This window comes from Dasypus novemcinctus, chromosome 5, assembly GCF_030445035.2.
Source record: "Dasypus novemcinctus isolate mDasNov1 chromosome 5, mDasNov1.1.hap2, whole genome shotgun sequence".
Classification (NCBI taxonomy): Eukaryota; Metazoa; Chordata; class Mammalia; order Cingulata; family Dasypodidae; genus Dasypus; species Dasypus novemcinctus.
Genome location: NC_080677.1, coordinates 32,051,861 through 32,193,650, shown reverse-complemented (window position 1 = coordinate 32,193,650; position 141,790 = coordinate 32,051,861). Strand labels below are relative to the sequence as shown.

Below are 141,790 nucleotides of genomic sequence, written 5' to 3'. Positions count from 1 at the left end.
GCCCAGAGCAAAAGAGCAGCCTGCCCAGGAGTGGCACCACACACACGGAGAGCTGACACAACAAGATGATGCAACAAAAAGAAACACAGATTCCCGGTGCCACTGATAAGGATAGAAGCGGTCACAGAGGAACACACAGCGAATGGACACAAAGAGAAGACAATGGGGAGGGGGAAGGGGGAGAAATAAATTTTAAAAAGGAACATAAACGTGGGGGTATGGGGGGGTATAGGAACATAACTTATATATACTATTGAAGTTAAGTTGGTATAAAAGAGAACAAGATTGTTACAGATTTAGGATGTTAAATTTAAGCTCAGGGTAACCACAAACACAAAAACTCAGAGAATATGCAGGCTCATAGAGACAGAAATTACAGAATTTAGAGTAATTAGAGTACAGGTTATCCAGGGATGGGGGCAGGAGGAATGGAGAGTTAATCCAGAATGAGAGAAGGATTTCTGTTTGGGAAGATTGAAAAGTTTTAGTAATTGAAGGTGGTGAGGCTATCACGACATACTAAATGTGACTAATCCCACTAAATGGTATGCTTTGGAGTGATTGAGATGAGAAAGTTTATGTTATACATATGTTCGTGCAATTAAAAAAAGAAAACACAACTAAAGGGACAATGACAGTTAAAGGCAATACATGGTCCTGGAATGGTCTAACGAGAGAGGAGAGAAGGTTTAAAAGGACATTATTAGACATACGAAAAAATTGGAATATTAACTATAAGCTTTATATCAAAGTTAAATTTCTTGCACTTGATCACTACACTTAAGGTGGGTACAGAGGTGAATATCCTTGTTCTTAGGAAAGGTACATAGGAGTACAAGGAGTATGATTATATACAACCTACACTCAAGTGTTCAAAAATGCATTGATAAATAGATACGTGGATTATAGATTGATGAGTAAATAGAATAATATGGCAAATGTAGCAAAATGTTAAAATTGGTGAACCTGAGTATCTGGGGAGATTAGGACAGTTGTATTTCTCTGTAGGGAGTTTGCATTATTTTAGTAACCGTCCTATAATCTTTTATTAATTTTTTAAAAGATGTAGCTTAACAGAAGTATATAAAATAGACTATTCTCAATACCACCGTTTTACTAATACCTTGCTTCAGTGTGTTACCTATGTTATAATTCATGAAAGAACATATTTATCATTGTACTATTAACTACAGTCCATCATTTACAATAGGGTTCACTGTGTTGTGCGATCCAATGTTTTTTCTTTTCATTTTTATTCTGGTTACATGCATACAACCTAAAATTTCCAAAAGGAGCAGACCGCTTTAAAAGGTGAGTAAGGAATGCTTTCCTTAAAAACTAAGATGTGAAGGACCCAGAGAAGATCAAAGAACTTAGGGGACAGAGTGAGTTTGTAATGGAAGAGCTAGAAGACTTATACTTTATTAGGAAATACAGAGCTATGAAACAATACTATTATTCAGATGTCAACAAAACAAGCTGATCATTATTACTATAATTTGGCTGAAAATCAGTGTCAGCTGTTTATGTATACAAAATATTATAAAATCATTCTGACTCAAAATGGACAGGGTATATGAATAAAAAGAGCTGCCTTACTGAACTAAAATTTACTCTATATGAAAAGCTTTATCAATAACACTCTATCTTCAATTTTTACACTTCAATGGTAATTTACCCACACGATATTGCCAACTACCAATTATAAATTCATTAATGAATACCCAATTTTGGAATGAAAATATAAGGGAAAACTTTTTTTCAACCTTGTAATGTTTTAGTCAATTATTCTTAGCCCATTTCTCCATTTTACTAACAAGGGAATGTCATCTAATATATATTTAACTAAGCAAAATAATTTCTTAACATTTATTCCCCTTAATTTTTAAAGGAGTAACTTATTTTTACTTAATATGGTACACTAATAGCATATATTCAAGGTTTACTACAAAACAAATAGCACCTGGTAATGATTTAAATGCAGTAATAGAAATAATATGTATGGAGTCAGACTGACTTTTGACTTTTAAACAGCCTGCAAGTAACTAGCATTAGATACACATAGTTCTTCAATTATTTCCATTAACAGTTTTGCTGCTGGCTCCCTTTAGTCTTAAATCACCTGCTATGTATCAGTTATACTATTTGGTAAAAAGTAATAAATAATGCTATTCTGAAAAAAAAAAAAAAGCCAGTGCTGTTAATTGCATTCACAATATTGTGCTACCATCACCACCATCTTTACCAAAACTTTTCCACCAACCCAAATAGAAATTATGTACAATTTAAGCATGAACTCCCCATTCCCTACCGTACCCCTACCCCAGCCCTTATTAACCTATTTTCTAGATTCTGACTCTACGAGTTTCCTTACTCTAATCATTTCATATCAGTGAGATCATACAATATTTGTCCTCTTTGTCTGGCTTATTTCATTCAGTTTGACATTTTATTTTATTTATTTATTTTTTTAAAAGATTTATTTATTTATTTATTTATTTAATTTCCCCCCTCCCCTGGTTGTCTGTTCTTGGTGTCTATTTGCTGCGTCTTGTTTCTTTGTCCGCTTCTGTTGTCGTCAGCGGCACGGGAAGTGTGGGCGGCGCCATTCCTGGGCAGGCTGCACTTTCTTTTCACGCTGGGCGGCTTTCCTCACGGGCGCACTCCTTGCGCGTGGGGCTCCCCTGCGCGGGGACACCCCTGCATGGCGCGGCACTCCTTGCGCGCATCAGCACTGCGCATGGCCAGCTCCACACGGGTTAAGGAGGCCCGGGGTTTGAACCACGGACCTCCCATATGGTAGACGGACGCCCTAACCACTGGGCCAGAGTCCATTTCCCAGTATGACATTTTAAACATTCATCCATGTTGTTGTATGAATCAAAATCTCATTCTTTTTTAATCCTGAATAATATTCCATTTTGTTTATGCATTCATCAGTGGATGGACACTCGGATTGCTTCCATCTTTTGCCAGTTGTGAATAAAGTGGCTATGAATATAGGTATGCAAATATCCATTCGATTCCCTGCTTTCAATTCTTTGGATATAAATCTAATAGTATGATTGTTGGGTCATATGGCAATTCTATACTTAACTTTCTGAGGAACTGCCAAACTATCTTCCCCAGCTGCTGCACCATTTTACATTAATAGTAATCCATGAGTAGTTCCTATTTCTCTACATCCTCTCCAACACTTACAATTTTCTGTTGCTGTTTTTTAATAGTAGCTGTTCTAGGATGTAAAATGATATTTCATTGTGGTTTTGACTTCCACTTCCCTAATAGCAAATAATGTAGAGAGTGTTTTCATGTACTTTTTAGCCATTTGTATATACTCTGGAGAAATATCAATTTAAGTCTTTTGCCCATTTTTTAATTGGGTTGTTTGTCTATTGCTGAGTTATAGGATTTCTTTATACAGTCAGGATATTATACCCTTATTGGAAAGGTGGTTTCCAAATATTTTCTTCCATTGGGTAGGTTATCTTTTCATTTTCATGATAAAGTCCTTTGATGCACAAAAGTTTTTAATTTTGATGAGGTCCCATTTATCTATTTTTTTTCTTTTGTTGCTTTTAATTTGGGTCTAAGTCTAAGAAACTGTTGCCTAACTCATGATCCTGAAGATACTTCCCTACATTTTTTTCTAGGAGTTTTATAGTCCTCATTCTTATATTTAAGTACTTCATCCCTTCTGAGTTAATTTTGTATATGATGTGAGATAGGGGTCCTCCTTCATTCTTTTGTATATAGATATCCAGTTCTCCCAGCACCATTTGCTGAAGAGACTATTCTTTCCCAATGGAGAGGACTTCACAGTCTTCTCAAAAATCAACTGGCCATATAGAATGGATAAAAAATTATATGAGCCATCTATATGCTGCCTACAAGAGGCTTATCTCAGATGCAACACACAAATAGGCTGAAAATGAAAGGTTGGTAAAAGATATTCCATGCAAATAATAACCAAAAAAGAGCTTGAGTAGCTAAATTAATATCAGAGAAAAACAGATTTTAAATGGAAAACTGCTATAAGAGATGAAGGTCATTATATATTAATAAATTCACCATGAAGAAATACAATAATAAATATTTATGCACCTAAGCTGGGTGCCCCAAAATAAATGAAACAAACACTGGAAAAACTGAAGAAAAAAATAGCCATCTCTGCAATAATAGTTGGAGACTTCAATATACCACTCTTATTATATAGAACATCTGGACAGAAGATCAAAAAGGAAATAGCTTGAATAATATGATAAATAACTTGACCTAACAGACATCTATAGAATACTGCACCCAAAACAGCAGGATATACATTCTTCTCAAGTGCTCTTGGGTCTTTCTCCTCAATACCATATGTTGGAAAACAAACAGAAAATATCAATTGGCCATAGATGTAAGGGTCTATTCCTGACCTTTCAATCAGATTCCATTGCTTTGTATTAATATGTGTATCTTGTGTCAGTACCATGCTGTTTTGACCACTATAGCCTTGTAATAAATTTTTTAAAAAGATGTATTTATTTATTTCTCCCTCTCCCCTCATTCGCACTCTCTGTCTCCTCTCTGAGTCTGTTCATAGTGTGCTCATCTTCTTTTTTAGGAGGCACCAGGAACCAAACCCAATACCTCCCATGTGGGAGGGAGATACCCAATGGCTTGAGCCAGCTCCACTCCTGCTTGTTGTGTCTCTGTGTTTTCTCATTGTGTCTCTTTGTTGCATCATCTCATTGTATCATCTTTTTGCATCAGCTTGCTGCACCAGCCCATTGCGTCAGCTCACTGTCTTTCTCGTCTGCTTTAGGAGGCACCAGGAGCCGAACCTCAGACCTCCCATGTGGAAGGTGGGCACCCAACTGCCCACATTTGCTTTCCTGTAATAAATTTTAAGGTCAGGAAGTGAGTCCTCCAACTTCATTATTCTTTTTCAAGATGGTTCTAGCAATTCAGAGCCACTTACCTTTCCAAATAAATTTGATAATTGACTTTTCCATTTCTTCAAAGTAGACTGATGGAATTTTGGTTGGGATTTTGTTGAATCTGCAAATTATTTTTAGGTAGAATTGACATCTTAACAAAACTTAGTCTTCCAATCCATGGCACGGAATGTCCTTCCACTTATTTACATCTTCTTTGAGTTCTTTTAGCAAAGTTTTGTAGTTTTCCATCTATAAGTCCTTTATATCCTTGGTTAAATATATTCCTAGATATTTGATTCTTTTATTTGTTATTGTGAATGGAATCTTTTTCTTGATTTCCTACTAAAAGTGCTCACTACTAGTGTACAGAAACATGACTGATTTATGTGACTTGGTCCAGTACCCCACCACTTTTACTGAATATGTTTATTAACTCTTAGTAGCTTTGTTGTAGATTTTTCAAGACTTTCTCTATATAGTATCATGTCATCTGCAAATAATAGAAGTTTCACTTCTTCCTTTCCAATTTGGATGTCTTTTATTTCTTTTTCTTGCCTAATTGCTTTGGCTAGAACCTCCAGTACAATGTTGAATAACAGTGGTGACAGTGGGCATCCTTGCCTTTTTCCAGATCTTAAAAGGAAAGCTTACATTCTTTCACCATAAAGTATGATGTTAGCAGTGTGTTTGTCACGCATGTCCTTTATCATGTTGAAGAAATTTCCTTATATTCCTGTTTTCCTAAACGCTTTTTATCAAGAAAGGATGCTGTATTTTGTCAAATGCCTTTTCTGCATCAATTAATATGATCACATGTTTTTTCCCCTGGGTTTTGTTAACGTGGTTTATTCAATTAATAGATTTTCTTATGTTAAACTACTCTTGCATACCTGGGATAAATTCCACTTGATCATGATGTATAATTATTTTACTGTGCTGTTGCATGTGATTTGCTAGTACTTTACTGAGAATTTTTGCATCTATACTCATAAGAGAAATTGGTCTGTAATTTTATTATCTTATAGTATCTTTATCTGGCTTTGGTCTTAGAATGATGTTGGCCTCATAGAATGAGGTCAATTCTGTGGAAGAATTTGAGTCAGATTGGTATTAATTCTTCTTGAAATGTATGGTAGAATTGTCCTGTAAAGTCATCTGGTCCTGAGCTTTTCTTTCTTGGGAGGATTTTGATGACTGATTTAATCTCTTGTAATTAGTCTTCTGCGATCTTCTATTTCTTCTTGAGTCAGTGTAAGTTGCTCATGTGTTTCTAGGCATTTGTCTATTTCATCTAGATTGTCTAATTTATTAGCATACAGTTTTTCATAGTATCCCCTTATGATCCTTTTTATTTCTGTGGGATCAGTAGTAATGTACCACCCTAATTTCTGATTTTATTTATTGGCATTTTCTCTTTTTTGTCAGTCTAGCTAAAGGTTTATCAGTTTTACTGATCTTTTCAAAAACCACCATTTCATTTTGTTAACGTTCTCTATTGTATTTTTTAATTCTCTATTTCATTTATTTCTGCTCTAATCTTGGTTATTTCTTTCCTCCTGATTGCTTTGGGTTTAATTTGCTTTTCTTTTTCTAGTTCTTCCAGGTATGCAATTAGATCTTTCATTTAGCTCTTCTTTTTTAATGTAAATATTTAGGGCTATAGATTTCCCTCTCAGCACTGCCTTTGCTGCATCCCATAAGTTTTTATATGTTGTGTTCCATTTTCATTCTTCTCAAGATATTTACTGATCTCTCTTGTAATTTCTTCTTTGACCCACTGACTTTTTTTTTTAGGAGATACGAGGGATTCCACCCAGGACCTCATACATGGTAAGCAGGTGCTCAAACACAGAGCTACATCTGCTCCCCAATGAAAGCTGGCTTTTTTCATTTGTTTGTTTGTTTGATTTCATTTTTTTGTTTGATTTTAGGTGGTACTGGGGATCAAACCCAGGACTGTGTACATGGAAAGCAGGTACTCAACCACTTGAGTAACATCCACTCCCCAACCCTCTGACTTTTTAAAAGTATGTTAATTAACTTCCATGTATTTGTGGATTTTCCAGTTCTCTGCCTGTTATTGATTTCCAGCTTCATTCCATTATAGTCAGAGAAGATACTTTGTATCACTTCAGTTTTCTTAAATTTACTGAGACTTGTCTTGTGACCCAACATGTGGTTTATCCTGGAGAATTGGAGAATGATCCATGTGAACTTAAGAAGAATATATATCTTGCTGTTTGGGTGTGCAATGATCTGTGTGTTAGGTCTAGTTCATCTATCATATTATTCACATTTTCCATTTTCTTATGGATCTTCTATCTAGATAATCTATCTCTTCATGAGAGTGGTGTATTGAAGTCTCTAACTATTATTGTAGAGGTAACTATTTCTCCCTTCAGGTTTGCCAGTGTTTGCCTCATGTATTCTGGGGCACCATGGTTAGGTGTATATTTATGATTGTTATTTCTTCTTGGTGGGTTGGCCTTTTTATTAATATATAATGCCCTTTGTTTCTTGTAATAGCTTTTTTTCCTTTTTCTTTCCCTCTCCCTCCCCTTCCTCCCACCCTGCTGTTTTTGCTGAGTCCACTTGCTGTGTGACCTCCTGTATCTACTTCTCCTTTTGTCTTCTCTTCTCATTTTTCTCTCCTCTAGGATTCACTGGGATTCAATCCTGGGGACCTCTGATGTGGAGAGAGGTTCCCTGTCACCTGTGCCACCTCAGTTCCTGGTTTCTGCTGCACTTCACCTTGACTCTCCCCTTCATCTCTCTTTTGTTGCTTCCTCATCTTGCTGTGTGGCACACTTGTGCAGGCACTCAGCTAGCTGCATGGGCACTTGGCTCACCACGTGGGCACTTGCATGGGCACTAAGCTTGCTGTGCAGGCACTTGGCTTACCGCTCAGGCACTGGCTCACTGCGTAGGCACTGGCTCACTGAACAGGCACACTTTCTCTTGTTTTCTCTTACCAGGAGGTCCCAGGGATCAAACCTGGGTCCTCCCATATGGTAGGTGGAAGCCCTATCACTTGAGCCACATTCACTTCCCAGCTTTCAACTTACAGTCTATTTTGTCTGATATTACTATAGCTACCCTAGCTCTATTTTGGTTACTATTTGCATGGATTATCTTTTTCCATCCTTTCACTTTCAACCTATTTGTGTCTTTCGGTCTAAGGTGAATCTCTTGTCAACAACATAGAGTTGAATTGTACTTTTTTTATTCATTTGCCAATCTATCTATTTAGATTGGGCAGTTTAATCCATTAATGTTCAGTTTTTATAGTTCAGTCATTTTGTCCCTTGGGTTTTTTTGTTTGTTTGTTTGTTTGTTTTTAAAGATTAATTTTATTTATTTCTCTCCCATTCCCCCGTTGTCTGTTTTCTGTGTGTTCTTCTGGATCTGCTTGTATTCTCAGTGGCACCAGGAATCTGTGTCTCTTTTTGTTGCATCATCTTACATCAGCTCTCCCTGTGTGCGGTTCCACTCCTGGGTGGGCTGTGCTTTTATGGCTCTTCTTAGGGGGCACACTCCTTGCATGTGGGGCTCCCCTACATGGGGGACACCCCTACGTGGCATAGCACTACTTGCGCACATCAGCTCTGCATGTGGGCCCGCTCACCACACAGGTCAGGAGGCCCTGGGTTTGAACCCTGGACCTCCTACGTGGTAGGCGGATGCTCTATCAGTTGAGCCATGTCTGCTTCCCTGTCCTTTGGTTTGTATGTCATATCTTTTTTGTCTCTCTTTTCCTTTATTGTAGCCTTTTCTCTCTAGTTGATCGTTTGTGATTGATCTGATGGATCCCTTTCTCATTTCTGTTTCTGTATTTTTTTTTAATATTTCCTTTATCCTTGGGGTTTGCATTACACAACCTATGACTATAACCTGATAATTTGATAAGACACTAACTTAACTTTAATAGCATAAATGTTCTCTGCTCTCATATCCCTCTGTTTCCCCTCCTTATATTGTTTTTGTCCCGCTTCACCTCTTTATATTTTGCATGCCCATTATGAGAAAATATGACTTTTCCTGTTCAATTATATTCTGACTCTTATAGAAATTAAAGAGTAGAATTATATATTTAGGATACAGTACTACTGGGTTTTGCATTTACCCTTTTAGTTACCTTTACTAAAGATCTTCACTTCTTCACATCATTCCAAGTCACTCTCTCCTGTCTTTTCCTTTCAACATGAAGAATTCCCTTTATTAATTCTTGTAAGACAGGTCTTTTATTGACAAACTCCTTCTCTTTCTGTTTATCTGTGAATATTTTAAATCTCCCTCTTTTTTTTAAGATTTATTTTTTATTTACTTCTCTCCTCTCCCCTCCCCCCAGTTGTCTGCTCTCTGTGTCCATTCACTGTGTGTTCTTCTGTGACCACTTCTATCCTTATCAGCAGCACTGGGAATCTGTGTTTCTTTTTGTTGTGTCATCTTGCTGTGTCAGCTCTCCGTGTGTGTGGCACCATTCTTGGGCAGGCTGCACTTTCTTTTGCACTGGGCAGCTCTCCTTACAGGGTGCACTCCTTGCGCTGGGGTTCCCCTACGCAGGGGACACCTCTGCATGGCAGGGCACTCCTTGCACACATCAGCACTGTGCATGGGCCAGCTCCACACAGGTCAAGGAGGCCCAGGGTTTGAACAGCAGACCTCCAATGTGGTAGGCGGCCACCCTATCCATTAGGCCAAGTCTGCTTCCCTCTCCCTCATTTTTGAAGGAAATTTTTGCTGGATAAAGAGTTTTTGGCTGGTAGTTTTTCTCATTCAGTACCTTAAAAATATAACATCATTGCCTTCTCACCTCTGTGGTACCTAATGAGAAATCAGCATTAGTCCTCTTGAGGATCCCTTGTGTGTGACTTATCAATTTTCTCTTGCTGCTTTCAGAATTCGCTTTATCTTTGGCATTTGACATTTTAATTAATATGTGTCTCAGAGTGGTCTATTAGGATTTATTCTGTTTGGGGTATGTTGCACTTCCTGGACATGTATATATGTATGTTTTTCAAAAGAGTTGGGGAATTTCCAGCCATTATTTCCATTATTTCCAAATATTCTTCCTGCCCCTTTTCCCTTCTCTTCTCCTTCTGGGACAACCATGATGCATATGTTTGTTTGCTTCATGCTTTCACTCACATCCCTGAGACACTGCTCAATTTTTTCTATTCTTTTTTCTATCTGTTCTTCTGGCTATATGATTTCAATTGTCCTGTCTTCTAATTCTCTGATTCTTTCTTCTGCCTGTTCAAATCTGCTGTTTTATGCCTCTAGTGTATTTTTCATGTCCATTGCTGTGCTTTTCACCACCATAATTTCTCTTATGCTTCTTTTTAAACTTTCCAGTTCTTTATGCATATACAATGTCCTCTTAATATCCTTTAGCTCTATATCCAGCATTAGTTTTCCTTCAGCTCCTTGAATTGATTTAGGAGATTTGAACTTCTTTGATTAGTTGTTCCAAATTCTATGTCTCTTGTGAAGTTTTAATTTGTTCCTTTGACTGAACCATATCTTCCTGTTTCTTAGTATGGTTGATAATTTTTTGCTAATATCAGGCATCTGATTATTTTGATGTGTTAACTCTGAAAGTCAATTTCTCCCTCTTGCCTAGGGTTTTATTTTTATATTGGCTTTGTCTTAAGGCTCTTCTTTGACACTTGGTCCAACTTATTCTGGACCTTTAGAGTAGCCCAGATATAACTGTTCAGGTCTTCTCAACTTTTCTGTGGTACAATTTTTAGGATTGCCCTTTTTGCATGCAATTGTTTCACCTTGAGGAGAAAGATTTCTTTCCTCTCTTCCTTCTCCGGGAAACTTGATCTATTCTGTTTCTTTCAGTGCAGAATTTTCTCCCCAGCTCCTATTATTTGTTTACATTCTCTCCCTCACTTGGTATCCCTTTTTTACTGAACTATTCCGTTCTGGGATCTGTCCTTCTTAGAGTAATTCAGTTCCCATACCACCACCACCCTTTTTTTTTTCTGTGAGGCTTTTCTGCATCTGGTTTCTTCCTTGTTAGGGTATCCCACTCAGGAAGTCAATCCAGAAAGGTCCATTTTGTGTTTAGGTGGCCCACCAAACAGACTGGATTGAGAGTGTGTACCTCCTGCCAACAGTTCTGCTGCTCTTTTTACCCTGGGAGCACTTTGGAATGTGGTACTCCTCAGCTTCTGTGTTCCACCCTTCATCTCTGAGGACTTGTGTCCCTGTGCCTGGATGTGCATTGAGTTCTAACTCCCTGCTTTAAGTGGCTCTGTAGTCTGCATCTGCAGCAGGAGGATCACAAGCCATGCTGCATCTATTGACTCTTCAGCTTCGTGGGGCCAAATGTAGGGAGGGGTCCAGACAGGCAGGTCTGGGACATAAATCTCTTACCTGAATTTGGTGTTTTATTCTTTGATTCAGCATTTATGGAGTCCTTCTCCAGTCTCTATCTTACTCCAAAGTTCCAAGTAAGTGGGATTTGTCCTTTTATTAGTTTTTTCTGTGGAGAAACCTTTCCAGGGGATGTCTTACATTGCCATGTTGATGACATCACTGTCCTATAATTTTGAATGTATTTCAAAAAAAAAACTTAAAATTTTAAAAATAAAATGAAGGAATAATATGAAATTAAAAGCCTATTCCAGTGGTTTGAACACAGGAGAGTTTTAATTTGTATTCAAAATCTCATTAGCTCTGATATCTTAGGACATTCAACTACCTTCTGCCTGTACTTTTTCTCACTGTGAAAGTGGAGATAATACTACTTACTGCTTCACAGGGGGTGTTGTGTGAATTGGTTAATTTTCTTAGAGCACTGCCTAAGTGCTCAATGTTACCATTAGCGTATATCATATATCTCTTTGCAATTATCTGCCACCTTAAATACTCTGGTTCATAAGAGTATCTCACCCCTGGAATACTTACAAAGGTTAAGGAAAGTTTAAGAAGTAAAAGAAGCGTGTGGAGCTAAATTGGTTTAGAAATTTGGAATTTGGCACATTTTATTAAGTTACATACTTCTTGAAATTATGGACCATTATACTGGGAGAAAAAAATTTATCTACATTTTGAATTCAAAATATGCCATATATTTTTAAAGGATCAATTTACAATATAAATAAACAAATTATATGCCAAATAATGTTATAACTCTATTTTAATTATGTAATTATAATTTAATTATTATTTGTAAGTTATATGTTTAATTTGATTGACTGAAACAATCTGACATCAATGAGACCAGATCCAATAATGCCTATCTTTGCTTTTGCTGCTGTGACTTAGAAAATTCTTTGAGAGAGAAATCTCTAAATGCACAGAGTGAAATTTCTACTGAATTAATAACATTATTTAACATGTATAGTGATTTATAGTAGTTATAGGAGACAAGAACTGTGAAGGATTTGAGACTATACCCTATTTGCAAACTAATAAATTAGCATTCCACAGTTTTAAGGATGCTGGCGGAAGACACAGAACTCCTGGGTCAAATAAAAGGACAGTTTATTACTCATAGAAATAGCAGTAGCCTGAGTATCACCATTTCATTTTCTTCCACCAGTTCTCCAAACCCCAATTCCTTTAAGGTGATTCAACAAAGGCCAAAAGATGCTTGCACACACAATAGGTTGCCTTATATAAAGGAACACCAAGCTTTAAAAAAATCTTTTCCTTTCTCCAGAGGGAGATAGGCAATCTTCCAACACTGCTCACTATACAAACATTCTTGAAAAGACAGGGAAGCCGATGTGTCTCAAGAAATTTGGCTTCCTTCTACCACATGGGGAGTCCAGGGTTCAATTCCCAGGACCTTCTGGTGAGGGCAGGCTAGCCCACACAGCAAGCTGGCCTGAGCACAGAGCTGGCCCGAGTGGAGTGCTGGCCCGCCCGGGAGTGCTGGCCCTCATGGTGGGCTGACCCAAACAGAGAGCTGAGGCAGCAAGATGATGCAACAAAAAGAGACACAGAGGAGAGACAATAAGAGATGCAGCAGACCAGGGAACTGAGGTGGCACAACAGATTGAGCACCTCTCTCCCACTCTGGAAGGTCCCAGGATCAGTTTCCAGTGCCATCTAAGGAGAGGATGAGCAGACACAGAACAATAGGGGAGGGGGGGAATAAATAATTCTTTTCTTAAAATTTTATGTTCTTTTTTTAAAAAGATAGTCCAGAAGAAAAGGCTGTTAGAACCTCTGCCCCCAAGACATACAGAAATGTTCGAGACCCATAGAGAATTGTGTCCCAATACTAGTGTTATCATATATCCTGGTTTGCATGGGACAGTCCTGGTTAATACCATTTGTACCAGCTTAATTGTTAATAGCACCCTCTCCCACTCTCACAAGTGTCTCAATTTGGACAAGAAATTATATGGTCACTATATTTATAACTCTTAAGGAATTTCTGTGGTTGTTTAGGTCAATAAAACATCACATGAGAATAGAGGCCAAAGGAGGGGGGAGGCAAATCATGCCATCATTTTAATAATCACTAAATGAAAGGAACTTCAAGGCTTATTTAAAAAGGAAAGATTATATCAGGAAAAATTTAAAACTGGTTTGATCATTAAGACAAGACACTAAAAAAAAGGCAACTGAGGCTTTCAACTAGCTGTTACAGCAATTAAATTATTTTGCTCAAATACTTATCCATCTTTACTGAAAATTGTGTTAATTTTTATCTTAAGTATTCCTGAAACTTAAAAAAACAACTTTTTGATTTCTTATTTTGAATTCTAAAAAAATATTTTTAAAAAATATTCAGTGTATTTCAGCTCCTGTCAGTTTTTCTACCTTCTCTCACCTCTCCACACAGTTCAATCTTTTGACTTCCAACTGCATTCCTCTCCCACCACATCCCCTCCCCTACCTTCACACCCTTGGGCGCAACTCTGACCCAGTCACTACAATCAATCTGGACCTTAGACAATAGTGATTTAAAGAGTTTTAACTCAATATTATGTGACCAAGCTCAATTTACCTCTTCAGTTTACACCTTCTGACTGGCCCCACTAGTCTAATTCTGTCAAGTGTGCTTTGAACTTCTTCCACAGTTTGGTGTCCACCTAGTTCTCCATTTAATAGTAAGTATCTTCTTGATGATCTAATTCCTTGTATCTGGATTGATAACTACCTAAAACTTCAGTTCCTGGCGGTTGGGATGCTGCCATGCTTTTGTCAGGCCCCTCCCAAGAAAAACAATCCTACAGACAAAAGTTCTGTTACACACCAACCTGAGTATGCTAATTTTCACACTTTAATGCTCCTGGATTTCCTGTACCTATATTTTGAACTTCTGTACCTGTACTTTGCATGTGTTGGGAAACACGATTATCTCCACGTAGGATTTTCAAGTTACATACAAGTTTACTGGCTTATCTTCCATCTCATATATCAAAGAGTGCCCAGCAGGTTGGACTTCCTCTCTAGAGCCTCCCCAAGCCTCTCACTATAGTTACCAGTTCACCAACCTCAATTCAGTTACAGTCCTAGTCTTTACTCTCTCAGTTCTATTCCAGGCAGTCTGTTCATGCCAGACTTTATTCTAAGAAATTACTGAGAATTTCTGTATTCCTGTTCTCCTTTCACAACTATCCATAAAGAATTAATTACATGATTGCAGGAAGTTCTCAGTATGAAGAATTTTGACAAAATAGTCCGTGTTGCAAAAGAGTCTCAGTATTTGACAGATTATTCGAATGGCTGGATTTTGTTTATGAGTTTTCTATTCATATGGCTCCTTAAGATATTTATGGATAATTTAACTCTCAATGTAAAAAGAAATTATAATAATCCATAGTAAAAAATGTATGTACCTCATGCTTGCAATGACATAAAAAAGCAAAGCCTGAAAAACCACAATATCCTTCCTATACAAGTGAATAGCTCACTTAGAGTAATAGAATTATAGATTTGTTTTCTGCTTTTAAATATCAATTTTTTGCATTTTGAAAAAAAGAAATTGTAATATTTGTCATAAGATAACACTTTGCAAGCACATTGACATTACTCAACGAAAAATATTGTAGTTACCAATGCTTCCTTTTTAATGAGCTCTTCCTTAATCAAATCTTGGTTTAGCTGTGTATTGATTTTTAAAACATGTTCCCTTTCATCCCCCTTTTATATGCACATATGTGTTTTCCAGAGGGCCCAAAAGGTTAACAACTGTTATATATCATTTCATATTAATAGTTTGGTCTAATGGATAAGGCCTGAATCAGCAACCTTGATTTCTTCCTCTTAGCTCTATGACCCTGGCAACCCACTTAACATCCATCACTTCTGTTTCTCTTTCAAAATGAATAATAAGAACTGTTGAATTAGGAAAATATCTATAAAATATATTAAGAGTCTTTGATAAAAAATGAGAAATGAATGTAAACTAATATATCATAAACTCCCATTAAGCTAGCCTAGTTTTTAGCATATAACATGATATTTGTATTCAATAGAAATGTATTCTTGGATTATAACTAGAATTACTAAGCACAGCATGTAAACTAGACTATTAATATAAAAATACCAGAATAACATTTTGATATAAGTTTTCTCTGAAAAACATAGCATGGCACTTAGGATTTGCAATAGTAAAGAAAAGAAGTGTTAATTGGTAAAGACAACTTTAAAATTTGTAAATGGGAATCCCTAATCCAAATTTTTACATTTCTTCTAAAATGTATGTTACTAATTCCACAGATTCACCAATTGTAATGATACACTGACAAAAAAAAATCCCACTTTTTCACGAGTCATTGAAGAAATATTGCAGCAAAGATTAATTACCATTATACTGTCTAAAAAGTGTAACTTCAAGCTGTTAAATGAGTGAATAGAGATCTATTATGACTTTAACAAGAATGTTCCTCTCCATGGGGATTACTGCTATTAACAGTAGGAAATGCATCACTTTAAGACATTAAAATTGAATGGAAATGTTTTCATACATTTAAATAAAAGTCCTTCTTCTTTACTTCATAATAAAACTTAGTTTTGCTAGCATCTATCTTGTAGGAATTTGTTCTATTTTCCTGGTAGCGCCATTTCAGATGGCTTTTATATTTTAAGCCTCTATAGTCCCATTTATTTTCCACCTCTGTGGATAATAAAGAAGTATTAAGTCGGTGTAATTTAACAAGGCTTGCAATCTGATACCTGAGGACTCTATTCTAGATACCAACATTATGCCTCATCTAGCACTATTAGCCAGATACTTATTTCAGTTTTAGACAAATAATTCAAGAGTCTGGATGCTAAATTTGTTAGCTTTTGGATGTGCTGTGGATTCTAGGTAGAAGACTTCATAAATATAAAAAATGAGTCAATATTAAAAGAAAAAAGCGGAAGAGAACAGTCTGTATATTTTTAAATATTTGAAGATAATGAAATACCACCTCCAAAACTCAAATTGGAGAAGATCTGAATGTATTTTCTTTCCCAATGCTGTCCAGAGTGCAATATAGTGGTCACTTATGTTCATGTCATTTTGCAAAGTAGATTGGAGTCTTTTCTGGAAAGCAATTTGCTTATGTGAATAAATATCCTTGTAAATAAACTCACCCTTTGACTATTCCACCTCTAGGATTCCACATTTGCAAAGCAATGCAAACTGTAGTTGACTATTTATTCCTAAGTGCTAGAGGTGTTCATAATAGAAAAAGCTGGAAACAATTTAAAAGCCCAACAAAGGGAATGCTTAAAGCAAATTATAATCATAGAAAGGATGGAATGTTTTGTAACTATTAAAAAATATGCATGCAAATATTTTATTGGCAAGTCAAATGTTTATGATATAATATTAAGTGAAAAGGATAGGATGTAAAATTATATGTGCTCTATGATCTAATCGGGGTGGAAAGGAAGGAGGTGGATTAAAAAAAGACCAAAAGGAAATGTGACAAAATAACAATAGTGGTAGTGTCTAGATAGACACTGTGGGTGAATTTTCTCTAGGTCTTAATAATTTTCAGTGTTTTCTAAACATTTTCTTTACAATTAATGAGAAAATTGCTTCTTATAATCACTAAAAAATTAATGGGGTAGGAATTGAAAGCAAATGAATTTAACATTTTTTTTAAAAAAGACATGGAGGAATGTTTTTCATATGTGAAAAAATGAAAAAAAACAAAAAACAAATTACCTAACAAGCAGACATATGTTGATCCTACTTTTGTTTTAATATATATGCATATGGTTAAGCATACCAAACATACCATTCAGTGGGATTAATCACATTCATAATATTACAGTACACTTCCATGACTACAACTTTCCCTTTACCCCAAACAGAAATCCTGCACTCATTTTACTTTAAGTCCCCATTGCCCCCTGACCCTCACCCTTGGCAATCTATATTCAACTTTCTATGAGTTTTGCATATTCTCTGATAGTTTCATTGATAATTACTATGGTGCTTAAATTTAACACCCAAAATCTGTAACAATCTCGTTTGCTTTGATACTAATTTAATTTCAATAGTATTCACACACTATATTCTTATACACCTCTGTACCACCACCTTTAGGTAGTTCTTGTCATAAATTACATATTTACACATTTAGAATCCCAAACCACTGATTTCTCATTACATTTTATGCATTTACCTTTTAGATCCTGTTGGAAGTAAAAAGTGGAATTACAAATCAAAAACACAATAGTACTGTTATTTATATTTATCCATGTCATTTTCTTTACTGGAGAACTTTATTTCTTCAAGTCACTTCAATACTCGTCTGTCCTTTCTTTTCAGCCTGCAGAAACTCCCTTTAACTTTTCTTCTAGTGTCTGTCTACCCCCTCACCTTTTGTCCATATATGATTGTTTAATCCCTACCTGATTGTTTGAAAGACAGTTTTGCCAGATATAGAATTTGTTGCAGCCCTTGATTGTAGCCTGTCTGCAGAACCTGGACTTGTGCCTCCCCATGCCTGCATGACAGACTCATAAAATCACATACTATTGACAGATATCTCTTGCTCATTCTGTTTCCCTAAAGAACCCTGACTAATACTCCTTCCTAAAATGTCTTCCCCAGCTTCCACTTCCTTAACATATTTCAGCAATGGTTTGTTATTTTCAAGTTACAAATCTTCCACTTCCTTGGTTAAATTTCTTCCTAAGTATTTTGTTCTTTCGATCCTGTTGTTAAATTAATGGCTTTTTAAATTTCCTTTTCGTACTATTTGTTGCTGTGGTATAGAAATACAAGAAACTTTTGTGCAACTTTGCTGAAAATACATATTAGCTGTAAAAGTATTTTTGTGATTCTAGAGCATTTTTTATGTATAAATCATATCATCTGCAAGTAGCAGTAGTTTTACTTCTTCCTTTTCTGTTTGGATGCCTATTCTATTTTTCTTGCCTAATTGCTGTGGCTGTTATATCCAGGACAATGATCAATAGCAGTAATGCAAATATCATCTTTGGTTTGTTTCTTATTCCATTGGGAAACCTTTTAGTCTTTCCCAATGACTAGAAAGCTAAATATGTATTCTTGATTTTGTTTGCTTATTTGTTTGTTTTTAAGCACAAATGCATATTGGATTTTGTCAAATAGTTTTTCTGTCTGTGGTGATAGACATGAAAAAATTTTTTATTATTAAAAAAAAAAAGAATTTGTTGGCAGTTTTTGCTATCATCACTTTAAATATGTCTTCCCACTGTGTTCTTGCCTCCATGGTTTCCATGACAAATCAGCACTTAATCTTATTGAAGCTCTCTTGTACGCGACATATTGCTTCTCTCTTGTTGCTTTCAAAATTCTCTCATTATTTTAGCATTTGACAGTTTTGATTATAATGTGTTGTGGCATGGATTCTTATTTTCTGAATACTGATATGTTGTAGTGACTGGGAACTTAGTGAAAGTGGGAAATCATTTGAAAAATAAAAAATTGTCACAATTCAAAAAAAAAAAAAAACTCCTTACAAAATCATTCCCTTACAAAGAAACAAGTTATTGATCATTCAAGCATAAGAATAAAAATTAAATTGAGAAAATTGAAACATTAAAAATCACCTAGGTAATATGAGCTAATCAATATCAAAGACAACCATTTGTAATTTTAATTCATATTTCCATTGAACATGGCTATTTTATTTACAGCAGCACAGTGACAGATACAGAGAAGAATCCATATACCAGGCTTTGGTGATCACATCTACCTACTCGAAGTGCTGGAAATCAGTGTTCAAATACTCTGGATATACTAACAAACAATATGCGTTCATTATTCCATGACTTTCTTAAAAAACTTTTATTGAGCAGCTACTCCTATGTTTCAGATATCTTATGAGCCTAAAACAACCTGGATATCATGGATCCTTGACAAGCTAAGGAATTTTGTCCTTCATTCTTCATTCAACCATTCAGCAATAACTTATTGTGCACCTACTATGTACGAAATATTGTGCTAGAATTCTGAGGCTCCCATCCTTGGTTCAATTGACATTTTTGGCCAAATAAATATTTGTTGTGGGGGGATAGGGGTGTATTCGTCTGCCAAAAGGGGTGCTGGAATAAATAAATACATATATATAACTAAATAAATAAATAAATAAATAAATGAGGTAAGCCTCCTAAAATGGGGGGGGGGGGGGGGGGGCTGATACAAAGTACCAGAAATCTGTTGGCTTTTATAAACAGTATTTATTTGGGATAAAAGTTTAAGTTACAAGGCCCTAAAGAGTCCAACCCAAGGTTGTTTTCTCACCAAAGTCAGTTGCCACATGTTGAAGCAAGATGGTCACTGATCTCTGCCTGGTCTCCTCTTTCCCTCTGGGCTTCCAGTTCTCTCTCTTTCCTGGTTAGGGCTCATCTCTCAGGGCTTCCTATATCAGTCTCAGCTGTCTTCCCAAGGCCAGCTCTAAGCTATCAGGCAAATGGCCCATCTCTCTCGGGGGACCCAGGATTAAAAATGACAACTCTCTCTCTCTTCCCATGTGTCTTCTTGATTGAGTGTCCGTTTATATCAGCCCACCAAGAGGGTGGGACTCAACCTGAGTCATACCTTACTGCCTCATCAAATCAAAAGCCCTAAATTGATTTTATCAAGTAAACTTAAATCCTTTGAATTTAATACAATCAAAGGGTATCACACCCAGAGGAACAGATTACTTTACAAACATAATCTTTCTCCTTTTGGGATTCATAAATAATCTCAAACTGCCACAGGGGGTAAATGTGCATCCTGTGCACTGAAGGATGTTTAGCAGCATACATGGCCTCTACCCACTAGATGCCAGGAGCACTCCTTCACCCCTCCCACTTGTGACCACCAAAAATGTCTCCAGATATTGCCAAATTTTCCCTGGTGCAAAATCATCTCATTTGAAAACCACTATGCTATATGGTAGAGACATAATATCAAATAAAACTAGATTTAATCATCACATTCATAACTCTTAGCATCTAGTGGAAGAGACAATCAATAATTATGCTCATTAATTTATAATGTTTATAGTACAATCTATTCTCCCAAAGTTGAAGACTCATAAATAAATTCAGGACACCTGGGTAGGATCTACAGTTTCCAAATTGAATGTGGAATCTTTTTTCAGGCTGACTGAAATATTTTTAATATAAATAAACTTTCCTCCAATTTTATTTTTAATTACAAAAGTAGTACTGGCTTACTGAGACAAATTTAAACAATATGGAACTATATCAAGTAAAAACATTGACATCTCTCCATCCCCTTTCATCCCATTCTTAGAGGAAACCACTTTAACTATTTATTATATATCATTCCAGGCTGTTCTCCATCCCTACTTTTATACACATATAAATGGGGTTACTATATACATATTATTCTGCAACTTGATTTTTTTTCTAATAATCTGTGGATAACTTTCTAGATGCAAAAGTCTGCTAAGAAATGAGAGAAGATAAGAAAATTACATATAGTTTATTGCTATAAAACAATAGCAGTGGTTTTTATGTTTGTTTGGGGGTGTTTATAGAACCAGTCTCATTAAATGTGTACCTCTTTCTTTAAAAACAAGAATATTATTTTAAATATATCTGGAAACCACCTATGTACTTAGTCATATGTTAAGTATGGTAGCCTTTATTGTAGAAGAAAATGAAGATGAACTACTACCTACCATCTCTTTATAACCAGCATTTATAATAGAACTTTAGAATTTAAAAGGAATGCTAGGGAAGTTCCTTTTAAATGAAGTTCCTATTCAATGAGCCACAGTGTACATGGCTCAAGTGATAGGGCTTCCACCTACCATATGGGAGGACCCAGGTTCAATCCCTGGGGCCTCCTGGTAAAAAAAACAAAAAGAGAAAACATGCCTTCATGGCAAGCCAAGTGCTCACATGAGTGCCCACGTGGTGATCCAGTGCCCATGCAAATGCATCGCACAGCAAGTTGAGGATGCAACAAAAGAGGCACAAAGGGGAGAGTCAAGGTGAAGTGCAGCAGAAACCAGGAAACTCAGGTGGTGCAAATGATAGGGAACCTCATTCCACATCAGAGGTCCTCAGAATCAAATCCCGGTGAATCCTAGAGGAAAGGAAAATGAGAAGAGAAGACAAAAAAAGAAACTGATACAGAAGATCACACAGTGAATGGACACAGACAGCAAAAACAGCAGAGCAGGGGGAGGGGGAGGGAGAGAGGGGGAGAGGGGGAGGGAGAGAGGGGGGAGGGGGAGGGGGAGGGGGAGGGGGAGGGGACGAGGGCAGGGGAAAATAAAAATAAAATGTTTTTAAAAAAGGAATGTTAAAGCAGTGGTTCCTTACTTTTTTGGAATTATCACTTTCTAATGAAATAATGATGCTGTTAGATGATATTTGTTCTTCTTAATATCCTTACTTGAGAAAACAAAAACATTTGCAACCATAAATTAGTTCCCCAACTTTTAAAAAAATTTTACAAATACAGACTATCCAAAAGTTTAGAAAACATTGTCCTAGAGATCATCTGGTGAAGAGTATATATTTAATTCCATAGGCAAGTGGAATGGTTTCTGTGTAGTGGAATGCTAAGATTGGAGAAGTATAGTGGTGATAGATTACAAGCTAATTATTTGTTTACATCTCCTTTAATAAGTTTTAGGAAAGATAATTTAGTAAATTTTAGAAATACATATAAAGGAAAAACTATTACATAGTCAAATGGTTCAACCTAGTTCCTAAAACACACATGCACACATAGCCATACAACCCAACAGCAACCAGGTTAGTGTGTGTTTATGTGTGTACTAAATGAGATATCAGAATCAACTCAATTCATTATGCAGGTTCTGTTCGATATACTGTTCCTAAAACCTAAGGAAAAGAGTAATTCCTGAAGTGTTGCTTCTAATTTTTCCATGTCACTGGTATGTATTGTTATTTATTTAATATTGTTATAAATGGAATTAGTAGTGTCCCAATTTTAATTTTGGAGTGTTACACTGACCCAAATATAAATTGTGGCTGCTGTGGCTTTCTCAGAATAAACAAGAGAAAAAGTAAAAGCCGATAAAACTTGTTTAGTTTGTGACTGCATCCCAAGAAGTCTTACAAATCAAGAGAGTAATCACTAAATTGCAGAAGACGGTACCTGTCAGGGTTCCATAAAAAATAATAATAATAATAAATATAAACTAGCATTTCTACAGCTCCATTTCTTCCTCCCTTGCTATAGGGCAGATCTCTCACACCGTTCAGAACATCAGATACTGGCTAACCATCAGAACTCAATAATCTGTCAAATATATAGCTTTATTTTTATTTCTCTTCTTAAATATGTATGCTACCTCTGATTTTCTTCAAGTATCATTTTTTTTTACTAGAAAGCTGCTCTTTCCATTTTTCCTTGGCACAGGACTTACTAAGTCACCTGCTCTGGGCTTTGAATACATTTCTTTATGAACATTAACTTCTGGACATTATATAAGCCATTTGATTCCAGCCTTGATCTTCAAGGAAGCTTTCAATGGTGCTATGCTTGTGGTTTCCTGAATGAACTTTCTGGGAAACTACCAACATCTGCCTACTGAAATCTGCCCCTTGTCCACAGCAGTTCATAACCTCTATGGTAATAGAATCACCCACGGGATTCCTAAAAACAGTGAAGCCCAAGCCCAGTACAGTTCAATTAAAATCAGAAATTTTGGAAATAGTAACCAATGTAAATATGTACATTTAGGTCCTAATTTTCTCTACTTTGCAGCTACTGACAGCAGGTAAAAATTAACTGTTTCCAAATTCATTACACTGACTTGACTTGTCATTATTTCTTTATAGGTATAACTCCTCTACAAGACTGTACATTCCTTGAAGATGATATTTGGCATAGCAAGTGTTCAATAATCTCACTTAATATAAAAATCCAAATTTCTTGCCATGATTTACACAGCCCTGTGTAATCTTTGCCCTACCTGTCCATCTCACATACCCCCCTAGTCCCTATGTTTCTTGCAAAAATGTCAAATTTATTTCTACTTCCAGGTCTTTATATTTACTGACCCCTCAACCAGAAACACTCTTCTGCCAATCCTCTATATATCTGGCTCTTTCTCATTATAGCAGACTCTGCTTTGTCCTTAGAAAGTCTTTTCCTGACTAAAGGGGGAGTGAGTACTTAGCACCTCCCACTTTCTTATTTCCTTCACCAAACTTTGATCGGAAGTTCTAATCACAGAAGCGGATGTGGCTCAAGCAGTTGAATGCCCACCTTCCATATGGGAGGTCCCAGGTTTGGTTCCTGGTACCTCCTAAAAAAAAAAAAAAACAGACAATGAGAGAAAAAAAAAGTTCTAATCTCAACAGAGGTAACAGAAAATGACAAGTGTTGGTGACAATGGGGAGAAATTGGAACCCTATACAATTTTTGTTGGAATTTAATTGCACAGCTACTGTGGAAAATGTTTGACAGTTCCTCAAGAAGTTAAACATAGAGTTACCAGCAGACCCAGCAATTTCACTTCTAGGCATTTATCCAAAAGAATTTAAAACAGACCCAAACAGATACTTGTACATCAATGTTCATAATAGCATTATTCACAATAGCCAAAAAAGTGAAACAATCCAAGTGTTCATCAACAAATAAATGGATAAACAAAATGTGGTATATTCATACAATGGAATATTATTCAGCCATAAAAAAGAATGAACCCTGAAAATATCATGTTAAGTGAAATAAGCCAGATACAAAAGAGCAAAGATTACACAATTCCACTTAAATGAAATATCTATAATATGCAAATTCAGAGAGACATAAAGTAGATTAAATTACCAGGGCTGGGGGTGAGGGGAATGGGAAATTATTACATAACAGCTACAGAGTTTCTGTTTGGGGTGATGAAAAGGTTTTGGTAATGGATGGTGGTGATGATAGCACAACACTGTGAATGCAATTAATACCACTGAATTGTACTTTAAAAACAGTTAACATGGGAATTTCTGTTATATATATATGTTATCACAATGTAAAGTTCTAACATTTATCAGAAATTAACTTTTAAGTTATTTGCTTATTTATTGTCTGTTTCCCACCCCACTTCACCCCACCCTCACATACACATATTAGATTGTAAATTCTAAGAGTCAGAATTTTGACTTGTTCAACCTTACATTCCCAGATCTTAGAACTGTGCCTGGCATGGAGTAGACCCTCAATAAGTATTTTTTGATGAATGTTGATTAGGCATATGAATGAATAAATAATGAATGAAAGCACCATGCTGGCAGACTGTTCAAAAGTTCAGGACCTTTTAGCCTGTACATCTTTATATTTCAGTAACATCTTTATGATAAGTATCAATAAATGTGCTGTGCCATTTGAGAAAGTCACTGTTGATTGTAAATCATTGCATTGTCTTTCTTTTTGTATCTCACTCTTCCTTCTGCCCAGATCAAAATATATTTCCTAAAGTCAGCAATTTCTGAAGGTTCCAGGAAACAGAATATGAAAATCATATGCCACATTTCTGTAGACTGAGACTTAGAAGTAGATAAAATATGATTATTCATTCTGCTGTATTATATTCAATCAAGTCACTGGTATCCTTTTGGATTGAACTTTATCCATTATATAAAAACAAAAATTAGGGAAACGGACTTGGCCCAGTGGTTAGGGCGTCCGTCTACCACATGGGAGGCCTGCGGTTCAAACCCCGGGCCTCCTTGACCCGTGTGCAGCTGGCCCATGCTCAGTGCTGATGCGCGCAAGGAGAGCCCTGCCACGCAGGGGTGTCCCCCGTGTAGGGGAGCCGCACGCGCAAGGAGTGCGCCCGTAAGGAGAGCCGCCCAGCGCGAAGGAAAGTGCAGCCTGCCCAGGAATGGCGCTGCCCACACTTCCCGTGCCGCTGACGACAACAGAAGCGGACAAAGAAACAAGACGCAGCCAAAAGACACAGAAAACAGACAACCGGGAGAAGGGAGGGGAATTAAATAAATAAAAATTTTAAAAAATAAAATAAAAAATAAAAACAAAAATTATTCTACCTGCTTTATATTTATATGTTAAAACTTAGTTCAGGTAGCTGAGGTGGTTTCAAGCAATCGAGTGCCTCTCTCCCACACTGGAGGTCCCAGGATCAGTTCCCAGTGCCTCCTAAAAAGAAAGATGAGAAGATAAGCAGACATGGGAAGAACACATAATGGATGGACATGAAGGGGGGGATAAAAAAAACAACAACACTCTTAGTTAAGGGAAGTGGTTGTGGCTCAAGCGATGAGCTCCTAACTACCACATGGGAGGTCCTGGGTTCAGTTTCTGACATGTCCTAAAGAAGACAAGCAAGACAGTGATGAGATGAGCTGGTGTGGCAAGCTGACACAACAAGATGATGTAACAAGAGACATAAGGAGGGAAAACATAATGAGACACCACAAAGCAGGGAGCAGAGGTGGCTCAAGTGATTAGGCGCCTCCCTCACACGGGAGATCTTGGGTTCAGTTCCCAGTGCCACCTAAAAAAGGAAGATGAGCACACAACAAAAGGACATAGCAAATGCAAACAACAAGGGGGCAGAGAGAAATAAAAAAATAAATCTTAAAAAAGTTTAAAACTTAGTTGAATGGAATTGTGGCTGAAAGGGTTGTCTAGGGATGTAAATGTCAATTGAAAGAAAGCTATAAAATAATCTAGGGACTGAATAATATTGTGAACCCAGAGGTAGATGAGGATTATGGTAATTATACAAATACAAGAATGCTTTTCTATGAACTAGAACAAATATATGTCGCTATTACATGGTGGTAAGAATATAGTGATAGGCAAGCCGATGTGGCTCAAACAGTTGGGCACCCACCTACCACATGGGAGGTCCCAGGTTTGGTTCTCAGTGACTCCTAAAGAAGACAAGCAAGACAGCAAGCTGATGTGACAGGCTGGCATGACAAACTGACTCAACAGGCTGGTGCAGCAAGTTGATGTAACGAGGAGACACAACGAGGAGACACAATAAGCAGAAAGCAGATATGGCTCAAGCTACTGGGTACCTCCCTCCCACATGGAAGGTCCCAGGTTCAGTTCCCGGTGTCTCCTAAAAAAAAAAAAAAGCAGACACAACGCACACAACAAATGGATACAGAAGAGAACAGATAGTGAGTGCAAAAGAACTGGGGGGAGGGGGAAAATAAATAATCTTTTTTAAAAAGCTATATAGTGGGAAGCAGACTTGGCCCAGTGGATAGGGTGTCTGTCTACCACATGGGAGGTCCGTGGTTCAAACCCCAGACCTCCTTGACCCGTGTGGAGCTGGCCCATGTGCAGTGCTGATGCACACAAGGAGTGCCCTGCCACACAAGGGTGTCCCCCGTGTAGGGGAGCCCCATGCGCAAGGAGTGCACCACATCGGGAGAGCTACCCAGCGTGAAAAATGTGCAGCCTGCCCAGGAATGGCGCCACACACACACAGAGAGTGACGCAGCAAGATGACGCAACAAAAAGAAACACAGATTCCTGTGCCACTGACAACAACAGAAGCAGAAAAAAAGAACATGCAGCAAATGGACACAGAGAACATACAACTGGGGTGGGGAGGAGGGAAGGGGAGAGAAATAAATCTTTTTTAAAAAAAGGTATATAGTAATGCATGGGAAAAATAAAGTTAATGTATTAATAACTTATGGACTACAGTTAACAGCAATACTGTAATGTTCTTGCATCAATGTCAAAGAAGTTACTATATCAATGCTAAGGGTCAATAACGGGACTATGGGATTTTTTTTCTTTTGGACTAGGGAAAACATTCAAAGATTTACTAGAGTGATGAATGTAGAACTCTGTGATGAAAGTGAGAGCCACTGAGGGTACACTTTGGATAGTATGTACAAGGCATGAGACTATATAATACAATGAACCATGTGGTGGAAGATGGACTGTGATTAACAATACAAATGTGAGAATGTTCTCTCATGAACTATAACAAATGTACAATACTAGTGTTGGTGGTAGGGGATATATGGAAAAAAATATACCAAGTGTACACTATGGACCATAGTTAATGGTAATGGTTTGGTCATGTTCTTTCATAATCTGCAACAAATGTTCCACAACAGTGTAAGGTTTTGATGGAGGCGTGATGTACAGGAATTCTGCACATTATGCATGATTGTTTTGTTTAAGCTCAGGACTTCTCTAATTGAAAAAAAAAATCTTAGTTGAGTTCTGGGGAAGAGGGATATTGCTCAAAGGGTAAAAAGTTTCTGTTTTGGGTAACGAAAAGTTTAAGTAATAAAAGATAGTAAATATAGCAATACATTGTAAAAGTAATAAATACCACTGAATTGTACACTTAAAAATGATAAAAGTGGCAAATTTTGTGTTATATATATGTTATCATGATAAAAAAAGAAAACGGGAGTTCCAGGACTTCCGAGTCCCATCTGACTTTACTGAAATACAGTCAGGATTTCAAAGCTAAATGATTATTATTTTCTCAGAGGCTCATTCATTTTCTTTAAATGAAGTTTCAAGTCTTTAGTGTTAAAATCACTAGGAAATGTTTACTGTTGACTACTTAATCAATCCAAGATTTTTCATGTAATTATCACCAGAGTCCTTAGACAATCTCACTTCAGTAAGGAAACTGATAGAGGCTAAAGGACTTTATTATTTGGTTTCCTAACCTTGGTGGAGACAAGCAGAAGTTAGGACTCCTAGGGTTTCCAGCTTAGCCAGGCCGTTGGTTTTCTTGCTTTTCTGCAGTGAAAGAGCAAGGATGGTAAAGGAGGTCATAGGTCTATCTCCTCTCCTGGTCTTCACTTCCTGGGGTTGAAATCTAGTAACTCACCTTCAGGACTGACTTAAACGGCTTGGCAACATTTATAATATTAATATAAAAATCCTAACTTTCCACTATTTTCAACAGTGATTTGTCTTTTGATGATTCAGGAAGAAGTGGAAATAGTTTGTACAAGTTACAAACACAGGCCACTGACCTCAAATTATGACTCTTCTTTTTAAATCTAAGAAATAGAGAAAAAATGCCTGCTTGTTTCTCAATAGAAGAAAAAATGGATTTTCTTTTTACGAATATGAACAGAGCATTGTCTGAGAATAATACCTCCACTTAGGTAATGAAGTTCTAATAAATTATATTCAAAATGGAATAAAAACACCTTAGTTGAGTTAAAATAGTATATTTTCATTTCCTTTCCAAATATGATAATTGCAAGTTTTACTTTTTTTTTTTTTATTTCTCCCACCCCCTTGTTGTTTGCACTTGCTGTGTCTGTTTGTCTTGTTTCTTTAGGATGTACCAGAAACTGAACCTGGGACCTGTGATGTGGGAGGGAGGAACCTAATCACTTGAGCCACCTCCATTCCATGCTTTGTCTCTCGTTATGTTTTTTCTTCTTTTGCCTCTTGCTGAGTCATCATGCTGTGTCTGCTTGCTGCACCTGCCCTCTGCGTAAGCTTGCTGTCTTGTTTATCTTCTTTAGGAAGCACTGGGAACCTTTACTCCCTGCTTTTGTTGTGTCTTTCATTATGTTCTTTCTTCTTGTGTCTCTTGTTGCGTTATCTTATTGTGTCAGCTTGCCACTCCTGCCCATTGTGCCAGCTCACTGTCTTATTTAGGAGGCACCAGGAATCAAACCAGGGACGTCCTGTGTTATAGGTAGGAGCTCAATTGCTTGAGCCACATCTGCTTGCCTATTATTTAAGGTTAATAATTATCATATAGAAAGAACATTTTCTAATTCTAAAATGAAATTTAATTAAGAAAAGGTTTAAAATACAGAAATTCATTTTACAGGAACCATTTTAAAAATCCATCTATTCCATAAAGTATGCTTCAGCTGAACATCTCATGTAAGAAACAGGATAAGAAAAACATCAAACAAGATGTAGTCAAAGTAGGGAAACAGACTTTGGCCCAGTGGTTAGGGCGTCCGTCTACCACATGGGAGGCCCGCGGTTCGAGCCCCGGGCCTCCTTGACCCGTGTGCAGCTGGCCCATGCGCAGTGCTGATGTGCGCAAGGAGTGCCGTGCCACACAGGGGTGTCCCCCGCGTAGGGCAGCCCCACGCGCAAGGAGTGCACCCATAAGGAGAGCCGCCCAGCGTGAAGGAGGGAGCAGCCTGCCGAGGAATGGCGCCGCCCACACTTCCCGAGCCGCTGACGACAACAGAAGTGGACAAAGAAACAAGATGCAGCAAAAAGACACAGAAAGCAGACAACCGGGGGAGGGGAAGGGAATTAAATAAATAAAAATAAATCTTAAAAAAAAAAAAATTATCATGTTATGTTTATTACTGCAAACATTACACAGATATTTTTCAGTTGTTTATTATATTTGATCTCTCTGATGGCACACATCAAATGACAAAATGATAAAATGATGATGGAGAGCCTTGTAAATCATGTACTAGAATTCAGATTTTATCTTAAAAATAATACAGTGCCAGTGAAGGGTTTCTAAGCAAGGAGAAACAATGTCAATTGGTATTTCAGAAATTTCACTCTGAAGGATTAAGTTCAGAATGAAAGAGAGCAAAGCTAGAGGAAGGGAATCCTAAATGAGAATTATTGCCTAGAACAAAGCAATGGTAGTGAACATGAGGGAAAAAAGAACACTAAAAAGAGATTTAAGGAGGTAAAGCAAACAGAACTTAATTATTTCTTTTTATTATATCATGTCCCCTTTTATTTATACTTGTGCATTTTACATATGGGGAAGGGGTGCGAAGGTTATGAATTAAAATTTATTTCACATCAGTCCAAAGACTAATGGAAAAAAAAAATCTTGTTTCCAGGAAGCGGACTTGGCCCAGTGGTTAGAGCGTCCATCTACCACATGGAAGGTTGGCAGTTCAAACCCTGGGCCTCCTTCAACCGTATGCAGTTGGCCCATGCACAGTGCTGATGCGCGCAAGGAGTGCCGTGCCATGCAGGGGTGTCCCCCACATAGGGGAGCCCCACAAGCAAGGAGTGCACCCCATAAGGAGAGCCACCCAGCGCGAAAGAAGTGCAGCCTGCCCAGGCATGGCGCCGCACACACAGAGAGCTGACACAACAAGATGATGCAACAAAAAGAAACACAGATTCCCATGCCACTGACAACAACAGAAGCGGACAAAGAAGATGATGCAGCAAATAGACACAGAGAACAGACAACCAGGGTGGGGGCGGGAGCGGGGGCAGGGGGAGAAATAAATAAATATTTTTTAAAAATAATAAAAATAAAAAGTCTTGTTCCCTATTCATCCCCAAATCTTGGAGGAATTTTAGAAGCAAATCTTCAACAGATTCGCAGAATACTGATAAGGTAGTGCATCAGAATATGTAATAACTAAATCCTTTCATTGTTTTTACAATTAGCAATACAGACATAAGTTGACAAAACAACACCACCACTTGTTTCTTCACAGACATGAAGGAATGTGGCAGCAGCCTCCATCTGGCTTTTCCCTGAATGATACAATGATTTTGAATGGTCTGGAGAGCCTTTATTTTACTTCCCGCCCATTTCTGCAAGTTCACACCTAAATACACTCCCAAGCTCATAACTGTCATCTTTCCATGCAGTCTTCTGAGAGAGGAGAATCTGAAAGTAACTAATCTTTCCCTCTTCAGAATTCTCATATACCTTTTATGACACTTCCTGTTTCACCTAGATCAATATCAATGGAAATGCTACCAGAGATCAAAGTCTCATGGGACCTTCTGAATTATAGGTTTAGGGAACAAGGTTCACTGCCAACTTTATAGAAATGATACCTGATATTTTACCTAAAGATATACTGCTAAACCACATGCCTAAACTTTGATTCATAATCTCTCTGACAACACTCTCAATTGAATATTTAGTGTAAAAATTCCATTCACAAGTTTCTTTTGAAATCTGGTTATCACTGCATACCAAACTATGCATAAGAAATTGGCTAAAGCTAACGAGGGTGGAGTGCCTGTATTGAGACACAAGACAGAACTAAAAACATTTTTTAAAAACTTTGAGCTTCAGACTCATTTTATAAGTAGTTTTCTCAAGTGATCAATTTACAGAAAAGAAAATATAGTAGAAATCTTAAAGGGAAAAAAAATTAATTCCATAATAAAAAGACAACTTTTGAGATGATAAAGATTCATGAGTCTGACAGCTGCAGCACCATTCAAATTCCTAAACTGCTTCAACAGGAAGCAGCCAAAGTCCTGTACTTTTAGTCATAGAACACACCTATGCTTTTTTTTCTACTTTTTTTTAGGAGGTACTGGGGAATGAATCCAGGACCTCATACATAGAAAGCAGGCACTCAACCATTTGAGCTACAACTGCTCCCACACCTATGCTTTCGATGCCTTTTTTAATTGTTTGGAACGCTGCGATCTTACGGTATTGTGAATACTCTCTAGACCTGGTACTGAGTCAGAGGTGTGTTTGGTTTAAATGGTCTTAGGAGAAAGGAGTTTAAGTACCTGATGCCCCAGCATATTTGTATATTTAGCTACCCCATTTCTAGTTATAATATATAAGAATAACAAAACAAGGCTATTAAAAAATATATTTGCAACTGAGGTAGGTGAAGCAAAATGACACGATATCTGGATTTGCTTTAAAATACTTCAGCAAAGGGGGAAGAAGAGCTAGATGAAGAAAAAAATGACAAAATCTGGATAGTGATTTAATCTGGGTTATGAGTAGATAGGGGTTCATTGTACTATCTTTCTACATTTGTGTAAGTTTGAAATTTTTAATAATAAATAATTTCAAGAGCATTTCAATAACATAACTCTTACTGACCCAACTTCCTCCTGGATGATTAGGGGGTTCAGATGCTATACCCAAATTGTAGTAATAAGGGTGGGCATTTAAGTAAAGCTTCCTCTGACTGCTGAGCCTGAGACCAAGAAAGGACCCAAAGATAGCTTCCAGAAAGAAATCTGAGGCCAAACAACGCCAATCCTATCAAAGCAACAATATGAGAAGAATGTGCCAAGAATAAGAGAGAAACAGCTGGGAGTCAATGGAGAAATCAGGAGCAACCAGTTGAAATAGAAGATAGGAAAGAGATGGAGAACTGTTGCAAACCTGCTTATTGTATTTTCCGCTGATACACTGGGAAAGCACTCTGATGTGGCCAAGTTATTTCAGATGAACAGTAGAAAAATATTGGGGAAACATCATTATTTTGCTATGTTAGTAAAAAAATAAAAATAAAAATATTCACTTGTCTAAATGAAGATCAAAGGGCATTAGGAAGAGAAACAGGACCATGGATTTCCTATTCTGTTACAGGCTTTTGCTTTTTTAGCCTGTGAGAATGAAATGGTGAATTAGCAAGCAATATCCATTCCAATGTATTTTTTAAAAGTTACTTCACATCATAAAAACCATATTGTCTCTCACTCCCTTGTAGCAAGAGTTCTGGAATCAGGACTCACCAACTAAATGCAATCACATGAGTTCTGGAAGGTGGAAAGAATCTGAGGACAATCTTTCTGCTGCTCTCTTCGTTGCTGCTAGCAAGTCGGGTTGGGGAGATAATGGGTTTTTCTGCAGAATTCCCATGTCCAGTCAGTAGGTGTGGTAAGCTCTTTTTTTTTTTTAAGATTTATTTTATTTCTCTCCCCTTTCCCCCATTGTCTGCTCTCTGTGTCCATTCACTATGTGTTCTTCTGTGTCTGCTTACATTCTTGTCATGTGGCACTGGGAAACTGTGTCGCTTTTTTGGTATGTGTGTCATCTTGCTGCGTCAGCTCTCGGTGTGTGTGGCACCACTCCTGGGCGGGCTGTGCTTTTATCACACGGGGTGGCTCTCCTTGCAGGGTGATATCCTTGCACGTGGCGCACCCCTACGCGGGGGACACCCCTGCATGGCACGGTACTCCTTGTGCGTGGCAGCATTGTGTGCAGGCCAGCTCACTACACCGGTCAGGAGGCCCTGGGTACTGAACCCTGGACCTCCTATATGGTAGGCAGACATCCTATCAGTTGAGCCACAACCACTTCCTTGGTAAGCTCTTGAATTCCACAGTTCCATGGCAACTTCTTGATCCTCCACCTTCCTGATTAAGAAGCTAAACTGTCAGGCCAGCTCAGCATGACAGCATTGTTATGGAAGTCACTCTTGGAAGCCCAATCTTGAGCCCACTACACCAATTTTATAAGAACCTAATTCTCTATATTTAAATATAATCTTTTAAGAAAGAAAGGTTAAAAATGGTTTCTGCTCCTGAAACTGAACCATGACTATCTTGAATCAACTTCCAAACATTTTTTTTAAGATTTATTTTTATTTATTTATTTCCCCTCCCTCCCCCCCGCCCCAGTTGTCTGTTCTCTGTGTCCATTTGCTGCATGTTCTTATTTGTCCGCTTCTGTTGTTGTCAGCGGCACGGGAATTTGTGTTTCTTTTTGTTGCGCCATCTTGTTGTATCAGCTCTCCGTGTGTGCGGCACCATTCCTGGGGAGGCTGCACTTTCTTTTGTGCTGGGCGGCTCTCCTTACAGGGCACACTCCCTGTGCGTGGGGCTCCCCTACGCGGGGGACACCCCTGCGTGGCACGGCACTCTGCGCATATCAGCACTGCGCATGGGCCAGCTCCACACGGGTCAAGGAGGCCCGGGGTTTGAACTGCAGAACTCCCATGTGGTAGACGGACGCCCTAACCACTGGGCCAAGTCCACTTGCCATCTTCCAAATATTTATTTAAAACAGAAGTCCCTTGAATACTACTTCCTAAAGAATTACTAATTGATATATTTTGTATTTAAAATATTTTGAAATATTGGAATCAACTTGCAAATATTCTGTATTTAAAATACAGAAGTCCCTTGAATATTACTTCCTAAGGAATTACAAATGGATGATAAACAAGTCAAGCCAAAGATGAATCCCATTTACAAGGAGGTGTCATATGGGCACAAAAGGGAGTATTTATAAAAGAAAAAGTATTACTGTGTATACAAGTGAGCAAAGTCAGAGCACATGAATCTCTGCAGCAACCCATGGCAAGATTGTGTTATTGTTCCCAGGTAATGTGATAAACGGATCTCCATGGGACAAACTTCCATAATACCAGGCTATTGTTTAGCAGTGCTAGCCAAGATGATAAGGTCACTCATACTCACTTGATATTTCCCCACTGTTGGCACTTACGCTCAATATGAAACATTAGTAAATTGAATAGGCCACCAAATACAGTAGTTTGGTCAAGATGGAACTGTTTGTAAAAGGTTATGAATCAGATTAAATTCCTTGTGTCACATAGCTAGGAAGGCAATACTCTTAGACACAGATCCCACCACACTTTTTACAAAAGAACTGTTATATAAACCCAGATTACAATATTGCTAGGAAGCATTACCAATTAGGATATTCAGATCACTAACTGCGTCTTTCATTAAAAGCCTAGAAAGGAGACCACCAGCAAGATAGCAGGAGAGTAAGGAGCTCCAAGAATCAGCTCCTGCTACAGCACAGTTAGTAATCAACCAGAGCTATCTAAAGCACCTGTTTGGGGCTGCAGGAGACCAGAAGAGCATCCTGCAACACACTTGATAGAATGGAAGGAGGAGACTGCCCATCGCCGAGAAGATTCATAAGTAGAGCACTCCACACCACGGAGGCCAGTGCCCATCCTCCACTGGAGGCATAAGGGGGCTGGAATTGGAAGCTCCACTGCCCAAAAATGGAGAAGGAAGAGACGGTTGGGTACCAAATTCAGCTATACTGATTAGTAAATTCAGCGGGCTAAAGTATAATCCTAAGAACAGCTAAAGTTTGAACCTGTCCAAGTTGGAAAGTGGCCAGTAGCCACTGTTTTGACTCTGCCCCCAGTATGAGGGGAAGCCAGGCTGACTGAAAATCAGTGATGGCAGAGCCAGGTTTCTTTCACCAAGATTGGCCTGCAGCCCTAGCCTAGCAGGGAGGAAGCTGGCAGGCCCTGCACCAGCCCATACAGGTAACTACAGGTACATTTGGTTAGCACAGACTAAATAATCAGAAGTCTACCAGGGCAACTGTGGTCATCTTGGACCCTCACTGCATAGATTGCTGGCCACACCTGCAGCCCCATCCCATGCCCCACTCAGGGGCATGAGGCTTCATCAGTCTCTCTGGGTAACTACAGTCTAGGTCTGCACAACTTGGATTGTTCCGCACAGCTGTGGCTCTGTCCCTGCCCCTGGCAAAGGAGAAAGTTGGGAGAAGCCTCATCAGTCCCTGGGACAATGAGCACAGCTTGAATCTCCACAACTTATAGCATCAAACACATCCAGGGCTCTTACTACACAACCAGCAAGGGAGAAAGGGCAGGAAGCCCTAAACTAAAGAGAAAAACCACACGCAGAATAAATACTCTAGTAAGCCAGATGCCAAGACACCAATAAAAAATGGCAATCCACATCAAGAAACAGGAAGATATGGCCCAGTTAAAGGAACAAGATAGGCCTTCAGATGACATAAAGGAGTTGAGACAACTAATCATAGATGGCCAAACAAATCTCCTTAATAAATTCAATGAGATGGCTAAAGAGATTACGGATATTAAGAAGACACTGGGGGTTATGGGTGGAGGAGTGGGGTGAGGGGGGTGGGGGGTATATGGGGACATCATTTTTTTTAACATAACATTAAAAAAAATAAAGACAAAAAAAAAAAAAGAAGGCACTGGATGAGCACAAAGAAGAATTTGAAAGCATACATAGATCTTTTGGGAATGAAAAGTGCAATAAATGAAATTTTAAAAATATTGGAATTGTATAATAGAAGATTTGAGGAGGCAGAAGAAAGGATTGGTGAACTTGAAGCAGATTTGACCCACCAGATAGGGGGTCCGCCTACCACATGGGAGGTACAAGGTTCAAACCCAGGGCCTCCTGACCCATGTGATGAGCTGGCCCACATGCAGTGCTGATGTGCACAAGGAGTGCCATGCCACGCAGGGGTGTCTCCCATGTAGGGGAACCCCATATGCAAGGAGTGTACCCCATAAGGAAAGTTGCCCAGTGCGAAAAAAGTGCAGCCTGCCCAGGAATGGTGCCGCACACACAGAGAGCTGACACAGCAAGATGACACAACCAAACGAGACACAGATTCTGGGTGCCACTGACAAGAACACACAGCGAATGGACACTGTGTCCACTGGGGGGGGGAGCGGGGAGGGGATAGAAAAAAAATACACTGGAATTGTATAATAGCAGATTTGAGGAGGTAGAAGGATTGATGAGATTGAAGAAATAGCCTCTGAAAGTGAACATACAAAAGAACAAATGAAGAACGGAAAAAACTGAACAAGTTTTTTCAGGGAACTAAACGACAGCAAGAGACATGCATGCATACATGTTATGGGTATCCCAGAAGGAGAAGAGAAGGGAAAAGTGGAAGAAGGACTATTTGAAGAAATAATGGTAGAAAATTTCCCAACCCTATTGAAGGACATAGATATCCATGTCCAAGAAGCACAATGTACTCCCATCTGAAAAAATCCAAATAGACCAACTCTGAGACACATACTAATCAGAATGTCAAATGCCAAAAACAAAGAGAGAATTCTGAGAATAGCAAGAAAAAAGCAATGTGTAACATAAAAAGGATATCCAATAAGATAAAGTGCTGATTTCTCACCAGAAACCATGGAGGCAAGAAGACAGTGGTATGATACATGTAAGATACTGCAAGAGAAAAACTTCCAGCCAAGAATCTTATATCTGGCAAGACTGCCTTTCAAAAATGAGGGTGAGTTTAGAATAGTCACAGACAAACAGAAACTGAGAGAATTTGTAACCAAGAGACCAGCTTTGCAGGAAATACTAAAGGGTATCCTACAGCCTGAAAAGAAAAGACAAGAGAGAGAGGCCTGGAAGAGAGTCTAGAAATGAAGATTATATCAATAAAAGTAAAACTGTCAACAGAGTGGGGAAAATAAAATATGACAGATAAAACCCAAATATTCAGGAATAAACTTAACTAACAATGTAAAGCACTTGTATTCAGAAAACTACAACTCATTGTTAAAAGAAATTTTAAAAAGGCCTCAATAATTGGAGGAACATTTCATGCTCATGGATTGGAAGACTAAATATCATTAAGATGTCAATTCTACGCAAATTGATAAACAGATTCAATGCAATCCTGATAAAAATTCCACCAGCATTTTTAAAATAAATGGAAAACATGATTACAAAATTTATTTGAAAGGGTAAGGGGTCCTGAATAGCCAAAAACATCTTAAAAAGGAAAAGCGAAGTTGGAGGACTCTCATTTCTGGACTTTAAATCATATTACCTAGCTACAGTGGTAAAAACAGCATGGTACTGGCATAAAGACAGACATATAGTCCAACAGAACCAAACTGATGGTTCAGAAACAGACCCTTACATGTATGCTCAAGCAATTTTTGACCAGCCTATCAAACCTATCCAGCTTGGGCAAAACAGTCCATTCAACAAATGATGCTGAGAGAACTGGATATCCATAGCCAAAAGATGGAAGGAGGACCCCTATCTCACACAAAAGTTAACTCAAAATCAATCAAAAACCTAAATATAAAAGCAAGAAGCATAAAGCTTCTAGAAAAAAATGTGGGAAAATATCTTCAAGTCCTGGTGGTAGGTGGTGGATTCTTAAAGGAGATAAGAGGAGGACTGAGATGGACTACTGATGTTTAATGCATGTAGAAATTTTAATTAGCTTTACTGTAAAAGTGTAGAAATATGCAGAGTTAATGGTAACATATTATAGTAACAGCTGGTTTATAAATGGGGATGTGCCTGAAAATGGTAGTCTAGGGTTGTAAATGCCAATTGAGAGACTGCTAGAGAACAGTCTAGGGACTGAATAGCACAGTAAACCCAGATGAGATTTGGGTTTGTGAGAATTGTGGTTGACGGTACAGATGCAAGAGTACCTAGCTCCTTTGTGAGCTAGAGCAAATGTACATCACTATTGCAGGGTGGTGGGAATGTGGAGAAGTATGGGAAAAATACAACTGGAGTGACCTATGGACTGCATTAACTGTAATAATGTAATATTCTTGCATCTATGCCAAAGATGTACTTTGTTGATAATGGGGGAATATGGATAATATATGCCAAATGTACTACATGCACCTGATGATCATCAGATAATATTATCTCACAATCTGTAACAAATGTTCTCCACAGTGTGATATGTTGATAGAGGGGTGTTGTTTGGGAATTCTGCACATGTGCATGATTGTTTTGTAAGTTTACAACATCCGTCATAAAAGCATACCTAAAAAATAATAATAGGGTGGGTTGGGGGGGAAATACACCAAACATAAGATAAGGACTATAGTAGTATGATTTTGACAATACTCTTTCATAATTTGTAACCAATGTCTCATGACAATGCAAGGTGTTGGTAGAGGGTTGATGTATGGGACTCCTCTATGACGTTATGCAAGTTTGGTTTGTAAGTCCACAACTTTTACTATATATTTATTGTTTATGTATGTTCATGTATAAATGATATAAAAATAATAATAATAGGGTGGGTTGGGGGAAAATACTTTGGTTAGTAGTATATTTTGAGGATGCTCTTTAATCATTAGTTAAAAATATTCAACAACAATGCAAGGTATTGGTGGTAGGGTAAGGTATGAGAGTCCTGTATGATGTTATGAATGATTGTTTTGTAAGTTCACAACTATTGCTATAAACTTATTGTGTATGTATGTTCATGTATGAGTGATATACTTCAATAAATAAAAATAAATAAGTTTAAAAAAATATTTTAAAAAGGAGGAAAAGAATGCTAGAAAACCAAAGCAACAGATATCCTATTAGCCTGACCCTCTATCAAATTTACTTTAATCAAGCTGTTGTTTTCGGTTTTTGTTTTTTTTTTTTTTGGTTGACTTTAGCCTCCCCTTTTAGTACTAGAACAAAAGAACAAGAATAAAAGGCTGTTTCACTAAAAAAAAAAAAAAAAAAGCCCAGCAAGATCCCTCCTGGATGATCAAGATAGTGGGGTAAGACTCTTCAGGATTCCATCTCCCTACAGAAACTTTGAACAACCAGCAGGAACTGGTCAAAACATCTTTTTCAGGGCTCCAGAAAATAGTTAAAGGACAGCAGTATCAAGGCAAACACTAAATCAAGAAATAGGCTTCTTAGAAGCAATAGGGGAAGCAGTTGTGGCTCAACTGATTGTGTCTACCTACCATATGAAGGGTCCAGGGTTCGATACCCAGGGCCTCCTGACCCATGTCGTGAGCTGGCCCTCGGGCACTGCTGCTGCACACAAGGAGTGCCATGCCACAAAGGGGTGTTCCCCAAGTGGGAGTGCCCCATGCACAAGGAGTACGCCCTGCAAGGAGAGCCGCTCCGCACAAAAAAAGTGCAGCCCACCCAGGAGTGGTGCCACACACGTGGAGAGCTGATACAGCAGATGACACAACAACAACAACAACAACAAAAAGCGACACCATTTCCCAGTGCCACATGACAAGAATGCAAGCGGCCACAGAAGAACACACAGCAAATGGACACAGAGAGCAGACAACGGGGGAAAGGGGAAATAAATAAATTAAATAAATCTTAAAAAAAAAAAAAGCAATAGGATCTATAAATGAGTCTAACTCCGTTACACTAGGGAGCATATATTCCAAAGTAAGGTCCAATGACAGGGTGCTGAATTCCTGAACTTGTCTGCCCTGCTTTACAGTTTCCTTAACCTATAATTAGCACTATACTTGTTAAATACATGTCCCAGAGACAAATCTTCAATCTGTTCATGTGCCATTTGAACCCTGAATCTCAGCAGAGTTGTAACCCCTACTCTCCAGTTCACTGGACTCACACAAGACAACTAACAAGGAGATGATGATGGACAAATATCATCCCAAGGAACAGAGTATTTGCAACTGCAAGCAAGATTGTTCCATTCATCTACAACATGGGATCTAAGCCCCCTCTCAATTAGAGAGTGGGTATCACCATTCCCAAATCCTCAAGATTGGGGAATGAACAATGGACTAAAGTAGATTTATTATTACTCTATTATAGAATTATTATTCTAGCAATGGAAGAATTTTTATCATTGATATAAAAGCATTGGCTACCAGAGGTTCTGAGGAGAGGGAAAGGGAAAATAGGTGTAACACGGGCACATTTTTGGGACACATTAAGCACACCAATCGATATATGCATTGTGGGAATCCCAGAGAAGAGAGGAGTGAGCAGAGAATATTCAAGGAAATAATAGCTGAAAACTTCCCAAATTTAATGAATGGCATGAATATGCACATCCAAGACGCCCAACAAACTCCAAACAGAAGATAAACCCAAATAGACCCAGACCACAACACACTGTAATCAAACTGTCAAATGCCAAAGATAAAGAGAGAGTTCTGAAAGCAGCAAGAGAGAAGCAACATGTCACCTACAGAGGAGCCCCAATAAGATTAAATACCAATTTCTCAGCAGAACCTATGGAGGCAAGAAGGTAGTGGGAAGACATGTTAAAAATGCTGACAACAAAAAAATGCCAACCAAGATTTCTGTATCTGGCAAAATTGTCTTTTAAAAAGATTTTTCCAGGTAAATAAGGCAGAGGGCATTCTTCTGTACCAGACTGGCTCTACAAGAGATGCTAAGGGAGTTCTACAGGCTGAAAGGAAAGTACAATAGATAATAGATCAAAGCCACATGAAAACATAAATATCTCCTGTAAAGGTAATGACACAGGAAAATAGAAATGCCACTTCTATTGTATTTTTAGTTTGTAACTCCACTTTTCACTTCCCACAGGATCTAATAGGCAAATGAATAAAATGGAACGATAAATTCCATTTTTGAGATATAAATATGTAATTTGTAACAAAAACTACATAAAGGTGAGGGGATAGAGGAGTATAGGAACATAATTTGTGCATACTATTGAAGTTAACTAGGTATCAAAGCAAATGAGATTGTTATATTTAGGATGTGAAATTTAAGCCCCATTGTAACGACAAAGAAAATATCAAACAATATGAGGAATGTTTATATAGTTTCCCACAAAAGAGGGAGAAAGATAGAAAGAGAGGGAAGGGAAGGAGAGAGGGAGGGAGGGAGGATAACTAAAGAGATAATGACAGTTAAATGCAATACATAATCCTGGATGGGCTCTAGCAAGGGAGGAGAAAAGGTTTAAAGGCACAATACTAGGACATATGAAAAAAATGGAATATAAACTGTAAGCTTTATATCAATGTTAAATTGTTTGAACTTAATAACCATACTTAAGGAATATATAAGGGAATATCCTTGTTCTTAGGAAATGCACATGATAGTATTAACTGTTCAAGGAGCAAAATGTATACAACCTACATTTAAGTGTTCATAAGAGATAGATAGATAGATAGATAGATAGATAGATAGATAGATAGATAGATAGATAGATAGATAGACAGATAGATAGATAGATAGAATGATATGGAAAATGTGGCAGAAAGTTAAAATTGGTGGATCTGGGGGGATAGGGGTATGTTGGAATTCTCTGCATGGGGTTTGTATTATTTTTTGACTGTCCTGTAAGTCTGAACATATTTCCAAATAAAAAGCTTTTTTTTTTAAAGCACAAGAAAGAATAATAATCATGAAATGCTTTCCTGGGAAAAGCACTGGCTTGACAGCAAATAAAGCAGTTGAATTTGGTATCGTGGTGGAGCCTGCAGGAGAAAAGATTCAGCTAAAATTTGGTATTTGTGAGGATTTGACTCAAAACCTCTACCATTCTTCAGCACTGCAAGTTTAAAACACTGATTTTTGGGATTTTTTAAATGGAGCCAGGTAGGAGCTCCAGATCTGTACTGTGATTAGCTCTGCCTTGGGGACACAGACTCCCAAAAAGCTTGGGAGTCCAATTCCCAGGGCATTACCTACAGAACTTCCAAAGCAAGTCCGTCAACTTCCAGATGCTAAAACTACCTGCAAGCAATAGTGGCCTTTGAAAGCCTGAAAGTCAGAGAGACCTGGGGACCAGAGGACTATCACGTTTATTTATTATTTGTGAATAATTTTAAAGTGCATTTTACATTTATTGGAGATCACAGAGAAATAATTCTACTTACATTTTCACTGGTTGATATGTAAACATTTTAGGCATATATGCATATGTTAATCATATCAATAATTTGAATTGTATCTTTTTTTTAAGTTACTGCATGTATTAGTCAGGGTTCTCTAAGGAAACAGAATCAACAAGAGATCTTTCTTAATAGTATGCAATTTTATAAGAGTCTCTCACGCAGCCATGGGGATGCACAAGTCCAGGTTCCCCAGGCAGGCTGCAACCAGGGGCTCCAATGAAAAGTCCAATGAAGATTCTTGATGAGTTCTGGGAGACAATGGCTGTCCAAAGACTAGCTGGGAAATTCTCTCTCAATGCTAGAATCACCTCCCCTTTTAAGGCATTCAACTGACTGGGTTAAGCATCACTCATTGCTGATGGCGATCTCCCTGATTGATGTAATTGTAATCAGCTATCTATGATTTACCATTGCAGTAAAGTCAATGGTGACCAAAGTCCATAAATGCCCAGTGCTTACTTGACCAAACAATTGGGCACAATTACCTGGCCAAGTTGACACAATAGTCTAACCATCACACTGCATATACTTTTACATTCCTGAGAATACTAGGAAAAGAAGTGTTAGAAAAGAGAAAATAACCCCCAACTCTCCACTCTGATCACTGAAAGTTAATGAGGTAGCTTTGCATTCCTACTGCTTAGTTCTTCCAAATGGCTACCTCTTATTAATAACTCTACATGAATAAAATAACTGCTTCACATAGCATTTCTGCAACAATGTAACCTGGCAATCAAGCTCAAATCCATACTTTGCAACAGAACGTGTGCTTCCCTAAACTGTCATTATAGACCCAATTATAAAGATTTCAGCAAGAAAGGGATAATGTATAAGACTTAGGAGTAGAAAGCAACTTAAAACAAAGGGTCAAATTTTATCATGAAATACCACCTGTAAATTTAACACTTTAGAATACATCATTTCAATGGCATACAATTAAGTCTTGATGGGTATGTACACACAAAAACTGTATATACAGTACATACATGGTCAAATTAGAATATCTTTAATAATACTTAAAAATCTTATTTTGATGGATGTGAACTTTACAAAAGTATTATCTTTATAATACTTTAAATATTATCTTTAATAATACTTGAAAATCTTATTTATTTTGATGGATGTTAAGTTTACAAAAGAGGAGGCAGCTAAAATAAACATTAAACACTCACAATTGTGTTTATTTCAAAACATACAAAAGGGCATGGAGTTTGCTTCACTGTCACCTATGTATATATCAGACCTTGAAGTGATTCTGCAGTTGCTACACAGTGGGCGTCTCCCGGTCTGTTAGATATCTGATTCCGGCCCTCTGTAACAGATCTAACTCCCACAACCAGCAGAGCTCAGGGTCATTCTTAGGTCATGGTGGTCAAAGATGGCTGTCAATTCACTGCTTGGGCTAGGTTTCAAGGTGCCTTTATCTCTATTATATTGATGATTCCTAGTGATAGGTTAGGAAATTAACCACTCCATCCTTATGCATATTAATAGTGTGTTCTGTAGCACCAGAATGACTGTATTAAGAGCTCAGTGTACTATATTAGTAGGAGTCTTAGCTTTGAAAGCTAAGAACTGGAACAAATACACTTTTATCTAAATAAACAGTTATGATTCTATGCTGCCTTGTGCGGTCACCCCTCGGGCTGAAATGTGGTTTGCTGGCCTGGCAGGGGAGCGGCTGCGGTAGGCCTAATTCCACTGCCCCCATAATAGGGTGGCTGGTCGGACTCACCGCCACCCCTGAAGGAAGCTCGGCATGGGCGCAGAGTGCCCTCGGGTCTCCCCTTCTCGGCAGCCATGCTTCCGCGGCCGCCCCTCCTCCCAGATGGCGCCACCCGATGCCTTGTGGGGCGGCACCCTTCTTCTTCCTTCTCCCTGCGCAGGCGCAGGGCAGAAAATTCCAGTCTGCCCTTTTCCCCTCCCCCGACAGCAGCAACAGCCAGGTGTGGGCGGAAAAATCCAGCCCGCCCTTTTCCCTTCCCCCGACAGCAGCAATAGCCAGGCGTGGGCGGGAAACTCAAGTCTGCCCTCCACCCCAGCAACAGCAGCCACCAATCCCTAAACCCTGCCCCTTCCCCCAGCAACAGCGACAGCCAATCCCTAACCACCACCCCTCCCCCGTCCAGTACCGCCCACTGACCTTTCACCGGCAACCAATCAGAACAGGGTGTGGCTTCGACCAATCAGCCTTCCCCAGCCCCTATAAAACTGTTGCCTCTCCCTCAGTAAAGTGGACTTGCGTGTTTACCTTGTCTCCGCGGTGGTTCTTCTGCCGTGCGCCCTCCAGTCCTGAGAGCCCCCGACAAGGGCCTGGCCTCCCTTGTCCCCAGTTCGTCGCCTGCTTCTCCGGGCGACCCCTTCGTCGCCGGCTTCTCCGGGCGACCCCTTCGTCGCCTGCTTCTCCAGGCGACCCCTTCGTCGCCGGCTTTGCCGGGCGACCCCGTCAGCCGAACCGCGCAACCCCTTGTGAGACCGATCCCTCGTCTGCTGCCGGACCGACCCCTCGTCCCAAGTGGGACCGACCCTTCGTCCCGAGCGGGACCGACCCCTCGTCCAGAGCTGGACCGACCCCTCGTCCGCAGCCAGACCCCACCTCTACCGACCGAGCAAGCCGCCGCAGCCTTGCAAATTTAAAAAGGGAGGATGCAATAGAGAAGGTTGAAAATAGCTGATCCTGCTTTTTCTCAGCGCAAAGGTAATATTATTCAGTCAAAAATATGCAGTGAAAAAGAGTAATAGCATAAGGAGACATTATAATCCAGAGAATACCCACCTGGAGTTTTTATTTTGATGAATACCCCCTTTGGATCCCCATGCCTGCACAACTTAATGTTTGTCACAATTCTCTATAGCTGAGGAGAAAGACAAGCCTTAATTGTAAATTTGCACATGCTTTATTGCCAATGCAATAGCATGAACACATTTAACAGGATTGTCATTCCATTTAATTACTCAGATTTTGACATGGACCTATCAGAGATAAAATTGATGGCATAAGTTACAAGTACCATAAAAAATCACTGCCTTCTCTTTGAGGGGTGAATGTTAAGGTGTTCTTCCATTTTCCCTATGGCTATCTGTAATAAGTGAAGAAAAAATAAAGCATGTTAATAGGACAGCCATCCTCAAATTACCTCCTTCCAAATTGAGTTATACTTGTGACACGACAGTGATGTGTGGTCACTTTTTTTAGCTTACCTGGATAAAAGTTGTGACATCTAAAACAAAATAAATAAATATAAATAAGTAGGCAAGTGGATAAAAATAGACAAAAGCCCTCTCCCAATTTAATCCTGTGTGTAATTTCTTTTATATTTGCTATTTCTCAACTTTTTCTCAGAGATAGTAGAATGGATTCATTACACTTTGACTGATACAGGTGAAAAAAAGCTCTCAAGAGCTGAAGACTGATTTCAAGATTTGTGCACATGGACAGGAAGTACAAGACAGGCTATGATAATGATTGTCGCCAGCAATTTGAAACTGGCAGTAGGAGGAAGCCAGCAGCTCTATTCAAGTGAGGGGCTGGTGGTGTGGCGCCTCACATCCTGGTTTGGGTAGCCAAATGGAAAGGTGCCAGATCTTGGCTGACAAAGCATAAAGTGCCAGCTTTCTCTTTCACAAGTTGAGGGAAGAAAGAGCTTTAGCAGAATAGCATCAATATTTTAAGTAGTCATATTAAACTGTCTCTGCTTCTTGAGTTCATTTACCATATTCTACTTTTTGACTCACTAAAAGCAGCAGCTAGTGTCTTCATAAAATGTCTCCATAAGCCTCCCTCCCCTGCCCATGTAAAACTCTAAATTTCTAAATACATCTATAAAATAATTACCCAAATAGCTGATGAATCAAAGTTATCTCCTTTTTTGGTCTTTTAAGCTCGAAACTGTCGTTGAAAATAAACTCATATTTATTTGGCTATTGATCAAGTGGAAATCTTTTTTTCTTGGAGGTAAAAAGTACAAAATGAGTCTTAAAGGGGCTAAAGTCAAAGAGTTAGCTGAACTGGCTCCCTCTAGATGTTCTGAGCAAAGAATCCATTTCTTCGCTTCTGAAGTGGAAATCTTTAATAAAAATATTCAGCCATGTGGATTCATCCCAAGCTTCCTTTGTCTTTCAGTTAAGAGATGTTTTTATCCTATATCAATATGGTAAGATATTTAAAAGATTAAATCAGTAGGCTATAAATTATATGTAAAAGAAAACATCAGGTCACTGCCCTGACACAACAGATTTATTATTAAAGTAGGTAACTCCATAGCAATTTGCTACATTAGTTTTTATAAAGAGACAGGGAGAAATCAATGATAACTTTGGCTTACTGTTGCTCTTAATGGCTCATTTATAATAGCTACTTATCTCTTATTATTTTAGCTTGCTATAATAATGTCAAGCCAAGAAAAAAAGAGATAATCACCATTGTGGGAATATATATTTAATTCAAGTCTGACTGACTATTCTTTAATCTGATTTATGCATTTGTAGAGTAGCCAGAAATACTCTAAAATATATAGTGATTCTTAGATACATATAAAACCCCTATTATACAGGATACCTTAGGTTTAAAAAAATATATCTGGCTGTACTTTCATTGGTAAATTATCAGATGCACAATTAGACTTCAGGGCCCATCCTTAACAGCTCAAACCTGCCCGGTGCTATCAACATCAAGGAAAGAGCTGAATGGTACATGGACCCTTTAGCTTTGGTATATCTCTGCAAATAAAAAGCATATTTTTACTACACATAAGGATGGACACACTCTCCATTCATGGATTTTCTGCAGCCACCTGGATAGTCTTAACTATTAGCCTGATTATCCTAATTTGATACAGGCTTCCAAAGGCCATCTCAAAGAAAGAGAAACTCACCAATTTCTTGTGACAAGGCAGGACAGTAGGTCCTCACCAACAACCCTCCCCTCCCACCAGATATTTTCTTCCAGTAAAAACTAGGATTAAATAAATACAAAAGGAGGTGATTCAATCAGCGAGAGAATGCTCCCCACCCCCAACCACTACTATTTCTTAATGATACAGGGATGGTAAATAAAAAGAACTCAGGACTTTTTGGCAACAAATGTGGTTTTACCACTTTTTGCCTGTTGGTTGCCTCGTTAAATCTATGACAAGAAACATGGAATTTCCGGATCACCCCAGATTCTCCATAGGTATGAACTGCACTATTGGTGTTACAAATGGAAAAAGAGAGATTTCACTATAAAAGTAGTGGTTATTATACATCCTCCAGACTGGTTAAAATTAATAAGACCGGAAATTCCTAATGTTGACAAGGATGAAGGTAACTGGAACTCTCATACATTGATGGGAGAGCGTAAGTTGGTACAACCACTCTGAAAAACAGTTTGGCAGCATCTTTTAATGCTAAACATATGCCTAGTCTATGATCCAACGATTCCACTCCCAGGAATATATCTAAGAAACATAAGTATATATTCTTGCCAAAAAACACCGACACAAATGTTCTTAACAGCTTTACTCAAAATAGCCCAAAACTGGAAACAACCCAAATGCCATCAGAATAGGATGTATAAATGAAAAGCAGTATATTCATAAAATGGAATAATGCACAATGATTTTAAATAGGACAAACTACTTCTACCAGCTATAACCTAAATTAATCTCACAGACATTATGTTAAGCAAAAAAATACATTACCTATTATATGATTCCAATTACATGAAAATGAAAATAGGCAAAACTATCTTTTTTTTTAGAGAGATTTATTTTTATTTCTTTCTCTCCCCACCCCACCATTGTCTGCTCTCTTGTGTCCATTGTCTGTGTGTTTTTCTATGTCTGCTTACATTCTCATCAGGTGGCATGGGAATCTATGTCTCTTTTTTGTGTGTCATCTTGCTGCATCAGCTCTCTGTGTGTGCAACACCACTCCTGGGCAGGTTGGGCATTTTGCACTGGGTGGCTCTCCTTGCAGAGCATACTCCTTGCACATGGGGCTCCCTACACATTCTTTGCACGCGGCAGAACTGCGCATGGGCCAGCTTACCACATAGGCCAGGAGGGCCTGGGTTCGAACCCTGGTCCTCCTATATGGTAGGCAGATGCTCTATCAGTTGAGCCACATCCACTTCCCAGGGCAAAGATATTTCAGTGGTAGAAGTCAGAGCAGTGGTTGCAGGGAGGGGTGGTATTGACTGAGAAAGGTCATGAAAGAAGCTTTGGAGTCCTGGGAAAGTTCTATAACTTGCTTTAGGTGGTCATTATACAAGTATATGATGACTCTTAAAAGCATTATATAAAGAAGTTGAACATAAAAGACTACATTCTAGGGAAGCGGATTTAGCTCAGTGGTTGAGCTCCTGCTTTCCATGTACGAGGCTCTGGCTTCAAGTCCCACTACCTCCTAAAAATAAAAAAAAAGACTACATACGATATGATTTGATTTCTTTTATATGACATTCTAGAAAAAGCAAACCATATGGATAGAAAACAAATCAGTAGTTCCCAGGAGCTGAGGATAAAGGAGAAGTGGATTGACTGCAACGGGCACAAGGGTACATTTTGGGGTAATGGAAATGAGTGTAGCAGTTTGATATGGTTATGAATTCCAAAAATAGATACTGGATTATATTTGTAATCTGGTCTATTACTGGGCATGATCGAGTTATAATTAGGGCTTTGATTGGGTCATGTCATTAGGGTGCTGAGTCTCCACCCATCAAGGGGTAGAAACTCACAGATAAAAGGCATGGCAAAGGACATTAATGAGGGTTATTAATGTTGGAGTTTTGATATTGGAGTTTTATGCTGAAGTCTTAAGTTGGAGCCCTGGGGAAAGAAACAGAGCCATTTGCCTTATAGTCTACAGCTGACCTTGTGGAGAAAGGCAAAGCTTTGAGAGCCTCATAGACGACAGCTGATCTTGTGAAGAAAAGAGAGGAGCTGAGCCCAGAGGAACCCAGGAAGCCTGGACCCTCACAGTTGTCAGCAGCCATCTTACTCCAACACATGAAAATAGACTTTGGTGAGGGAAGTAACTTATGCTTTATGATCTGATGTCTGTAAGCTCCTACCCCACATAAATACCCTTTATAAAAACCAACCAATTCCTGGTATTTTACATCAGTACCCCCTTTGGCTGACTAATACAATGAGTATATACAGTTATCAAAACTCAATAAATTATACATTTTTTAAAGGTTGAATTTTATTGTATCTAAATTATAATTCAGGGAAGCGGATTTGGCCCAACAGATAGGGCATCTGCCTACCACAATGGGAGGTCCAAGGTTCAAACCCAGGGCCTCCTGACCCATATGATGAGCTGGCCCACATGCAATGCTGATGCGCACAAGGAGTGTTGTGCCACGCAGGGGTGTCCCCCACATAGGGAGCCCCACGTGCAAGGAATGTGCCCTGTAAGGAGAGCCACCCAGCGTGAAAAAGGTGCAGCCTGCCCAGGAGTGGCGCCGCACACACGAAGAGCTGACGCAGCAAGATGACACAACGAAAAGAGATACAGATTCTGGGTGCTGCTGACAAGAATACAAGCGGACACAAAAGAATACACAGTGAATGGACACAGAGAGCAGACAACTGGGGCAGAGGGGTGGGGAAGGGGAGAGAAATAAATAAAAATAAATAAATCTTTTTAAAAAAGATTCAATTTGGAAATGTTTACATTTAAAATACATAAATAAATTATAATTCAGTAATCCGGACTTCAAAAATATTCAACCATCTGTGCACTTAAGATTAGTGCACTTTGTGCTAAAAATATGGTAACACATAGGAAAATTACAACTAATGTTAATTTATGGACAATAGTTAACAGTAATATAATATTTTGCAGCAATGGCAAGAAAATATTTCAATTCTAAGGGACAACAATAGGGAGGTACAAGGGGATATGGGATTTCTCCTTTAGAGTAATGAAAACATTCTAAAATTGACTAAGCTGAGGGCAGCACCAACTCTGTGATGAAAATGAGAGCCAATGAGTGTACATTTTGAGTGGACTACAAAAAGCATGGAACTTTATAACAGAGAATTCAGTGGTAGAAGATGGACTGTGGTTAACAGGACAATTATGAGAACATTCTCACATGAATGAAAACCAATGTATAATACTAAGATAGGATGGCAATAATCAGGTGGTGTAGCAGTTTGATATTATTTAATAATTCCAAAAAGAGATATGGATTATGTTTGTAAACTGGTCTGTTTCTCTGGATGTGATACCCTTTGATTGTATTAGATTCAGCTGAGATGTCTTTGATTAAATTATGTTAAGATTAAGACTATGATTCAACCACATCAGTAGGGTATAACTCGGTTTAAGTCCCCACCCCCTTGGTGAGCTATATAAACAGACACTCACTCAAGAAGACACACAGAAGAAACTGGGCCTACAGAGCCTTAAGAGAAAGGAGGGAAGACCATACAGAGATCGTCTACCATCTTGCTTCAACATGGCAACGGACACAAGGGAGAAAACTACCTTGAACTGGACTCTTCAGGGTCTTGTAAAACTGTAAGATTTTACCCCAAATAAATATCCTTTATAAAAACCAACAGATTTCTGGTGCTTTGCATCAGCACCCCTTTGTCTGACTAATACAGGTGGGTTGGGGGAAATATACACCAAATGTAAGAAATGGGCTCTAGTTAGTAGTAATAGTTTGACAGGGCTCTTTTATAGTCTGTAACAGATGTTTCACAACAATGCAAGGTGTTGGTAGTGGGAGATGTATGAGAACCTTGTATGATGATATGCATGTTTGTTTTGTAAATTCACAACTTTTACTATATACTTATTGTTTATGTATATTCATGTATGAATGATATACCTCTATAAAATGTTATTTAAAAAAGGGAAGCAGATGTGGCTCAAGTGATTGGGCTCCCATCTACCATATAGGAGGTCCAGGGTTTGATTCCTAGGGCCTCCTGGTGAAGGCAAGCTGGCCCGTGTGGTGAGCTAGCCCACACAGAGTAGTGATTCACATGGAGTGCTGACCTGCACAAGAGTGGTGGCCCATGCAGGAGTGCTGGCCCATGTGGAGAGCTGGCAGAGGCAAAATGGCGCAACAAAAAAAGACACAGAAAGAGACAATAAGAGATGCAGCAGACCAGAGAGGTGAGGTGGCCTAAGAAATTAGTGCCTCTCTCCCACTCCAGAAGGTCCCAGGATCAGTCCCCGGTGTCACCTAAAGAAAAGACAGGCAGACAGAGAAGAACACATAGCAAATAGACAAAGACAGTGAGTGCAAACAACAGGCATGAGGGGAGGAATAAATAAATAAATCTTTTTTAAATGTTATTATATTAGTCAGCCAAAAGGGTACTGATGCAAAATACCAGAAACTAGTTGATTTTTATAAAGAGTATTTATTTGGGGTAGGAGCTTACAGATGCCAGGCCATAAAGCATAAGTTACTTCCCTCACAAAAGCCTATTTTCACGTGTTTGAACAAGATGGCTGCTGACAGCTGCAAGGGTTCAGGCTTCCTGGCTTCCTCCCTTCCAGGGTCTTGCATCTCTCTGGGTTCAAGGTTCCTTTCTTCCTGGGACTGGCTTCTCTTTCCACTGTGAGCTTACTTCCCAAGGCTCCAGCTTAAGGCTTCAGCATTGAACTCCAACATCAAAAACCCTCATATCAAAAGCTCCAACTCTGCCTTTGCCATGCCTTTTATCTATGAGTCCCCACCCCAATGACATGGCCCAATCAAAGCCCTAATCATAACTCAATCATGCCCAGTAATAGACCAGATTACAAACATATCTAATATCTATTTTGGAATTCATAACCATATCAAACTATTACAGTTATTATTAATTAAAAAAAGATTAGTACACTTTGTGCACTTACTCTGAGTATTTGCTCTTCATTTTAAAAGTTTTTGTTTTCTTTTTAAGTAGCAAGTTATATAGGATGCAAAATTTCCTCCCTGGCTGCCTGAAGATCACCTACCATCATGAATGACACAGTAATTATCCAGACCAGGAAGTTTATTACCAACAGACCACTTCAGTGGAAACAAATGGTCATGGATACCCTTTACCCTGGGAAGGCAACAGTACCTAAGACAGAAATTTGAAAAAAACTAGCCAAAATGTACAAGACTACACTAGAGGTCATCTTTGTATTTAGATTCAGACTGGTGGTGGCAAGATGATTGACTTTGCATGATTTAAGATCCCTTGGATCATGCAAAGAAAAATGAACCCAACACAGACTTACAATACATGGCCTGTATGAAAAGAAAATGAGGGATTACAGCAAGATGGTGGCAGAGTAAGGTGCTCCTAGAGTCAGCTCCTGCTACAGGGCAGTCAGTAAACACCCAGAGCTGAAGCACCTGTTTGGCGGCTTCAGGAGGCCAGAAGGGCATCCTGTAACATCCTTGAAGGAATGGAAGGAAGAGGCTGCCCATCTGTAGAGAAGACTTGTAAGTAGTGCACTCCACGCCCTAGAGATCAGTGCCCATTCTCCACCGGAGGGACACCTTAGGAGCTGTTTCGCGGCTGGAATTGAAAGCTCCACTTCCCAAAAACAGGAGAGGAAGAGATGGTTGGGCACCAGCTTCAGCTACTGATAAGTAAAATTCAGCAGGTTAAAGTATAATCCTGAGAACAACTAAAGTTTGAGCCTAAGTCAGAAAGAGGCCGGGAGCCGCCATCTTAACTCTGCACCTGGCACAAGGGGAAGCGGGAGGGACTGAAAATCCCAGTGCTGGTGGGGACCAGCTTCTTTCCATCCAGGTCAGATTAGAGCTCTAGCCTAGGCCCCAGTGCCACCTCCAGTAGGAAGGAAGCTGAAGGGACCTGTGCCAGCCTCTCCAGGAAATTGCCAGCCAAGCCGTGGAGGCCAGTGATTGTCCTATTCTGGTGCTGCAAGTCACCCCAGGAGCTATTCTGTGACTGGATATTGGAAGCTCCATTTCCCAAAAACAGAGGAGGAGGAAACAGTTGGCTGCTGATTTCAACTATTAATTGGTAGACTTGGATGGCTAAGCCATAACCCTAGGAACAGCTAGGGTATGAATTTGTCCAAGTCTGAAAAAGGCCAGTGGCTGCCATTTTGACTCCACCCCCAGCCTGAGGAGAAGCCGACCTGACCAAATATCACAGTGACAGTAGGAACCGGTTTCTTTCACCTGGATCAGCCTGCAGCCCTAGCCTAGGTTTCAGTCCCTACCTCTGGCAGGGAGGAGGCTGGCTAGCTCAGCACCACTCTATCCAGGTAACTGAGAATACCTTTGGCTGGCACAAACTGAGTAACTAAAAGTCTACTGCGGTCATCTTGGACCTGCACTGCACAGATTGCTGGCCACACCTGCAGCTCCATCCATGCCCCAGCAGGGGAGAAAGGGCATGAAGCTTCATCAGTCTCTCCGGGCAACTACAGTCTAGGCCTACATGACTTGGATTATTCCACACAACTGTGACTCTGTCCCTACCTCTGGCAAAGGAGAAAGTTGGCAGAAGCCTCATCAGTCCCTGGGCCAAAGAGTGCAGCTTGAGCCTCCACAGTTTAAAGCACCAATTACATCCTTGGCTCCTACCGCATAACCAGCAAGGGAGAAAGGGCAGGAAGCCCTAAACTAAAGAGAAGAACTACACCCAGAATAAATACTCTAGTAATCCAGATGCCAAGACACCAACCAAAAATTACAATCCACACCAAGAAACAGGAAGCTATGGCCCAGTTAAAGGAACAAGATAAGCCTCCGAATGACATAAAGGAGTTGAGACAACTAATCATAGATGTTCAAACAAATCTCCTTAATAAATTCAATGAGATGACTTAAGAGATTAAGGATATTAAGAAGACACTGGATGGGCACAAAGAAGAATCTGAAAGCATGCATAGAAAAATAGCAGATCTTATGGGAATGAAAGGTGCAATAAATGAAATTTTAAAAACACTGGAATCATCTAATAGCAGATTTGAGGAGGCAGAAGAAAGGATTGGTGAGTTTGAAAAAATAGCCTCTGAAAGTGAACATACAAAAGAACAGATGAAGGAAAGAATGGAAAAAAACTGAACAAGGTCTCAGGGAACTAAACGACAGCCAGAGATGTGCAAACATGTGTGTCATGGGTGTCCCAGAAAGAGAAGAGAAGGGAAAAGGGGAAGAAGGAATATTTAAAGAAATAATGTTAGAAAATTTCCTAACCCTATTGAAGGTCATAGATATCTATGTCCAAGAAGCACAACGTACTCCCATCTGAAAAAATCCAACCAACTCCAAGACACATACTAATCAGAGTGTCAAATGCCAAAGACAAAGAGAGAATTCTGAGAACAGCAAGAGAAAAGCAATGCATAACATATAAGGGATATCCAATAAGATTAAGTGCTGATTTCTCACCAGAAACCATGGAGGCAAGAAGACAGGGTATGATCATTTAAGATACTATGAGAGGGCGGCAGACTTGGCCCAGTGGTTAGGGCATCCATCTACCACATGGGAGGTCCACGGTTCAAACCCCGGGCCTCCTTGACCCTTGTGCAGCTGGCCCATATGCAGTGCTGATGTGCGCAAGGAGTGCCATGCCACGCAGGGGTGTCCCCTGCATAGGGGAGCCCCACGCGGAGTGCACCCCGTACGGAGAGCTGCCCAGCGTGAAAGAAAGCGCAGCCTGCCCAGGAATGGTGCTGCACACACGGAGAGCTGACACAACACACAGAGAGCTGACACAACAAGATGACACAAGGAAAAGAAACACAGATTCCTGTGCCACCGACAACAGAAGTGGACAAAGAAGACATAGCAAATAGACACAGAAAACAGACAACCAGGGTGGGGGGGGCAGTGAGAGAAATAAATAAATAAATAAATCTTTAGAGGAAAAAAAAGATACTATGAGAGAATAACTTCCAGCCAAGAATTTTATATCCAGCAAGACTGTCGTTCAAAAATGAGAGTTAGATTAGAATATTCACAGATAAACAGAAACAGAGAATTTCTTTTTTTTTTTTTTCAGGGTTTTTTTTTTAGTCTTTATTCATTTTTTTAATATTACACTCAAAAAATATAAGGTCCCCATATACCCCCCACCCCCCTCACCCCCCCATAGCAACTCCCCCCATAGCAACATTCTCCTCCATCATCATGAGACATTCATTGCATTTGGTGAATACATCTCTGAGCATCGCTGCACCTCATGGTCAATGGTCCACATCATAGCCCACACTCTCCCACGTTCCATCCAGTGGGCCATGGGAGGACCTACAATGTCTGATAATTGTCCCTGCAGCACCACCTAGGACAACTCCAAGTCCCGAAAACACCTCCACATCTCATCTCTTTCTCCCATTCCCCAACCCAGCAGCCACCATGGCCACTTTCTCCACACCAATGCCACATTTTCTTCTATTACTAATCACAATAGTTCATGAATAGAATCTCAGTAATTCCACTCTAATCCATATTCTATTCCTCCATCCTGTGGACCTTGGGTTGGTTGTGCCCATTCCACATCTATGTCAAGAGGGGGCTTAGATTCCACATGGATGCTGGATGCAATCCTCCTGCTGTCAGTTGTAGGCACTCTTGGCTCCCTGGTGTAGTGGTTGACCTTCTTCAACTCCATGTTAACTGACTGGGGTAAGTCCAATAAATCAGAGTGTAGGAGCTGAAGTCTGTTGAGGCTCAGGGCCTGGCTATCATATAGTCAGTCCAGAGATTAAGATCTCCTGGGTATATATTAAACCCCAGTACCAACTACAATTCTGGTAAAGTAACAGGAAAGGCTTATGAAAAGAGATCACATCTGAGTCCAGCCCCATCACACAGAAACACCAACTCCAAAGAAGGGCCAACTGACATGGCACTGAACTCCATCTGCCATGACCATAAAACCTGTGGGTATCTGTAGCCCTCAGAAGAACCAATACCTGGGGTTGTATCTACTTTATCTGTCTCTGGGACTCTGCTCAGGTGTGCATAAGGGCAACCCCTCTGATAATCTCCTGGCTCTTTTTTAGAGACTCATAGCCATATAAACGCATTTGTCCTTTCCATTTCCCCCTTGATTTAGGTCAAAAAGCATTTTTAACTCCTGTTATTATATAGAGACAGAGATATTCTGCTGGTCTGAGTTGAACCTTTTATTCAAGGTCATTTTCTAGTTACATCATCAGCTGGTACTTGGTAGTAATCCCTCGGTGCCAGGGAAGCTTATCCCCGGGAGTCATGTCCCATGCTGGGGGAAAGGCAACAAATTTACATGCTGAGTTTGGCTTTGAGACTGACCACATTTGAGCAACACGAAGGCTCTCAGGAGGTAACTCTTAGGCACACTGCTGCTCTAGGCCTTGTTCTCATTTCAGGTGCACAGGCTCACAAGCATAGTCATTAGTATCAGGGGCTCATTGTTGGACCTTCATTCTTTTTTGGTCTTTGCCGTTGCACTTGGGGGCTTGTTGCTGTTCCTTTAGGGACTGTGATAGAGCTCCCCTGGCTAGGAACTCAGCACTCCCTCAGTTGTTGCTTTTAATTGTTTACACTATGAAAATATCCAAACATTTTTATGTACCCTGGATATATGCCCTGTAGAACTCCCTGCCAATCATGTGTCCCCTGTCAATAACATCACACACCAGTATTCCTCCGCTGCCATTGTTGAACCTCTCTCTGATCCAAAACTTCCTGAAGAAACAGAGAATTTCTAAACACGAGACCAGATTTTCAGGAAATACTAAAGAGTGTGCCAGAGCCTGGAAAAAAAAAAAAAAAAAAAAACAGGAGAGAGAGGCCTGGAAGAGAGTCTAGAAATGAAGATTATATCAATAAAAGTAAATAAAAGTGTCAGAAGAGTGGTGAAAATAAAATATAACAGATAAAACTCAAATAGTCAGGAAAAATTTAACCAATGATGTAAAGCACTTGTATTCAGAAAACTGCAACCCAATCTTAAAAGAAATCAAAAAAGTCCTAAATAACTGGAAGAACATTCCATGCTCATGGATTGGAAGACTAAATATCATTAAGATGTCAATTCTACTCAAATTGATATACAGATTCAATGCAACCCTGATAAAAATTCCACCAGCATTTTTTTTTTTATTTGAAAACACAATTATCAAATTTATTTGGAAGGGTAAGAGGTTCTGAATAGCCAGAAACATCATAAAAGGAAAAGCAAACGCTCATCTCCAGACTTTAAATCACACTACCAAGCTATAGTGGTAAAAACAGCATGGTACTGGCATAAAGACAGATAAATAGACCAACGGAACCAAACTGATGACTCAGAAACAAACCCTCACATGTATGGTCAAGTGATTTTTGACTAGCCTGTCAAACCCACACAGCTTGGGCAGAACAGTCCATTCGGCAAAACAGTGCTTAAAGAACTAGATATCTATAGCCAAAAGAAGGAAAGAGGACCTCTATCTCACATCTTATCCATAAATTAACTCAAAATGGATCAAAAAACTAAAAATAAAAACAAGAATCATAAAACTTCTAGAAGAAATTGTAGGAATATGTCTTCAAGACCTGGTGGTAGGTGGTGGATTCTTAATGGAGATAGGAGAAGGCCTGAGATGGACTACTGATGTTTAATGTATGTAGAAGTTTTAATTAGCTTTACTGTAAAAGTGTGGGAATGTACAGAATGGATGGTAAAAATAGTAATATCTAGTTTATAAATAGGGATGTGGCTGAAAATGGTAGTCTAGGGATGTAAATGCCAATTGACAGAATGCTAGAGAATAATCTAGGAACTAAATAGCACAGTAAACCAAGAGGTGGATGAGAATTGTGGTTGATGGTACAGATGCAAGAGTGTCTTTTGTGAGCTAGAGCAAATGTATATCACTACTGCAGAGTGTTGGGAATGCATGGGAAAAATACAACTGGAATGACCTATTGACTGTGGATAGCAGTAATAATATAATATTCTTGCATCTATGCCAAAGATGCACTGTGTTGATAATGGGGCAGTATGGAAAATGTGAGCCAATTGTATACTATGGACATGGTAACAATCAGATGATGTTATCTTATTTGAAACAAATGTTCCACCACAGTGTGGTATGTTGATAGAGGGGTGTGGCTTGGGAATTTTGCACATGTGCACGATTGTTTTATAAGTTTACAATTTCTGTCATAAAAAAATATATTTAAAAAATAATAATAAATTGTGTTGGGGGGAAAACACACCAAATGTAAGATAAGGACTATAATTAGTAATAAGATTTTTTTTTTTTTAAAGATTTATTTTTATTTATTTAATTCCCCTCCCCTCCCCCGGTTGTCTGTTTTCTGTGTCTTTTTGCTGCGTCTTGTTTCTTTGTCCGCTTCTGTTGTCATCAGCGGCACGGGAAGTGTGGGCAGCACCATTCCTCAACAGGCTGCTCCCTCCTTCGCGCTGGGCGGCTCTCCTTATGGGTGCACTCCTTGCGCGTGGGACTCCCCTACGCGGGGGACACCCCTGTGTGGCACTGCACTCCTTGCGCGCATCAGCACTGCGCATGGGCCAGCTCCATATGGGTCAAGGAGGCCCGGGGCTTGAACAGCGGACCTCCCATGTGGTAGACGGACGCCCTAACCACTGGGCCAAAGTCCGTTTCCCGAATTAGTAATAAGATTTTGACAATACTCTTTCATAATTTGTAACAAACATCTCACAATAATGCAAGGTGTTGGTAGAGGGTTGATGTATGGGACCCCTGCAGGATGTTATGCTTTGTAAGTTCACAACTTTTACTATACACTTAATTGTTTATGTATGCTCATATATAAATGACATAAAAATAATAATAGGGAGGGTTGGGGGAAAATACTTTGGTTAGTAGTAATATTTTGACAATACTCTTTAATCATTAGTTAAAAAGGTTTAACAACAATGTAAGTTGTTGGTGGTAGGGTGAGTTATGAGAGTCCTATATGATGTTAAATATGTTTGTTTTGTAAGTTCACAACTATTACTATACACTTATTGTTTATGTATGTTTGTGGGTGATAGATTTCAATAAATTAATTTTAAAAAAAGAAAAAAGAAAATGACCTCAAGAAAACTATGAAAAGAACACAAGAACAGAATGATGAAAGTCAGGCGGACTGCAAAGGCCAGTGTTGGTAATGGCAAAGAGGAGTGAAGATTCTTCCATGATTTGATCAGTGATTGTACAGACTATAAAAACTATTAAAAATTTGAAAAAAATAAAAAGAAATAATGGGAGGTCAGACATGTTTTCTAGTTCACATTCTGCTATTGGTTTTCTATGTAAAATACTTTAGCTGGTTTATTGAATAGAAACATAGAAAATGTTAGGTCTGGGATGAGCCCTGAGATTCAAAGTGTTTTCTCTCAGCTCAGAGAGAAGTGATATATTGAATATTACACTAGTCAGTTGTGGAGCCAGAACCTTAAACTAGGACCTTTAACTCTCAGATCAGTATTCTACTTCAATTCCAGTTCAGGGGCAATTTTAAATAAATAAATATGTCAAACTGATCATTTGGCACTGCATAAAACCCAAATTTTCAACCAATTGTATAATACAAATGTTCAACCAATTATGTAACAGTAGGCTTCTGTATATATGTGTTCTCCACTTCCAAAGATATTAAGGGAACTAGCTAAAATTTTACAAAGTTCCTTGAACTACTGACGCAGCTCTATCTGCACAATATCAGTTATCAGAGATCCTTTGACAGCAGCAATTTAACCCAAAATATAGATTATAGCAGCCCCCATTTAGGGGACCCCAACTCTTAAAATCCAATCTCCACACATCTTCTCCCCTTCCCTGTCCTGGGCCATCTCTAAAATCACTTGGTCAGTCATGGAAACTACCTAAACTGCTCTACTACTAGAAGAGATATTTTAGGTTACAGTCTAGATTATATGACCCCTTAATTAACTTCCCTGAAATCATAGCTCCTCTGCAACGAAGTCAACTTTGTAAAGTGCACACATGCAAAAACACCCCAGTATTTAACAAATTTTATAAAACAGTGTATATGTGCCATATAGTTCCTAACAATATTCTCATAAAACTACAAACATGGCAGTTGTGCCATACTTCTCTCTAAAATTGAAACATTAAAGAAGTCCTAATTCAGTGGCCTGTAGTTCCCCTTTCTGTGTTCTTTCCTACCTAGATGACCCCTTGACTACCCCAATGCCCTCCCACCCTTACTGGAGCCAGAGCACCCGCTTCTTTTTAAACCCCACCCTGCATCAAAACAGAAAAGGGTATCTGGGAAGTGGATGTGGCTCAAGTGGTAAGGCCACTGCCTACCACACAAGAGGACCCAGGTTTGATCCCTGGGGCCTCCTGGTGAAAAAGAAGTGAAAGCGTGCCTGCGCGGTGAGCCAGTGCCCACATGGCGAGCCAAGTACCCATGCAGCAAGCTGAGCGCCCACGTAGGTGCCTGCACAGTGAGCCAAGTGCCCATGTGGTTAGCCAAGTGCCCACATGACTGCTGCGTGGTGAGCCAAGTGCCTGCGTGGCAAGCCTAGTGTCTGCATGGTGAGCTAAATGCCCACACAAGTGCCCATGTGGCAAGCTGAGTGCCCACATGAGTGCCCACATGTTGAGCCAGTGCCTGTGTGACGAGCCAGTGCCCATGCAGTGAGCCAAGTGCCCACATGGTGAACCAGTGCCTGCATGGCGAGCCAGGCCCAAGTGGCTAGCCGGTGTCCGCACAGCAAGCCAAGCACCTGCGTGGTGAGCCAGTGCCCATGCAAGTGAGTCACACAGTGAGATGATCTCTCAGCAAAAGAGAGATGAAGGGGAGAGTCAAGGTGAAGCACAGCACAGACCAGGAACTGAGGTGGCACAATTGATGAGGAACGTCTCTCCACATCAGTGGTCCCCAGGATTGAATCTCAGTGAATTCTAGAGGAGAAAGATGAGAAGACAACAAGAAAAACAGATACAGAAGATCACACAGTGAATGAATGGACAGCAAAAACAGCAGGGCGGGGAGGGACAAGGAGGGGAAGAATAAATAAATATTTTTAAAAAAGGATTTCTGTTTTGACTTGATTGGTTTCAAGAAACTTTAATCAGTATGTTAATTCAAGCAACATTTACATTTTAACCCTTTTAACATGCAGTGGATAATAAAAGGTCAATACTCCTTTAAAGAATTCTGAACTTCAATTTTTAACTTTAGTAAGCAAGTGAGAAAACATTTTGGAAATGTGGAATAACTGGAATCACTCTTTGTTTCCTAGCCTTGGGAGTCATAAACCAAATTAGACTAGCTAAGAAGCTACAGAAAGAACCTAAAGGATCATTTGTTCATTCCTCACTGGTTCATGCATTCAACAAACATTTACCAGGTGAGTATCCTGAGAGTATCAATGATTAAATGATTAATAAGATATGGTCATTATTGGAGAGTAGTTTATAAAGAAGAGTCACAAACAGGTTAAAATAATTTAAAGTTATAATAATTTAAATTACTCTAGGGCAAATAATTTAAATTCACCCTAGAAAATGCTAAGGAAGGAGAGTAAAGCAGAGGTTACCAACTGTCTTTTTGCCCCCGGGAGTGGGGGGTGGTAGGGGGGTGAGAGTCAGGGAATGTTTTACAGTAAACAGACCTGAGCTCAGCTTGAAGGAGTCTGACAGGTTCAAAGGCAGAGAAAGGGATCTCCCACTAAAAAGACAAAATGGGTTTTCTAATCTTTCAGATTAAAACCAGAACATGGAGGAAAATAGGAGGGAGTGATTACCTTTTTTGTGAGGAAGGAGTTTATGGCAAGAGAGGCTAATGCCAGTTTGATATTAGTCAATTGCAAAAAAAGAGGACAGGCTGTGGCAGCATCTGGGCCCCTTCCTCTTATCTGAAGTCATCTGCTGAGGCCTTGCCAAGATGTCTTCAGCCCCTGAAGACTTCTAGACAGGGGAGGACAGGTGCAAACATTGTCATACAAATCCACATTTAGCCTGAACTCATTAAAAAGTTGTTTTGTATCAGGATACATTGGTGGAACGTGAATTTCATCCATTTCCTTTAAAATAATTTCAATTTCTGCTTGTTCTGTTTTTTGACCTTACAAGGTCAAAGCCTTTGTTGATATAGAATTTAGGATAACAAAGAAAAAAGGTTGGTAATCAAGTAATGCCATTGCCTCAGAATAGCTCACTTCTGTCCTGGGAAGAATTAGAGAGAGGTCTGACCTAGCCTTAGCGAAATCTTATTTCTAGAAGCTTGCTGAAGGCAGGGACACTCCTGTTCTGTTGCCAGATTCCTCTGGGTTCTTGGCTATGTTATATAGAAGAATTTAAGAACATGCCAGTTTAGTTAGGCCAGTAGTTTTTTAAGGAAATGAGGGAAGAGAATAGAAATGGGGAAAAAATTGCACATTATGGGTCCCCAGGTGTGCTTGCCAGCCTCCAGGCAGAGAGAGTTTTAAGCCTGTGTGCTTGCTTTTTAAACCATTAATTACTCATCCCTTTGTTAATGTTGGGGGAAGGGTCCCAGTTGTTTGCTGTTTTGATTGTTAGCCTCACCCATCAATTCCCTCTGGAGGAGGGGGAGGGTGGGGGAAGGGCCAATGATAAGGCCTCTTGAGAATATCTGGAGCTTTCCTTGATTCCAGAGGAAATCTCATTCCAAATGGGGGATTCTTGTGGGGTTCTTCCAGCAGTCTTCTGGTAGGATCTTTCCCGGTGGGTTTCCATGGCCACATGTTTCATGGTCATGTTTTTCTGCAAGGTTTTAGATTCGTCCCCCCATTCTCTAAACGAGCCTGCCTCAGTTCCATTGTCCCCCAATACTAATGAAGCCAGGTTTGTCCCCACAAGACCCATCTGCAGAGTTGCCTTGAACCTCTTTGCCCTCTTTGCTCAATTTCTTGACCTAAGCAATTTTTTTAGATCTTTAACCCACCCTCTGCCCCAAAATATGCAGTCGGAATAGGTTATATCATGAAGCATGTTTGACATTATTTTAGTCAGTGTCTAATATTTTTGTATCACACCTTTATTTTCTGGAGTTCTAAAACGCAGCCCTCAAATCCTATGTTATTCCAATTTCTGATAATGTATGTATCCTTTCATTCTTTCAACATTTATCCAATATTGAGGCAAATGGTCAGTTATCCCTCAATGCCCATTTTTCCCTTCCATTTTAGGTGAGCCCATGATTGCCAATCCAGGACGAGCAATTTCTAATATCCTTTGCAGCCAGGTGTGGCCAAGTGACTGAGTTTATCACAACAGAATGTGAGTGGAAATGATGTGTGTGATTTATAGGCCACTTACTTTATAAGAAACTTCTTGCCCTCCACTTTCTATCCCTCTCCCTACAAACTGAAATGGGGATGTGAGGTTGACCCAGTTTCACTGACACAGCTTCAACTACACAGATAAGACCTAGGGAATGTATGACCAGCACAGTGAAACTAATTCTGAATGACCTCAAGGAACTAAGGCACCCCACCAACCGGGACACTTACATCCCTCTTAAATTTTACAAACAAGAAAATTAAACTTCAGCCATATTTAAGCCACTGTATTCTCAGCTTTCTTTGCTGCAGCAGTTTAGCTGGACCCTACCTAATATAAACATTCATTTAATGTTTATCAAGTATTTACTATGTGGCAGGAACTGTATGCTGGTGGTATATAAAGTGGTAAATTGACAGAGAAGTTCTCTAGACATTAGTCTAGTCTAGAAAGGGAGACTTCCAAAAAAATGTAAAACTAATTTGCAAATTATGGTAAATGTATGAAGCAAAGAATATGCTAAGGTAAAGAAAACAGAGAAGGATCCATTTTTAGTAGAGTGCTCAAGTAAGGCCTCTCTGAGGAACCATCTTTTAGCTAAGAACTGAAGCTCTTAGTTAGAATGGGGAACGGAGATTCATTCTAGATTGAGGAAACAATACCTGCAAAGCCCCTGAGGCAAGGAAGAATTTGGCTTTAGGACAGAACTCAAGAAGGCAGGTGAATGATGTGAGCAGTGTGGTTAGGAGAAAAAGATCTTCCTAAAGAGAGATCTATAAACACAGGCATAACTGCATAGATACATTAAACAAATTACAGTAAATTATCTTGGCTTTTACAATTGTTCTAAAGTTTTCTTTTTGAAACCAGAGCTTCCTTTAATCACTCACATATCCCAGCAATGGATCTAGGAAAATTGGTCCATGAGAGACCATAGAATTGTCTGTCTCTGCAGCATTCTTAAAGTCTGTCTACAGAGTTTTCCAAAAATCAGATCCCCTTTTTCCTAAGCACACAACTCCCCCAACTCATTTCCATGATCTTATCCTCCCTTCTCATCTTCTCCAACTCACAAATAATTGAAAAGCCTCACATTTCTATAATTTTTACTCTCTTTTCCTCTCACTGTTTTGGTTTCCAAAGTCAAACTGAAGTTTTGTTAACATTTCTCAAACACTTTGCCTTCTCTGGCAAATTTCATCATTAAACCTCAGCATCCCACCAGAACTAAAGACTTACTCTCAAGTTATTTGTTTTGAGGAGAAAAAAATGTCACCTCCAACCATTCTACAGGCCTTTATAAAACCCTAAAAGTTTAAACACCTCACTAAATTCTAGTAAAAATATTAATAAATAATGTAATACAACATAAATTAGGTAATAGGTTGTTTGCTTTATAATGATTTGTAAACTCCTTGAAAAAGAATAATATATCTTCTACCTGTTACTTGTACATCATTCCTTTAAAAATGTTTTTATTTGGGGAGCAGATGTGGCTCAAGCGGTTGAGAACCTGCTTTCCACATGGGAGGGCCCAGGTTTGGTTCCCAGTGCCTCCTAAAAACAAAAAAACAAACAACAAGGAAACAAAGGAAAAAACCAACTCAGGGGAGCCGAAGTGGCTCGGTGGTTGAGTGCTGGCTTCCCACATACAAAGTTCCGGGTTCAATCGCCAGCCCCAGTACCTCAAAAATTAAAAAAAAAAAGTTTTTAATTATTTAAGGAACAAAGCAATGACACAGAATTCAAATATGAGGCAGCAAGAAAGAAACCAGGGTAAGGAGATGAGAGCAGAGGTTCCAATTGGGGGAAGGTATAGAGTTAGTGGAGGTCAGAATGAGGTAAAGCCAGGAGGAATACCCAGAACCAAAAGGTGCTTGTCAAGACTACTTGCTTGAACTGAACCACTGAACTCACACAATTTTAGATGTTCTGTCAGGGACTGGACAGAATGCCTTCATGCAATTCTCAAACAAAATGGAAAAAAAAATTAGAGAGAAAGAAGATGAGGAAGAAGAAAGGAAAGAAAAAAAGAAAAATCAAGTCAGTCAAACCAGTTAGGGGAAAGAATATACAATGGCATTAAGAATATGGAGGGAAGCAGTTGTGGCTCAACTGACAGAGTGTCCACCTACCACATGGGAGGTACAGGGTTCAATACCCACAGCCTCCTGATCCGTGTGGTGAGCTGGCCCTTGTGCAGTGCTGCCGTATACAAGGAGTGCCATGTGGGGTATCCCCCATGTAGGGGTGCCCCACACGCAAGGATTGTGCCCTGCAAGTAGAGACAACCTGCGTGTAAAAAGTGCAGCCTGCCCAGAAGTGGCACCACACACACGGAGAGCTGATGCAGCAAGATGATGCAACAACAACAAAAAAGCAACACAGTTTCCCAGTGCCACATGACAAGAATGCAAGCAGACACAGAAGAACACAAAGCGAATGGACACAGAGAGCAGACTACGGGGGGTGGGAAAGGGGAGAGAAATAAGTAAAAATAAATCTTTAAAAAAAAAAAAGAATATGGGGAGGGAAGCGGATGTGACCCAACCGACTAAGCTCCCACCTACCACGAGAGGTTCCAGGTTCAGTTCCCAGTGCCTCCTAAAGAAAGCAAGCTGGCACAACAGGCAGGCATGGTGAACTGATGCAACAAGATGACATGACAAAGAGACAAAGAGGAAAGACAATGAGAGACACAACAAACCAGGGAGCTGAGGTGGCTCAAGCAATTGAGCACCTCTCTCCCACATGGGAGACCCCAGGTTCGGTTCCCAGTGCCTCCTAAAGAGAAGAAGAGCAGACACAGAAAGCACACAGCAAAACGGACACAGAGCAGACAGCAACCTCAAACAACAAGGGGGACAGAATAAATAAAATAAATCTTTAAAATAAAAAAAAAAGAATATGGGGAGCAGATGTAGTGCAAGTGGTTGAGCACCTGATTCCCATGTACGAAGTCCTGGGTTCAATGCCTAGTATCTCCTAAAAAAAAAAAAGTGTTCAAGAATCAGACTGCTAAATTTAAAAGTGGGCTTTGCCATTTTCTAGCTGGGTGACCTCTCATCCTCAGTTTTCTCTTCTGTAAAATGATGATTATAAGACTGCCTACATCTCATTAGGTTGCTGAGAGGATTTAAATAAGCCAATATACATATAATGCTTAGCACAGTGCCTGGCATACTCATAGTAAGGGATCAACAAGTGCCAGCTCCTCTTGTACATATAGGCTCAACTGCGGAACAATAAATACTCAAACTGGTAAGATGCAAAAGTTGTGAAATAAAATAGGGAACAAATTCAGTTCTCCAACTCAATTAGATAAATTTGTGGGGTGTTGTTTTTTGGGGGGAGGGGGCAAAGAAAAGTGCCATTTTGGTCTCTTTTCAGGTATTTGTTTAGGTTTAACAAGACAAAGAGTATGTACATTAAAATAGTTTAAAGCTGGGAACTAAAAGAAAATGGAGATTGAAGGAGCTGCCATATGGCCCATCTTCTATAAACGCTTTCTAAATCATATGGTCCAATCTCCCTCCTACACTTCCAGGCCATAGTCCACAGACCCTAAAAAATTCAAAATTCCATTATTTGGTATACCATATGGTACAAGTATCAGTCAGGATTCTTCGTTATAAGCAACAAAAACTGGCTCTTGGTGATTTAATTGGGAAAGGAGCATACTGGGTAGCTCAGAAAATTGCTAGAAGACTGGAAAAGCAAGCTTGAAAAAATGGAAAGTTTGGTAGCCAGAAGCCAAGCCAAATGTCACCAGAGAATTAATCTGGGGCGGAGACAACTGCCCATTCCCCAAATCCTATTGCTGACATACAAGTACTGTGGAACCACTAGACCTGGTCATTACTAAGATTCCATTTCTAGTACCTGCACCATTAACTGTGCTGGAAATAGATAAGGCTACAGAGAAAGCAAGGATATAGTCTTTTTAGACTCACAATAAGAAATTCCCGGGAAACGGACTTGGCCCAGTGATTAGGGCCTCCGTCTACCACATGGGAGGTCCGCGGTTCAAACCCCGGGCCTCCTTGACCCGTGTGGAGCTGGCCCATGCGCAGTGTTGATGCGCGCAAGGAGTGCCCTGCCATTCAGGGGTGTCCCCCGTGTAGGGGAGCCCCACGTGCAAGGAGTGCGCCCGTAAGCACGAAAGAAAGTGCAGCCTGCCCAGGAATGGCGCCGCCCACATTTCCCGTGCCGCTGACGACAACAGAAGCCGACAAAGAAACAAGAAGCAGCAAATAGACATAGAGAACAGACAACCGGGGGAGGGGGGGAATTAAATAAATAAATAAATCTTTTTTTAAAAAAAGAAATTCCCTAAACACAAAAGATTCAGATGGTTACCAGTCCCAATTTTTAAGAACTATATCCATTGTTTAACCATTTAATAAAATTATGTATCATAAACACAGAAAATGTTAATGCTATAAAAAGCGTAGAATCGGGAAGCAGACTTGGCCCAATGGCTAGGGTGTCTGCCTACTACATGGGAGGTTCGCGGTTCAAACCTCAGGCCACCTTGATCTGTGTAGAGCTGGCCCATACACAGTGCTGATGCGCACAAGGAGTGCCCTGCCACTTAGGGGTGTCCGCTGCGTAGGGGAACCTCATGCACAAGCAGTGCACCCCATAAGGAGAGCTGCCCAGCGGGAAAGAAGTGCAGCCCGCCCAAGAATGGTGCTGCACACACAGAGAGTTGACACAACAAGATGATGCAACAAAAAAAAACACAGATTCCCAGTGCCACTGATAAGGATAGAAGCGGTCACAGAAGAACACAGTGAATGGACACAGAGAGCAGACAACTGGGGTGGGGGGGAAGGGGGGAGAAACAAATAAAAAAATAAAATAAATCTTAAAAAAAAAAAGTGTAGAATCCAAAATTGTGGTCACATCCTAATTGCCTATCAGTAAAAGCTGTCAGGATTAACTGAAATAATGCATATGAAGATCTTAGCTCAGTATCTGGTGCCAAGAAAGCCTTCAATAAATGTTTATATAAAAAAAATATTGTCACAATAATTTGCTAAAGTCAGGATCCCTGTCATAGGAGTATTTTTTTTTAATATAAGATAATGAATTGCACCTTAAATCCTTGTGGTCCATAGGACATACATCAATGAAGCCAGAATGCTCTCAACTTCCATGGTGCTTGACTCAAGCAGCAACCAGGGTGCTAAGATGCCATCCAAGTGGCATAAGCAGAGCAATGAAGAAGGCTTAAAAAAAAAAAAAAAAAGGCGGCTTAAAGCTCTTCTTGGCTTTGGCTTTGCCTCATCTGTCAAAGCATGTAAAGAATTTTTGAAATGGAAGAAATAAAATGTATCAGTCAGTGTCTATTTACCTATGGGGCAGAGGATATCTGAGCAGTCATCCTTTCTGTAGGGTTCATAGAGGTAAACAGGAAGGAAAAAGCCCTCTGGCCATGTATCTAGTTATTCAAACCTCCTTACTCTTAATAACTTTTAGATCTACAGTATTTAATTTTACTGTAATTAATTATAGTAATTACCATACTTAATATAGTGATTAATTATTGATGTTCTTAATATATCTAGCCTGAGATAAATTTTTCCCTGCCATTTTTAATATCCACTTAAGTGTATATTAAAGATATAAGCAAATATTTTTATTACCACTACTGAGGCTAGCACCCTTCTGGGCCTCAGTTTCTTTACCTGTAAGATGAAGAAACCAGATTAGATGACTTGTAATATCTCTTCTAGTCTTAGATTCTGTGACTCTAAATTAAATAATATCAGTAATATCCTGTTTGTAATTATGCCAAAGTAGAAAAGGAGGAGGAAGCAGGTCTATGTTTTTCTATAAATTTTTTTTTTTTTAATTTCCCTCCCTCCCCCGGTTGTCTGTTCTCTGTGTCTATTTGCTGCATCTTGTTTCTTTGTTCGCTTCTGTTGTCGTCAGCAGCAGGGGAAGTGTGGGCGGCGCCATTCCTGGGCAGGCTGCACTTTCTTTCGTGCTGGGCGGCTCTCCTTACGGGGTGCACTTCTTGCATGTGGGGCTCCCCTACGCAGGGGACACCCCTGTGTGGCAGGGCACTCCTTGTGCGCATCAGCACTGCGCATGGGCCAGCTGCACACGGGTCAAGGAGGCCGGGGGTTTGAACCGCGGACCTCCCATGTGGTAGACGGACGCCCTAACCACTGGGCCAAGTCCGTTTCCCTTGTCCACATTTTAGGCATGCCACAGATATAACCTGTGAATACAAAGGGTGTCTTTCCTCTCCCTGCAAATAATTCCCATAGTCAATTAGTGTCCAATAAAAAAGAAGCCTTTTATTTTTAAATTAGTCCTCTTTGACTCTGAAGTTAGATTCATTTTTATTACTGTTATTTGTAATTTATTTTCCCAAGAATGTATAGCCATAGTTGGTATATATATCTGCTGTTGAACAGTCAGGTTCTCAAGCTCTCTTAATTCTTTACCAGTGAGCAATTACCAACTAAAATAATACCTTTGTCAAACAAAGACAGTCTGATAAATGTTTTTAGAGAACTTATGCCCAGTCCTGTGGCTGGCCCTGTGGAAAAATGCTACAGCAAAATGGGTAAGAGTTTGAGCTTTGGAGACAGTGGACAAGTTACTTAACATCTCAGACCCCTTCCTTTCCTCATCTGTAAAACATCTCCTTCTTAGGCCTGGGTAAGGATTAAATAAATTAACACATGGTAAATTAATCTGGTACCAGGGCTTAGCTCAGAGAAATCCTAAATAAATACTAGATTTTCAGGATACTAAAAAATCACATAATTTTAAAGAACAGCTTAAAAGTCAACAAGAAGTTATCTTATTTTATAAATTAATAATCTAAAGCACAGAAAGGTTAAGTATCCTACCAAAGCTCACACAGTGAGTGAAAGAAAACTAGACACACATATCCTGAATTCCAGTTCAGTGTTCTTCCTACAACATAGGACTGTCAAGTCAAGTTACTGTAAGTCAAGGCCTTGACCTCAAGAAGGTTAAGATCTAGCTGAGGTACCAAGACTAGCACATATGAAAAGCCTAGTTCACAATCCCAGTCAGGCATGTGTTTCAAAAAGCTTCCCCCTTTAAAATTAGCGTTCTGAGAAGGGCAGCGCAGGAAGAGTAGGAAGGAGTACAGGAAACTTCTTTCTGAAGCAAGGCAGATTTGACTGCAAATGAAGAGAAAATATTCCAGAAATAAGGCAAGGATGTTTCCCACGCACTAGTGGGCTCTCTAGGAACATTCAGTATTTGGAAATTTCTACCTATCACACCTGCTACCACTTAAAATAATTAAGTTGAATTAGAAGGAGAATGATCACGTTACTCAAGTTAAGTACATTTTGAAGAAATCTCTGAGGGACTGAGACAGGCAGGGAGTCAAGTCTTCCTTCCCCCTTTCAAATCTTAAAAAGATGGACTAGGCAGGTAGGCCTCCCCACCTGGGCTTCTTCCCAAGAAGAGGAATTGTTTTCTCGGCCTTCATTCTGGAGTCGCGCGGAATGGAAACCACGAGGCCCTCACCAGAATGAGACAAGCAAGGAAGTCGCACCTTTCAGGTTCTGCCACTTCCAGTAGCGCCTGGGAAAGCAGGGCAATGTTGGCGGGGAGCGGGGGGGGGGGGGGGGGGGGGTTGGAAACGCGAGGCCTACGGGTCCCCTGGGACAAAGCTGGGCTCTACGCAACCTCAGGGGATGTGCCCCAATTTATTTCCTTCGGTCAGCCAACACACCTCAGGGTTTGGGCAGGGAAAGCAGGCGCCAGGCCAGCCCTCAGGCCGCGACGCGACGCCTGCGCAAACGGCAGGGCCCCGGATGCGTCTCCCTTCACCCCCCGCGCGGCCTCTAGCGGGCCCCGGGTCAACCCGGGGCGGAAGCTGTGTACTCGAAGACGGCCCGCATGTTGCTTCCCTCGCGCTCTGCGAGGATCCCGGGAGGGATGAGAAAGGAAGCGGCGGCGTTTGGTGAAGAATTCGAAGAAAACAGGCAGGGGCGCCAAGAAAAGATAGCCGTCTTAACTTGGCGTCGGTGCTTCCCCCCGTCCCCACGCGGCCGCCGAAGGCTGCATGGCATCCCTTTCAGCCAGTGGTACCAGCACGGCCGCCACGAAGCAGGCATTGATCCCGAAACAGCGCTGTCAGGGCCGGAGTTCCTGAGGCAGCGGCTGCTGGAGCGACCTGATCGCCCGAGCCAAGCTCTTCCCGAGGCTCCGCGGAGCTGCCCCCCGTACGTCCTGAAAGAAGGTTCCCATTTGTTCCTCAGAATGGAAAATTCCCGTCCATACTTCCCAGGCCGTATTTGCTGATATTTCAGGGAAGAGAAGTCCCCACCACTTTAAATCATTATTTTTTGGATTTCCGTTATGGTATTGTAGTGATTTTTTTTTTTTAAATGAAGCAGGTTATATTTGTAAAATGTCCAGCGCGGCTAAAAACTATCCCAAGTTTTTAAAAAAACGGGGGGGGGGGGGGGGGCGGAGAGCGGGGGCGGGATTCAATACTTTTCCTTTATTTCTGTTGCAAGTACTTGAGTTTTTTTTCCCTAACCAATTGACCACCCAAGCCTAAGATGATAATGCAAAAACACTCTGATTTCTATAGATTAGCCTTGACTAGACAGTTTACACATTTTAAATAAAAGTAAAGTTTAATGAGCTGTTTCAAAAATGTAGGCATATGTTTAGTATCTGCAAATGTTGAAAAATAAGCTTTGGTCTTTTCATTTATTTCCAACAGATATAAATAAAGAATATTTTGTAATTGGGATTTGGAGTTGGCAAAAACGTTTACAGGCTAGCCCTTATGAAAAGGAGTTATTTGACTGATACTTGATTTGCAGTTCTACAATTCAAGGTTAGCTAAATTTGATGGCAGCTCAGCTCTTCAAACCCGGACAGCCATAGCTGTCCATTTGGACAGCAGGTTCCACTGAGATCAATGGGACCTACCATTGTCAGAAGAATGTGGAAAGCTGTGTTGCAAGGAAACTCTGTATTAATGTTTTGGGCTTGGTGTTTGTGTTTGTGTCTTAGGTACATGAATGACGCATGGAGAGAACTAAGAAATATGGACCAGAATAATTAAGGAGAGGAGAAAAGATTCAGGGTTAGGACCCCTCCTGGAACTTATCTTGCATAACTAAGCCCTTCCTAACTGACACCTTTTGACAATTTAATGGAGGTGCAACTTGGATGCAGGCAGTTTGTCTTTCACTTATTCCAACCTAGTCTAGTTTAAAAGAATTTTTACAAGTTAAATTTTACCTGCTTTCTCTATTTCTATATCTTAGAACACATGTCTTTAAAGGAAAGTAGCCTAGCATTCATTATTCAAACAAGATGGAAGAAACATTAAACTAGGAGGTTATTTCAAGGATCCAGTATCCAAAGTCTCAAAATCAAGGACTGGACTTGGTGGGGGCCAGTAAACCAAAAGTGGAAAAAAGTAAACAAATAAGGAGCAAGTGGGTACAAAAAATCAAATCAGGATCTGAGTTCTTGACTCAGTTTCTAAGCCTTCTGGGTTTTATATAGGGAGAGTACTAACAGTGTGTCTCAGTCAAATTAATTCATCTCTGGGTGGATTGCCTTCCTGATCCATTAAATGAGAGAAGTTGGGTAGATGGGCCTCTACGAATGCAGTTCATTTAGGTACAGTGAGTTCTAAGCCAGGGCTTTTGTGAGCTCTCAGATATGGAGGCACAAAGTAGATTTATCTACAGGAGAGTCAGGAAAGTTAGCCATCCAGTGAGTAGCTTATCAGATAGGGACATGCTATCTTGAATTCTTGTGTGTATTGAAAAAGCTATAGCATTTCTAAGAGTGAGAGAGATATTTTACAGTCCCATTCAAAATGAAGAAAGATGCTGTTCATGCACCAATTTTGAAATTTTAAAACAGAAGGGTTGCCTGTCTTTCAAAATAGTAAAGACTCAAAGTCAAGAGCTTCTGCTTCAAGAATGATTATTCTTAAGAAACATGAACAGTGATGACCGTTTTCCATAGGCGTGCTCAGCCATCAGAAAAGCTTCATAAATCCCTATTTAGTATGCATTTATGCAGTGATTACATGAACTTTGACCTCTGAAGAGCTGTAGCAATTAGCTTCAGTGTCTAGCAGCTTCTTCCTGCCATTCCCCACTGGCTTCCTAGACTCTTCTTTTTTCGTCTTTCAGTAGTTCATGCAGTAGGAGGTTGTAAAATTTTAAAGTTGGCTTTCCACCTGAGTTATTTACTTTTGCACAAGCCAGTTCCTGCTACCTTTCCCTCCCCATCCTGTCTGAACAACCATCTCAGATGGATATTGGGGCTCTAGTGGTTGATGTTACTCAAACACAAATGGATTTCAAGTCAATCTTGCCCTGTACTTTGGCAAAAAAGATAAACTAATGGCCAAAAGAGTTTCATTTCATAGCTTGGGGCATCTCAATAAAATCGTATATCTTCTGTCAGGCTAACTTAACGTTTTTTAAATATTCAATGTTATTTATTGTAAGTAAAATGAAACCTAGTGGATTTTCAGAAAGCTGGAGCAGGGGGCAGGAAAAGGGCAGCTGGAAGCTTCCAAAAAAAGATAAAACACCAAGAGGGAGAGGAAAGTGTTTTAAGTTTCTAGTAAACACTGTTTAGCAAAAGAATAATAGGAAAGTTGCCCCTTTCCCAAAGAGGGATGGAACTATAATTGTTGCCTTTAGCAGAGAGCTCAGATAAACCGCTGGGACTCATTCTACAGTGACCCATCACTGCATTCATCTCTTCTTGAACTTTCGGTGAACCTGAGATTAAACAGGGGTGAGCGGCTAAGCAGTTTGTTGTTAGCAGCCTTTTCAACAACCCTTTCAGACTGAGTAAATATTGATCGGTTTGAATCTGATTGCCCCAGAGGAAAACACCACCGCATCTGAATAGCTTCCAAAAGTAAACTTCAGTGCCACAGCAAGATCTCAATTCAGCCTAGATTGGGGACACCCCACATTTCAAGAGTATGTTGGATCAAGGCGGGGGTAGCAAGGAAAAAGCATTTGAAAACTGGAATTTTATCTCGCAGTTATCCCAGGTCCCTAATTGAGCTTCTTCTCCTTTTTAAAATTATCAGTAAAATTTTAATTTCTGTTTCCCTCTTTATGTTGTTTCAAATACCATTACTGTCATTTTTCAAGGTGTTCACTGTTCTCCTCAGAGACCAACAGAAAAAAAAAGACCTTGAAATCGGATGTGTTAAGCGCCTTTGATTTAATCGATTGGGACAGCTAAAAAGATACAAATGTTTTCCTTGTTGAAAGGTATATTAATGCTTCCTAAATGCATTGCTTGTTAACTGATTTATTCCATGACCTAGAGAAGGTTTAGGATGTTTGCCATAATTTACCGTTCTCCTCTCAGCTACATTAAAACCAGCACCTTGAAGATTGGAATCTCCGGGATTCCAGCCAGTCGGTCCCTGCTTTTAGATATTGAAATCTCAGCAGTGGCATGCAAATTACACTTTAGCACATTAAAGTATTTGGAAATCAGCCATCTGTTTTGCTTTGTGGCCTTACACTAATAAACAAAAGATAGAGTATAAGGCCAGGCGGGGGAATGAAAGAAAGAGTTAGCCGTCTTTGATGTTCTTCTGTATCCACTTGAATTTTTTAGAGGCATCCTCAGCATCCAGCAGCCAAGGGGGAGGGTGCCTGTGCCCTTGATATGGCCGCAGCAACTTAGCCTGCAGAGTCCAGGCTTGCTGCCTTTGACAGGGAAGTGCAGGAAATCTCACTGGTGCTCTAGGATGCCTGCAAACTCCAAAGTTTTGTAGGGTCCCCATCCTGTCCTTTTGTAGAACACCCTTTGGCGAGGAAGGAAGTCGTATGTCTGTATTTGTCTGTGATGCTGTAAATTTTCTGCTCTACTTTTGGAACTAAATTAGAGCCCCAAAAATGTGTGAAAGTAAAGGAAAAGTAGTAAGGGGTCTGAAGGAGAGCACTTGGAATGCTTTCATTTGCTTGGCTTCCTCTGAGAGCAGACAGATGCCAGAGTTGAAGCAATCTGGAAATTGAAAAACGGGGGGAGTGAGGGGGCAAGTTCACCTGGAAGAAACTGTTGAGCCCAGAAAAGAGACTAAAAACTTTTTCTGGGTTATTTGGTATGAAATTAGAACTGTGGATCCACTACAGTCACAATGGTTATGAAATCAAAGTTGAATCTGAAAGAAATGAGACAACCCAGAGATGGAAAGAGGGAGCAGCAGAAAGGGATGGATGTTGACAAGAGGAATGGGGGAGGGGTACAAGGGTTCACTGAAAAGAGACCACAATCAATTTAAAGGGTGGAATATATTGGAACATTGCATGGCAATACAGAAAGAAGACAGGTGGAATGAGGACCCCATCCTTACAACAGCATTATACTGGAGCTAATTAAATGAGAATTGCTTAGTTCTTGGTTCACTGATGTGAAGAAAGACTGACTGAAGACAGTTTCAACTTTTGAAGGGGGGTTCTGTTTATATATATGTCAACAGTCAGTTGGAGGTGAAAAGGTTAGCACTTGACCCAGGAAGTATCCATGTTTGTTTCAGAAATAGAGCTGCTTCTTAAATTTCCTCACCATTCTTTATCATTATAAATTTTGATTATAATAAAGAAGCAGTTGTTATTTTAAAGAAAGCCGACCTATTAAATAGACATCGGTAAGGTGTCATACCAGAATCTAGTGAAATTACACTCATGGAGACGCTTCAGCTACATGAAAATGGAAAGCATTCACTTTTATTAAAGAAAAGGCCCACTTCTCAGAAAATGTATACTTTCTCCCCTTCCCCCAACTTTGTAGGAATCAAGAAATTATATCCCAGCCAAATACAATGACACTTAAGCATACCTGAAACTTGAATATATTTTATTAACAGACATCTTAAGACCCGTAAACTCTGCTCTGGACCACATCACTCCAGGATCTCAGAGCTATTCATGATTGTACAGAAAGTAGGGAAATCATAGGCTCACAAAAGATAACTGATAGAACTCAGTGTGGTACTTCAGGAACATCAAAACATTGTGCGACATGCAAAAGACTATTCACGAATCACACAAAATATACATTCATTGTGCCATCCATCACATAACAATTGAGCTGAAAATATATCATATTCAGCTATAGTAACTGTGGAAGGAAGAAGCTGGCTTGAATGATACCTTTAGGTTCAGAATAATTCAGCACAAAATTTAAATGGAAGGTGACCAGGAAGTAAGAAAGGGGTAGGGAGGGGAAAAGAATACAGGAAGCTGGGTTTCTGAACCTTGTGCTCTGCAGACCTTCTTAACTCACTGAGAGAACAAATTGAGGCTACCCTCTGAGGCATCTGATTTGATTTCAGTGAGGGAATTTATTCTTTTACCTATAATCACTTATAAAAATTGTACCAGCTTTGAGAGGTTGCCCACCCTGTTTGAGTTACTTAAACTAAACATTTCTAGAAAATCTGTATAAAGATATATCTCTCAAAGTATTTACAACCAGCAAACTCACACACATGAAACAATTAAATTAAGGGATGAATTGTGTAAACACACTCATAGTGCATCTATTCTTCATGAGCTCCTGGATTCGTTCCTCTCTTTCCTACTTTTAAGGTCAGGGTAGGGGACAACTGTAAAGATAACGATAGATAAAAGATGAGAGGCCTTCCTCTAGCATGTTTCTGCTGGCAAAGGGGACTACTTTCCAAAAAACATTTGAAAGGAACAGTAGGTTCCTGGAAATATTCTTAAAAGAGGGGAGGGATTTTAGGGGCCATCAGAAAATTGATGCTGGAACCCCACCTGCATTAAGGACTTAATCTCCCACCAAGTCTCTGGTCCAGAATTCTCTGGAAACACATTAACCTGGCCAGGAGCTCCCCAGATTGGATCAGAAAGGACGAGAGAGACTGTAAATGGAAAGGAAGATAAGCTAAGAATGTGCTTTGAGTAAAAGGTCCCAGCCCAAGCAGAAGCCTGGACTGTGGAGGCTTAGGTTAGGGCTTCCGCCTCAGTGAGAGGTAGTCAGAGTGTCTGAGGTAGAAGATCCCGGGGAGGGAACGCAGGGAGAGGAGCTTGATTTCTCCGAAGATTCCTCGGCCTTCTCGTCGCTTCCCGGAGGGGTAGCCGGAGAGATGGGCAAGAGGCCTTCCTTCTCTCGCTTCTTCTGCTTCATCCGGCGGTTTTGGAACCAGATCTTCACCTGGGTCTCATTGAGCTGCAGGGATGCAGCGATTTCCACCCTGCGGGCACGCGTCAGGTACTTGTTGAAGTGGAACTCCTTCTCCAGCTCGGTCAGCTGCTTGGTGGTGAAGTTGGTACGCACCGCACTGGGTTGACCCACGTAGCCGTATTCTCCAACCTTCCCTGTGGACAGGGTGTGAAGTGATAAAGGAAAAAGGCAAAAAATTTTATATTGGTATGAGGAACATTTATCTCTTACATGTTTCAGAGCAACATTCAGGTAAAGGGAGATCAAGAACTCAACACAAGGGTGAGTGATGAAGTGCAAAGTGTTAACCTGAAGTCAAACATTAGCGTAGTCAGAAGGGTGATTAATGAAGCCTGGAGATATTCGCAGAATACCCCCGCCTTCCTACTTCCAAATCCTCTAAAAACCGGCCCCCTTGGAAACACGTGTTCTAGAAGCTCTTTTGCCCCAACACATCTGGGCAATTTCCCCACGCCCTACAACACTTGCAGCTAGCAAGAACTTTTTTAAAAAATCATTATTAATTTTCCTTGGAAACTGAACATAGCAGCTCCTCCCAGAATCATCAAAGAGCATCCACCGGCCGGGAGTAAATGAGAACTGACCTGTTTTGGGAGGGTTTCTTTTGACTTTCATCCAGTCAAAGGTCTGAGCTGGAGAAGATGTCTCCGACGCAGGGGAGCGACAGGCTTCTTGGTGGCTGGCGTGGAGAGGGGACAAGGAGTTATTATACGTGGCCAGTGCCAGGTTCTGATGCTCTTGTCCATATGAGTGGTGAATGTACTGAGGCGAGCCCATCGCGCCCCCGGCATAACCCTGGTGGTGGTGGTGATGCTGGACCATGGAAGATGAGAGATTTCCAGAGTAAACAGCGGGAGCGCACGGGGGGTACCCACCACTTACGTCTGCTTCCTGATTTAACGCGTAGGGACTGTAAGGCGCGCCGAAGTTCTGAGCGCCATAACTTGGGCCACAATTCGAGTGAGAGTAGGACACTCCCAGGTTCCCAGGAGTCTGGTAGGCGGCTGGCTGGGAGTGGTGGTGGTGGTGGTGGTGGTGGTGGTGGTGGTGGGGAGGACTAATCTGCACACCCCTGCCCACTAAGAAGCGGTCGTCGCCGCCGCAGCTGTTGGCACTGACTGCGCACGACTGGAAAGTTGTAATCCCATGGTCGGAGGGGTAGGCTCTCGCTGAGCAGGTTCCCGAGTCGCCTGCGCTGAGAATGGGGTATTCCAGAAAGGAGCTCATTCTTGCATTGTCCATCTGTCACTGAGTGACCCGGTCCTGCGAAGCCCTGGGTGACCGTGCCAACTTTCTCACTTCCTCCATGGGGCCGAAGAAGAAAAATGATATCAATGTACAGTGCGCAAGACAGGGGGCGGAGGGCGGAGGGCTCCAGGGAGGGGCACGTGACTATGCCAGCCAATGGCTGAGCCTCCTGCGAAAGTTTGCCAACTCCGGCGGTGATGGATCACCGTTTCAGTGGCATTTAAATCCCCGGCGCTCCTCCGTCTGGGTGACGCGCAGTCGCCCCCCCAGGCAGCCCAGGCGGCCGCAGCAGCGGCGGTGGCAGCAACCGCCCATTCGGAGCACTGGGGAGAAGAGAAGCAGAGGCTGCCTTCTGCGCGTGCCCGACTCCGCTCTTCCCCCGCCCCCGCGGGAAGTGGGGGCTGAGGGCATCCCTCGCCTCCGCCCCCTCTCCGCTGTGCACAGATGAACTGGCATGAGGTGAGAAGGGCAGAGGGCTGTCCGCGCTCTTGGGTGAGAAGTAAGGGGGCAGGAGCTCGCTGGGCAGCCGCAGGTACACTGGCTTAGGCAGGAGCGCGCCGAATGGAAGGCCGGCGCGAGCCCCGCATTCCTGGGTCGCTTTTACTGCACAGTCCCTGCTCTGGGACCGTGGGGCGACGAGTGCAGAGAACCACCGGCCCTGCGAGCTCGGAGCGGAGAGGGAAGGGCGCAGAGGGCTGGCTGAGAGGAATCCGGATGGGTGTGGAGGGGCGAGCTCAAAAAAAGAAATTTCCCTCCTCCACGGAGGGTCCGCGGAAGCGCCCTTCCCACCCCCCTGCTCGGTTACCATTAGCATGGCAATGAGGAGCGTCTGTAATTTGAGAGTCCTGGAACCTAGCTGGCGGGCAAAGGCCTTAGGTGACCAGGCTCTTCTCCGCCCTCTCTCTCCCCTCGCTCTCCGCCCCTTTCTCCTCCCCACTCAGCTTTGCTCCAGGAACCCTCCCGGAGCCAGAGCAACTCCGCTGCTGGATTTTGAGGGGTAGGAGGCGGGGGCGAGAGATGACGCTAGCGGACGTGGCCAGCGTAGGGGCCGGGCCGCGCTGCAGGCCATCTGCCGGGTCCCCAGGACCCAGGAGCCTGTGCGCTCCGGGGGGGAGGGGAGGGCTCAAAGGGCCAAACCACAGCTCCAACAGAGTATGCTCAACGACTTTGTGTTACGAATGGGAGAACCTCCTCCAACACCCGCCCCGCATACACACCCACACGCATTCTACTGCACTGCACGTCTGGAGTGGGAATCGGGGCTGGCAGGTGGGAGGGGTGGTGGACAGATGGCTGATGGTGGACGGGACCCTTTCCTCTTCCCTAACGAACCTCCTCCCCTTTCTAACTTACTGTCTAGCTGCTTATTGTGAGTCGTCAAGTCTTTCCCTAGAGAGCACGGGCAAATCTGAGCATCATCCCGAGCCAGAGGTCCTGGTCTCCGTCATCCTTATCCTACGCTGATACTGATGGGGTCGTTAATTGCTATTTACTATTAGGTTTCGCGTCAACCCTGCGCTTGTAGAGAGAAAAGGCCAAACAGAGGCCGAGAATTGATGCATTCTTAGGTGGAAGAAATTCAGAGCTCAGCCAAGAAGCTTTGCAGCCAGTGTCCTATAGATTTTGCTCAAACCGTTTTCACAACATTGAATCTGACAGATGAAAATTATTGTGAGGATTGTATGTGGGTTTGAGATTCCTACTCCTCGCCTACCTCCCCTCCCCTAGTTAGAACAACCAAATTTTGCTTGAGATAGACATATTTCCGCTGTATCAGGCTACCTTTAGGTTTCTGTGTTTTATTCTCCCACTTAGAGGCTCCCCCCAGACCTGTCACCCCAAGAGGGAAATCCCGTGCAGATATTTCACCCTGGACTCTCTCAGTAGGAAAAAAAATTTATTTATTTTTTTATTTTTGCCCCAAACACTTCCTTTGGAATCTATTTTTCTGTGACCTTTGACCTATCCTCAAGCATGGTTAAGAGGGAGCAAGGATAGGAAAGCTCATCCCTACCCCAGTTTCAGTTCCTGGGGACCCCCTTCCTGGAAAAGGGAAAAGTCAAGGAGGCTTTCCTGGAAACAGCTTCCTTGTGGTTCCAGGCCTTCGGCGGAATAGGAAGCGAAGGGGATCCTGCGAGGGAGGGGTTGGGGGTGGAGGAGTCCATACTGGCAGTGTGGCGAACTGCTCTCATCGGTACGTTCTCCCCGCCACCCCCAAGCCCATTCCGGTACCTTTCTTGGCCTCGTCGGCCCAGATTTGCGTGACCCCCCTCGGCCGCAGAGCGCCCGCCACAAAGCCGCCCCGGACCTCAGCCGTGCGCCCTCCTCGCTAACTCCCGGCTTCTGCGCTCCTCTCCCTCCACCTCTCTTCTTCTCTTCTAGTCTCTTTTCAGGGACAGCCTGGGTGGGGTGTCTTTCTTGGGGTCGAATGCATGCACTCGCACACAGGCCCGCAGACACTCCGGCTGGCGACCGTCCGTCTACCCGCAGGCCGGCTCTCGCGGCTGAGCCGGCTCTGCCTGAGTGTGTCCGCGAGCGCAGCTCTCCCGGGCGGCTCACAAAGGCAGCCTCCTCTGCGCTCGAGCCCGTAGGCTTCCGTAGCTCGATGCCTTCCCCATCCCACCCCCACCCCACCCCCACCCCCACCCAGAAATCCTGGGGCCCATTAGTCGGTGAAGGAGATGCTTGGCCGGCTGGGCTTGCAGGCCAAAGCCCCGTCAAGCTAACGTCTTTTTAAACGCCCAGGGCAAGTGGATGAAAAGGCGAGCTTGGTTACGATGAAAATAATCGCCTGCAAGGGGCTCGCTGGGCTCAAAGCGCCTCTTTCAAGGCTGAAAAGGGAAGGAGCCAGGAGAACACAGAACGCCGCCGAGTCCCGGAGCTGTTCATGGCATCCGCGGCTCAGCCAAGCTGTTGTTTTAAAAGAGCAATAAAAATGAATTATGACTAAACGCCCTCTAACTTAATGCTTTCGGACGGGAATCCCCGGCAACTACGTAAGAGGATTTTTATTTGTGCATGTGTTCCTGCAATTGATCTCTTTGATGACATTCTCATTCATAGAAAGCGTTTGATTTATGAGCGTAGGACGAGTCGCACCCAGCAGCCGCGCAGCCCTGGCCGGGGCTGGGCTGCCCTGCTCCGCGCTGAGCCAGGGGCCAGAAATCGGCCACGGTCCCCTCCACGCCTCCGCCGCTGCCGGGATTTAGGGGGTGAAGGTGAAAGGGAAGGTGGGGAGTAAACCCATGTAGAAAGATCGCGATTTCATTGTCACTTCCAAGCCTTTACAGTTAAGAGCCGGGTTCGTAAATCAACCCGCCCCGCACACATGTTGCTTACACACTGGGTTTTCTCACGGTAAGTAAGTAGCTATCAGAACATTGCTCAGAAAGGGAAAAATAAATATGGGAGACATAAGAAAGGGGGGTGGGAAGAACAGAACAACCCAATAACACATCCTAGATCACATTTTATTGATATTTCATTTAAAGTGCTTTTCTCTCTCTCTCTAAACTAGGTTAATTTATAACCTAGGATGAAGGAACACTCCATTTTAAATCTCACTAACCTGACTTCCAAGCTTTAATGATCCATTATTTGCAATGTAAACAGGTTTAAGAATGAAATATTGATTTTTCTGACCCCCCCCCCCCAAAGAATAATAGAATGACTGAACCAGAGGATTGGAAAAATGAATTGCATTTTCCATCTAGTAATGATTTTTTGTTTTATTTTTGTTTTGTTTTTTTTTCTATTTTTTAGGTCTGTTTGCCTGGACTCGTCAACACCTGGGAATCGACCACACTGAAAATGTGCGGGGATTTGTGGGGGAGGGGTGGAACATAGATGTTTGAAACAAACGTGTAAAAATAAATGAAATGTTGATAACTTAGTTAATGACCTAGAGACTGGTAGCTTGTTCAGGAACCTCCACATTCCTGAGTGGGGGATTTCTGTAGGCACTTTATTTCTCCAGTTTCAAAAGCTTCGGCTTGGCCCGAATTAGGGGCTGTCCGATCCTGTTTCTATTACCCATTCAAATCTATGGCTTGAACCTCTGCACTGAAAAATCAAGTCTATTCTCTTAAAAAACAAACAAACAAAAAACCACACTTCTCAGAAGCCCAGGTCAATTTCTGGCTTGCTTTCTTGTTGCTATTAATGAAAACTTTGAATATTCCCTCTTAATAAATATATTAAAATTGAAAAAGAAGTTAAAGTGTGACCAGAATTTTATTTACTAAGTTAAACTAAAAGAAGATAAAGAAAGAGGGGGGATTGGAAAGCTATTTGTAGCAAAGGAGAATTTATTCTACCAAAAATACGCTTGACAATGCATCCTAATGTAATACAAAAATAAAAAGAAAGTGAAGATACAATTATATGATCACTTTCTTGCAGGCCTCATGTATTGCTTTCAGGAAATCACATAAAGGATGATTGAACTAAATTTAAAACAACTAAAACTCCAAAGTGATCTGTATAAGATGGCTCTGACACTGGGTTCCCGAGGGGAATCACCGAACAGAAAATCCTCGACATTTAAAGGAGGAATGGGGTGGGTTGAGAAGAAAATAAAATAAAAATCAACACCCAGAATAAAAGAAGGCAAAACCACCTGGTCAAAGGGGCTTTTGTTTTGTGATGTTTTGTTTTGCTTTAATGTTTTTAGTAATTCAGATGCTGCAAGTCGATTGTGGTGAGTGTGTCTGTAAAAAAGTCAAAGCTGTCAGCTGAAATATCTACGGGACTGTCGAGGGAACCTGGTAAACTGGGCGAGACTGCATCTGAAAGTTGCAGGCAGGAATCTGTGGAGAAAACGTTAAAGTCCTGCAAAGAGGGGACCTCGAGGGCCTCGGGACTGTCATTGTTTAGGCCAGCGCCACAGTTCTGGCCCATTGTTGACAAGCAGTTAGGAACAGTGGGTGACTGGTGCTGAAAATGTTTCAGATTTTTCTCATTGCTGGTTAAAGGCGAAACAGGGAAACTTTGGGAGTCGCCATTGTGTCCATTGGGAGCCTGCTGCTGAGAGAGGGCGTTTTGTTGAAAAGTGTAACCTTCCCTCTCCAGAAGGGCCCCAGAGACGCTGAGGGCTTGCTCAAAGAGTGACTTCTCTTCCTCATCCTCCTCCACTTTCTCAGAGTCCTCAAGGCTTTTAAATTTCCCCTCACTGTTTTGGTTCTCCTTGCACTGGGTCTGCCTTTTGTGCTTCATCCTCCGGTTCTGAAACCACACTTTCACTTGTCTTTCAGTCAAATCCAGTAGCGCTGCAATCTCCACCCTTCGGGGTCTGCAAAGATACTTGTTGAAATGAAATTCTTTTTCCAGCTCCAAAAGCTGCGTGTTGGTGTAAGCAGTTCTCAGGCGCCTGGAGCCCCCGCCGCTGCCATCGGCGATTTCCAGGGATTCTGCAGAAAGGGAAACCAACAAGAGACACACGCACAGTTGGAGGTGGAAGGGTCTAAGCGGGGTTATTCCACTGGATAATAAATATAGCAGAAAAAAATCAACTGCAACAAAATGGCCGCCCCTGGATGCAGTAGAGCTATTGTGCTGCCTTTCCTGGGAGTCCAGCCCGGGGAGACCCCATCTCCTTCACCTCCACCAAATCCCTGTAGCTCCCCCAACCTCTCCATCCGGGAGCAAACTTTATATTAGCCACACCACAATTTATAATTAATGCATCAGCTGCTTAGCTGAGCAAGAGCGATCTATCACTCTTCATTACTGTCAAAAAGCCAAACTCTAGGACAAGGAGACAAGAGGAGGTCAGTTCCAACTCAAATAAATCATCCCACATTACACAAGTTAGGGAAAGTTCCCCCCCTTCCTGAAAAAAAAAAATACATATATGTCTTATTACGGAGCACTAGATCCCTTCTCTCTCCAGCAAACCCACTCCTGAGCCCACAGGGACAGGGAAAAAGCAGCCAAGCATCTCTCCCTCTCCCCCTTCTCCCCCAGCCCACGCTCCCCTCCCCCCATAACCGCTCTGGGGCAGCCCGGAGGGGGAAGAAGTTCCCGGGGACCTGGGGCCAAGTCTTTGGACTGACCTTTGTGGCTGAGGCAGGCAGGGCCGGTGGTGGCGGTGGAGGCCGAGGCGGGAGGCAGCGCAGTTTTCTTGGCCGCCTTCTTCTCCTTCATCCAGGGGTACTCGGGCGGCTGCAGGGCGCCAGCGGGCACAGGGCTGCCGCGGCTGCCCGCGGGGCTCGGCTTGGGGCGGCCGCCTGCGCCGTGGCGAGGGTGACTGCCCGGGTTCAGGCTGGGAATGGTCTGCTCAAAAGGAGGAGGAATCAGTGTCGAGTGTGAAAGCGTCGAGGTCTTGATTGATGAACTTTGAAATGTATCAGCGACAGGGGGAAAAGATGTCAGGCACTCAGCGAGCGACGGCTGGCTATTGATAAAACCAATCTCTCGCTCAAATTCGTAATTCATGGCCTTCTCCTTGGAGCCCCCTCGGAGAAAAAGTTCCCTCTTCTGGAGGGGCTTTGGGGGGGCAAGGCCCAGGAAAAAGGCGAGCGCGGAGGAAATAAAAAAATCTATCATAGAAGATCGCTGCTGGGGTGTTTTTTTTCTAATTCACTGATTACAGCCGTATGGGGACCGCGCTACTATTAAACTATTGAATTCATGGAGACAAGGTTGAAATTGGACCGAATTGGCTGTCACATGATTGCTTCTGCCCAATGACAATTTGGGCTTTAATCAAAAGAAGCCACTGTCTGTTTGATTGATCCAAAAAAGTCGGGAAGGAACGCCTCATTGGGGGCCAGCGAGGCTTTATTTACACTTTTTTCAGGGCAAAAATACATATATGTGGGTGGGGATGCCCGTGAGTGCCGTGGGGGCGACGGTTCCTGCCAGCTTCCTGATCAGCGGGGATCGGGTGTGCGCGCCTGGGAGTGTGTGTGAGTGTGTGAGTGTGTGCGAGTGTGAGCCTGCTGCCTGGTCCCGCCGGCGGCTGCCCTCTGCCTCCCCCGCACACTCCGCGTATTGTTTGGGACTGTCGGGAAGACGCCTCGCACCTCACAAATCATTTAAGCACCTCAGTCTGACGCCTGCAGTCATTAACAAAGTAATCCATTAATCTTCAAAGTTTTGACACCCGTGGGCCCCGCATCCCAGCCACATAAGTTCTGCGAAGGCTGGTGGAAGGAGCAGAGAGAGAAAGGAGATGAGAGAGGGAAAGGAAAGAGGTAGGGAGGGAAGGAAAGATGGAGAGAGAGAGAAAAAAGAGAGAGAGGAAAGAAAAGAGAGACTCCTTTTTGGGTTTCCCCCTCCTTTTCTTCCCTTTTTCTCTCCACCTTCTCTAAGCCAGTTCCTGGATCTCAGAACTGATTGCTCGCTCTCACTCGGTTTTCCTCCCTCTGTTTTCCCTTCTCTTCCTCTTCTCCCCTCTCCCCCTCCCTCTCTCTTCTGTCCCCCTCTCTTCCTCCCACCCCCGGCTCCTGCAGCCCCTTGCCCCCCTCCCTCCATTGCCCAGCCCGGAGTCCGCGCCCCCGGGCCCCAGCCGCCAGCCCATTGTTAGCCCAGCTCTTCCTCGGCAGCTTTGCATCTGGCTCCGGAGGGAAGCGGAAAACAGGAGGCGGCGGCTCTCGAAGCTTCCCGACCTTCCTGCGCCATCAACTTCTCAGGAGAGGCTGGAGAAAGATAGATGTATGTGCCAAGCGAGACAACAGCCCCAGGTCCAAGTGTCCAAACCCCTGTAGCCAGGGCGTCCGCCAGCCAAAGAAATGCCGCCCGGAGCAGGGGCGTGCGGCTCCTGGCATTCTGGGTTTCATACCCGTAGGGCTCGGGTGCGGTGAGTATTTCCGATTTCCAGGAAGTCTGTTGGAAGTTAGCAGCAGGGAGGGAGAAGACGCTTGCTCCTCTTTCTTTTCCCTTCTCCTTGCCCTTGTCGCTCTGGTTGGGGGTAAGGTTGGTTGAGACTCAGCGAGTGCTCCCCACAGTCCGAACTGCCTCCCGCATCTTCCCGCTCCTTGGGCACTGGGGATGTTTGCACCCGCGTTCTCTTGCTGGAAACAGCACCGTGAGGGAGAGAGGGCGACCCCGGAATATGAAGGTTCTCTTTCTCATTCACTTTCTCTCTTTTTCCAATTCAGAGGCTTGAGACTGAGTGCATCTTGGACGATGCTGGAGGGTTCAAAAGATAACACACCTTTAGGTACGAAATAATAACTTTTTAAAAATCCACCAAGCCAGAAATAGAGGGGGAGGCTGGGAAAGAGATCTGAAGGGACCTCTTTTCCCCCAGACCCTGAGGATGGTGATTCCTTTTGCTTCCTTTGAAATGGACCAAGTGATCAGACTCCCCCAGGCCGGCAGGCAGGCATCGGTGGCAGGAAAATAAATCATTCTGATGGCCAGGGAGAGAGAGGTTGGAGGGGGAGAGAAATCTACGTTGAAAACAAGGAAGGCCGACCAAGGAGCAAGGCCAGGACTCCATCTCTGGGGCCGTCATCAGAGAGGGTTTAGGTTGGAAATTAGATATGAAGTAGCCTTGGTTAGTTTACTAGCCCAGAGCATCATCTTACAGGTAGAGATGCTATTTTGGAAAATGTGAGGTTTTTCAGTTTTCTTGCTTTTATTCCAAACAAAGCTCTGAAGGAAGTCTGGGCGCGATCAATCTTGCTCACCAAAAGCCTTGACAGCTTCTGGCCCTTAAGAACACATTTCAGCTTCGAGCTCTTTCCAAGATCAAATGTGGCTGAGCAAAGAGGCGAGCAGGAAACGCAAGTAAACAAGGAAAACTGGTCTTTTAAAGATATTTTTTAGACGCAGAAAGGGTTAGAGGGGTGCTTTTAGCAAAGATGCTTTGCGTACTCTGGGATGGTGGCCTTTAGCATTTGCTTTTACCATAAAATATTGAGTGGTTAAGAGAAGGAGGCGCAGGGGAGAGGGAGAGTGCAGCCCCAGCATCGAGGAGGCTTTGTCAGGGGCTGCGTGGGTGAAAGCTTTTGCTGGATTCAGAGGCTTTAATTCAAATACCATCTGGGAGAAAACTCTTTTCTCTGACCACTCAACACTGACATCTTCCCTAAATCTATTACTTTAACTCGGGAGATATTTTTAATAAGATTTCCTTTTCTGGGAAGCTGGGGGTGAGATCGATATTTTTTCTGTGAAAGCCAAAATGAATGTCTCAGTGGGCAAAATATGGAAAATCGTATTCGAATCTCATTTAAAAATTTCCACCCGAGAAAAAGAGGACGCCTCCAAACCTTTCCTCTCTCAGCTAAAGGGTAAATTTTATAAATGGGATCCTCCCGGTGGATCTCTTTCTCCAGAGACACTGCTCCTTACTTAAATTTTCCAGGTAATTTTATACACTTCTATAAAACGGCTATTTGAAAGAAGACTCCTGTGTTGCTCAGCGTGGGCAACCCAAAAGGCAGAAGCTCCATTTCTCACCAAGACTGGCTTCCCAGCCTCTGCATTTCTGAGGTGCTCGCCATATTTGGGCAGGGAGGCTGGGGGGGGGGGGGGGGAGAGACAGACCCACCTCTTCTCACAGCCCAAATTCTCTCTCTCTGTCTCTCACACATCAAAAGGCCAGGACAGACCTGGAGAAGCACCTCTGATTGTGAAATATCCACTTCTCTACAGCCGCCTGGCTTTGTATCCTTCTAGCCTTTTTCTTTTCCCTAAAATGTGAGAAGGTTCCCTAAATGTGGCCTCTGTGGACCCAGTAGATATCCAGAAGTGGCTCCGGTGCCTGTTTCTAAGAATCATCCGAGGGAGCTTCTCAGGGGATAGAGGCCATGATGATGGATATTTTGAATTGCAAACAAAATGGCGACATTTTCCACCTCCGCCTCTGAAAGATACAATTCAGGGAGAAAGGGGGTGTTTATTTCTCCCGTCAGATGCTCCTGATATCCAGACTCCAGTTGCTCCACATTTCCAGCTGACAGTGCTGATGGGGATGCAGGTCTGAGGTTTGCATTTCCTGAATTTGGTTCCTTCTCCGGACAATTCTTTAATCTGAAGATGAAAATATTTCCTTACACTGTTCTGTCTTTGCCTCTGTTGACCAGTCTGAAGACAACCCTATCTTAAATCCAGAAGTGGAAATATAATATTTAGCTTCTGTAGCATCAAATGAAAGAGGTACTTAGAAAATTGCATTTTATTAGAAATATACCGATCTCCTTTCTCTTTCTTCTTCCCCTGGGGCCATAAAAGGGAAGTGAGAAGGGTAGAAAGAGGAAATAAATACACGAACGCCAAATACTAAATTCCGGGAGGAAGCTGATGCTGGGATTCAGGCAGTACTGGGAAAGGCTCAGGGCGGCTCTCCAAGCTCAGTCCCTCTTTTGCTGGCGGCCTAAGTGAGCCCTAGTCCCTTCCGAACTGCCTCGCTCTCAGTGGCGATTTTATGACGGATTTTCCCCCTCCGGGTGCGATAATGGACTGCAAAGCACACGCGGAGGAGTTCAATTGCTCACGCAAAGCGCCCGGCATCTCCGCGCGGTTGGCAACTCCGCGGGTTAAGGCGAAGGCTGGTGGGCTTTGAACGCGGAGGAGAGGACCGCCCTGCTTTATTCCCCAGCCGGGCAGCGTGGGCACCTGTGCGTCCCCCGCCGCGCCTCGGGACCCGCTGCCTTTGTTACTGCGCTTTACCGCGCTCCGCAGCCTCTGTGCCCTCAACCGGCCTCGGCGGCAGCTGGGAACCAGACAGCCCAGTGCGCCCGCCGCCCGGCGTTTCCAGGGCCGCCGCCGGCGGGAGCTGGAGCCGCCTTCCCCAAGAATTCGCTGCGCTCCCGGGCGAGCCGCCCGGCCAGGCCCCGCTCCGTGGCCGGCTCGAGGGCCTGCAGGGCTGCCTCCGCCTGAATTCCACGCAGACCCCCATCTTCGGCTAAGGAACCCTCTGAACACGGATATTATTCAGAATAAAAACTTTATTTTTTTTTGTTTTGTTTCTCAGAACGTGAGCAGCAAGGAATGTAGAACTCTGAAAACATCTAGTATTTTTCGCCTTTACAGATTCTTTCAGTTTCGCCGGATGTTACAAACCTAAATCGCTGTTTTCAAAATCTGGATCCTCTCTGGTTTTATTGCATCATTACCGGTTTTATAAAGGAATATTTCCCTTTCAAATACTTTTTTCTATGTACGCCAATACACCATTGAACAAAAGGCCCAAGAAACCTTCTGAACAATCAGGGTACAGAATTTCTTTAATATAAATACGAACGGATGGGGATAAATAATATTTAAAACTTATTCAATGCTTGCAAAAAAAATATAAATAAATCTGACTGTTCACCAGCATACACACACGGAAAGACGTACACTTAGTCATCCTTGCACAGGGAGTCCCTGTTTCAAAGCGCCTTTGATTTTTTTCTCGCTCATAAGAAGTGCAATTAAAAAAAACTAAAAAAAAAAAAGTAATCGCTTCCCCTCGGGAGCCATAATGTACGAACAAATTCACATTGAAGAACTCGGCTAGAAAATTTGTTCATATACCCTGTTTCTGATCAAAGATTGGAGAAGGAAAAAGGTGCAGGGCCAGCGGCCCAGCGAGGGGAGGGAGGAGATAAATATCGCTATTGATACTGACAGCCATTCCAGCAACCAAGATTGCTACGTCACATAAACTATAAAAACGCATTACCAAAGAAAACAAAATGGGGTGGGGGTAGTAGAAAGGGGGGGCGGAGAGGGAAAGGGAGGGGCAGAAAGACCTTTAAACCAAAAAAAAAAAAAAAAAAAAAGTAACCGTAGAGGAAAGGTGAGGGTACTCTCCTGGCACGCAGCCCCGAGCCCACCATCACAGGTGGGTGAGCTTGGGCGCTTCCTGAATTCTTCCCTGAGAAGGATGGTGGGCGGTAAGGTCCGTGTAGGTGGGATGCGGCTCCCCGGGCCCGTGGTGGTGGCCGCTACCCAGCGGCCCGGCGCCCGCGTAGTCCACGGCGGCTGAGGCGGCATGGGGGAGGTGAGTCAGGCCAAAGAGGGCCGACCCGGAGTTGCTCATGGGCTCCACATAGCTGCCCCCCACGAAGACGGGGCTTCCCTGTAAGTGTGGGGTCCCATAGCTGCCGTTGCCCTGCAGGCCATGCGCGTGCGGGTCATAGTCGGGGGTGCCCCCCGTGCCCGGCCCCGCCGCGGTGTAGCGCTTCTGTGGAGGCGGCGGGGGCGCGCAGCTGGGCAGGGCCGCGGGATAGGAGGCGGGGGGCAGCCCGTAGGCGCCTTGCGGGGGCTTGGAGAAGGGCGGGGGTGACTGGGGCTCGTACGGGACGCTGTTGACCAGCGAATGCATAGAGTTCAGATAGCCGCCGGCGCCCGGCGGCACGGGGCTGCGACTAGGAGACTGGCCCCCCGACGACGTCAGCATCCCTTTGCCCTTCTGATCCTTCTTGTACTTCATGCGGCGGTTCTGGAACCATATCTTGATCTGGCGCTCAGTGAGGTTCAGCAGGTTGGCCATCTCCACGCGGCGCGGCCGACACAGATAACGGTTGAAGTGGAACTCCTTTTCCAACTCCACCAGCTGCGCGCTGGTGTAGGCCGTGCGCGCCCGCTTGGACGACGCCTGCCCGGGTGGGCTCTTGTCACCGGCGCAGCTCTCACCTATGAAAGACAGAGGAGAGAGGAAAGTGTCAGGGACTCTCCAGGGCCACACCCAGCCCCTGAACCAGCCCGGCCCCTCTATGCTACAGTCCCCAAAGATCCATCTGGCAGAGCTCAGTGTGGGGGAAAAACAACAAGGTGCTATCTATCTTCTTTCCTGGTAGGGGAAATAGTGTGGGTAGCCAGCCCCTTGTCCAATCAGCTAATCATAGATCAAGTGGGAAGGGACAGAAAAACAGAATCCTCAAATTGTCCTCCTGATCTGTGTTTCCTTCCTGGAGTTATTGCTCTCTGTTCCTCATTTTCTGGTCTTTTGGGCCTATCAGACTACAAACTCCCTGTGGGCAAGTCTCACCATCTTCATTCCCTTCACAATAACTGTAATGTGGGACACTAAATATAGAATCAATAAACCTTCTTTTTCTCAGTCACTATTTGTTTGTTTATATCAACCCACAGGAGATGACCAGTGTTGAAAACCCAAACTGGAAGGACTTCTTTGCCCAAAGGATAAGACCCATACCATTGAAGATATCCTTCTTTAGCAGCCCCTTAATGCTGGGCCCCTTTAGGGTTGCCCATGCCATCAAGCAGCCTGGTCCAGCTTTGCCCACTAACCTTGGGTCCTCTCCTTTCTGGCTCCCCAAACATTGGCTCTGGAGGGCCCAGATTCTCAAGCTCAAGGCAGAGCACTAGCTGCCAGAGAAGGCAAGGACAAAGGTAACCAATATACTGGGAAGCCTAAGGCCAAGGCCTTTCCTCCACTAGAAAGTCTAGTTCCAAGAGACCCATGTGGTTCCCATTAGGATGACAGACCCACATCCCCCTCCCCTAGATCTTGGACTGTTTTATTATACTAAGTCTGAGTAAGTTCTTTCCTGAGGTAAGGCAGTCACTCCATCTGCTGGAGCAAAAATAGGCCCTGATTATAGGCAAAGCATTCTGACTTAGAGGATGGTTAAGGTGTGGAGAGAATGCCACTGTCTCATTAGAATGGAGAAGCTGTGATGCAAGACAGTCAACATATTTCAGATTGGTTCTGACTAGGGGTCTAACTCCAAGAGTGGAACAAGAAGCGATCCTTACCTCACCAGGCCCTACAAGCCCTTGGAGAGACCACAGAGATACCTATCAAGCTCCTCTCAGGGTTTCTGGCCCACAGAAGCCTGGCACCTCTAATTGCCAGGACCCTAGAATCCTTCTGGGGGGTGGCAGTGAATTCCAAGAAAGGCTGCAGCACTCTCAGTGCTGGCTGTGGCTGGAGGTGGCTTGGGGGGCGTGAACCCAGGCCAGGGGACCCTCCTCCAGAAGGCACGCCTTTACCTGAGCTGGAGCCGCTGGTTTTCTGCTTTGTGTTTTGCCGTGACTCTTTCATCCAGGGGAAGATTTGTTTGGCTACGGTGGGCGAGCTGAGCAGGGGGCTCTTGGCCGCGTTGGCTGGGGTGGGATTGCTGCTGGCATTGTGAGGTGGAGAAACCGAAGAGGGGGGTGGGGGAGCAGCAGGGGTGGGAGCTGGGGGCTGCGGCGGGGGCTGCGGCGGCTGTGGGGCAGGGGGCCCAGCCTGGGGAGGCGCCTGGGGCAGAGGCGGCTCGCCCAGGCCAGGGGGCTGGCTGGGTGGGCCGCTCAGGGTGCGCAAACAGGCTTCGCTTAGCTCGTGCGCCTTGGGGTGGCCCCCGGCGCTGGCAGGCGACTGAAGCGAGCAGGCAGGTCGGTGGTACTCGCCGTCGCCGCCCAGAGCCCCAGAGGCCGAGTACGGCTGCTGGCTGGCATTATAAGCGAACCCGTTGGCTGCCTGGTAGGGGTAGCCACCATAGATTGCCGAGCTGTCGTAGTAGGTCGCTTTTTGCATCGCGTTGTTTCACGATCTTGATCGCACACTCAGACAGGGGCTTGACACCCGTGAGGGCGCACATTGGCACGCCCCCGCGGTCACGTGACGCTCCGCCGCCAATGGCCGCCCGGTGCAGACCTGGGGGGCGAGAAGCGCAGCGCGGTGAGGGCTCCGCGCAAATCCATCTTACTCTCAATAGCTAAGTGACATGAAAGCCATAAAAGAAAAAGTGGTCAGCAATATTTAGCAGCACGAATTGGCCTCGGGCGCAGGGAGCCGCGCTATAAAAAGCCGCTGGAATTTACTGGCAGCTACAAATATTTGCTTAACTTGTGTCTGGAGTTGCGGGATTTTCCGGGGAGTGAGGAGGAGAGTGAGGGAGGGCTGCAAGCCGGGTCTTGGGAGCTGGGGTCCAAAAGGAGAAAGGCCCAACAGTCTGGAAAAGGACAGGGTTGGCATCCCTTTCCAGGAAAGGAGGAACCTGGGTTGTCCCTTCGTCCCCACTCCTTGACCTCGTCTGGGGAGCCCGCGACTCCCTCCCCTCTGGGGATCTTAGAGGAGGGCCAGGAAAAGAAGGAGCCTGGATAGTCAGTCTTTTCTCCAATCCCTGCCTTAGGACATCAGTTTGCCAAAAGAGCCCTGAGGCAGGGTGACTTCCAACTCAGCCCCTTCCTGGACCTACCTCCCAGCCCCCAAGAGAAGTTTGCACAAAGCTCTTGGGGGCAATTGCCCTATCAGTCCATGCAAGATTTCAAAAGCTGAGCTTGTTAGGCACTTAATCTACCCTGGTGCAGGGATATGAAACCTTCCCCCCCACCCCCAAATGAGCCCCTTGTGGCCAAGAAGGGAGAAAAGAAAACTTTGGATGAAACATGCCAGGGGGTTAGGGTGGCAGGGAGGATCAACAACACCCCTTCCAGCAAGTCACCACTAAAAAACCCAGGGCAGTTTCGTACTCCTTTTCTCTTCCCATTTCATAGGTATCTCCCAGCAAGCAACCCTCACCTTTTTTCCCCAGCTACAGAAAGTCCCCGACCCTCTTGCCTTGGACTTTCTGAAGTGCTGTATTCAAGGCAACTATCAAATTCTACCTGTTAAAACATGATGGATTAGAGAGAGAGAGAGAGAGAGAAACCCACCAGGAACCTGAAAAACCAGCGTTCATCTCCATGACCACGGCTTGAACTCTCCTTCCAACTTAACGATAATAGGTTCTGTCTTAGAAACTGCAATGTAATTTGATGTATGGGGGTCATTTGGCTCCGGACGAGGGATGGAAGCACAAGCCATAAAATCCTGCCAGATTTCCCTGATCTTTGTGTGCTGCTGCTGTTGTTGATATTGTTAAGTTGGCCTATTTACTTGCTTCAGAAACACCAAGTAAATGGTAACCCTGAAACTCTAAAAAGCAATTGGAAAGTCTTCTCAACTCTCTTTTATTTAGAAAGCAGTTTGTAGAAGTGACATCCATGTTTTCTTTTTGTTTTCAACCTTTGCATGGTCAACTCCAGCTCTCAGCTTACAAATTTTCTATGTAGGCTTCATATATTCTCTCTCTGTTTCAGAATGTTAGTCTTTCTGGCCATTTAAGAAAACCATAATGGCAAGCTCATGAAGAAAATGGTTTACACTTCATACCCCACCAATATGTATTTGAGTCCTAGACCTATCAAGTTTCCCTGGAAATAGGAACTTTATTTACTAGAAAAAATATATAATTTTTATTTTTTAAAATAAAAAGCAATGGATAATTATAATTTTGCTTTTAGTAATGGACTCCTTTGGATTTCATTATTGAGCCAACAATCTCACCAACATCTGGAAACCAGGCACAATTAATTTTCCAGAACCTCAATTAAAAATTACAGCATCCCTTATCCAAAAGTATTTGTGCATGATCTTGAGCCCTGGAGTATTGTTTCTCTTTAGGAAATAGGTGGGAGTTATAGATTCCATGACCGAAAACAAATAAAGGATAAAATGAAATTTTAAAACTGAATAATAATTTAATGTCTCAGTTTCCTGTTCTCTCACTGAAAACAGCTCCTATTACATTTGGAAATGTTAATGTCTGCCATTATAAATTATTTAGATACTCAGCTTGTGTTAAATAAAACATCAGGTTAAAAAAATTACCCCCAGACACTTGAACGGCAAGATATTAGATAAAACAAAAATTAAGTTGATTTTAAACGTGCAATATTTCAAGTGACTTGCTAATCCACTATTACAAGCCACACTGCCTCTGTTGCTTACTTTACTTAAGCTTTTTTGCATTGTCTAATAAAATAACAAAAATACCTTTAAAAAACAAAGAGCACACAAATGTCCCCAAAATCCAAGATATGAATTTATCTCTGGGACCCCAGCAAAGTCCTTCCTATTGTTTGAGGTCAGCAGACAACCACCTGGGGGCCCACCCAAGCCCTCCAACCCAGCCCCCAAAGTTTGCAACCTAGCAAAGAAGTTGGAGATTTGCCAACCAGGAAACTTTTCTTTGAACCCCCAAGAAAGGGCTGAAGGTAAGATTCCTCCGTAAAGATCTGTTTCTGGACAATAACCCCCAGGTGCAGAGGCTGAAAGCGAGGTGAGGGAACTAAATCGAGTGCAGGAGGCCAACGCTATTGTCTCTCTCTGAAGAGCTGCCCAAATTCAACTCTTTCCTTCAGACACCACTCTGTCTTTCCTCTGCCCGCTCTTCCCCAGCCTGCCCTCACCCCGAGTTAGAGAGTCCGTACGTCTTCTTGCCCACCTCTCCTTCCCTCCCCAACCCAGAAAAGTTGAGGCTGGGCTAGGGGAGAGGGGAGAAGAGGTGGGGGCGGGGATGGGAAAGCGGCCTGAACTCGAAGTGTAAGGGTATATCAGTCACTGCCGGGAAGGAAGCTCCGGCTTGTGAACTCTTCTTGAACCGAGATTTAAGTCTGCAGCCATAAATCACCGAGACGTAAACTCCACCATTCAGCTCCGAGAGCGACCGGTTGTGGCCCTGCTTACCTTAACTTCTGACGAGCCGCAGCGAGCGCAGGCTCGGGTTTGAGCTCCGGCCCCGGCCCGGCTCCGCGGCTCGGCCGGGTCCCTTCGGCGCGGGATGGGCACCGACCCTCAGCATCAGCCGAGGCGGCGGGCGGGAGGGAGACCCCGAGGCCCGGCCGCCGCCGCGCAGAGCTTGGCCGCGGAGCTGCTCCGGCACGGCTAGCCCAGGGCGGACTGGGGCTGCTCGGACCCCCCCTCCCACCCACCCCACCCACCCACCCCTCCCCCACACCCCCGCCCCCTGCCCTTCCCGAGGGCAGCAGCCGCGGCCCGGAGATAAGCGCTAGCACGGCGCGGGGCTCTGCCTGGGCTAGTGGCACCGACTTGGGTATGTTTCTTATGAATATTACACGCGGAGCAGCGTCTGGTCGAGGGTTGCGGGGGGGGGGGGGGGGGGGGGTTGTGCTGCTGGGGGCGGGCGGGAAGGGAGGCCAAGGCGGCTGGGGAAGCAAGTGCCGGCGTGGGGGCTGGGGGCTGAGGCGAGGGGAGGGGGAGAACGGGGGGGGGGGGGGCTCCGCGGTGGCGGGAGGAGGGCAATTTCCCCCACTTCCCAATGCCCTCCCTTTCCTCTCTCATAGCCGTCACTAAAGTCCAGGAAAATTATGCTAATGAGGACAAACGGCTCTCACAAAGGGGCTCTCTTGCCGGGCTCTATCTTAGGAATCTGTTTGAGAAACCTTGCAAACCCTCTGCACCCTGGACCGGTTGGGGCGTGAGGGGACCGAGAACTAGGAGAAGGGAGTTCCCCAGACTTGGGGCAGTTAACTTTGTCCGCCACCCCCAATCCAGGCACCCCAAAGCCAATCTTTGGAGGACTGGACTAGGGCTTCATTTCTCCAGGGACCTCTCCAAGAGCCAAATGGGTTGTCTTTGGTTATATATTTAGGCAGGAACCGTTGAAGTTGTGGCAGCCAGGAGGAAGGTGCCCTGGGGAGATATACCTTGGTCCAGGCAATGAAATTGGGCACTCTGGGCACAGGTACACACTAGGGTGCCTGGGAATCTGGGTTTCCAGCCCTCATGTGCCCATTTCACAGCACAGACATGCAGCTCACTCACAGGAAGGCAGAAAAAGCTCTGACTCCTACACAAATCTACATGCATGACATCTTTTTTTTTTTTTAATTGGTGGGAGGACACTGAGCTAAGCAAAGGCCTGAGTTTGCACGATAATTCAGGCACAACTTTAAGGACGGTGGTCCTTCCCTCTCCCAAAGCCTCCCTCAGTTCTCCAGCTTCAGAAGTGAACTCTGCAAGGATATGTGTGTGGCAAAAAGAGAGAAATAGAGCTTGCATGCAATTACAAGGCGTCAACGGCAGGTCCTTCTCAAAGGAAAGTGTTAAAAATATAAGTAGTATGTTTAAACTGTCAGGGAGCCAAAGTGTCACCTTAGAGTAAAAACAAAGCCAGGGGGGAAAGGGAGAAATCAAAAAGCACTCCGGGCCAGGGTGGCCTCATGCATACCAATGGTTTTTGTCATTTATGGCTAGGCAAGATTTATGACTCCGCGCCCCAAAGCTGTAAACAGAGCACAAAACAGCAAACACTTGCTCCTTATGGCATATTGCAGTGGCACAACATGAAAGGCATAGCCGGGACGCGTAGGAGGCGAGAGCCAGCCGCAAAAATCCGCTTGCCGGCGTTTTCCCTTCAAACCGGCCGGTCGGATGTGGCATTTGAAGAAAAGAAGGCGTGGGTCAATAATCAACCCGCACTTTCTCCTCCAAACTGCTGACGCGTCTCTCGCCGCCTTCTCAGCCTAGCCAGCTGCAGAGAAGGCCAGCTCACCCGTGAGAACTGGCCCAGGCAGGGGACGGCCCGGGCCGAGGTGTTGAGGGCGCCTGAGCCGAGCGAGGGCCGGGGATCCCGGGGCACATACCTTTCCACTGGCGCCGCGACCGCACCGGCAAAACGTGGGACCTGGACCCGCCGAGCCGCGGGAGCCAAAGGGACCTGAGGCTGGAGCTTGGGCCAGCGCCTCCATCCGCCCCAGACTAGGTGGTTTCCAGGCCGCGGGCCCCAGCAGGACAGAAGTGGGGCTCGAACTTCAAGACCAGGTTCTGGCCTCCTGGCATGCAGGCTGTCGGGGGTGGCCCCCGGGCCTCCAGCCTCTGCTGAAATCCAAAGGACTCGCTTTGGAACAAGCGCAGGCGAAGTAACTTTAAAAAGTAATAATTTATAAGAGCTGCAGTTTTGCTTTTTTTTCCTTTTGTTTGTCTGGTATAGTTTTTAAAGGGAAAACACCGCTGGTCAATTTCCACCGCCAGAAATCCGCCGCTGCCGCCGCCGCTCCGCCCTTTCTAGGCAAATCCCGCAGTCACTCTCCCGGCTCCGCCAAAGCCACCTTTCGATTCTTTGCTGAGAGGACCCCTGGGCTTCCCCAATTCCGAAATCCCTGCACTCCCTGTTCTCTCGCCCACGGGGATTCGGAGAAAAACTGCTCTCGGCACCAGAAGAAAATCTGGATCAGCGAAGACGCCGTGTTGGGTTTTTAGCAGTAACGGGGTTTCTCCGGTGGCAAGGTCTGAGAGGGCCTCGCGCGGCTCCCAGGCTTTCTGTGAGCTTGGGAGGAAGGTGAGGAGTAACTGTTGACCAGAAGAGGCATCGAAATCCCAGAATGGGGAGAACAATTACTGAGGAAATATACTTGCCTGAATGGGTGAGGCTGACATTTTAAGAGCAGAAAACGACCAGCCTTTTTTTTTTTTTTTAATAGCTATAGTGGGATGGCTTTAGCTCTTTCCTGGGAGGAAAAACCAACTGGTGCTCTATAACTGCGACTATTGCCTTCTTCTCACTGTGCACGCTTTTATAGAGAACCAGCTCGAGTCCACGTTATTTATTCCGCTTGCTGACACTGAAGCGACAATAAAAAGATGCCTCTAACAAACCTCTATTCCCTCTCTGATTCTTTCTAGCAAAGCTATATTATTTATGAGTCTTTAACTGGGTCAAAAATGCGCCAGAACTGGGTCATAAATCATATGAAATGCTGACAAGTAATTGAACAGCAATTAAAGCTTACATTTTATTTCCAAGGGGTGTTTTAGAGCGCTTGAAATGGCCTCAGTTAAACACGGTTACCGCCAAGGACCACAGCAAGGGAAGGCAAAGCAGCCCTTCTATTCTAGGGAAGCAAATTCCACTCAAATAGGGGAAGCCTGATTTTATTTTTATTTTGTTCAAGTACAGCAGGAAATAAGATTTTTTTAAAAAATTGAATGTCACATTTGGGCAAATCCGATTCTGACTCCTTGTAGCTTCTTTCCAAGGTGCAGAGGGAAGTCGAGTTTCCTTCACCTTCCCAGGGTGTTTCCACCCTTCCTTTGGGTGCAGGGTCCCCAAAGCCCAATTAGCTCGTGCTTTCCCACTAATTTGGAAGCACATGGTTTAACTTTCATCTGTCTCCACCCCAGCTACAGCGCTGTTTCTGGGGCTTAGAAGCTGGAGAAATGTCTGCTTCCAAAACGAGCTGCAGGGTCTCGCTGCTTCCTGCAGATTCTGCCTCCCAACTGCGCTCCAGCCCGGGGCGCACCCGCCAGTCCTCAAACTCTGCAGGCTGGTTGGACGCAGAGGAGGGATCGGGGGCAGGCCATGCGCACAAATGAAGCTTGATATCCCCAAACCCAGTCCCGGCTCCCTCTTCCTCTGTCTTCCAAATGTTAGAATAATTGAGCCTCTGGGTGTCCAGCATGTTTGCCACCACCCCAAGCCTCTCCTAGATCTGAGCTACCCTTTTCTACTCCTTTCCAGGCAGATCTTGCACGGGGAAACAATGGCGTGCCCTCCGGGTCCGTCTCCTTTGGTCGCACCTCTGGGGAAGCGCGCCCTGCAACATCGATAAAATGGCAGTGCTTCTGCACACCCTTCGATTTCCCTCTCCCAGCTCCTCCGGCTACTCTGGTCTGCCTTAACCCTCTATACCTCCCGGCAAACACCACCAACCCCAGAAAGATTCCCCTTCTCACCCACCCAGCCCCCATTCTCACCAGGCGCTCTTACCCTGCACCCACTAGCTACTTCGGGACCCTCCCTCCTCCGCCTGGGGCTCAGCTCCTGCTTGGGACCCAAGCCCTGCCTCGCTGCAGTGGACAAAGCCTCTCTCACTCTGGAGGCCCTATGGCCCACCTAGTAGCCCGCAAGTACTCCCTCCTTTACGCCCCCACGTTTTCCAGGGAATTAAACTCAGAGTCTTAGGCACTACTGGTGATCTTCCACATGGTTTCGGTTCTAAAATGAGAAACAAAGGAAGACGGGACTGCGGGTCCTGTCCGCAAGCCCAGGTCTCCTCGCCTGACCTTTGTCTCTCACAACCATAACTCACTCTAGATATGAACAATCAGCGGAAATACCTTAAAATAAATTCCATCCTCCTGGTGTGGCCTCTCGTCCCATCGGCTAGCTCGCCCAGAACCACTCCATAAGCGACGAAAACCGCAACCCGCTTGGAGAGCGCTCTCCGGAGAAGGGGAAGGAGAAAGAGGAGGTGGGTGCGTGCCGGTGGGGGTTAGTGGGAAGCTCTCTGCTCTGTAGAGAATCTAGAAAAACGTAATCACAGGCGAAGCCGGTCCCGGGTCTCCGCTCCAAATGCCACAATAATGCGCTGTATTATGTGCTCACGTGGTCATACGTCAACTTAAATCCTTTTATTTGAAATAGGGAATCACTGAAGGAACTAGGTTTCCAAGCAGAACATTTAGCCTTGGGGGCGGGGAGGTGGGAGACCTTGACCAGCAGTTGGGAAGAGTTTTGTCTCTGGCAGTAGGGTGCAGGGGACTCTCCCCTCCCCCACCCAGGCGGCCACACCAGGCTGCTTATCTCCACTCATTTCTTTACACACACTCCAAACACAAGGGAACAACAACACTGCCTGTATTCTTAGAGTCTACTTAACTCTCCTTATGGCCTCCCGCAGAGGGCCACACTGAACCCAGCACATCCAAATGCCTCTGTCTCCTCGGGCTGGTTGACCAGTGCATCAAAAGGCAAGGGCCAGGCCCCTTTTCCCCAAGGAAAACTCAGTAACGACTAGCCTGATCAGCAGCCTCCCTCGTGCTCTGCCATTGTATAGGTTTGCTGACACCCACACCATACACCACAGCCACTGGAGAAACCAAAAAGGCCCATAATTACCTGACAAAAGGGTGAAACACCTCCTCCAAGTCCAACTGGTTTTAGGTGATGGGAGTCCACGAGGAAGAATGTGCCTGGCTCCAGAGTAGTGGGTCAGGATTTTGCAAAATCTGAAGGGACGGAGTGCCCTAGCCAAACCTGTGCTTACGCATTTCCTCAGGGCATAGCTGAGTGATACATGAAATTATAGGTTTCTAATGATGAAAAATGCAAGGGGAAATGATCTAATTGTCTCTGCAAGAGAAAAAAAAAATCAACCTTCACTGACATCCCTTCACTTAACCTACTAGGCAACCCGGGACCCTCTCTGCAGGCAGGTCTGTGGTCCTTCCCCTAAGACCACCCCAAGTCCACCAGCAGAAATTGAACTGGACCAACTCTGCTCAGGGGAACCTAGCTGAAACAAATAAACCCTTTCTCCCAGGTCCTACCCCTACTTGCCTCCTGGTTGGTGACATTGCCCCCTGATTTCAATAGTTCACCACCTCGTAAGTTGCCTAAAAAGACCCTCTGTGTGGTCTTAGTCTCTGAACTTTGGGAGCACTCTGAGACCCATGAGATTCCCCTGCAATATTCTTTTGTTCCTCTAGAGTGGGTCTTCAGCCTGCTATGGCTCTCTAAGTGTGAGGATTCACTTGTAGCAGCTGCAGGATGCTGTGAATGAATCCTCCCCACCCTCCTCCCCTGCAGGGGAACAGAAGGGGACTGATGAGAATATAAGTCCCTCAGTAAGAGGTCTGGTCATGGGGGTATCCAAATCAGAAGGGCAATAAAAGAGGAGGAGACTTAACCCCTTGGAAGGGAGCCCTGGCCTAAGCTGGTGGCAGTATTCCAAATTCCAATAAGGTTCTGCCTGTGGCATAACTGAGAGAGTACCTCTGTGTGAACTTTCCCAGCTCTATCCTGAGACATAGGCCCCTCATTCCAACTGTGAGCTGGAAAGTGAGAACACAAAGTGAAAACCTGTTTCTCCCAAGTTTGGAGGAATGGGGGACAGGATCAAAGGCTGATTTCCAAAAGCTCTCTCCTGTCTTGCAAGGATTCAGCCCACTCATCCTCACTATCATCTGCCCTCCCCATCCCCAAATCGCTCAAACATCCAAGAAAGGGGAAGAATTGCTGGGAGTTGCTGGTAAACTGCCCTTTTCCCAACCAAAGTTCCGCAAATGCTTCAACCCAAAGATGAGAAGGGGCCACCTTCCGAACTCTCAGAACTGTCTGGAGAAAACCGAAACTCCTGAGGCCATAAATCACTGGAAAAAGCTATTGGCAGTGCTTCGGAGCAATGCCTTAACTCCAGCGAGACCCAGAGGCATCTGGGCTCCAGCCTGGAGTCTCCTTACCACAATTAACAGCTCAGTTAATGTTCCAACTGCTGTTTAACAATTAATGGCTTAGAGTGGGATGAGGTGATTTGGTCGATTGAGAAGGGAAAATCTGAGGAAATTAAAGGAAAATTTAACTTTTGATGTGCAAGTGGCTTCCTTAGGGGAGAGTTTGGCCGGGGGGGGGGGGGGGCAGTGGGACAAGGCCAACTCCCTGTCCTGTTCAGTCCAGGCACCCAGGAACCAGCACCTGAAAGTCCTCCTTCACCACTCTGAAATCCACTTTCCTGGAGCAAGGCTGTGGATGTTTTAAAATTCAGTTTCAGAGAACAAGAAGAGAGCGCTGGGAAACCCCATTGCCAGTCCCCGTCTACTCACTCCACCAGCCTCTAGCCTTGCTAGGGCTGTGGAGACATGACTTGGTTCAGGCCACCAGAGCCATGATAGGGGGAAAGCTGGCTTGGAGGGAGCAGGCAACCAAGGATACAAACCCTTAGTCAATATTTGCAAAGCTGTTGGCAGATTAGATATATCTGTACTCAAACACTGCAATCTGATTTCTCTATCAAAAATACACTTAACATTTTTCTCCCTTTAGTAAACGCTAGTGGTTTTTCTACTCACCATCAGGTAAGGCTCTCTTAGCCTACTTTTTTGTGGAAACGATAGATGATTATTTAATATAAGGTTTTTCCTATGGGTACAACTGAAGTACAAATGGGCTCCCAGTTCTCTGGACACATGTGGATGTGTATATCATTTTATATGCATGGCCCCAAACTCTTGCAGCTATTTATACATGCAAAGGTTCTGTTGTTTTGCAGAGATGCAAATCAAATATACACACTGAATTGCAAATTCTTGAGATGCTCTTTTATACTTGATACAAACAGACAGTAGCTGAGAAAGTAATCCAGTTTTACTATTACTCTGTTTACTTCCTATCTGATAAAAAGAATTGTATCCAGAACACCATATCAGCTTTAGAGCACCACTGAATAGCTTATTGCAATTACTTATCAACCTGCTATCTATTTGGGGATCTAATTTTAGGGATGACTGAAGCCTAGTACACAGAAAGCTAAATCTCTGAAGTTTTAAAAAATACTAATTCCTGAAAGAACAAAGCAAACCTATTCCTTCATACTCTCCCTTTACCAAGCTTCTGAAAGCTATTCCAGCAGCCCCTCCCCCAAATAAGGACATAATTTATGGATATTTTACAAGGTAATAAACCACAGCGATTACCTCCTTGCATCCTAAACTAAGAACAAATTAAGCCAGAACTTGAAAAGAATTTTAAAGAGTTTTCCCTTGTTCCAAATAGGAAAAGAAAATGCCAAGGCTGTAGAAAACCCGTGCTTTTCAGATAGAAAGAACCTCTTACCAGCCCCGGGGGGAACCAAGACATGCTGGCTGAGAAAGGCCTAAATATTCGAAATACAGCAACTTCCCTCATGCCAAAGAAACGTAAAAGGATCAGAGAAACTGCAAGGCAGCGGTACAAGTTTCAACTGAGAGTTGCGACTGACCACCATTTACCGAACTCACACCTCCGCAGTCCCGCAAACACTCAACAAGCATTGCTGCCCACGCAGCGGCCGCCGCGCCTTGGCCTCTACTTGGTTTTGCCCGGCTTTTCCGTGTAGTGGTTTGTTTGGGACTTGCAGGAAGAAACAAACACACACACCCTGACCCCTCCCGCTCCATCTTTGGTCTCTGCAACTGCCCTCTCCTGCACACCAACAGCTATGGGACAGACTCTTTGTCTGCCTGGAGCCCCACTTTGGCGGGGCGTGCCCCTGAAAGGAACCGAGCTCCTCGAAAACTCCTCCGAAGTTAAATATTGACCAGAATCTCTTTCAACCGGCTGTAGTTGCCTGGAGCCCGGGAGGGTAAACTCCTCCCAACGGCCTCGTGCACTGTCTGGCGCAGAGGAGAGTTCTGGCACAGCACTTACCTCGAAAGATGTTTAAGTCTGAATCAGGGACTGCCTCCAACTCTGGACGCTCAGTGAATCGCCTTTTCCGGTGTCCAGGCACTCTGCGGACAAATAAACAGCAGAGGATTATCTGTGGCTGCGAAGAAAGGGAGTTGGAGGACGCGAGTTGGAAGTGCGGCCGGCACGGGCGCCCGGGTGGCCCCCAGGGTGACGCGGACGCGAGGGAGTCGCCAGGGCGCTCGACCATGCGGCACACTCATTGCTCGAAAGGCTCCAGTCTACAAATGGCCTGAAGATGGTGATTTATTTTTGTAAAATAAATACATACTCCGTCTCCGCGCCCACCCTCTCTCCTTTTCTTTCTTTCTCTTTTTTTTGGGGGGGAGGGGGGAAGTGAGGAGGGTGATTAGGAGGGGTAGGGGGGAAGAGAAGGGGGAGGCGGAGAAGGATGGGAAGGTGGAAGAGGCTCGGACTCGGCCCCGACTCGCTTCGCTCAACCCGCGCCGCTTGATCAACTCGCTCAGCTGGGTGAGCACCCCGGGCACCCCAACTTGGAGAATGTGAATGCACAGCTTTATTTTCTTTTGCGAACAAAGGGAAGCCTTGTCTGGGAGCATTCAATCACGTCTCCTGAAATCTCACTCATAGTGTTCATATCTGTTGGCGCGAAATGAGACCCAGCCTCAGTCCGCAGGCCGTCTTGGGAGGTGTTGTCTTCTGGCTCATTCAAGCCCTGGGTGCTCCATTTCTTGGTCTCCGTGGACGGGCGGGACTACCGCAGCGCCCGTTCCCTCGGAGCTGGCCAGCCTCGGCTGCTGGAAACTGGGAAGGACGCGAGCGCGGGATAATACCCGCCCCAAAGGGGCCCAGCCTCAAGCAGCGCCCACAAGCCGGCCCCACGGGGCCCTAATTCTGCTACAATCCCGTCCCTCAGGATAGATGCAGCCCTCTCTTGCCCTCTGACCAGCAAATGGCCATTGACTCGTCAGCCAACTTTCTGGGGGCAGGAGACACTGGGGAAGGGGCAAAGAATCGCCCCCCAGGCTGGGCCCTGGCTTGGGAGAAGCGCGGCAGCTCGGTGTCCACCCTGCTCAGCCGCCGCTTGCTCAGCACTACCCCTGCCCCGCCACACCTTCATCGGGCGGGGAACCTGCCCCCACTCCAGCCTACCCCCAAGGAGCCCTCCGCTAGCTGTCCCGGGGCCCGTGCGGTCCTGCTGAGAGTGCCAAGTGGGGCTACCAAATAGGCGGCAAGTCCCCTCACTCCGACTTTGGGGCCCTCTAGCTCGCTGAACTAGTGGCCAAAGAGCGGCAGCTGCCCCCTGCCACTACCTCAGCCCGTGCCACCCTACACGGGCTCGTGGGGCTCAGAATCCACGCTGGGCTCCTTTCTCTAGACTTGCCCTGTGTTCCCTTGAGGCTCCTAGAGTGATCCTGAGCAAGGTGGGGGGTGGCCCCCTTGTACTTTACAACTTCTCCCCAGAAAGCTCTGCTCCGCCTGCCCCCGCACCCCCCACCGGCGCTCGGGAGTACCGTCATTATTATGGTTATTATTACTGTTGCTATTTCCTTATCCCCAAGTCTAATATTCATGGCTGCTGTTCCTCATAAATCCTTCAGACTAATGAGTCACACGGAGACGCTGCCCGGGACTCTCCTTCCGCCATGGCCGCCGCCGCAGCCGCCTCCCTCTCGGCGTTTTTGGCGCTCGCTCGCCCCCTCGCTCGCCCCGCGCGGGTGATTTATGAAGGCCGGGAAAATTGAACAAAGCCGCGCGCCCGTCCTGTGGTATCTCTGCAGCCGGCCCCAGCGTGAATCCGAACGTTCCCGACTGTCGGCGCATCCGTCCCACTTCATCACCGCAGCCGGGATGTGACCGCAGAAAACCCGAGCCCCGACTCACGTTTCCCCGGCGGCCGCGCGCTGCCCGGGGTCGCCGAAACCCCGCGGAAAAAGCCCCGCGCCCAGCGAGAGGCGCCCGGCTCGATCCTCCCGGCCGAAGGGCTCCCTCCTGCCTTCCTGAGGAAGTTAAAAGTCTTTGGAGATAAATCTGCGGGCGTGAGTTTTTAAAAATCAAATGGGAAGTTGGGGTCTCACTTCTGAGCGATTCATTCCCAGTGAGGCCCTGACGACTCCGATCCATTCCTGACGATCTGCATTAATTATTTAATGAGTCACGTGACCCCAAAGACTAGAATTTCAATATCTCCCTCGAACAGGCGCTACACCTTTATCTGCTGCAACCAGGGTCCTTGTTTGGCTTTTTTAGTTCCTCGGGCCTCCGAAGTGCGGGCACCCTCGCCGGGGTCCCAGGCAAGCGTCCGTCACTGACATCCCAGGGCAAGAGCCGGACAAGCGCAGAATTAGTCACTCAGAGCCTATGGGCAGCGCGGAGCGTGGGGAGCCCTCCACTCTCCCGGCGCCCTGGCAGCCGTACCCTCCTGGGCCTAGTGGTCAGCTCACCGGTCTAAGCGCCCTAACTACGGCGGTTTAGGTACATAATCTCTCCAGTCTCTTCGATGGTGAATCAGGCAAGAACCCACCCTTCTTCCCCAGCCGCTGCACACCTGTGGCCATACACCTCCGTAAGGCCAGATGCATACCTCCATTACCGGCAGAACAGGCCTCCGCAGAAGAAAGATACCTGTGCGTTGACCCCATTTCCGGGGTGAGACCAAAGGCTCTATTCAACCTACCGCTCATTAACATAAAGAACACAGTGGTGAAGGGATCTTTCAGCTGCCTCAGTTTCCTCATCTATAAACTGAGAGAGAGAACCAGAATGACTTCTTTCTCCCTGGACATTCTTTCAATCTGGGAATCTCTTTGAGCTCTAGGACTCAACCCCAGGAAGAGTGAGGTTGGCCTGGGGCAGGGGGTGGGGGAAGGGAGGGAGGGACTTTTGCTCTAAGAGTTTGGGGCCTTGAGAAGAATGCCAGAGTCCCAAGCCAGAAGTTCCAGTCTAGAAGCTTTCACAACAGCCCCAGCAGCCTCCCTGATGCTATAAGGTGATAGAACACATGTCTCTCCCTCCTCCTATTGTTCCCAGCCCAGACTCTCTGACAAAATCAGCAGAGCAATTCTCCAGCCAATGCATAATATAGAAAGGCACAGAAGGAACACTGGAAAGGGTGAGCCTGTGTTCTGCCAAGCAGGACCTTGTCTAGGGATCCAGAGACCAGGGGAGTGTAAAGGATGGCCTATTGCCTGCACAGAACCCACCCACCCGGAAGAGAAGCTCCAGGTTTCTTTTTGCTACATTGAGTCTTTGGAGTGTTCCTCTAGCTCCGTTTTAAATAGTGTTGCTAGTGAAGTGCTTCTGTGTTGAATCTGCTGGAGGGAAGGCAGGATAAGGAGGGCAGGACAGGTTGGAAGCTTAAGGGAGCAGGGGGACAGAGGGGAGCTGGTGGTACCCACCCCATGCAGAGGAGGCTGAGAGATAGGGGACAGGGAGATACCTTAGGATGGCTGGGTATAAAGTCAGGGATGCTGTGCAGAGGGCTCTCCCTCTTCCCAAGCCCCCCATATATCTAGGCAATCTTCCCACGAGCTCCATCCTGGGTATTAAGTACTCTACTATGCCTGTCACAGTTGAATTCCTTCTGTAATAAAACACCCAGTATATCGTAGATTTCAGCAAAACTAGGGAAGAGCTCCTGCAAAGTGCCATTATTCTTCAGGGGGGAGAGTGTTAAGTACTTAATTCAAACTGTGACCGTTAAAGTGTCTCCTATCCGATTTAGGTTGATTTCAGATGTTGACAAACTTTTATCTCCAGCTTGGCTCTGTGACTAAAGCAGATGAGTGTGTGTGTTTGAGGGAGGGAAGGAGGGAGTGAGAGAGAAAGGAAAGAGAAGTGCATGTATGTATAAGGGTTATTTTGGTAGGAGAATTACAGAGCTTACACAAAATACCATCTTTAAAGGTCAAGGGTTTGAGAGGCCAGCAGGGTTTGCTTTAAAACAACAACAACAATTAATGAGATAGAAAATTTGTCCTCACGGTGAACTCTAATGGTTGCCCTAGCAAAGGACAGACAATGCATGATTTTGAAGCACAAAATGGGGTTTTCTGGGCTGTTATAACAAGTTCCCTTAAAAACCAACTCTGGAACAGGCAAAACGCTCAACAAATGACATAATCATCTGAATAATTTTGGTTTTGTAAAACTCACCAATACTTAAATCAAGACAGTTCAGGCAAGCAAAAATGTCATTTTGTCATAGAATATTTGGGCAACTATCTCAATCCTCTTTCTCTTGCTTTCCTGATTATGAGAGCAAGTCAAAGAAAGTCACCCCTTAGCTCCGTACAACTACCCCCAGCATGAGGCCATTGCATAACTCCATGCCCCTCCTTCCTCACAAAGGAGAAATACAAGAGAGTTTACCTTAAATGATGATAATCTGCCATTTGAGGTTTTTCAGTTTGCCACTCAATTTCCACTGAGAATCTAGGCGGTTTTTGAGCAGACAGCCAAGATGCTGCGTCTTTGCCCGAGCCCACATTATTTGCAAGAAGATCCCTCTCTCCTCCACAGACTTTGCCCAGAGAATGCCTTTCAGAATTGCTGTTGAATTACAAAGAAGTATTTATTGTATGAGGTGATTAATGATTCCTGGGAAAATTGCTATTTTCAGCGTGATTTAATTTCATTTTACGAGTGCGTGTAGTAGGGGGAGGGTTAATAAGTTTCAGCAGCAGTTGTAGTGCTTCCAGAAATCCCTGGCACTCGTTCACACCTTATCAAATGCACTTTCTGCCAGGTCTGACCTGACTTGGGAAGGTGGGTACATATTTGTTTGCCCCTGAGTTTTCTTGGGGAGGGTCAGAGGCCCCTCAGAGACTTATGCCCATCACTTTCCTCTCAGAACTGGCCCAGGACTTGTAGGTAGGGGGTTGACAACCCTTGTCTGTATCACAGGACAGCAGGGGCAAGTAAGGTGCCAGCACTGAACACTGGCTAAGTGTTTCGCTACTGAAATCATGGAAAAAATGCGTTTAAATTTCCACGAATTGCAAACATAAGTGAATGCTTCACCTGAATCCATCTCTGCTGATTTTTTTTTTTTACATGTATTAAAAACTGCACTCATTCAAGGCCAGGTGACAATTCTAATATTCTGAGGCTAGTGTGCACTGGTTTTCTGTGTCTTGTTGTAATAATTCCCTTTACTGATCACCAAGTCTAAATCAGTAAACAAATACCAGGGTCATGGATATTGAGAGAGGGGTTTAGTTTTTATCTTTTCAATTTAGATCTCTAAATGAACAGAAGGAGGCAGGCAGAATTGAGGAAAGTGACCCTAGTTCAGAGTCTGACTTTCTCCCAGCAGTGAACCACCATTTCAGGTCTCCTTGCCTAGGGTACACTTTGGGGTGTCATTGTTAGTTGTGTTTTTTCCTCAGAGGAAATTTTGGAGGATGTACTGGGAAAATTTAGAATATATTGAAAACTACCTTAAAAAGAGAGAGAGATAGGGACAAACAAACAAACAAACAGCTCCAAGCTGTGGTTAGTGAAGAGGACCTTAAAAACAACCAAGAAACAAAAAACGATCTCAAACCTTTGCACAAACTATTTTTTCATCTCCAGGGAAACAGGCAGATTAAGTGTGAAGATGCAATAAATACCAAAGGGACCACTTCTTTCCAAGTGTGCTCAGAGTTCAGTGTGCAGAACAGCTGCAGAAACTCCCCGGCTCGCAGCACTGTGTGGTTTTACCTTTCATTGTGGAGAAGGGCACGTTTCTATGCCTTACAGAGACTTGAAGCCTGCAAGCCTGGCCAAGTTTGGGGCGAAAGGGAGCCCTCTTAATGCTCAAGAGCCTTCCTCTGCTTGGAACTTTTCCCACAGTGGCTCAAACTTGACAAGAGTTCATCTCAAGTTGAAAACACACACTCACACAAATGATGTGACCAGTTGGAATCCAGGTGAATACAACTCACGTCATCTATAAGAGGTTAATGTGCAAGGTCAACAATCTCAAACCAGAAGACTTTTTCTAAATGAAAAGCTTAGGAAACACACAAATCTGTGTTATACATTTTTAATGTTTTTTTTTTAAAAAACAACAGTTTATTCTTACCACATGGCTCTCTATATAGCCACACCACAATTTGTACAGTTGCACATGGGTCTAAATGCACTCCCCTTACCCCCCAAGAATGTGCCCCAGAATAAGTCAACAATAGTTCTATAACAATATTTTAAATAAACACAAGGAGGGGAAACTAACGTGTCACATCTATCATCAAGGTCTATACATTTTGAGAATTAAATAATCTTATGAGGTCCACACTGTCTGCTCATTTATTCAGTTCAATACAACAAGATTGTATGAGCTGCCTTCATAAGGAGGGAGGAAGTAAGGGAGGTGGGGAAAAGGGTCTGTTTTCTTCTGCTTGCAACAAATATACTTGTACCTGTCCCTAGTCAACATGGGCTGTCTGGCTAACTTCAACCATCTCAAGAGATTTGTTGCCAAGTGTTCCTTCTCAGGTACCCAGACCTGGCAGCCTTGTTCAGGCCAGCAGGTCGTTCCACCAGCCAGCACCCTGGCCAGCTGTCCTTTCTTGGGCCGCAACCAGCACACACTCTTACCAGGATAATGTCTCTTTTTTTTGTTATCCTTTCCACCAAATTGAGTTTTGTTTTGGTGTCTGTTATGGTCCAGACTCCAAGGAAGGGATGGGGAAATGGGGAGGAGAAGAGAAAAGCAGGTGAGGGGGGAAACCGGTCTAGGTCTGTAGAAGACTACATGGAGGAGGGAATGGGTGTGGAGGCGCCAGGGTGGGGATGGGGGTGCGGGCTCTGAGTTTGTGCTTGCCCTGGCGGGCCTGCCGAGGAGGCAGAGGCCGAGTTGGAGGAGCGCATCTTGGTGTTGGGCAGTTTGTGATCTTTCTTCCACTTCATCCTCCGGTTCTGAAACCAGATCTTGACCTGGCGCTCAGACAAGCAGAGCGTGTGGGCGATCTCGATGCGGCGCCGCCGGGTCAGGTAGCGGTTAAAGTGGAACTCCTTCTCCAGCTCCAAGACCTGCTGCCGGGTGTAGGCGGTGCGAGAGCGCTTGGGCTCCCCTCCGTTATAACTGGGGTTGACTGGACGCCCAGAACCCGGGAGGAGAGGGCCGAGGAAGAGGGAGCGGAAGAGAAGAGAGGGAAAGGAGGAGGGGAGAGAAGGTGGGGTGGGGAAGAGCAATTGGACATCATCATTATATAATAACCTGACACCAAGTTCACGCAAGATACATAAAACGGCAAAGAAAATGTTTCACAGGCTATTGACAACGGGAAACACCCGAGAGCCATAAAGAACGGTGCTGGGCACTGGGGCTGAAGAAAAGCTTCAAAGACACATGGCCCGAAGCCTCTGCCAGGGCAATTAAATTTATGGGGGCTATAATTACTGCCCTAACAGTTTGGCGTCTCGTAAATCTCTCGATAAAGGGACCCCGGTACAAAAAGGTTCTCACGTTGGGATCAAGAGGCTGGCGCGCACACCCACACCCCAGCGCAGCCCGGGCCAGATGGGGGCTCCCCTCCCGAGGCCCCTTCCCCTTGGCCCCTCTCTGCTGACCCCCGCCCGGACCCTCGAACCCGGGCCCCAGCTCGTCCTTCCCGCGCCGCCCCGCGCCTCCCCAGCGGCGCCACGTACCGGCGCTGACATGGATCTTCTTCATCCAGGGGTACACCACCGGCTCCTTGCCCTTCAGGCCCGGCGGGCTCCTGTCGGCCTGGAGCAGCGGGCACGCGGGGGCGCTGCCCCCTGCCGGGACGCCCGGGGTGGCAGGGGCCGCCTCGCAGCGCCGCGGGGGCGCGGGGGGCGCCGGGCGGTGCTGCGGGGGCGGGGGCGGCGGCGGCTGCAGGACGGGGCTCGCGTGCAGGCTGAGCGCGGGGCCCTTGGCGTGCGCCGCGAGCTGCTCGGGCTGCGCGGGCCGCCCGGGGCTGGCGCCGCCGCGGTAGCCGTAGGGGTAGGCGGCGTCGGCGGGCCCGCGCGCGGGGTAGAGCGCGGCCGCGGGGTAGGCTGGCTCGCGGGCGGCCCGCGGCGCGTAGTAGGAGGCGGGGGGCTCGCGGCCGCCGCCCGCGTGGGGGAGCCGGGGCTGCGGCGGCAGGTGCTGGGCCGCGGGCGCCGGGGGCTGCTGGTAGCCGGGGCCCCCGCCCGGGCCGCCGTCTCCGCCGCCCGGGCCGCCGGGCTGCGCGTACTCCTCGAAGGGAGGGAACTTGGGCTCGATGTAGTTGGAGTTTATCAAAAACGAGCTCATGGTCATTAATTTGTGAAGTGCAAAAATACTAATTTTTCTCGCGTTGTCGTTTTTCTGGGCTGGCCGAGGCCCCTCCCCCTCCTGCCTCGCTCCCCATCCCCCCTTCCCCCGGCGCCCTTCCCCTCCCCCCGCTGTCAAGCGCCCGCCCCTCCCCCTCCTCCGCCCGCCGCCGCCGCCAAAGTTCTCGCCCGCTCCTCCCCCGCCCCCCCCCGCGCGCGTTCCGCCTCGGCCCCGCGCGCGCCCCGCGCCGCGCCCCCACGTGATTCACCCCCGCCAATGGGCGCGCGGCGCGCGCGGACCCGGATCAGGAAGCCCGCGGGTGGGTGATGGATGCTGCTGTCCGGCCCCGGCCGAGGGGAGGGAGCAGGCGTTTGGGAACCCGACACCCCAAGTTTGAGTCCATCTTTTTGCATTCGGGGTGCGCTCCGGCTGCTGGTCCTCACGGACGCGCAGGTCGGGCCCTGTGCATGGCTGGACAGCCGGATGGCCACGGCCCAGCGCTGACCTCGAGCCCAGCCCGAGTTCGAGGCCGGCTTGGGGAGGGAAGGGCGCCAGGACCAGGGGGTGTAGACTGGTTTTCACACTGGCTACGGAATAAAACGAATGAGGCCGACAGACCTGTCGTCTCACCACCACTCCCTTTCCCCACACCCTGCTCGTGTGGCTTCTGCCCGAGAGCCCAAGCATTGAGAGCGGAGCAGGAGTCCCAAACGGAGGGTGGGTGGGCCGCTGAGAGAAATGGCCCAAGGATGTAAAGTAAGGCCGTGTCAATGTAACCGGATGGGCAGGCACTTTTCCTTTTTTCTTTCTTTGGAGACAGAACCTTTTTCGTTGTTGTTGTTCCTTAGAAAATTTGGGACCTTACTAATAGTATCGTATTTGGTAAACGTGCCCGCATTTACGTGCCCGCATTTACGAGGTGCGATAATGAGAGAGAAGATGGCCCGAAAGCGTGAATGGAATAGAAGCAACGCCTCCACAAACCGAGCTTCGAAACCAACAACTTGCTATTTCAGAACAATCTCCAAACCCAAACAAGCCAAGGATAGAATAGGCAACGTACCCCGCCTGGTCGCCGGCAGATCTTTTCCAGCTAAGAATTTTTTTTTTTCAATGCTGCTTTCCTAGGCTATATCTCAGGTTCGAGTTATATTTACAGGACAGTGTATAATTTCTGTATTGCTGAAAATTAGCATATTAATGGTATCAGTAGCTCGGGAAAGGGGGCAGAGGAGACTGTTGCCTGCCATTTGGTAATTGAAATTTGATGGGTAAACTAATTATACCATTATTAACAAATAAATTACTTATTAATTCCACCCAATGTTGATCTTTGAAGTAAATACTGATGCCTTATTCGTGCTGCATACTTTCCTTTTCTGAATCACAGACACACCTAGATCCTCTACAGTTCAGCCTAGATTAAAGCAAACTACTATAGTCATCGTTCTAAAAATACTTTCACGTTGCCACGCCAAGCAGGGATTTTTTTAGCTGGTGCACCTTAGTTGATTTTTCAAAGACCAGTATAAACAGCCTTCTCACAACTGAGTCTGGAACGCAGACAAGGAAAGTTCCAGCCTGAGCCTGGAGCCACTTCAAAAGGAGTGTCAATTCTATCTTCATTTATATCGGTTACTCATATGAGTTACTAAATGCTGGAATACATCCATTTGATGGATAGTCATTTAATGCTTAGCCACATAAAGCCTATTATATGGGACTAATCTTTAAACTAATTTAGGGAAAGAGGTTTAAGAAAAAGGGGAGGGGAAACTGTGTTAGCTTTCTAACTGGAATCACCCTGAAGTGGTACAAAGAGATTTTCCACATTGGAAGTGTGTGTGTGAAGAGTGCTGTCCATTGACATGAGGCACTTTGAACATTTTCTGCTCAGACAAATCAGCGCTGAGTATAATCTCTAGACATCCTCTCTAGACTGAGGGGTGGGGGGTGGGGAAAGCTAACCTATGATACAGCTGTCTAAATCAGTATCTTTCCACAACAAGAAAAAATAATATACATATTATTTAACATACAATAATATATACACATGACATATATGTATATAATACAAATCTGGGCTCTCTAAGCATGAGGGGGAGAAAAAACAAGAAATCTTGCCCTCTTCATGTCATAAGCCTTGAATACTAGGGTCTTAACCATGTCTGTTTAATATTATTTATGGACACTAAAACACAAAATTCACGTTGTTCAACATCAGAACCTTCTGTTGAGTTTCTCTTTTTAAAATATTAACGAGACGCGAACACTGTTTTGTATATGGTTAACCTAAACCAGTTAACTGTGCCTGTGTTTCATGTAGTTCTATTACTTTAGGAAGATGGGCTTACACAGAATCCCCCAAGGCCTGTAACTTGTCTTTGTGGTTCGTATCATAAACACAAACGGAGCCAGGACCACCAAGTGTTATCTCACACACCGACATTTTGACATTTTACTGCAAGATTTATGGCTGTAATAAACAATCTCAGTACCTTTTCTGATCCTTCTACAATCTCACTTTGCAAGCCATAGCATCATTCCATTGAATCAAATAACCTTTTGAAAAACATTTTAAAAACACCTCTTGCCTTAGCATAACACCAAAGGCACCAAAGCAGAACCAGGAAGATACTAACTCAATTCATAAACGAACTGAAGTTTACCAGCAGCATCTCGCCAGAGAAAAGATAGGATGCCTTGAAATCGAGCAGAGGGAGTGTGCTAGTCTCCGCACACCAACTGGCTCCAGTCCCAAGCGGGGTGAGAGCGTTATCCTTTTCTTAGGAAACTGGTAAGCTCGTTTGCTCATTTCCACGTGCAGGAATAACACATATTCCCAACAAAAGCTTTCTTAAAATCCCATTAAGTGAAATAACTTTTCATCATGTCCTCGCATCCCAGATGGAGAAGAAGAGAGAAGAGAGTCGGAGGGAGAGGGAGGGTGAGTGGGAGGCAGCGTTTGCAGCCTGGTTTGAATCTGATTTGAATCATTTTGAATATATTTGGAACAGCCTTCCTTCTTGAATGCAACCCTGTCCCAAGTTTCAAAGTGACCGAACAGTGACACCGTGTGCATTTTGTTTCTTATTAATCTTACACATTGACAGTCTTTGTTAAATCACAAGGCGCGCCCTTCACCAGCCGACATTTTCATATTTGTTAGACGCGCTGACCTGAAGTTCACCTCGGCCTTGGACTTTGCGCTTCTAAAAGGTCTATACAGTGTCTTTTAGAGAACAGGGTGCTTTGCCCAGGTCACTCTTCAGGGAAAACCGAGGGGGAAAACCAAAGGAAATGTAAACGTTATGGAATGTATTGACTGTATTTGTCCTTTGTTCTTTAGAGCGAGAGTCCCCCAGCCTGTTCTCTATCTGGATTGCTTCTCTGGAGCGAACATGGGAATGGCTGAATTTCAAAATGCCTGGTGATGGCATCTGAGGGTTCCCCCCACCTTTCACGAGGCATTCGATTTTAGAGGACCAACACTTTATCAGCCATTTGACCAACTAATTGTTTGGGGGTAATTTCTTTGTAGTCCTTCAAAATAACGAACACAACCCAGACATAAGGACTGAAGTCCATGTTAGGTTTACAAGTAAATAATTTTGACCAGAATTATGTGAGAGGTCTAAGGATCAGAATCCTCAGAATAAAGAAATAAGCACTGAAAAGCAGTAACTTCTGCAGGACCCGTTTTCATTTAACGACTTGCTAAGAGGATGTCTATGATTACTGAAGCTGACCTGTTTGCAAGGTGTGTGTCACATGTGGTTTTTTTTTTTTGTCACATGCTTTTAACCTAAAACATAATGAAAAGGTTTTCTCTAAGAGACATAATTGTCTTGGTAAGTAATAAAGAGGAGGGGATTCAGTTTTCTTCATTTCACTAGCCCAGATGTGGTAAAGTGTTCACTGCTGTAGCAGTTATCACCACAGTTGTTTCCTTTCTTCTGTTTTCATCTGGCAAACCCCCATTTGGCTTCAAGCTCTTGGCCAGACCAAAAACTTTACACATTGTACAGTGGAAGCAACCAGATTACTTCCATGAAGGCAGGGTTTCGGAAATATTTACTTTACCACTGAACATGCCTGGCACCGTTAAATCCAATTAACCAGAATATATTGGGATAATCTTAAACTTCCCTGCAAGAGTCTACATCCTGAGCAGTTGTATTGTCTCCAAAATTAAAAAGAAAAACCTAGAAAAATGTCATCTTTCTAGATCGATCACTTGAAAGTCAATACATAGAAAAGGAAAATATGTCCCCAGAAAACAGATTCTAATGGCATCAACACTTAACAGCTAATCTAGATGCATGAAACATAAAATATTGCTTAGCTCTCTAGTCACCACTCACACAGGAGGCATGGTTCCAGTCTGTTTCCTTAATACACTATTCCCTTTCTTTTCCACTCTCCCATTCTTCCTCCTTTGCTGTTTCCCCCTCCCCTTAGCTTTTATTTTAAAATGTATTTTTTTAAAGTATATTCAGAGAGAAGTCTGTCACAGTGGTCTTACAAAGTGGCCTGGCATTTGTGGATTCCACTTTCCTGCTCACATGGCTGCTTCTCTAGTTTGTTTTTCACTTATAGATTTTAGCATTTCTCTTACGTACAGCTGAAGTTTAACAATAAAGATAATGAAAAATTTCCAACAGTAGGGACATTTTCATGGCACCAATAAATATTTTTTCACCACTGGAAAGGATGGGGAATCCTGTCCCTTTGAAGAAGGTTTCCACTTCCTTCCCTCACCTTCCCAGCTCCCAGAACCCTTAGCATTCAGTGGGTTGCAGTTTCAGAAAAAAGCATTCTCTATGTTTGAAAACTGCAGAGTACATTTTGAAAGAAGTGCCTGGGTTTGCACACTTTAGAGATCATTATACATATCTAAAAACAAAACCAATCAGGCCAATCAAAATCACTTCTTTTAAATAAAGGCTATTTCCTGTACCATGTGCTTGCCTTTGAATCTATAATGGAACACTGGAAACTTGCTACGTTTTTTTAAAAAGTCCACTAATGAGTTTTGTGCATTTTTTGGTTTGTGACGACCGCATGAGCAGGCTCCTGGTTCTCCAACATCTAAGGTGTTGGTGTTTCAGTAATCTATGCCTATTTACCTGCTGTTATTGCCTCAGAATGAGAGCGATAATTCAAGATGAAATACAGCGTGTATTACTCTTGAAAAGAGGAATTTTCTATCCTTTCCTCCATAATTGAGGTCATTCAACCACTAGGGTTCACCTGGAGTCCATACCGTGATACACGCGTCACTCCGAGCCATTTTATCTTTTGTGCTGATAGTCAAGATCGCAGCTCTAACATTGACATCAAACTCTGTCTGGGCAGATGACTAAGAGTGCTGCACAACGTAAACTTTTGACCCTCAACTTTTTGACCTGGAGTTGTAACGCACTAACCACAAAGATACACAAAGCTGTGCCTCTTCTTTCAGGGGGAAGGGGCCCCCCTAGGATCTCAGAGATGCCGTGCTTCTCCCACTGCCTTTTGGAATAGAGGGGGAGATGGATATTCTTGTGTGTTTGTGACTGTGTTTCTGCCAAATCAGCCTCCCACCTCTTTTTGTCAAAGCACTCAGATAGGCACTGGATTAACTTGAAATCACTCATGATTCCATTTACAAGGAAAATTTGAAGTAGAATGGGGGAACCCCACCAAATGTGAAAGGAAAGAGAAAATGGGAAGAAAGTGGGCAGTGGGAATTGGAGACATTTTCTTCTTTATTTAAAAATAAAGATGCAGCCCTAATTGTTGGAAGAGCTGGCCCAGGCAGGCTAGTTGACTGTGAACTTGTACTAAAGCGTGCTCTGCTGGCGATTCCTAGGGTGTGCAGATTTATCTTCTCTGCATTTACTTAACCCGGCAGTGAACTGCGCGGGCGTCATTTGTTAGGCGATGACAGACTTCACCTCAAGCAAGGGCTGCTTCACAAAATCGCAATAATTATCCAATAACCTTCATAACAAATATTATTACTGAAAAGACCACTTGGTGGGGAAGGGACCTGGCAGGAGAAGGACAGATTTCTTTTTTGAAAAATACCAAACAAAGATCCCCCAGTTCTGGGGCTTTGAGTGGCAAGGCTGTGGATGCCCTCTCCTGTGTGGGTGGAAGCCTGGACTGATCCCTCAGCCCATTTATAGTTTTGCCACTGACTAGACAGAAATTCCCCCTCAGAAGGCAAAGGGATGGAGCCACAGTGCTTTGCACTCTCCATGGTGGACAAACCACGGACAGCCCTAGGAGCCAAAGCATGAAGAGAGGCTGAGAAAGGCATCTTTTAAGCCAAAAGGACTCCTTTCCTCTAATAGTCTGTCCTTCAGGATGTGCTTTGCTCTCTCCTCCCTAATTGTTTGGATACAGTACTCTTTGCATCTCAACACATGAACATGACTCCGTTTCTGGTAGAAAATTCTGCTTTGCTCGCCCAGAGTTGCCAACAATGAAGCAGGGGGAAGAGCAGGAGAAAAGGAATCTTGGCAGAATGTTGTGAAATTAGACCATGGAAACCCTAACAAACCCCTAAGTAAGTGTGACCAGAAGCTTCCTATTATATTTATAGTTCAGGAAATACTGTCTCTCCAGCTTGTGGAAACAAACGGGGCCCTGCCCATTTTGGATGCCTTCTCCTTTTACAAGACAAGCCATTCAGACACATACTTGGGCCACCAACTGAGACTGGATGTCTTCATAAAGCCCTCAATGACTGAGATTTTTGCCCTAAGTTCTCTGCAAAAGCAACCCAAAAGAGTGCACAAGAAGAACTAACTTATCTACAAACGAGCAGATACCCAGCCATCCTCTTTACCTGCGTTTTCTTTGAAAATAGGGAGAAGGGAAAAAAATCCTCCAGTAACAGCCACAGGGATCTGGCTGAGTACTGTTATTTTTAAAAAGTCATTTAACTCCATGTGGGTTAGCCTGCTCTCTAAAACTCTACTTAAGTTTTGTGACAATTAAAACATTAGACAGAAACAAGCAAGCTGACAATATTTGTTACGTGGAATTTTTTGACCCATGGGAAAGAGTCCCTGTGTCGTGGGATACTGGATATGAGTCAAGCAACCTCTCTGCCCATTCCTAAACCCAGGGTGGAATGCAGCCACAGAGGTAGTGTGGACATGTCCTTTACACAAACCTATGTAAACGAACCTGCCAGCATCCCTCTTACTCTTTTCTAATTTTAGTCACCAAGAAATCACTCAAGCAAGATCACCAAATGAGTAACTAAAATAGAAGCCTAGCCAACAGAACCCAAAACTTAGAGCAGCAAAACAAAGAATCCAGAATTCTCACAGACACATAAAATACGACAAGAGTATCCACATTCAAATAGAGTTTATATTCTGGTGCCTAGTCAGGCATGTATTCTTGAATGCTAGAATTTCAATTTTCATTTTAATAGGTTACACAAAATGACTTCGTAGAGTCTCCTTGCCACTCTTTATGAGAAGTAGGAGTTTGGAAGGGTATTGATTCTTTAAAAACAAACAAATACACAAAGGTTCCCCAGGTTTGCTTTTCAGACCTCTCACTTTGGGGACAACTCTTGGACTTACGTTGAATGTAGGGGGCCTATGCACAGCAAAGTTTGCTGAAATTTCAACTCCATGCTTTTTAAAATTTTCTCTTTGAGCAGTTAGCACTTGCATTAAACTACCCATTTCCTAAGGTAAAAAACATTTGGAGACAGGGGATTCCATTTTTGTTTCATTTCTGAGTCCAGTTGGGGAATTTAGCTTAATTCCTCACATGGGATGGGGGAAATCTGCTAAGTCCCCTGTGAGTACCCATCCAGAAAAAGACCTCAGGACAGGCCACAGAGGTCCCGGTCACTCAGCTTTGCCACTTAGGAATATGAGGGCTTGGGGCTGGAGGGGGTGGCTGGAGACAAGCTGGAGCTATACCCAGGAAAATTTCATTTCACCTTACTTCACCCGTTGGTGCAATTTTGGGATCTGTTTTGGAAATCATAGATTATGTAAATTTCCTGGGATCAAACAGAAAGAGCAAAACAAAAGATAGGCGGAAGTCTCCTACTGACAAACGACCCATTTCTTCCCTAAACTGTGCTTTATGATGTGTCAGGGAAAAACAACTTAATGGCTCTGGGAACTTTTAAGTTGGGCATTGAAGACACCTCAATTTCCCTCCAAACTTCAGGGCACAGTTCAGAAGAGAGAGAATCTGTCTGTATTTTGAAAAGAAGTAAAGTTCTCTAATATTTAATGTTATTTCGGGAGGACTCTTGAGTTGTCCTTTGAGGGTCCTGTGCATAGAAGTTTTAATTCTACAAAAGAGGAGAGGAAAAGGAAAGAAGAGAGAAGAAAGGCTAGGCTGGAAAAAAAAAAAAAAAAAAAAAAAGAAAGCGCTTTAAACCCCTTTCATTTAGCCTGGAGATTCAAAGACTAAAGTTAAATCCGGCCATAAAGTTTATTGCTTCAGACTCACAGGCGGGTGAGAACAGACCTACCGAAATAAAAAGAACGTGCTGGCAAACAAGGTTCAGGGCCTGGTCCTGGGTGCAGGGGAGAGGGTGCTAAGCGCCCTCCCCCTCCCCGCCCAGGTGGGGACCCGAGGTCTCCTGCGTCCTGCCGGCGCTCCACTCGCAGCCTGAGCAGGGTCTCGCACGCAACCCAGAGTCCCAGCCTGGAGGCGCAGTCCGCGCGTCCGCGGCCTCTGCCACCCTAAGGCTCTCTCCAGCCAGCCTGAAACCCAGTCCCAAGGCAGTTGCCTCAATTGAGACCTGCCAAAGGACTCCGGCCCGCGAAGAAATATTGCCACAGTCCCGTATGGAATCCCGCCAGAGTCGGCCTCGGCCCTGCTCGGGCCTTTCTTTCAAACTCCCAGGCGCAGCGCGGCCCTCGGCGCCCGCAGCCTCCGCCCGCTCCCGCAGCCGGCGCCCCACTGTCTCCCAGCCCTAGCTCAGGGCTCGGCGATTCCCAAAGCACCAGGCCCCGGCCAGGCCCCCGCGTAGGGGGTGGGGGGTGTGGGAACGGCCGGGCCACATCGCACACACAGGCCCATTCGTCCACAAAAATCATCTTTTTGCTCGCTGGCGAGAGCAACGGAAGTCATTAACGTCCGCAGTTGTGCAGCAATTAAAGTTAGGCCTGAGGATGCGGCGCGCGGCCACTGGCACTTCTCGCCGTGGTGCCTCCGCAGAGCTGTCACCAGTTTGGGCAGAGAAAAAGTTTGCTCTGCCCTTTCGAATTCAGGCGCAGCTTCAGAGTTATTGATCCAGAGAGAAGAGAGAGAGAGAGAGACAGTGAGGAAGAAAGTTTTTAGAGTACAAATAAACTTGCAAGCGCTCAGAAGGCGAGCTTACCTTAACTCGGAGGGAGCCATTTTTCAGAGAGTTTTGAGAACTTGTGGTTTGGGCACTTCTGGACCTAAAATTGACAATTTGAATGACCAGGCGGCACACGTAGCCTGCAAAAGAGTCAAATGGAGTCCAGCGTCAGTGAGATTATATGTTATGTGGTATATAATGTTGGATGTCAACTCCCCAAAACCATAAAACTTACTTTAATGGCCCCACGTGACGTTTTATAGCCAGTGAGCCGATCTGTCTGTGCTATGGATGATTTTACGATCTAATTCATAGACAAAACCCTATTCATTTGGCACCCAAATGTCATATAGCCGGAACTGGGGCTTATAAAGTTTACTGTTTTATAACTTTTAAAAGGAAAGACGGCATCAGTGTAAGCAGTCGGTAAATGTGCAAAACTCTAGTTGCGCTTTAGCCGCTGAGGAGTTTTCCCAATCGAGCTAGGATGGGGTAAGTAACCTTCCATTTGTAGCGAATTAACTGTAGCAAAAGAAGAAGGGTTCAGAGCGAGGCGTGGGGAAGGGGTGCTGGGGTGGGTTAATGGCAGAGGATTTGGGGGTCACAACCTGGCAGAGCAGTGTCTCCAGTAAGTGGAGACCCAGGACCGCCTTAGGAGAGGCAGGGCCTGCATGGGCCCGGAGGCCGCTAACAAAGCCCTGGGCTATTTCTCCTTCTTCCTCTCTTTTCTATCAATTTTGTACAGCAAATTAACTTGCTTTCCTCAGATATGGGCAGGGTGGACTCAGGCGTTGGAACCACCTGCAGCTTTTCCCACCTTTTGCCCTGAACTTTCTAATGGGTCAGAGTTAGAGAGGCATGGGTCAGGTTGTGGCCCTGAGGCCCCCTTGCACAGGCAGGCTGCTCAGGTAGCCTCAGACTCATCGGCTTCCAGGACTGGACAGGGAGGCAGAAAAGCAGAAAGAGCCACTCGCTGACCACTTGCTATTTGGCACAAACCAGACCAAGAGAACTTACAATAGAAAGTTTATTTTTTTGTTTCCAGTCAGTATTTTTTTTTCCTTAAAAACAAATACAAAAAAAAAAAAAAAAAAAAAAGCTGATCACAGTTTGCTTAAACAGCCAGACTTGGACAATATTTGTTCACAAAAACATACATCACTGAAGCTGCGCTTATAAGAGCCACTTCCAGAGTTCGTGCAAAGGGTCCTACAAAGGCACGCAGGGACACACCGCTCAGAGTCACAGTTTTCGTCACAGTCACTAGTCACTACACGTCGAACAAGTTAAGTTGTGTCTCATCAAGTCACCTCTACAACAGCGTTAATTACACAGGGAATATAGGTAGTTTGAATAAAAATATCTTTAACAGCTTGGAGCTATTGAGACAGGAACACTTCCACGCACATGCACAGTTAAACAACTCGAGTGCAACACACAACATTGGCACTAAACGAGGTCGAAGGGGGACTTTTTTGTGTGTTTTTTTTTCTCTTTCCTTTTTTTCTGTTAGAGTTACTTCAAGTAACACAGCTTGCTTCATATAAATAAGTTAAAACATCTATTTTTTTTTTCCCAAGACAAAGCCATTCAGGACAAAGAGATGAACAGAAAGCAGATCTACTTATACAGGCGCTATAATGGCAATAAACAGGCTCATGATTAAAAGATGAATTAGGGCAACAAGAACAGGGCTTCTTCACAGAAGGAACACAAGGGAGTTTCAGAAAGTCACCTTAGTACTGACACTACGCGGGATCCGCTAATACTGCGCAGTACTTTAAACGCTCAAATACTCAGGGGCGGAAGGCCCCTCCGCCGCCGCCATGCTCATGCTTTTCAGCTTATTATCTTTTTTCCACTTCATTCTCCGGTTTTGGAACCAGATTTTAATTTGTCTCTCGGAGAGGCAAAGAGCATGTGCTATTTCAATCCTTCTTCGGCGGGTCAGGTAGCGGTTGAAGTGGAACTCCTTCTCCAGCTCCAGGGTCTGGTAGCGGGTGTAGGCCGTCCGGCCCTTTTGCCTTCCGGGCCGCCTATGTTGTCTGCAACAGAAAAGTCAGCGGTTTAGCCACCAACTCCTCAGCCCCTGGTTTCCAAAGTCGGCCAGCTGGAAGAGCCAGGGGTCCTGAACAGGGACAGGGGCGAAAGGGCTCAACAAGTCCTAACTCGCCAGCCCTCCCCTCCCCAATTTCCTTCCCTCTTCCTTTCTAGAGAGAAAACAATACAGATTTGGACTCTGGAAACAATCGGCCCCTCTGAGGCTGCAGCCGCGTCCCGAAGGGCAGCCCGGCTTTCCCTCGCCTCTCTTCTGTCCTTTGGCCCTGCCCCCGGGCGTCCGGAGCCCGAGGCACTACCCGCCCTGGCTGCCCATCGCTTAGAAACCCACCGAAGCACGGCCCTTTTCTGAGCGCCCAAGTGGCCTCCAGGTCACCCTCTCTTAAAGTTCCAGCCCTGCGAGCCGCCTCCTGCTCCAGCCTGCACGCTTGGGGCGCCTGTTTTCTTTTTTCTTCCCTTTCCTCTTCTCTCCCTGCTGCCCCAAACTTCAGAAGCCCGCGGCTTTCGCCTCGATTATTCCCCCCAAGCCCCTTTTCGGGGACTCTAATTAGTAACGCCGGTTCCCCAGCGTAGCCCTTCTCATAAATTACCCGCCCTGACAAGCCCGATTCACGGCGCCTACTGCCATCCTCTACCTCTCTGCGCCCTGCTCCGCTGGTCTGACCTCGGAGCGCGTTCCGAGGCGCTGGAGTGCGAGATGGGGTTTCTCCTTTCCTCCCTTTTAACGTTTAAACTTGCCCAGCCAGTGGCCGTTTTATCTCCCCCGTTTGCGAGCGCAGGGCGCTGCAGAAAAGGAGAAGGAAGAAGGCAGGGGAGGGAGGACGGCGGGAGAGGCTCGGCGGGCTGGGAGAGGCGAGACCAGGAACAGGGACTGAGAGAGCAGCAGAGGAGAGAAGGGGGACCGAGAGCCGCGCCTCCGCGGCCGCGTGGATTTTAGAAAAGGCTGGCTTTACCATGACTTATGTGCAGCTTGCGCATCCAGGGGTAGATCTGGGGCTGGGCGGGCGTCGCCGGGCTCGGCTCACTCTGCGCGCTTTGCCTGCTCGCTGCTGGCGGGGGCGTCCTCCTCGGCTCCGGACGCCGTGCCAACCCCCTCTCTGCTGCTGATGTGGGTGCTGCCGGCGTTGGCCGAGGCGCCGCTGGAGTTGCCCAGGGAGTTTTTCCCGCCGTGGTGGCTGTCGCTGCCGGGCGATGGAGCCACGGCGGAGCAGGGCAGCGGGTCGGGCGGAGGCGAGTGCGTGGACGTGGCCGGCTGGCTGTACCTGGGCTCGGCGGGCGCCGCGCTGGCGCCGGCCGCGTAGCTGCGGGCGCGCTCCCCGGAGCCAAAGTGGCCGGAGCCCGAGCGGCCGACGCTGAGATCCATGCCATTGTAGCCGTAGCCGTACCTGCCGGAGTGCATGCTCGCCGAGTCCCTGAATTGCTCGCTCACGGAACTATGATCTCCATAATTATGCAACTGGTAGTCCGGGCCATTTGGATAGCGACCGCAAAATGAGTTTACAAAATAAGAGCTCATTTGTTTTTTGATATGTGTGCTTGATTTGTGGCTCGCGGTCGTTTGTGCGTCTATAGCACCCTTGCACAATTTATGATGAATTATGGAAATGACTGGGACATGTACTTGGTTCCCTCCTACGTAGGCACCCAAATATGGGGTACGACTTCGAATCACGTGCTTTTGTTGTCCAGTCGTAAATCCTGCCTGATGACCTCTAGAGGTAAACTCGTGCACTAATGGGGGAGTTGGGTGGAGGCGAGAGGGGTGGCGCGCGCACCCTGCGCGCGTGCCCGCCGCCCGCCTCCGCCATTCAGTCGGACTCGAGCGCCACCCGCTGGAGGCAGGACGCATCGCCCCGCTTCCGACCCAGGGCTGCTAGGGCCGGGGTCGAATTGAGGTTACAGCCCATTACGGCAAAATTATTGCATTTCCCTCGCAGTTCCATTAGGGTGTACCAATTGTGAGGCCGTCAGCTGCCGATCGCGCGCCCGGCGAGGATGCAGAGGACGGGGGGGAGATGGTGACTTAGATTTTGTTATTTACAAGAACTTTATTTCCCCCAATTATTCTCAGCTCCTCTTATTTTGTGTCAAGGTTGGGTTCAGTTCTGCCCGTCCTGCAGGCAGCTCTGAATTTTAAAAATACAGATATCACCTTCGGGGAAGGGGCGAGGCCATTTAGCCAATTGGAGAAATAAATCCTGCCCGCAGCAGCAGCTACAATCATGGCTCTGTTTTTGCTAGTGCATGAGGGACAGTGTCCCTGCCGCTCTTAAATGACAGACGTCTATTAAAGATAGCTTTGTATAGTGTTTTTCCGAGGCGAGGTCAAATTCCATACTCTTTTATGAATGGAGTCGATTTTTCCTGCGTGTAAATATGTTTTTCGTGCCATTAGCTTGCTATTTGGTGTGTTTTAAGTATCCAGCCTGGAGAATCTTCACTACTGGATCCCGTTCCTCGAGCCTGCCGGGCCCCAAATCGGGGGGTTCTCGGTGAACCCAGCCAGTGGGCCCAGACGCCCTGCCGCCACAGAAGCTGCTTAGGGACTGGGGATCCGTGGGCCAAATTATTGGGGTCTTGCTTAGAACTCCCGTTGTAAAATGAAGGCGCTAATGGAAGCATTTCGTGGCAATGCCTCGTAGTTCTGGCGTTATTTTTCTGGGTTGCGGAAGATGAAAGTAAATCACAAATATTGCTGAGAAGCAAGAAGGACCTCCCCGCTGGAGGCCGGGCACGTTTGCAAGTCCGGAATCTTGCCGCTCCCATGTCCCTGGGCCCCCTTGCTAGGTCTTGAAAGCTGCTGTGGTGGCGGCGCCAGCGCTGCCGGAGGCAGGGAGCCGGACCCCGGAGCCTGCCTGGAGCCTGCAGGAGCCGGGTCGCTCCCGGGACTGTAAAGTTCCGCCCGCGCCCACGTTGGCTCGCCCGGGCTCAGGCTGCTTCTTTTCCACTGGCGGTTGCGCGCGGGCCGAGACTCGGCTCTCGGGGCCCCCTTTGTTCCTCGCGCTTCTTCTTCCTGTCGTGGGGGCAACCTGGGAGGCCAAGGCAGAGCTGGGGCCGCAGCCCTTAGGCTCCCTCTTTCCAGTGGCTGAAGTCGAGGTGGAGGTGCCTTCCAGGACCTGGTGGCTAGGGACTGAGGTCGAGGAGCCCAAATCCCAAATAGGGCTTGGCCTGGGGGCTTTTTCCTTCCCAGCAACCCCCAGACTGACAGCGACCCGGCGCCCGGAGCTCGCGACGCGCAGAGACTCTAGTATAACTGCCGGGGACGAATTCGGGGCGCGCCCTGGGTCCCCGAGCCGACTTGGGCAGCCCTGGGGAGTGAGAAGGTGTGTGTGCAGTGCGCCCCGCTCCCGCGCTCGGATTGGGGGTGTGTGTGTGTCTGTGTGTGTGCGTTTGTAAGAAATATTCAGGCGTTTGCAAAGCTCCAGGCTCCCCTGAAGCTGCGGAAGCCTCCGGATGGAGAAAAGTTGGGGAGCAGGCGAGGGCAAAGAGGTAAAGCCGAGGGAGGTTGCGGCGCTGGCCTGGTCCCTGCCCAGGCGTCTACTCGCCCGCCTTCGCCTCTGCGTCTTCCCCGCTGGGCTGCGTGGAATTGATGAGTTTATTCTCCTTTTTCCACTTCATGCGGCGGTTCTGGAACCAGATCTTGATCTGGCGCTCGGTGAGGCAGAGCGCGTTGGCGATCTCGATGCGGCGGCGCCGCGTCAGGTAGCGGTTGAAGTGGAACTCCTTCTCCAGCTCCAGTGTCTGGTAGCGCGTGTAGGTCTGGCGGCCTCGGCGGCCGTGGCTCCCGTACACAGCACCTGCGGGCAGAAATGGCCGGGAGCCGGTAAACGGGGGTCTGGGCGGCCGCACCAGCCGGCGCGTCCCGTTCCCCGAGACTCGGGGCTGAAAACTAGCCCCCTCCACTCCAGCCTCTCCCACTCTGTCTAAGGCTAAAAGCGCGCTGGATGGGAGAAGGTTATTTCATACCAAGCGAGATGTTTTCCACCTAAAACGACTTGGCACAGGAAGTTGTTGTTTTTCAAAAATCTTCCTCATAAGAAAACCATTACAAAGGAAAGAAAAGACTGTGCATTCTTAATTCGGGGCACCCAAGTCCTGTTTGGCTGGGGGGTGTGTCTGGGGGTAAATGGGTGTGCAATTTTATGAGTAGTGTAGATACTCCGAGTTCACACACGGTTATCTGTGAGGATGTTACTGTGGCCAGCCATGTCAGGACTCAACATTCTCCCTGGAAAGTTAAAAATGGTCAGCCCTGTCAAATCCTTACAAATCCTCCCCCCTCCCACCCCCCAAATTATGTGGCCCTTCTGAGAAATGCTGAGCTCCTCTGGAAAAACAAGTAGATTTTAAAACAAAACACTATAACTATATTTAAAAATCCACACTAGGTTCTTTCCTGCTCCAAGGGCAAGAGGATTTCCTGTGGAGTTTTTGCAAACCAGGGGCAAAAAGATGGAGCTGGGGTAGCCTGGAGCTTCTGGAAATGTAGGGCTGTGTTGTGCTTTCCTGTGCCAAAGAGGCCCATGCGTGCAGGGCTCCCCCAAGCTGGGAGTGTGAGGCTCAGGCAGGGGCTCAGAAAGAAGCAGAAGTTAGCTCTGAGTGAGCAGTTGAGTGGAAGTGGGAGGAGGGGAGGGAGAAGAGGGAGAGAAAAACAGAGAGAGAGAGAACTTAAGGTTGGGCATGTGGCTTTGGGGATACACTGGCCGAGTCCAGATGGAGGCCTCTATTTGGATTTCTGAAGGACAGAAAGGAGAGAGGGTAGGCAGTGAAGGGGAGTTATCACTGACCCAGTGTGGAAGGGCTTCTGAGCTTGGGGATCTGAGCAGGGTGTTACCAGGATGCAGTGTGGGCAGGCACTCCCTCCAATTCGGTTCCCACTCTCTTCCTCTCTCTTCAGGTTGCTTCTAACACGGGTCTCACATAGGGTGGCAGTGACCCCCCTTTTCCTAAGGTGCCACATCATATGGACACTATCACCCTGCCTTCTCTCTGCCACGGTCTGCTGGTCCATTTGGGATTTTTTTTTTTAACCTCTTAAAAAAAACAAAACCAAAGAAACTTTGTTCATTCTTTCCTCCTTTCTATTTCTCTTTCCACTTTCTCTCACTTTTTCCGTTTCCTTCTCCTTCCTTCCTTCCTTAGCTGCCCCTTTCCCTCTCTCCCTCCACTCTCTTTGGGGGGGGGGGGGGGGGTCTGCAGGGAAATGCCTTACCCGCGCAGGAGTTCATCCGCTGCATCCACGGGTAAACAGGACTCGTGTACTTCCGGTCGGTGCCTTCCTCATGGAGGGCTTTGCCCTGCACGCTGCTGCTGTCGGGTTTGTACTGCTGCTCGGGAGAAAAGTGCAGGTAGTCCCCGGGGCCCCTCTGCTTGCCACTGCCCGAGGGCGAGGCGCCACTGAGGTCCTTATCAGAATAGAAACACGAGGCCCCGTACTCGTAGGACGCCCGGTTGCAGGCCAGGACCGAGTTGGACTGTTGGTAGAAACAAGGTGAGGTGTACGTCTTGTCCGGGAGGCTCGAGGCCCCGTACGAGGCCGGGAAGGGCCTCAGCGTGTCATAGCCGGCCGGGTAGAGGGGCAGCTGGCCCAGGAAGGAGTCCTGGCCGCTGGGCAGGCTCCCGGGGAAAGTGGGATTCACAAAATAGGAACTCATTTGCGCGCCCCTCTGCAGGACTGTGATTTGTTGTGTATTAGTACATCTGGCTATAACTATTAGTAGTCATCGAACTGGTTTGTTTCTGGATGGCCGAACGCCAAAAGCGACAGCAGCAAATCGCACCAGCTGACGCGGCGGCGGCCAATGGGAGCGAGCGCCGGAGCCCGCTCCCCGGGGACCGCGGCGACCGAGGCAGCAAAGTTACAAACAGCCCCCAGCCCGCCCGCCCGCCGCCCGCCCGGCAGATTAATGGGCGCGCACGGCCAGCCCTCCCGGCTCTCTCCCCGAACGCCAGCGGCGGGCACCGCCCGGGCAGGGGCGCGCAGAGCAGGTCCGAGTAGGGGTGCTAGGGTCCCGGCCGCCGCCGCAGAGGCCTTGCCAGGCCCGCTCCTTCCTCCTCCCCTTTTTGCCTGGTTGGATTTTGCTGTTATTTTCTTCCCAACAGGAACCTGACAGCCCCGCGCCGCCGGGAGGGGCGGTGACAAGGTTGGCTTTGCTCCCTGCCGGCAAGGCCCGAAATTGCCCCTCCCCCGGGCACCCCTACCCGTGGGTGCGGGGTCCTGAGCTGAATGGGCTCGGAGAAACCAGGCCTTCCCTCCTGCTCCTCGCTCCTACCGCCTGGGCCATCTCCACCTCCCCTCCTTCTCCCCTTTGCAGCCCCATCAGGGCCTGGGCCTGGCCGCCGAGCCGGGAAGGCCCACCTGCACCAGCACGACTCGGCCCGACGCCGGCGCTTCCCCGGCGACCCCCTTCTCCCACGCTCAGCCCATCTTGTCTGGGTCCTGATGGGCTCCCCTCCCCAGCCTGTGCCTGTTCTGGCTTCTAAGCACCCCCGCCAGCCGTGCGCCCCCGTCCTGCTTTGACTCCAAGGAACCGAGAGGACTGAAACCAGTGGTTTCCCCAAGAAAGGGGTCTACAGAGGAGCGGCCGTGATCCGGAGCTCCAAAGTCAGCCGTGGGACCTGCTCCCGTGTGCCCGGGGAACTCGCCTTCGGCCGCCAGGACCGCTCAGAACTAAGACGGATCGGAATCCAGATGTGGAATCTCTCCATCCTCATTCCAGAGGCGCAGAAAACACAGGACCCCTGGCTGAACCGGACGCAGAGAGCAGCTCGGCGGGGCCCAAGGCCGAGGGATAATTGATGGGCTTGGTTTCCGGGGCGCCTGACGGCCCCCACTGTCCTGGGAGTGCCCTCCCTCCTGTCCTTCCTGGGACGGCTCTGGGCTCTGTTGCCCGCGGTAGTTCCAGGAGCGGGAACAGCCGTCTCACCAGTTCCAGAAATCCTCTGAACTGCTTTTTACGGCTGTCCCAGGCCTGGCGGTCCCTAGATAGCACACGAAAAGCCGGCCCTGCGCTGCGCTCTCTGGCCTGAGAGGTGTGCCTTCCAGAGAGTTGACTTTTACAGCACACGGATCAATCTCGTTTTGTAAAATGTGATATCGTTCATGTGGCATTTTTACAACAGTGTTTTGTTGGGCTCGTAAAACCCCTGGAATTAGCCTTAAAATCCTCAGTTCTGTGGTGGCTGAAGAAAGACTATTGATAGGATTTGATTGGATTTCCGGAGGGTGCTTCCAAGATCTGTAAAACCCAGGCGGAAGGCAGGCTGATGGGGTTCAGGCTTACAGGGATTGGCAATGCTCCCCCACCCCAGGAATCTGACAACGACTTCCTTAATCTCTTCCTTGCTTTTCAATTTATTTCCTCCTCATCCTTCCTCCCCAATGGAAAAACTGGGAAGAGGCTAGCCTAAGGTGGCCTCCGCGGAGCCCAAGAGCAGACCCCCTGTAAGCCATGCTACCCGCGAGGGGGATGCACCCCGAAGCCTGTACCTTCGCCCCAATCAGCCCAGCCCAGGCAAGTTGCAGGAGAGGGTAGAGTTGGACATTTCCCTCCTATTTTTCCAAGGAAAGGGCCAAAAGGTGAAAATGGATACTCAGGAGTCAAAATATTTTTTAAAAGGGAATTATTTAGAAGAAAACAGTGTTTGAGTTATTGTTTCTTAAACAAGACCATCAGGTGACAGTGATTTCAAGCAAGTTATCATTATTTACGGCGAAAATAACAACCATCTGGAGATGTTGATAAATGTTTACATCTATAATTTCACTTTCATTCCTCCATGTCCCACACAGCATTGAGGCTGGTGACAGTTTATTACTCTTATTATTATTTGTTATGCTTTGGCCTGGATTCTCTATCTAATAATTGTCCCAACCAACGAGAGAATTTGATTTTCTCAGCTAAGAGCCAAAAACATATTTCTATCTTCCATAGGCACTAAGATGGAAATATATATTAAATTGAAATCTCTATGCATTAGCCAAGGCTGGTGCCTACCACACTGGCAGCTGACCAGTCTATTTCTCCGACCAGCCTTAGGTGCTGTTTCATGGGAAATATATGTATGTGCGAGTGTGTGTGTGCCTGTGTGCCCGTGTATGTACATATACATACACACACTCAAAGTGCCGAAACCCACTCAGGCAAGAACAGGAGCCCGGGACACGAGGGAGCTCTCCTAGGATGGGGAGAATGGCTACCCCCCAGAGCTCTCTATTCTCAGTCAAAGCCACACAGAAAGTCCACTTACCTTTCAGCTGCTCTCCAAGGGGGCGGGATGTGAGCAGGGCCCCACGGGCCGCCCTTGCCCAGGGCTGCCTACTGAGCTCCTAGACCTCCCACGGCATGGAGGACGGCCTGGTGGGTGGCTGGGTGGCACCTGGAAGGCCCCCCTAGTCCGTCCCGGATCTCCAGCCAAGGCCCGTAGCACCCAGGTGCGGCCTCTGCCCCGCACAGGCCCTCGCCTGGAGCCACAGCCCCCTGTCGCCTTCTTTGCCATAGCCAGTCCTTCTCAGGGCCAGCCGAGCCCCCAGGCCTTAGAACCACATGTGGTCTCCCGGATTTCAGAATCTCCAAGCGGGTGCGTCCCCGGAACCGGCACGCGCCCCCGGGGCGCCTGGGTACGCGCAGTTTGGACAGAAGCGGCCATGACGTGCCAGGCGGCCTGTGCAACCCGTCTGCACGGAGGTGGGGGGCACCCGAGTCTAGCCCGGCGTCCAGCTCTTGTCAGGAGTGGCCAGGGCGTGGGAGGCTTGCGGGCTAGTCAGGCCCCAGGAGGCCGCCCTCCAGGTCCCCTCCCACCCCCCTCTCCCCGCTCTAATGGGGGAATTTGTGAGGGGCCCGCACAGCGGTCGCGCCAGGCTGCACAACGCGGAGCTGCGTCTGGCGTCGGTCCCGGCGACGGCCACAGCGTGGCAGCAGCGAGCTCCCCGCGCGGCCGCAATAAATAATCGGCCGGCGGCAGCCCGCAGTCAGGCGGCCCGCGGCCCTGCGAGGCCAGCGCGCCGCTTTCGCCGCCCGGAGCGCACCTTCAGCCCGCGCGGACGCCTCACACATCCACGGGTCCCTTCTTAAGTCTTTAACGAATACCAGGATATTACCCCAAGACTGGAAAACAACAACCCAAAGCAAACACACACACACACACACACACAAACAAAAAGAACTCCAGCCCAGAACCTCGGGCTCCCTTCTCTTCGCTCTTCCGGGACCTCCGGGGGCTCGTGGGGACCCATGCGCACCAGGGCGAGTCCCTGCCGGTGTCCCCGTGTGACGCCAAGCCGACGCCCGCGGCACCCTCAGCGCCGGCTCCTGGCCGTCCCACAGTCCTCTCTCCGCTCGCAGCGAGTGGGACGTGCGGTCTGCAGCCCTCCGCGCTGGGGTGGGGTGGCGGTGGGTCCCCCTGTCGCCAGCCCGGGTTTGTGTCCTTCCTTCAACCTTGGCTGCGGGCCGCAGCCGCCCGCACTGACCCCACAACGTTCTCCGTACGGAAACTTCCCGCCAAGCAACATTCAGCCAATTAACCCCATGCTCTCCTCCTGCACAGAATTCCACCCACGCACCTATTCCCTCTTCCCGCGCTTCAGGCACTTTCATCGGAAAACCATGCGAAGGGAGGCAGGCAATCGGCGGAGGACTCTGGCCGAATTAGTAAGTCCCGTGCCCCGACCCCTCCCGGGTTCTATCTTTCTCTCCAGAAACCAAGTCACACGGAACCGAAGGTGCTGCGTCGGTGGCACTAAAACGCCTGAAGATTAAATTCACGTTCCCTCCACCTCTTGCCACCTTTCCAGGTCGGGAACTGCCTCCTGCTCTTGGGGAGTCCATTCGAACCATTTACGTCATGAATGAAAAAATTAAAATCCAAACCCGAACAGCTGGTGAGACTAAAGGGCGCAGGGACCACTGCCCTCTGCACTTCGTGGGGTCACTGGGAGAATCCGAGAAGTGCTGTCACCCCCGTGCCACGGCGCTTTGCCAACCGAGGGAAGGCGGGCATTTACTGCCCTGGTGAGCCCGGGAGGAGGGGGGAGTGTGTGCGCGTATGTGTGTGTGTGGGGGGGGGGGGGAGGTATGGATGTATTGTGCGATGGGGGGGGGGGGGGGAGACGAATGTGGCTGGAGGTGAGTGACGGTGAGTGAGTCCCTGTCCAAAGTCACCCCGGATACCCTTTCCCACCGCCGCCGGCGCCGCCGGCTGTCTCACCACCTTTGCTTGTCTCCTCCCCACATGTCTCACCTTCAGATGGAGGCTCCCAGAAGCTCCTGCCCCTCTGACAGCTGTCGCTTGGGCAGCCCGGGAGTCTAGTCGTCCTCCTTCCTGGTGCCAGAGGACGCAGGAAATTAGCCAGGTTGCGAGTTGCAAAGCGGCGGCGGCGGCGCTGGGAACTGGGCGCGCCCCACCTTGAGCGCGAGCGGCCAGGCCGGGCCGGGCCAGGGCCTCCCCTCGCTCGCCATCGCTGGACAAAGCGCAGCCGAGCCGGGCTGCAAGGCAGAGCTCCGAAGCAGGCAGGACCGAGTGGAGCAAAAGAATGCGGCTCTATTCTCGCAAGGGAAATTATAAAAAAGTTCATGTTCACGGTTCCCATCCACATGACCGACAGCGGCCAATGGAAGGGCCGAACAACTCATAAAGTTGTATTGCAAAGTTGTAAATTTTCATAAACAACAACGGATTTATGACCCTTTCCCCATCACTAAGAGGAGGCAGCTCTTACACCGGCGCCATCTTACCACCGAGGCGGCCCCGAGTTGGGGCCGCGGGTTTTACAGACCCGGTTGGGCCGGGTTTATTGAAAGAGCAGTAAGAAGGGGACCCAGCCCAGGCAGGAGATGGAGCAGAGGTCTTCAGCAGCCGAGCTCACGCTGCTCGACGCTCTCCCCCCACCTGGCCCCTCGCCCCTTCCTCAGCCCCTCTTGCTTCCCTGCACCCAGTGTGCCCTCCCGGGCTGCACAGTCGGGGTTCTGCGGCGCCTGCCCCTCCCTGCACCCCTCTGCCGCAGTGCCGCGCCCTGGGGCGCTCTCAGCACGCCTGAATGCGGGGTGGCGGCTGCTGCAGACGCCCTGAATCCAACCTCATATACTGGACCCGGGTTCAAGGCTTTGGGGGGGGGGGCGTCTAGGAACAGTCTTAGGGTAATTTCCCTTCACAACCTCACCCCACAAAGGAAAGGGTGGATTGGGGCTGGCTCATGGAATTTATTGAGGTTCTCAGGGAGGACCATGGAATACGATGTATCCATCGAAGTTTCCATTTTCAAGGGATCTGGAAGATGTTTGTGCACACACACACAAAACAAACATCTCCAATCAGAAATGCACATACACAATCTTAGGATTGTACGTATAGGAGTACATACCATTATGGAACCTTGGAAACACACACAATTATGGACATAAAAATACATACCCACAATGACGGACTGCTAGAAGTGCATACAGTGCAAAATACATACATACAAAAATATGTCTACACATATCAAAAAACCACACATAAAAACACACACAAGAAAGGATGCAACACACATGCATAGCAATACATGGACACCCAACACTTTAGGACACTTTTGCTTCCCCACCTCCCTTCTGGACACAGAAACACAGCCAGGGTTTGCCTTCCAGCCCGGCTGGCACCTCTCCTTCCCCAGGCTCCCTGGATAAAGTGGTCCACGTTTCTTTGTCACCAAGCATCTTTATTTTTCTGTTACATAAAACACGGTTAGCTGGGCAAGACAGGAAGCGTGCCTTCCCTGAACCCCAGGCTGGAGCCAGAGGGACACAGGACAACACAGGAGATGCAGGGTACTGGGGAGAGCATCGGACCTCCCCACCCCACTACAGCGTTTGCTCAAGTGAACACACCATGCTACAAAGTCACCCCATAACACATCCTTCCCAAGTCAAGACATTGCCTTACAAATGAGCTCCGAGACTACAAATGACACCAAAAATTTTTCGTTCAAATATACAGTATTTGCTATTGTAGGAAAAGTCAGGGAGTATATATTGGACATGGCTGGACAGCAGGACACAGGGGCCAGGGGAGGGGCAACTTGGCTGGGAGCATCTCCTCAATCCTGCTAAGTGGAAGCGAACCCAGAGGTCTGCAGCCAGCACAGGAATGCTCCCCTCCAGGGTTATGGGCCTGACCTGGGGTGCCCAGGCTGGAGAAGGAGGGGCTCTAGGTTGCAGCACTTAGAATGCTTTGGAATAAATATATTATTTTTTTCATTTTAAATAGAAGCCAATGCCCTAGTCCCCGAAACCGGCTCCTTCTCAGCGCAGCTTCAGGGACCCCAAAGGCAGCCCTCCAGAAGCAGCAGGGGCCTGGCTGGGGAGGGGCCGGCACTAGGTAGCAGGTAAGCCAGGGAGCACGAAATAGGTAGTTTGGGGCGAGTAGGTAGTACTGAGGAAGTCAGGTCCTTGAAGGTTATGGGGGAGGTGGTGATGGGTGTCTGCCAGTGTTGGGACAGGGTCTGGGCTTCCTGGGAGGGGAGCCCCGCTGGGCCGAGGCCCATAGGTAGTTTGGGAGTGCCTCGCGCCGAGGCCTGTGCTAGGTAGTATTTTGGCCGCGCCAGCGCAGGCCGGCGGCCTAGGGTTGGGGAGGGGGGTGTCTGCTGGAGGTCCTCGGAGGCAGGGGGTCCTCGCAAGGGGACTCCAGAAGAGTTGGGAGCCAGAGCCGGTGATGGGGGGGGGGGGCGGTGGGTTGAGGACTGTTTTCTTAATATTTTTTTTCATTTTTGTAAATAAAACCAGTGAGTCTTTTGAAGACACTTTCCCGACTGTCCGGTGCAGTCAGGGTCCCGGCTTGGCCTCTCATTCCTCGTCGTCGTCGTCCTCGTCGTCGTCCTCGTCGTCCGCCTTATCGGCGGCAGCGGCGGCGGCGGCGGCGGGCACTGCGCCCTCGGGGGCTGCGCCGGCGGCCGGGCCCTCGTCCTTATGCTCTTTCTTCCACTTCATGCGGCGGTTCTGGAACCAGATCTTGATCTGGCGCTCGGTGAGGCAGAGCGCGTGGGCGATCTCGATGCGGCGGCGCCGCGTCAGGTAGCGGTTGAAGTGGAACTCCTTCTCCAGCTCCAGCGTCTGGTAGCGCGTGTAGGTCTGGCGGCCCCGTTTCCTGTCGGGCCCTGCGAGCGGACGTGAGGACACACGGACAGACACGCAGACAGGGACACGAACAGGACCGTGCGTTAATTAGCTAGGCTGCCTCCCAGACCCTGCACCTTCCACTGAGCCCTGTCCGGGGTGCCCGTCCCCCTCCGCCCCACACTCCCACAGTGTTTGCACAAGACTCCAAGTGCGGTGCCGGACGCACAGGCAGCTCTGTAAGGAGGGGAGGCGCAGGATCCCAACTTTACAACCGCCCTTTCCAGCCGGCTACGCTTCCACAATGTCCTGCTTCCCCCTGACAAAGGGAAATTGTAAATATAGGGTGTGGGTAAGTGGGAAACGCTACGCTTTTGCCATTTGAGGCGAGCTGCGCTGCCTCCCGGCCTAGGAGGCAAGTGGGCGACCTTGGGGGGCCAGCACTCCACGGGAGCCCTCCCTTTCCAGCAGCTTGTGACCCTGTCCCCGGACCTTCCTAGGGCACTCGGGTCCTCTGCTCCCAGCTCCCTCCCGGCCCCCACCTTGAAATGGCTCCTCCCGCCTGTGAAGGGCCTTGGAGGGCACGGGCTCTCCATTGCTTTTAAGAAAGAAAAGCCCGGGTGAAAGAGAGCAGGAGGAGGGTACGAGAGAGAGGAAAGGGGGAGAGAAAGAAAGAGCGAGAGAATGGCGCACAAACTTAATATTAGAATTCCAAGGCAAATGGAGTTAAATAAATTTACGAGGATCGAACCCATTAATTGGGTCATAAAAAGTTTTATGAGCCTCATTTACATACAATGCTACGGGCTCTCCACGCAATGGCGCCTCAGCGCTAATTAAAACCAGAAAGGCAGCGCCGCCAGAAGTCACGGGGCCGCCCGCTCGCCGCCGCCGGGCTCGGCGCTCCCCGGCCCAGCGCGCTCCGCGATCGCTGTCCGCCCGCCCTCCCGGCCGCCCGGCCCGTCTAGCGGCTGCGCCTACCTGAGGACCGCATCCAGGGGTAGATGCGGAAATTGGCCTCGGCCGGGCCGTGCAGCGCGCCCTCGTCCGCCTTGTCGCAGGCGCCTTTGGCGAGGTCACTGCAGAGCCCGGGGATGTTTTGGTCGTAGGAGGCGCAGGGCAGGTTGCCGTAGGCGTCGGCGCCCAGGCCGTAGCCGGACGCGAAGGGGCTCTGATAGAGGGGGCTGTTGACATTGTACAAGCCCGGCACGGACGAGGCGAAGGCGCCGGCGCCCGCCCCGTAGCCGCTTCTCTGCGAGTTGGGCGCAAAGGAGCAAGAAGTCGGCTCGGCATTTTGGAACAGAGAAGCCCCCGCCGTATATTTGCTAAAAAGCGCGTTCACATAATACGAAGAACTCATAATTTTGACCTGTGATTTGTTGTCCGGCAGCTTTCAGTGTCGGTTTTACGAGGTAGCGTGATATATGATAACATTACACCCCCAGATTTACACCAAACCCCATTTTCTTTTGGACGGAGCTCGCCGCAGCACGTGACCGCCCACATGACCGCCTCCGCCAATCTGGGCAGCCCTCACAGGTGGTCTCGCTCCGCGGGGCCCGCGGCCGCCTAGAATGGAAGGGGAAGAGGCTCAAATATGTGGCCAGTGGACCTGCCTGCGTCCGGCCGGCCTGGCGGCGCCCTGCGGGACGCGGACCCGGAGGCCCTGCGGGAGAGGCCCATCGGTCGCCAAGCCGGGCGCTGGGGCTTGCGGACGCCGCGGCGGGCGGGCCCAGCGCGGTCTCCGCCGCGTCCACTGACCGAGAAGAGGCTGAACCCCGGACCAAGCCTGTCTCTCCCCCCCCCCCCCCCCCCCCCCCCCCCCGTCTCCTTCTCACCCGCTAACGCAGCCCTGGGTGGCTCTCTGCAACCCGCGTCCCCTACTCGCTCCACGTTGGCCCTGTGGGCGCTCCCGGTGCTGGGCACATAGGCTCTTTGCCCGCGTCTCCTTCCCACCCAGGCCTAGTGGGCCAAGAACCGGGATCGGACTCCGATCCGGACCGGGCAGGCCCAGTGTCGCTTCCAGCTACAGAGAGAACGCCCCTGCAAACTGGAACCATGTGGCTGGAATAAAGTCAGCTTCTCCCAGCTTCCTTTCCTTAATGGGCGGTGCACTGTTTATCCGCCCTAAAGGAAGCATTGAAACATTTATCTATTAATGAGCCTCATTTGCCAACAGATTTATTAATGTGGGCCCCCCCTCCTCCCAAACACCGCTGCCCTGCAGACTCTGTGCGTTTGCTCCTGGGCATCCGGCTGGCCTCCAGCAGCCCGAGAAACAGCTGGACATTTCTTTGTCCTCCTCGCAAACCCTGGTTCCCCTGGAATGAGTCTCTTGCCCCTAGCTTGGAGGATCTCCAGGCCGCATCCTTTCCAGGAGCCCCAAGCGCCGTGAAGTTTCTGGAAGCCTTCACTCCAGGCACCCCTGGGGGCCGAGTCCGCTCCTTCTGGTGGGCTGGGAGTCTAGGAGCAACACTCTTTAGAGATGTTTTGGAGACGAGCAGGAGCGTCCAGGCACTCGAGGGTGGAAGCTCACAGCTGACCCCATTTAATTTGGGGATGCAAAAAAAGTTGGGGTGTGCAGGGGACTTCTCCATAATAGCGATCCAGTTCTGAAGTCTTCACCTTTCCAAGGGCGGCTCACAAGAGGGGAAGGCATCCTATTCTCCATTCCTTCTAGCCAAGCCCGAACCCGCGGTCTTGCCTTCCCAGCCCCCTGCCCCTGCAGAGTTGGACCAGCCGAAGCCCCTGCTGCCCACGGCTCTGCGGAGTGTGGCAGGGCAAACCTCTTCCCTAAATGCCTCATAAACTGCCCAGGCCTCTCTCGGAATCCGGCTGCGGGGTCAGGCTGCCTTTTACTGCCCAGCTCGATTGCACACCATAAAGCCGACCTCAGTGGAATTGCCCCGGAAATTCTCCTTTAAATTATGGAGTTTGGTTCCTTGTGTACAAAGCGCTTCCTATCACTTTCAGAGGGTCCTGGTCACCCCCTCTTCACCGCACCCTCTCAGGGGGTCTCGGGAGCACAAAAGCCTGAGCGAGCGTTCAGACCCGGGTGCAAAGGAGCCCCAGCTCCTGCGGAGGAGATGGCCCGGGCATGGGTGCGGATGGGGGTGGGGTGGGGTGCGGGGACTGCTGAGGCAGGTGGGCTTCGGGCGCCCTTGCCCCGGGGTTCAGGAATCTGAGGAGCAATATCCGAGGATGCCCTTTTACGGCGGCTCAGAATCATAACGTGAGGGGGTAAGATAGGAAGAAAAACCGCCAAAGTGCAAATAGCATCGCTTTCTGGCAGGAAATAAAAACCTAAGGAAGGTAAAGCAAGGCGAAGTAAATAAGAAGAAAGCCAGGAGATCAAAGAGGCTGGAATCAGACAGCTTTAGACCAATAAATTGTTCCTAGGGCGACACAGAGGCAGAGAAAAGACCCCGGCCCCGCCGTCGCTATCTGTCTAGACGCGGGAGGACAGAGCGGCGGGTATCGATGGCGTGTAAATTAGAACTTGTCCCGAGCGAGACGAACTGCGGGCCGAGCGGGCAGCGATTTCGGGGAGATCTGGAAGGAACCCAGACACCGCCGAGGGAGGGCTGCGTGCGCGCGCCGCAGGCTCGCCCCTGCCCGGTGTTGGCCCGGCAGGCGCGTGTCCAAGCGGCCCTGGCAGGACGCACTACTCCTCGGTCCGGGCCAAGGCGGATCCGGAACCTGCCCGCAAGGCCTCGGCCTTTCTGGGCCCAAGTCAGCCAACTGGGTCGAGTTCCGCGGGCGCCGACGCCTTCCTTTCGTTTCTGGGCTTCTCTCTCCCCTCTCGCCTTCTGTGGCCGGGTTTTAAAACGAAAAGGCCGCCCAGAGTCAGCCTTTCAATAAGGCCTCTGCATCCGCGTGTTCTCGAGCCACTGCTTCTCCATTTATTTAGCTGAAAAGACGCAAATGCACTCGATTACGCGTGATCATGGCCACGGAAATGCTCGTGGACCCTCCACCAGGCGCCGGCACAGGCAGGCGCGTTTCTCCCTTCGGAGCTGAGCTGTCTTTAGAGAAAGGCTTTTCCGGGAGTTCCTACCTATTTGAAGAGCGTGTTTCTCCTGCTTCTTGATATACAAATAGTCCTCAATATTTAAATCCGGCTAAGAATGTTAACCCGG

General features: G+C 45.5%; 7 protein-coding genes and 2 long non-coding RNA genes across 11 annotated transcripts; 2 read left to right on the top strand and 7 right to left on the bottom strand.

The window, feature by feature from the left end:
• Window positions 1–76,464: 76,464 nt before the first annotated feature.
• Window positions 76,465–79,306, bottom strand: HOXA1 (homeobox A1). Its single transcript, XM_004484802.3, has 2 exons — window positions 78,419–79,306; window positions 76,465–77,968 (listed from the first exon to the last, which is right to left on the bottom strand). The coding sequence occupies exons 1-2, from the start codon at window positions 79,074–79,076 to the stop codon at window positions 77,613–77,615; spliced, it is 1,014 nt and encodes a 337-aa protein (XP_004484859.2). The 5' UTR covers window positions 79,077–79,306; the 3' UTR covers window positions 76,465–77,612.
• LOC111762248 (uncharacterized) lies at window positions 79,274–83,284 on the top strand. The gene is made up of 2 exons (XR_002795412.2): window positions 79,274–79,541; window positions 82,845–83,284. It is a non-coding gene; the product is annotated as an uncharacterized lncRNA (long non-coding RNA).
• Window positions 83,285–83,296: 12 nt separating this feature from the next.
• HOXA2 (homeobox A2) lies at window positions 83,297–88,043 on the bottom strand. The gene is made up of 2 exons (XM_004484803.5): window positions 85,136–88,043; window positions 83,297–84,490 (listed from the first exon to the last, which is right to left on the bottom strand). Exons 1-2 carry the CDS (start codon window positions 85,626–85,628, stop codon window positions 83,751–83,753), a joined length of 1,233 nt encoding a protein of 410 aa, XP_004484860.1. The 5' UTR covers window positions 85,629–88,043; the 3' UTR covers window positions 83,297–83,750.
• Window positions 88,044–89,965: 1,922 nt separating this feature from the next.
• On the bottom strand, window positions 89,966–122,648 carry HOXA3 (homeobox A3). 3 transcript variants are annotated; one of them, XM_058296853.1, is made up of 5 exons: window positions 122,545–122,648; window positions 109,313–109,492; window positions 104,942–105,024; window positions 92,982–93,627; window positions 89,966–91,658 (listed from the first exon to the last, which is right to left on the bottom strand). In XM_058296853.1, the coding sequence occupies exons 4-5, from the start codon at window positions 93,505–93,507 to the stop codon at window positions 90,859–90,861; spliced, it is 1,326 nt and encodes a 441-aa protein (XP_058152836.1). In that variant the 5' UTR covers window positions 93,508–93,627; window positions 104,942–105,024; window positions 109,313–109,492; window positions 122,545–122,648; the 3' UTR covers window positions 89,966–90,858. The 3 variants fall into 3 exon arrangements, with proteins under 3 accessions (XP_058152836.1, XP_058152835.1, XP_058152837.1); XM_058296852.1 differs by lacking the exon at window positions 109,313–109,492; XM_058296854.1 differs by lacking the exons at window positions 104,942–105,024; window positions 109,313–109,492; window positions 122,545–122,648 and adding an exon at window positions 96,484–96,661.
• Window positions 96,671–99,417, top strand: LOC131278478 (uncharacterized). The gene is made up of 2 exons (XR_009185778.2): window positions 96,671–96,850; window positions 98,750–99,417. It is a non-coding gene; the product is annotated as an uncharacterized lncRNA (long non-coding RNA).
• On the bottom strand, window positions 110,957–113,236 carry HOXA4 (homeobox A4). The gene is made up of 2 exons (XM_058296857.1): window positions 112,580–113,236; window positions 110,957–112,023 (listed from the first exon to the last, which is right to left on the bottom strand). The coding sequence occupies exons 1-2, from the start codon at window positions 113,190–113,192 to the stop codon at window positions 111,680–111,682; spliced, it is 957 nt and encodes a 318-aa protein (XP_058152840.1). The 5' UTR covers window positions 113,193–113,236; the 3' UTR covers window positions 110,957–111,679.
• Window positions 122,649–123,517: 869 nt separating the features above from the next.
• On the bottom strand, window positions 123,518–128,093 carry HOXA5 (homeobox A5). Its single transcript, XM_004484806.4, is given in 4 exon segments — window positions 123,518–124,524; window positions 124,527–124,553; window positions 125,520–125,601; window positions 125,603–128,093. Coding segments are annotated over 4 exon segments (1,158 nt in total). The 5' UTR covers window positions 126,416–128,093; the 3' UTR covers window positions 123,518–124,288.
• Window positions 128,094–128,098: 5 nt separating this feature from the next.
• HOXA6 (homeobox A6) lies at window positions 128,099–132,982 on the bottom strand. The gene is made up of 2 exons (XM_004484804.4): window positions 129,779–132,982; window positions 128,099–128,363 (listed from the first exon to the last, which is right to left on the bottom strand). The coding sequence occupies exons 1-2, from the start codon at window positions 130,218–130,220 to the stop codon at window positions 128,104–128,106; spliced, it is 702 nt and encodes a 233-aa protein (XP_004484861.2). The 5' UTR covers window positions 130,221–132,982; the 3' UTR covers window positions 128,099–128,103.
• A 3,255-nt stretch (window positions 132,983–136,237) lies between these two features.
• HOXA7 (homeobox A7) lies at window positions 136,238–139,299 on the bottom strand. The gene is made up of 2 exons (XM_004484811.5): window positions 138,633–139,299; window positions 136,238–137,692 (listed from the first exon to the last, which is right to left on the bottom strand). The coding sequence occupies exons 1-2, from the start codon at window positions 139,009–139,011 to the stop codon at window positions 137,382–137,384; spliced, it is 690 nt and encodes a 229-aa protein (XP_004484868.2). The 5' UTR covers window positions 139,012–139,299; the 3' UTR covers window positions 136,238–137,381.
• Window positions 139,300–141,790: the final 2,491 nt, after the last annotated feature.

Excerpts from the sequence above, each read along its gene's own strand:
- HOXA3 (XM_058296853.1), bottom strand. The coding sequence starts at position 93,507 with ATGCAAAAAGCGACCTACTACGACAGCTCGGCAATCTATGGTGGCTAC. Across the intron at positions 91,659-92,981 it reads AACCAGCGGCTCCAGCTCAG|GTGAGAGCTGCGCCGGTGAC; the intron begins GTAAAGGCGTGC and ends TGTCTTTCATAG.
- HOXA6 (XM_004484804.4), bottom strand. The coding sequence starts at position 130,220 with ATGAGTTCCTATTTTGTGAATCCCACTTTCCCCGGGAGCCTGCCCAGC. Across the intron at positions 128,364-129,778 it reads GCGGATGAACTCCTGCGCGG|GTGCTGTGTACGGGAGCCAC; the intron begins GTAAGGCATTTC and ends TTCTGCCCGCAG.
- HOXA4 (XM_058296857.1), bottom strand. The coding sequence starts at position 113,192 with ATGACCATGAGCTCGTTTTTGATAAACTCCAACTACATCGAGCCCAAG. Across the intron at positions 112,024-112,579 it reads GAAGATCCATGTCAGCGCCG|TCAACCCCAGTTATAACGGA; the intron begins GTACGTGGCGCC and ends CTGGGCGTCCAG.
- HOXA2 (XM_004484803.5), bottom strand. The coding sequence starts at position 85,628 with ATGATAGATTTTTTTATTTCCTCCGCGCTCGCCTTTTTCCTGGGCCTT. Across the intron at positions 84,491-85,135 it reads TGCCTGCCTCAGCCACAAAG|AATCCCTGGAAATCGCCGAT; the intron begins GTCAGTCCAAAG and ends CCCTTTCTGCAG.
- HOXA7 (XM_004484811.5), bottom strand. The coding sequence starts at position 139,011 with ATGAGTTCTTCGTATTATGTGAACGCGCTTTTTAGCAAATATACGGCG. Across the intron at positions 137,693-138,632 it reads CCCCTGGATGCGGTCCTCAG|GGCCCGACAGGAAACGGGGC; the intron begins GTAGGCGCAGCC and ends GTCCGCTCGCAG.
- HOXA1 (XM_004484802.3), bottom strand. The coding sequence starts at position 79,076 with ATGGACAATGCAAGAATGAGCTCCTTTCTGGAATACCCCATTCTCAGC. Across the intron at positions 77,969-78,418 it reads AAGAAACCCTCCCAAAACAG|GGAAGGTTGGAGAATACGGC; the intron begins GTCAGTTCTCAT and ends CCCTGTCCACAG.